Source organism: Serinus canaria, chromosome W, assembly GCF_022539315.1.
Source record: "Serinus canaria isolate serCan28SL12 chromosome W, serCan2020, whole genome shotgun sequence".
Taxonomy (NCBI): domain Eukaryota; kingdom Metazoa; phylum Chordata; class Aves; order Passeriformes; family Fringillidae; genus Serinus; species Serinus canaria.
Genome location: NC_066342.1, coordinates 2782332 through 2926510, shown reverse-complemented (window position 1 = coordinate 2926510; position 144179 = coordinate 2782332). Strand labels below are relative to the sequence as shown.

The following is a 144179-nucleotide window of genomic DNA, read 5'->3' as shown; positions in this document are numbered from 1 at the left end:
AAATAAAACTTACTTAGGAAACAATTAATGTTGTTGGTACCACAGGGCAAAAGGAAAATTTGCCTTTCCTTCAACCATTAAAATTTGGAATTGGTAAACAGGTGTTAGCCCTTCTATTTCTTTATATACCTGAATGTCCTATACCATTACTAGGAAGAGATGTATTGAGTAAATTAAATGTGAAAATTACATTTGAAAAATTAAAATAATAATTAAAAAAAACCCCTAAGTTCCCATTCCTGAAAAAATGGCTTTAGAGGCCCAAGTCTTTCTGTTACAGAATCCTGAACCTGAAGCAGAAATATTGAAGGAAGTGCCTAGTGCTGATATGGGCGACTGGAATTCCTGAATGAGCTTGGAATGCAGAATCGGTAAAGATCATTTTGAAACCAAACACCAGACCAATAAGATGTAAACAATACTCTTTGGAACTAGAGACTAGGAAAGGACTGGAATCATAATAGAAACTTTTCTTGAACACAAACTTCCAGGGCTCTGTGGACTCTCAGAATGTTGGTCAGAGTGACTCTGAGATACGTACAAGCATCTTTTCCCAGCCTGGCAGTTGAAGGAGTCAGGATTCTTTTGTTCTCATTCTCAAGGTTGTTTATTATTTCTTATCTATAACATTCTTTCTCTGACCCGCTGCAGGTCTGTCTGGCAGGTCGGGTTGAAGCACACTGCCCACCTCAAAGGCAGAGTTGTCTTTTTATATAAAAAACTACGTGTACATTATTTACCACAACTTCCCAATACCTATCACCTATGTTAGACAGTGAGCTTTTACTCTAAACCAATCTAAAAATGCCAACATCACAGCAGAAAATGGAGGCCAAGAAGAAGAAGAAAGGCTGGACACGCCCAGATTCCTCCATCTTGCGTCCTGAACCCCCATTCTAAAGATCTCAAAAATCTGTTTTTCACCCTCTGGCAAACTAACTATTATTCTACTAAAACTCATTTGACTTGTAATTCTTCATATAAAGGTTGGTAATTGTTTTTTCCAAGGGCTAAATCAAAGGTACAGGGGTCTTGGGTCTGTGCCAAGGTCTTTGAGCCCCCCAGGCAGGAGCTCGAGTCCTCCAGGGCAGCCAGAGGAATTTCCTGGGTTCCAACAGTGGACAATACAAAAAGAAGTATCAGAAATCAGGCTCATGAGAACTGTGTGCTGCACTTTTAGATAAAGGCAAACTCATACAAGTCACATAATCACCAGTACCAAGTCACTGGCTGTGGGCTCCTCTGATACAATGATCTGGCTTAGTTTGTCCTGCAGCCAAGGGATTGGTGCAGCACTACTGTCCCAGTTTGAGACAAATTTGGAAGGAAACGTCCTGAAAAGATGTCTCCTCTAACAAAGAGTAGATTTTAGCAACCCCTCCCCCACGGGTTTGGAAAAATTCCCTTGGAGAAAGTGGAAAAAACTTGTTTGTTTAACAAGCAGGTTGCTCACAGGCATGAAAAAAAGAATGAGCAATGTTAAATAATAAAACTCCTTGCTGCTTTGAAGAGATTCAGAGTCCTTTCTGTAGGTATTGCTCCGTTCTCTCCAGAGCTGGGGTGTGGCATGGGCCCCTCTGGGCCATGGTGTGGGAGGGGGCCCCTGGTGATGGTGTTCCAGACCAGAGCAAAGCTGAACAGTTCCAGAAAAAGAAGAGGAAGCTACAGTCCCAGGAAAAACCTCTTGACTTAGCTAACAAACAAGAAGCTAGCTTAAAAAGCAAAGAAAAGCGCCAAATCTCTCTCGGAGAACAGAGCTGATAGCTGGGAAAAAACCGAGAGCCTTATCTGTGTTTTGAACACAGGTGCCGAAAGAATTCCGCTGCTTCCCCCCCCTTCCCCAGGCCTACAGGACCCATTTTTGAGCACAAAGCAGACTATAGGAGATACAATAATATAACCCCAGGACAATTACACAGGCCTGGGCCTGCTCAGATTAACTGTTCTGTGGAAAGGCTTTACCTCAGAACCGGAAGGGTATTTGCACTTTAGAAGATTTACTACCTCAGAAGGACAAAGGAGTCTGGGCCAGAAAAGATGAGGCTATCTGTCAAACTCCTGAGCCACTTTCTAAAAGAGAGCTAAGCCTGAATGCAGGAAAGCCTTTCAGGAATTGAAACATGCTTTAATGACTGCTCCTCTGAGAAATGATCACTCACTTTAAAATTTCAAAGGTTTATTAAACCTTAACAATTACAACAAAGGACTTGTGAAAAATGCATATTTTATGATTGTCTTTTCACAAATATTAAAATGAATATTATATGTGTTATGTTAGAAAGTGATGCTGTATTAGTTTTCTTAAGTAGTGGGTTAAATATATTTTTAGGTTATAACATAATGTTAAAATAGAAACTATGCTATGTAAGATACTTTTTTTAAAGAGGAATGAGGTACTCACTTGCACTAAGATAGCAGCCACAGGACACCTAAATCTTTCAGAGAAAAAGAATTTATTGCTCCCTTATCAGAAGAAACTAACTTCATCCTGCCTCGCTTAGTCCTGGAGATGCTGTCAGGATTAAGAGAAAGAAGTTGACACTGACCAGACAGAATCCTTTGTTTGAATGGAATTTATGCATCATGTATGAGATGTATGAATATGCAACAGGCTATTGCTTTTAAGGGTTAATCCTCTGTTAACGTGTGTCCTTTTTCAGGCTTATTTTTCCCAGAAAGGGGTATCTGGACTGTCCGTAATTCTTTGTTTTTATTGTCTCATATTGTCCTAATCCTACTTGTCCAAATTTATATTACTCTAATTATATTACTATTTTTATAACCATTTTATTATCATTAAACTTTTAAAATTTTAAAACAAGTGATTGGCATTTTTCACAGGACTGAATAAGGAGAAAGAGCAGATCTGGGAGCGTAGAACTAAACCATCACATGCTCACCCACAAAATGGCTGATCTGCCTTTTATACCCTGAGTGTTGCATCAGGTAACCCTAACCCCTCCCAAAGTCTGCCAGTCAACTTTTTTTTGCTGTCCATTGGTGGAGGCTACTTCCTTGCAACTTGATTGGAGGTCAGGTGTTGTCATGTCGCCTCTCCTAGTAACAAGCCTGCCCTCCTCCCAAATGTCCTGACTGCCAAGGCCATTTGGTGGCAACCATACTAGGGGGAGGGGAAAGAACTAAGGGGAGAACAAATCACAATAACGTAACTATACATCAATAAAACTTCTCTTAAAATACACATAATATTCATCCCTTAATTGCAAGAGCCAACCATCACATTACCCATCTATAACACTCCTGCATTGGGACTACTGTACTTAGAAACCTTTTGAACTGTTTGTTTTGCCTTAGGGCAGTAGTTGCAACAGTTCTCCTAATCCAGGAAGCAAGAAAATTACCTCTGAGAAAGCAATTGACTGTTTTTGTGCCCCATACAGTTACAGTGGTGTTGGAACAAAAAGGAGGACATCATTATCACCAAGATGATGGTAATATACCAGGCAATATTGTTAGAACAAGATGATGTGGAGTTAAAAGTAACTGCTCTTCTGAATCCAGCAGTGTTCTTAACAGCTGACCTGGAAAAAGGGGAACTGGTCCATGATTGTTTGCAGACCATTGAACAGGTGTACTCTAGTCTAGATGACCTACAGGACACTCCTCTAGAAGAAGCTCACTTTCAAGGGGTATGCAGAAAAGTATCCTTAATATCCAAAACAGTGAACCACTCATCAGTTTCCTTAATTGCAGTTAAAAGTGTATAAGGATTTGCTACCATGGGGTGCATATCTTGCACTATTTTATTAATAGCACTGAGATCTTGCCCTGGCCTATATTCATTAGTATGTGGCTTCTTTACCAGTAGGATAGGAGTATTATATTATGACTCACATTTCCTTGGCAACCCATGTTGCACAAATTTAGCAATTAATTCTTCTAACCCTTTTCTAGCTTCTAATTTCAAAGGATATTGTTTCTGCCTTACCAGTCTGGCATTAGTTTTCAACTGTGTTCTTACTGGTTCTGCTGCTTTTGATTTCCCCATAATTCCGGCATCCCACACCAATGGAGTGACAGTGTTTTCCAGCTTCTCTGGGATTCCCTCTGTTGCATTTGGTTGCTGCAACAACATAAAAACCTGAGTCTCCAGAGCTTTACTTTCAGAAATACGTACTTGTATTTGTCCAGTTTCAAATATTGTTGCATTTAATCTACTTAAAATATCTCCCCCTAAGAAAAGCATTAGGCATTCAGGCATATATAGAAATTGATGTGTTAACCACTGTTTACCCATCTTGAATTTTAAAGATTGGAAAAATGGCAGATTTTCCCTCTCCCCAATGGTACCAACGACATTTACAGTATCTTGACTAAAAGCTCCTTTACATATATTTAGAACAGAATGAGTTGTCCCTGCATCCACCAGAAAATCTACCTTTTCATTCGCAAGCATCAGGGTAACCAGGGGTTCAGCTGAGGATGATTCCCCCCAGTCTCTTCATGTTTTATCTAATGTTAAAAGCCTTGCAGCCTGATCAGGGGTGTGCCTATTTCTTCATGGGTAGTCACACTTCAAATTACCTTCTTTTTTACATTTTTCACGCTGATTTCTATCTAGAGGCCAACTATGAGAGCCACCCCTCTCTGGCTTCCTTTGATCCCTTATTCTGCATCCTCCCCCTGAGGCCTTCAAGCTCATTAAAGCTGCTATGAATTTCCTATCCCCACTTTCTTTGACATTCTCTCAGTTATTATATACTTTCCAGGTGGTTTCCAATATTCTGTTTATGTTCCTAGAATCATCCCACTCTAGTCTCTGAAGTTTCTTTCTAATATCTGGAAATGATTGTCCCACGTATAATGCTGCTAACTGTAACGCATTTCCCTCCCTTTCTGGGTCCAAGTTAGTGTACTTTCTGGCTACATCCATGAGTTACTGGTGAAAATCAGAAGGGGATTCATCTTTTCCTTACACCACTTGATATTGTTAGTGTTCAGGAACATATAATCACGAGAAATGATTATATGCAGGTGCTTTTATTGAAGAGCTCTGGGTGTCAGGGGTACAAACCCAAATCTGACTCTGACATAGGTTCAGGATGGATATGCTTTTATATTCTCTCGTTATATAACTTTCATGTTAATTATTAAACTTACATTGTTTTATAGTATACATCGATTTCAGCCAAGCATAGCCACCTTAGACTAGGAACATACAGTTTCTCATTGTTCTTCTTATGATTATACAATAATTATTTTAATTACTAAACAATCATCACATCTAGCAATTATACTACTTACGCAGGTAAAACACAAGGCTTAACATTTCAGAGTTTTATCTTAGCATTTTTCCAAGGCCCCGCTATCAATATGACGGACATATTTATAGCTTTTGGAATAGCATGTTTCATCCCAAATATAACTAATCTTTGATATTGAATCAATAATTTTCTTTGACCCAGGTTTTTAGGATCCCACCAGGGATCTGCAAGAGGGAAATGCCGATCCACCATTCCCTGCTGAACATTCTGAGCATGCACTCTCTCAGCCTCTTCCCTCACTTTTTCTATTACCATAATTCTTTCACACAGAGTTAGCAGTGTACCTAAAACTACCAGTATGTCATTCCTGTCCAGATCCTGAGTCCTGATGATGGTTTCAAAGATTTTAGCTGCCTTCTCAGGATCTTTCCTATATGTTCCTGAAAATTCTTTTCAAGATCTAGAAATTGTCACTGAGAAAGGTATCTTAACTGTAATTGGTTCTTCTGTCTCTGCTGTCTGCTGGTGAGGGGCTTGGATCACCCCTTTTTCCTCATTCTTTCTCTCTCTTCCTTTGCATGTTCTCCCTGCCATCAGACTAAACCTTTCATCGGTTTCCAAACCCGAAATCCTTTCTTCCACTCCTTTGTCAGCTTGACCACTTAAGCCTCCTTCACCTGGAGCTGGAGGAAACTACTCAGCTGCAGAGCTGCAGTCTTAGCTCCTCTCTCCCTCTTTCCAGGGGCTACCAACAGTTCGATTTCTTCCTCTGCACAACCATGCTTCATGCATCACTTCCCAGTATTACATAACAAACAACCATGTTCAGGAGATTTCCACCTATTATCCTTCTCCAAAACTAACACCATAGAATCCTTTGGTTCCCTCACTATCAAATCACACCTCTTTTTAAAATCCTGATTGTTTCTCAATTCAAAGAACAGATCTACATAAGTGTCATGTGAAAAGGGGGGAGATTTCCTGACCCTCAGTGTGTGATTTGACTGTCAGTGCCCTAGGAAAGCCGAGACCCTTGTGCCTGACCAGTCTGTCAGCATCCTATTATGGGGACCCTTCACTGAGCAGTCCTGCTGGATTAGAGGGTGCTTTGACAGACTTATTCAGGGAGAAACACCAACAGCTTAAGGGAGACCTCAAAGCAGGTCTTCCCACTTAATGACCCCTCAGTGGGTCTTCCTCTTTATTTGACTATGTTACCCACTGCCAGTGACTGCCAGTGCCCATGAAGGACTCACACTAGCAGTTCATGGAATAACACTTTTTATGAACATTAAATTGTGACAGGTTAAGGTTTGAGGATTGCCAGTGATAGTATCTGACTGCAAAAAAGTATTCAAAGTAATACACAGACAAGCTCTAATCCCCAGTAAAAGTATTAAGCATGCACAGAGTATGGTTCTTACCCAGCAAGCGTCCCTATGGAGGAGAAGACCAGTTCAGCCTGTAACGGGCAGGTAACTTTGGGATGGAGGTGTGTTTTAGTATTACAATTAGGCTATAGTGAACCAAGTTCATCCAAGGAGAGTGATTTGGCCACAGTTCCTGGCTCAGCAACAAGACATTTTATCCAATCTCCCTTGGTTGACAGATGCTATGTGGTTTCTCAGCTGCAAAGTACCATTGAGTTCCCCTCCCTGCAAGGATTTCTACAAAGCTTGAACAGGGTGTCTTCACTCAGCTCCACCCTCTGTTCCATCCTCCTAAGTAGGTGCTACGGTTGCAAATTGTTTGTGTGGAGAATCACTATGGAATAGGTTTCAAGCATGCCAACCACATTCCATCCAGGGAGCAACAACTGGATTTTACTGTATAATTTCCGTACTGGTAAAACTTCTGTTAGGATGTGAATATAACTTCTCAGTTTCCTCTAATTCTACCCCCAGCCATCTTTTCACAGTAAGACATTTCATTCCACCTCTCTTTTTTCCCATCAAAATAACATTACCACAAAACTGTATTATAATCCACACTACCATTAACAGGCCACTTCTCTTGATCATCTACTGGATACTCTGGCCATCAATGATTACAGTATTCTATTAACTATTTCTGAGTTAAAAGGTAGCCTTTAAACTTCTTCCAGTGCTGTAAAATACAACCTAAAGATGAACATCTTGGTATTCCCCCTTCCCAGGTTTGTGAAGACAAGCCAAATCCCATTATGATACTGAATCTCTAATTTGCTAACAACCACTTTAGTGTCAGATGCACAATTAAAGCGAATCCAGACGTTGCAATTACTAGAAGATAACAGAAGATTTAACACACTCAGTAATTAATGCTATAACAGTAACTATCACTGTGCCAACACTGGAGAGCACTCTAAGCACACAATCCCACTGTAGGAGAGGCTTTGGCAGTTTATGTTCTAACATTTACAATAAACAAACATTTAATACACACCAAATACTTTAAAATTCACACAAGAAACAGTTTAATTTAGCACTCTTATGCAGCAAGTGAATGTTATTATTTGATGCTACAGGCATCCTCAAGTGTATAGGAAATAGGCAGGCTCAATAATCATATAAAACACAAAGCACTTTATATTGCAGGCGCTAACACTTATCACATATAGGGCTTAATAATCACAGGAAAAATCTGGCAAACCCCTCTAAAAGGTGTCTTGTGAGCAAAACACTATGTCCAGCTACTAAATAGGCTAGTGGGACTTGAACCCACAGTGTAGACTTCTGTTAATCCCTTATATAGTTTTCTGACTAGGCAGTGGGATTTCTTCTCACACCCTTTGATACTCACTAATATAGTTTTACAATTATATTTAATACTTTAAAATAGAAAACAGCCAATTATATAATCACTAGTGATTCCTTTTCATAACCCAGATATCACACTCCTTTTTTACAGTTATATCACCACTTTTATAACCCAATGTCTTAGGTTGGAAATAGGGGTGTGTATTCTATTCCTATCTGTTAGGGGTGGGGCAGTTATCTTCTGTTAATTGGGCAGTTTTCTTTATCTGTTCCACAACCAATCCTTCCTCCAGGGAGATATCTTCTACTAATGGGCCATTGAGTCTCACTGCATGACTGATAAAAATTACATCATCCCATTGTGAGAAGCTCCGCCCAGTGGGAGGAGCCAACCATTCCTACCTGGATATAATCAGAGAATCTGGAACAACACAAGCAGCCTTTTCCCACTGGATTCCCAGAGGACCAGCTTTCTTCTCTACTGGATTCCCAGAGGAAGACCAGGCCCATCTCAACCACCACTAGACCTTTAGAGAAAATCTACACCCTTCTACAGGATCACTGCTTCAACAGAACCACATCTGGCACTCCAGGAGGACTGCAGCCACCATATAATAGGGCTGCTACTACCACCCTGACCCACAGGGTGTCAGGTCATATTCTGACTCTGCCAGTGGTTTTTTTTTGTTTGTTCTATGGCATTTGTTTTCGTTTTTTTTTTTTTTTTTTGTTTTCCTGGTAAAGAACTGTTATTCCTATTCCCATATCTTTGCCTGAGAGCTTTTTAATTTCAAAATTATATTAATTCAGAGGCAGGGGGTTTGCATTTTCCATTTCAAGGAAGGCCCCTGCCTTCCTGGAGCAGACACCTGTCTTTTCAAACCAAGACAGCTTTTGGCACCCAGTGTGAAGCTTGAGGGCATAGCGAGAAAAAGGGTGAAAATGGGAATAACAGTTCTTGAGTAATATAATTTCTGTGTGCTGATATAGAAACCTTGTTGAGTGTCACCATGTGGTCTTGCTTACCCTGCTTTGGGTGGCAACATGGTCGTGGCTATATTTCTCCCATTTGCAGGCCCTTATCTAAACGTGGATCCTATAACTAAGGCTACTGTGGCTGTTATCCATTTTGTTTTATGGGTTAATATGGTGAGGAATTCATGGATCTTTAACTTCCTCTGGAAGGCAGGCACGTGGATTCAGAGCTACCACACACTAACTGTATGTTTTTGGGGTTACTTTAATAATGGTACCTACTGTGAGGAAATGACACTGGGGGAAATTTTCTCCCAACCCTTTAACCATCTCTTTGGGTCTGCCCCATCAGTTTTCGAAGGGTTCAGATCCACTCTAAATGCTAATGATATTATACAGTGGCTGGTGTTGCTGATAGGCCAGTTCTATTTAGCATTCAGAGATAAGGGAAGATTAACCTGGATAACCACCTTGACACCCACCCCAGAGACTAGGGATGCTACCATAGAACCTAACATGGCACCAGAGACTAGGGATGCTGCTGCTCCAGAGCCTGACCCTGCTCCACAGCCCACCTCAGAAATGAACCACCCAGATTGGGTGGGGGTTCTGGAGAATGAGATAGGCCAGATGCTGAAGGAGTACATTTCCCCAGCTGGTGAGAAGCCCTCCCCCTGCCTTGAAGAGGGAGAGTCTAATAGTGCAGCAGTGGAACCTACAAATGTTACAACCGTCCAGGTTCCAGCTGAACCGTAAGGGCAGTCATAGCCAGCAGCAGTCGCCCCTGTGGAAACAAGGAGGTCTACGATGAAATCAGAGCACCCAGATAAGGATAAGAATGGAGGGTCCTCACAACCCACAGGGGAGCCAGAGGTTGCAATCATCACCGAGTCCCTGATGTACAAAATTCTCCGTAATCTGCACAAAGACATTGTACGACGGGGATGGGAGGCTTATACAACCTGGTTACTTTGGGTTTGGGACCTTTTGGGTACAGGAGTCCATCTGGATGGTGGTGAGGCAAGGAATTTGGGACCCTTGGCCCAGGACTCAAGTATGAATCAGGTATGAGCCAGAGTCCCTTTCTATCGTATTTGCAAGGCACCCCCGACGAAGGCAGGAATGATGCATCTGACTCCATGTTCTCAGAAGGCTAATTTATTACATTATTATACTATATTGTATTAAAGAATACTATACTATACTAAAGAATACAGAAAAGATACTTACTGAATGCTAAAAAGATAACAATGAAAACTCATGACTCTTTCCAGAGTCCCAACACAGCTTGGCCCTAATCGGCCAATGAGTCAAAAAAACTCACACCGGAGTCCAATCAGGCAATCACTTTTGGGTAAACAATCTCCAAACACATTCCACATGAGCAAAACACAGGAGAAGCAAATGAGATAAGACTTGTTTTCCTTTTCTCTGAGGCCTCTCAGCTTCCCAGGAGAAAAATCCTGGGCAAAGGAATTTTTCCAGAGAATGTGAATGCCACACCTTTCCCTCTGGGAGCGGCTTTTAATGACTGTCAGAGAGAGGTTTGTCTACAGGGAGAGAATGCAGGAGCACCACCATAGAATGCACTGGAAGACCCTTGAGGAAGGAATCCAACAGCTCAGAGAAATGGCAGTATTGAAAGTACTCTTTGGGAGGGATGGACAGCATGATAATAAGCCTGACAAGGTCAGGTGCACAGGGAAAATGTTGTGGAGTCTGGCAAATCTAGGGCCATCTCAATACACCACCTTCATTGCAAAGATTGATGCTGATAGCAACCGAGAGACTGTGGGTTCTGTCGCCAACAAGCTTAGAAATTATGAGAGTATGATCAGTGGCCTGATACAGGCTCATGTCTCTGCTGTGATTAAGGAGTTCAAAGAGGAGATAAGGGAGATGAGGGAGGAGGTGAGGAAGATCAATGCAGCACCCGTGCACGTCATAGCTCCCAAAGTCAGAGCCCAACATGCCCCAGCTAGAGAGAGGGTATACCCCAAGGGCTGACCTATGGTTCTTTCTGCGTGACCATGGGGAAGACAAGGGAAGATGGGATGGGAAACCCACTTCTGTCCTGGCAGCATGGGTGCGTCAACTCAAGGAGGGAAACACTAACTGAGGAAGTTCCACTAAAGTGAAGGTAGCCTCAACCTCCCATGACCGAGCTGCTAAGTATGATCTGTCAGATCCCCTTGAAGGAACCTCTAGTATGTATGCCCAGGAAAGACATAATAACCACAGTTAGATGGGCCCTACCTCTAGCCAGGGAGAGGCATGGGAAAACCAGATCTTCTGGACGGTGTGGATCCGATGGCATGGCATATCAGAGCCCCAAAAATATGATGCCTTTTTTGATACTGGTGCACACTGTACCTTAATACCATCAGGACATGTGGGGGCGGAGCCTGTTTCCATTGCTGGGGTGACGGGGCGTCACAGCATTTGACCCTGTTGGAAGCCAAGGTGAGCCTGCCTGGGAAAGAGTGGAAGAAACATCCTATTGTGACTGGCCCAGAGGCCCTGTGTATTCTAGGCATAGACTTCCTCCAGAATGGCTATTACAAAGACCCAAAAGGACTCAGGTGGGCTTTAGGAATAACTGCTGTAAAGGCAGAGAACATTAGGCAGTTGAACACTTTGCCTGGAATATCAGAAACCCCATCTGCAGTAGGTCTCCTGAAGGTGGAAGAGCAACGAGTGCCAATTGCCACCTTGGCAGTGCACCGCCAGCAGTATAGAATGAATCGAGATGCCATGATCCCCATCCACAGAATGATCTGTGAGCTGGAGAGCCAAGGGGTGGACAGCAAAACCCACTCACACTTCAACAGTCCCATTTAGCCCGTGCGCAACTCTGACAGAGAATGGAGATTGACTATGGATTATCATGGCTTGAATGAAGTGACTCCACCACTGAGCGCTGCTGTGCCGGACATGCTGAAGCTCCAGTACAAGCTGGAGTCCCAGGCAGCGAAGTGGTACACCACTATCGATATTGCCAATGCATTTTTCTCCATTCCTCTGGTAACAGAATTCAGGCCTTGGTTTGCCTTCACCTGGAGGGGAGTGCAGTACACTGATAAGCAACTGCCCCAGGGGTACAAGCACAGCCCCACCATCTGCCATGAACTCATCCAGGCTGCACTGGAAAAGGGTCAAGCTCCAGAACACCTGCAGTACATCAGCGACATTATTGTGTGAGGGAGCATGGCAATGGAAGTATTTGAGAAAGGAAAGAGGATCATCCAGATTCTGCTAGAAGCCGGCTTCGCCATCAAGAAGAGCAAAGTCAAGGGATCTGCCTGCGAGATCCAGTTCTTGGGAGTAAAGTGGCAAGATGGACGGGGTCAGATTCCCATTGAGGTAATCAACAAGATCGCAGCAATGTCTCCACCAAACAACAAGAAACACAAGCTTTCCTAGGCACCACAGGTTTTTGGAGAATGCACATTCCTGAGTACAGCCAGATTGTGAGCCCTCTTTACCTGGTCACCCGCAAAAAGAATGATTTCCACTGGGGCCCTGAAGAGCAGCAAACTTTTGCCCAGATCAAGCAGGAAATTGCTCATGTGGTAGCCCTTGGCCCAGTCAGGACAGGACCAGAGGTGAATAATGTGCTCTACTCTGCAGCTAGGAACAATGGCTTGTCCTGGAGCTTTTGCAGAATGTGCCTGGTGAGACTTGGGGTCAACCACTGGGATTCTGGAGTCGAAGGTACAGAGGGTCTGAAGTCAACTACACTCCCACAGAGAAGGAAATCTTGGCTGCCTATGAAGGAGTCCAAGCTGCCTCAGAGGTGATTGGCATGGAAGCAGAATCCTCCTGGCACACTGACTACCAGTGCTGGGGAGGATGTTTAAACAAAAGGTTCCCACTACTCACCACACCACCAACGCCACATGGAGCAAATGAATTGCCCTCATCACACAGTGCACCTATACTGGAAACCCAAATCACCCTGGGATTTTGGAAGCAATTACAAACTGACCGGAAGGCGAAAACTTTGGTCTCACTGATGAAGAGGAACAAGAGCAAGTGACACGTGCTGAAGAAGCTCCACCATACAACCAACTACCATCAGAGGAAGCACGCTACGCTCTTTTCACTGACGGTTCCTGTCACATTGTAGGGGTGAACCGGAAGTGGAAAGCAACCGTATGGAGCCCCACATGACAGGGTGCACAACCTACCGAAGGAGAAGGTGGATCAAGCCAACTTGTGGAACTCAAAGCTGTTCAGCTGGCCCTGGACATTGCTGAAAGAGAGAAGTGACCAAAGCTCTACCTTATCCTGATTCTTGGATGGTAGCCAATGCTCTGTGGGGCTGGCTGGAAAGGTGGAAAAAGGCGAACTGGCAGTGTAGAGGAAAGCCAATCTGGGCTGCTGATGAGGGGAAAGACATTGCCACTCTGGTGAAGAAGCTACCTGTGAAAGTCCGCCATGTAGATGCCCATGTCCCCAAGAGTAGAGCCAATGAGGAGCACCAAAACAACGAACAGGTTGATCAGGCAGCAAAAATAGAGGTGTTAAAAATACACTTAGATTGACAACAGAAGGGGGAGTTGTTCTTAGCTTCACGGGCCCATGATGCCTCATGTCATCAGGGTAGAGATGCCACCTATAAGTGGGCACGAGACTGAGAGGTGGATTTAACCATGGACAGTATTTTGCACATTATCCATGACTGTGAAACGTGTGCTGCCATCAGGCAGGCCAAGCAAGTGAAGCCCCTATGGTATGGTGGGTGGTGGTCCAAGTACAAGTATGGGGAGGCCTGGCAGATCGACTACATCACACTGCCCCAGACCCGCCAAGGCAAGCGCTACGTGCTCACAATAGTAGAAGCCACCACTGGATGGTTGGAAACCTACCCTGTGTCTCATGCCACCGCCCAGATCACCATCTTGGGCCTGGAAAAGCCAGTCCTCTGGAGACATGACACCCCTGAGAGAATTGAGTCGGACAACGGGACCCATTTCACGAATGGCCTTATCAACACCTGGGCCAGGGAACATGGTATTGAATACATACATCATATCCCCTATCATGCACCTGCTGCCGGGAAAGTTGAATAGTGCAACGGACTACTTAAGACTACCCTGAAGGCACTTGATGGGGGAACTTGGGATATGAACTTAGTAAAAGCCCCCTGGATGGTCAACACCCAAGGGTCCATCAATCAAGCTGGTCCTGCCTAGTCTGAACCCTTGCACACAGTGGATGGAGATAAAGTCCCTGTGGTATATATGAAAGGTATTTTAGGAAAGATTGTTTGGATTAATCCCACCTCAAACAAAGAGACCCATCCATAGGATTGTTTTTGCTTAAGGACCTGGTTACACTTAGTGGGTAATGGAGAAAGATGGAGAAAGCCGTTGTGTACTGTCACCATCATATTTTCTGAAAAGTCCTCTTTGCCCAGGATTCCTCTCCTGGGAAGCTGAGAAGCCTCAGAGAAAAAGGAAAACAGTATTATCTCATTTGCTTCTCTTATGTTTTGCTGCTTTGGAATGTGGTTGGAGATTGTTTATCCAACATGTGATTTGTTTTTACTTAATGACCAATCACGGTCAGGCTGTGTTGGAATTCTGGAAGGCGTCACGAGTTTTCCTTAGTATCTTGTTAAGCCTTCTGCAAGTATCTTTTCATTATTCTTTAGTATGGTTTAGTATAGCATAATATAATATAATATAATATAATATAATATAATATAATATAATATAATATAATATAATATAATATAATATAATATAATATAATATATATAATATAATATAATAATGAATTAGCATTCTAAGAACGTGGAGTAAGATTCATCATTTACTTCCAACGACAGGGACTCCAGAAAATACCACAGTGTGCTGTGGTATTGTCCACAAGGGTCCCAGGATGAGGGAAGAGACGAGAAAGTTGACTCCATGTATCAGAAAGCTTGATTTATTATTTTATGATAGATAATATATTAAAACTATTCTAAAAGAAGAGAAGAAAGGATTTCATCAGAAGGCTAAGCTAAGAATAGAAAAGGAATTAATAACAAAGGCTTGTCTCTGACCAAGACAGTCTGGACAGGTGAACTGTGATTGGCTTTTAATTGGAAACAACCAGATGAGACCAAGCACAGATTCCCCATGGTGCATTCCACAGCAGCAGATAAGAATTGTTTACAGTTTGTTCCTGAGGCCTCTCAGCTTCTCAGGAGGGAAAAATCCTAAGGAAAGGATTTTTCATAAAACATGTTGGTGACAGTGTACCACAGGGAAACCTAGTCTTAAGTGAGAACTGTGTGTAAGGTTTCATTGTGATGCAGATGGAAATAGAATAAGGGGTAGATAATGTCTTGGATTGCCAAGCAAAATGTATTCTATTTGCCATCTGTATGGCAGTTGTCTTCTGTTGATTGGGCAGTTTTCCTCATCTCTTCTACAACCAATCCTCCCTCTGGGGAGACATCTGCTGAGAATAGGCTATTGAATCGAGGAGACATCTGCTGATAATAGGCTACTGAATGTCAATGCATGACTGATAAGAACTATAACATCCCATTGTGAGATGCCCCGCCCAGAGGGAGGAGCCAAGCATTCCTACTCAGATATAATCTTGAGTTTCTAGAACACCATCACGACTTCTCCAGTGGATTTCCCAGAGGAACAGCAGCTGCCTCTTCCACTGGATCTTCAGAGGAAGACTACACCCTTTTACAGGATCCCTGCTCCAACAGAACCACACCTGACACTCCAGGAGGACTGCAGCCGCAATCCCAGTTGGACTGCTACCAACACCCTGACCAACAGGGTGTCAGGTCGTGTTCTGACTCTGTCAGTGTTGGTTTGGTTTGCTGCATTGTTTATATTATTTTTTTATTTTCTTCCCTAATAAAGAACTGTTATTCCTGCTCCCATATTTTTTGCCTGAGAGCCCCTTAATTTAAAATTCATAGCAATTTGGAAGGAGGGGGTTTACATTTTCCATTTCAGGGGAGGCTCCTGCCTTCCTTAGCAGACACCCGTCTTTTGAAACTGAGACAATATTACAGCAGAATGGGAAGGAGAATCAGAAGTTGTCTATCTAAAGTGCTTGTTTTCAAAGGAATTCAAACAAAATAAGAGATTTATTGTTTGGTTGATTGCTTTTATTGTGTCTGCTATTGCTATTTAATTAAATCTACTATTGCTATTGCTGCCTTTACAGAATCAGTAAAAACAGTTCATGAAGTTAGTTCTTTAAGGAGCAATTTCACAGAGGGACTACAAATGCAAACAGTAATTGATCAACAAATATTGGCATGCTTAGATGCCCTTGAGGCTGCCCTGCCATGGGTAGGAGAAAAACAAGATGTCCTAAATACTTGCTTATGTCTTCATTGAATTGGCAGCATACTGATGCTAGTGTGTGTTACCCCTGTAGAGTGGAACAGTTCTGAAACTTCCTGGGATAAGGTGAAGCCTCATCTAAAAGGGAAATTCTCTATAAATATGGATAAAAACATTAATGCATTAAGAGACAGCATTAGGAAACAACCTCAGAAACTTGAAACCATGTCTTCACAGAGTTTCTATGATACACTTGCTAACAGCTTTGCCTGGCTTAACCTCAAATCTTGGTTTAAGGGACCGAATTAATGCATATGGCTGTTTGGTGCTTTGGGGACGGGTCTCTTTCTTATTTTTATTGCAGGATTTTTTTTACTCTGGAGCCTGTTTTCAATCAGCAAAAAGCCAGAAGCAGATGCGATGGCTGCCTTTGTGGTCAGTTCCTCCTTAAACAAATGAATTGCAGAAAAAGAAAACAAACTCCACAACTTTTACAAAGTTTTAAAGCTGGTATGATTATTAGAGTGCTGGATGCATGTGGGGATCGCTCCCCTTAAAAAGACGTGTACCTCTGGGAACTCCAGATCCTTTTTTTATCTCCCTTACTAATCCATATGCATGGCATTTCACAATAGGTTCATACATATTCATTTTACTGATTTCACCTTACACTTGCAGCTAGTTACTCTTGCAGCTAGTTTTTTATCAGAAAGTACAGAAAGAAGTCCTGGGTCACCCTGCCCTACCCTGCCTCCTGCAGTCTCTTCGTCTGTTTGTCCTTCAGCTGAAGCAGTTTCTTCGAGCATAGGTTTTTGCGAGAACAGGCAGTCAGACCAAACAGCTATGTTTGCAAGCTACCGACTTCAGAGTTCAAGCCCCCCCCCCCCTTTATCTCTAATTCAAAGATGTACATTTTACCTAAATTGAAATGGATTTCAACTCTGGATAATTTCCACTCTGTCTCACAGAGAAGGGGGAGATGTAGAAGCAGTGGCCTGCTAGGGCCATCCTGACCTGGATTAACAGCTCTTCTCCCATGGGAAAGCACATACCAATGGATCAAGTCCAGCCATAAATACCTATGCTTTGATATTCAACCCAGAAAACTGGGCTTTGAATTTGTGTGGGATGAATGATAAAAGCTAGAAACACTGGCTCTACTCTTGTTTTTGTGTGGTTGTTTTCTCTCTCCTACTGCCTGGCTGTGTAGTTGATCCTAAAACTTGTACAAAGAAGAAACATATAAAAATAATTTGTGTTTATTAAAGATGATCCTGCTAGATGACAAAGTGGTGGGCTGTTATCCTCTACTGCTACACTTCACCATCCTCATGACCCTCCTTTGGACCTTTTCTAATAGCCTAATGTCTTTTTTATATTGTGCTGCCGAAAACTGCCCCCAGCACTCGAGGTAAGGCTGCCCCAGTGCAGAGCAGAACAGGACAATCAGCTTTGACTGGCTGGCAAAAATTAGTGCACCAGCACTGAGTCTTCCTGCCTTAGATAAACCCTTCTATCTGTTTGTAGATGTAGAAAGAGGTGTGGCTCATGGAGTACTTGCCCAGGACTGGAGAGGATCCAGGAAACCGGTGGCCTATTTATCAAAACTACTAGACCCTGTCAGCCGGGGATGGCCGACTTGCATTCAGGCGGTGGCAGCGACTGCCGTACTCGTAGAGGAAAGCAAAAAATTAACCTTTGGGGGAAAATTGAAAGTATATACCTTGCACTCAGTCAGAAGTATCCTAAGCCAAAAGGCTGAGAAATAGCTCACTGATTCCCAAATGCTAAAGTATGAAGCCATCTTAATAAATAGTGATTTAGTACTAATCGTGAGTAACCAACTCAACCCTGCCCGTTTTTATATGGAGAACCAGGTGAGGAATCAATACAAAATTGTCTAGAAGTTATAAACTATCAAACTAGAGTAAGAGAGGACCTAACGGATCAATCACTCCAAGGAGAGAAATGATTGTACATTGATGGATCTTCACGGGTAATAAAGGGGCACAGGGTATTGGGCTACACTATAGTGGATGAAAGGTTAGTAGCCATAGAAAAGGGAAAATTACCTTCCAATTGGTCAGCCCAAGCATGTCAGTTGTATGCCCTAAAACAAGCTCTGGAAATATTAGCACAGAAAAGGGGAACAATATATACAGACTCAAAATACTCTTTTGGTGTAGTGCATACCTTTGGAAAAATTTGGGAAGAGAGGAGGCTATTAAATTCAAAGGGAAAGGGACTGATTCACGAAAAACTTGTTTTAGAAGTGTTAGAAACCTTACAATTACCAGAAGAAGTAGCAGTGGTATATGTTAAAGGACATCAAAACTACTATGTCTAAGCTTAATTAATCTCAGAAATATAAACTATATCTTTATAACAAAGTTACTTTAACATCAGACACATCAAATCCATTTTTACATTTGTGAAAAACCAATATTATAATATGTATCTATAACAAAACCATTGTAAATTTTTGGAAGTGAGCAGCATTTCTCACAGCAAACAATTTAACAATTAGCTCTAAACAATTTAACAATTAGCTCTAGCTTAAGCATCTAATAATCATTAACCTATCATCTGCCTAATTTGCATCCTGATCAATATGAATTGCTTCTAATCCTCAGCTGAAATCTTAACTCTTTAAAATCATGATTCAGTAGGCGAGATATATCAGAAACTTCGCAGCTGTAGCTGGAACCACGGAATGTCCCAGCAGGTAGGGGGTGCGGGGCTACAGTGTAGGAAAAACCTGGAGCAGCTGCAAAGAAACGGCAGGGGCTGGGCAGTTTCAGCCCAGCTCCCGAACACAGACGGGAGAAGCTCCTTTGAAGGGGAAAAGGTCCTGGGGTCCTGGGGTTTCCCCTGAGGCACCTGAGCAGATGGTGAAAGTCCTTTTTTTAGTGAGGTAGGGTGTTAGTAAGGTCCCAGTTCAGTGGCTGCTCTTATGAGCAAAGGCTCACCCACGACAGAAGAAGCAGGATAGGGATGAGCTCCAGCAGTGCCAGAGAATTTCCCCCCAGGAAGCAGCAACCTGACTGTCCTCCTCTGAAGCAGAGATGTTGCCAACATATTTTATGAAAAATCCTTTACTTAGGGATTTTCCTCTCCTGAGAACTGAGAAGCCTCAGGAACGGACTGTAAACAATTCTTATCTGCTGCTGTGGAATGCAACGGGGAGAAAGCTGTGATTGGCCCCGTCAGACTGTTTGCAATTAAGAGCCTATCACAATTCACCTGTTCGGCCCGTCTCGGGCTGAGAAGACTTCAGTTTACACATTCTTTTCTATTCTTAGCTTAGCTTTGTAGTGAAATCCTTCTCTTTATTCTTTTAGTATAGTTTTTATATCTTATATATCATATAATAATAAATCAAGCCTTCTGATGCATGGAGCCAACTGTCTCGTCTCTTCCCTCATCCTGGAACCTCGGAAAACCGCTGTAATACAGAGAGACCAAGAGAGCTAGGAGCTGCGCCCAGCCTCCTTTTCCCCAGCCCAATTCTTGCGGTATCTGTGCCCTTCCAGGAGGAACCTCTCGCTAAGAGAGTAGCCAGCTGCACCCTTCCCATGGCAACTTCTTTTGTCTCTCCTAAGTACAAGTAGCTATGGTTTCTGTTATAGATACATATTATAATATTGGCTTTTCACAAATGTAAAAATGGATTTGATATGTGTGATGTTAAAGTAACTTTGTTATAAAGATATAGTTTTTATTTCTGTTGGTAATTAAGCTTAGACATGGTAGTGAAATAGCTATGCTTGTGTTAAAATGCCTGCTTGGATGGGATAACATCCAGTGAACATAGGATGAGGACACCTGCTATTGATATGCCAACTATCAGCACTCACCATCTGAAGAAAGCATGGACCAAGGCCCAAACTGGAAGCGATAAGGAGAAGGAGCCTAAACCACAGCCAAGAAACACGCATGCTCTAAAAAGGCAGACATGAGGAGGGGCCATGTAAAGGGGTTCCTGGAAAATGTAAACTAGTTTACGGATATACATAAGGGTCTAGAAATAATCAACGAGTTGATGTAAGGGAAAAAGTATTTAGGGGGTATCCCCAATAGTAACAGTATGGTCTTGGCTCAGTGCCAAGATGCACCCGGCCGTAATAACCTTTGCTCTATGGTCCTTGTCTTCTATTGTCCTTTAATAAACTGTTTAAATTTTCATAAGAGTGTGAACGTGTTTTTCACAGTTTCTTAGCAACAGATGGGACAAAATTCCATGAGAGAAATAAACAAAGGGAAAAATCCTAAACTGCAGTACAATGATAGCCAGCCATAGATTTATAGGGGCCCCTCTAGAGCAGCAGAGGAGAGCTAGAGGCCTGTACCATTGATTAAAAAGGGGGGAAATGCTGCCTTAGGTTTTAGCTTTCATATTTTTCCGATTCTGTTCTTCCTAGTCGTGTCATTCTGAGCTTCATATTAAGTGTTGGTAAGCTCTCCTCACAGACTGGGTAGGCAAAACAACTCCTTTTCTAGCTTGGGGCCAAGGATAACCATTACAAGTTTCAGGCCTAAGAGCGTAAACAATGGTGGACTTGTAGTGGTCTGAGAGGAAGTGAGTTTTTTTGAGATGCTGTGGTCAAACCAATAGGTGCTCAGATTTGAATATTGGCACCTGGTATGGCCACTGAGGGCATGGATACGCCTCCGAGAACACAAGGGGGTTAAAAGCTGAGAACTCCCACGGGGAAGCTCTCTTGGTTTCTGTCCGTGAAAGAGGTCAGACCTTTCCTGCCCGGCTCCGGGCTGGGCGAGGGAGGGGAAGCCATGCGGCCTGAGTGAGGTAGGCCGGGGCCTTTGACAGAGAAGGGAGGTGAAGGCGTCTGTAAGATGGAAGGGTGGAGGAACCCTGAGATGTAGCAGACGCAGGGCCAGCTACGGCTCCGTGGAAGGATGTTTAGAGATAGGTATTTGCTGAGTCACAAGAATTGTACCAGGAGTCCTCACTCTGGTCCTCCTTATCTCTCTGTGACCCCATAGGCTAGTTTCCCTAACCCTTACAATTGGTCAGTTTTCAATCCTCCCTAACCCTATAAAAGAGGCTGTCTGGGCCCATTTTCCTCAGAAGAGCAGCTTCAAGACCCTTCGCGAGACCCTCAGAATAAACCATCGTGGAACACTCTTGGAGGCCTTCTCCTCTCTCATTTTCGTCTGCCTTCCAGAAGCCACGGCCAGCCGCAGCCCCTACGAGCAAGCTGAGAGCTGAAATCACAAAAGAGCTGACTTTCACTAAGAGCTGACAATCACTAAGCTTGCTAGGGGTCTTGGCTGTGCGGCAGTCTGGCCTAGGGCACCCCAGCCTCCAGAGGGCTGAGGTGTTCGGCCTTGGGCCGCTTGCCTGGGGCGCTTACCCTGCGGGGGAACCAGCTATCCGGCTAAGAAGCTAGCCCCTGTGGCTCCATTCATTTTACATCTGACGCATCGAACTGGTGAACGAGAGACTCTTCACTGACTGAGCAGCGTTTCTCTCTGAGAAACTGTAGCTGCCGTTCTTTTGCGTCTCCCTGCGAAGTTATCCCTCGTTTTAGCAGGATCTCCTAGCAGAGGGGTCGATTCGAACCTCAAATCAGTCATCTGGACCAAGTTCCGAGGAGAAGGCCCAGCAGACGCCTTCCAGCAGCTTTTTGACCCTCGGCTGAAGAAATATCTAAGTTTAAACCAGCCTCTAAGCGTGCTAGAAAATTTTCGGGGATTTTTTTTTGGTTTTTTTCTTTTTTTTCTCGTTTTAGCTGCTGGAGGGGAACTCATAACATGGGGATGAAAAATTCGAGTTTAAGGCTATCCCCTATTGAGAGAGATTTATATTTACTAATCCTAGAAATCTTATCTACTAACAACTTTTCCTTATCACGTGGTAAACTTTCCAAGACCAACCTAAAAAAATTTATAAAATGGATACTTTCTCAGTTTCCTGATACTAACACAGAAATAATTACAAAATATTCTTTTTGGGATATGATTGAGAAAACAATATATAACTTACAGATTAACCAGGATTTTTCTGTAACAACATATATACCTCTTTTTCATGTTATAACTAAAGCGGTCGAAAAATCTAACAAAAATAATCTTGATTGCATAACAGAGGTAGAGGCCCTTTTACATGCTAATGAACCTGATAACCATCTAAATTCTTCTGCGAAAGCTGCCTTACAAACTTCTCCCCAGCGCGTGGATTCCTTGCTTTTTCCCTCGATGGAGAAAAAAACCAGCTCTACCTCTGCGGTGGAGGCTGAACCTCTAGCATCCTCAACCGGGGTTCAGCTCGCTGTTGCGGGGGCCCCTGTTTTCTCTCCTGTCCTTATCTCGGCACACCAGACATCTGCCCCTCCTTCCCTCGCGCCAGAGCCCACTCCTCCACCCCCCCCCCTCCTCCCACCCCTCTTCCTGTTTCCCCCACCCCCGGCCCCATTCCCCCCCCTTCCCCCTCGGTCGCGGCATTACCGATTCAAAGCTCGGTTTCATCCGTTCCTGCTCTTGGAAACGCGAGTTCCCTCTCTGCTTCCAGCCTTTCCATGGGACAACCTTCGGGGCACAGCCATACCCCGAGCCCAGCAATTGCATTCCAGCGGTCGCATACCGATCTGGCTGCCCCCCCGCCCCCGCCTGCTTCTTGTCCCCCCCCATCATGTTACCCAGTCCTCCTCTCACTCTCAATGCTACCCCTGCGTTATCTCTGGGACCCCTCATGGTGTCACTCCCCCCTCTCATGTTTGTGTTTGCTGTGGTGCCACTCCAGTTTCAATGAGTCCTTCTGCCCAAACGCCTAGTGCTTCCCCACAAAATACAAAGCTTTTGAATAAACCCGCTTCAAAATCCTACCAAAAGCACAGGCTACAGTCTGCCCGCCCTAACTCCTTATTGGAGAATAATAGCAGTTCTAGTGATTCGGACTCCGATTCTTTACAAATTGATCCTTGGGCTTTAATTAAAATAAAGGCGACCAAGGCAGGCGATTGGCAGATGGCAGAAAAGATAAACGCCTTTCCAGTAGAATATAGACAGGGGAGGAACGGAGGAGAGTCTGCAATTAAGACGTGGAGGCCTAACTCAAATAAGGAACTTGTACAATTAAGAAATATAGCTAAAGAACATGGTAGAGGCTCACATATTTTTAGGAATTTCTTAGAAGCTATGTTCTCAGCACATGTTTTGCTTCCACACGATATTAAAAACATATCGCATTGCCTGCTTTCACCAGCTGAATACATGTTATGGGAAAGGCATTGGAAAAAACAATTAAAACATTATGGGACTCTTATTCAGCAGATGCTGATAAAACATATTTTACGGTAGAACAGCTGGCTGGGGAAGGCGAGTTACAGAAACCAGCTGACCAGCTTGAAACATTGATTAAGGATGCTCTCCAAGATGTGGCTCTTGCAGCAAAAACCTCTCTGTTAATTATCAATGATGAATCTATGCCTAGTTGTCATTTTTCTAATATTAAGCAAGGAGCAGATGAATGTTTTATCAAATTTGCGGACAGACTTAAAAATGCTTTGGAAAAACAGATAGAGAGTCCAGAGGCAAGAAAGGAACTCTTATGTAAGCTTGCTATGAGTAACTCAAATGAAAAATGTAAAACAATCCTGAGGTCTCTACCTATAGATACAGACCCTACCATAGAGCAAATGCTGGAGTGTTGTACACGCCACTTGTCCACTGATAATACAGTGGCCCAAGCTGTTGCTAAGGGCATTGCTGAAGGTGTCTCTGGTGCATATGCAGTAATAGCCTCTAAAGAACAGGCTCGATGCCATCACTGTGGTAACATAGGTCATTACATAAAGGACTGTCCAGAAAGGACACCTCCCCGATATCCTCGTTACACCTATCAAAGACCCCAATATCAGCACCGCTACCAACAGCGTCCGGGAAATGCCTTGCGCAGCCCGGTGGAGCCCCAGGCTATGACATCAAATCAAAGGCCACCCAGACCCAATCATGCTCCCTCCCAGGAAATCCAGGACCACAGGAGGAGGTTCCAACAATCGACTCGATCCAGATGGGAACCCGTTACCAACTGGTAACTGCTTTGTCTATTGACTTTAAAATGAGAAGGTTTATCATGTTCCCACAGGCAAATACGGACCAAAAGGTAGTCCTTCTGACATCTTAATTATAGGTGATTGCTTAATAGCCCAAAGGAAATTTTTGTTGTTCCAGAAGTGAAATCAGTGCTCCCAGGACAAGAGATTCTTGTCCAGGTGTGCTGCATGGGCTTACCATTTTTTCTTTCAAAGGGAACTCCAATTGCACAAGCCTTTCTACTCCCAAAAAATCACAGGGAACAGGTTCCTCTCAACCCTACAGCAATGTGGGCACAAGTTGTGGGTCCGAGCAAGCCTACCATCGAGTGCGGTCTTAACTACAAAGGGGAGAGGATCCACCTACCGGGAATGCTGGACACCGGTGCTGACGTGACCATCATTGCCGGCTCAGACTGGCCTTCACACTGGGAACTACAACCTGTCGCAGGCATGATTTCGGGAATTGGTGGGGCTACTGTATCCATGTGAAGCAAGAACAACATCCTCATTGAAGGACCTGAAGGCAAGCTGGCAACCATCCGCCCATTTGTGGTAAGGGCTCCAATCACCCTTTGGGGCAGAGATGTACTATCCCAATGGGGGGCTACCCTTCGCATTCCCACTCCGAATTTTTAATTGGGGCCACTGAGGCACGTGCTCTGCCAGAGACTCCTCGCTTAACCTGGAAATGCCATAAACCGATCTGGACCCCTCAGTGGCCCCTCTCTAAAGTAAAGCTGCGTGCATTACAAGATCTGGTAAAGGAACAGCTCGACAAAGGTCACATCGTAGAGTCTACCAGCCCTTGGAACTCTCCAGTTTTCGTACTACCTAAACCTGGAACGGGCAGGTGGAGGCTGCTCCAAGACCTTCGCAAGATCAACGAGGTCGTTGATGACATGGGATCTCTCCAGCCTGGCCTGCCCTCCCCATCGATGCTGCCCAGAGACTGGTCACTTGCTATCATAGATATTAAGGACTGTTTTTTCAGCATTCCGTTACATCCTAATGATGCTGAAAAATTTGCATTTTCCGTACCTTTTCTCAATAAAGAGGGACCACTCAAAAGGTATCATTGGCGTTTTCTCCCTCAAGGTCTGAAAGTCTCTCCAACTATATGCCAGTGGTATGTTGCTCACATTTTGTCACCAGTTCGAGAACTATTTCCACTTGCTATCATCTACCACTATATGGACGATATTTTAGTTTGTGCCTCCGATAAGGGTTACTTAGAGGAAGCGATCAAAATGACCATCGAAACCATAGTAAAGGCAGGATTTGAGATTCGTGAGGACAAAATACAGTACACCAGCCCATGGACCTACCTTGCAGTCCAGATCCGGGAAAGGACCATCATACCCCAGTAGCTCTCCATACGAGACAACCCAAAAACTCTGAGAGACTTACATAGCTTATGTGGATCTATCAACTGGGTTCGCCCTTTGCTGGGTTTAACTACAGAAGATCTTGCTCCTCTGTTCAACCTTTTGCATGGCAGCAAAGACCTGGATTCTCCATGCACTCTCACAACAGAAGCCCGAGGTTCCATCACCAAGGTCCAGGAAGCCCTATCCTCATGCAAGGCTCATCGCTTCGAGCCCAGCCTGCCTTTCCAGTTCGTCGTCCTGGGAAAAGCTCCTCGATTCCATGGACTAATTTTCCAATGGGACTCTCAGCTTCGAGACCCGTTGCTGATCCTGGAATGGATTTTTACTAGCAACCAACCTACAAAGACAATTACCACCTACCAGGAAATCATGGCACATTTAATAAAAAAGGCTAGAACTCACCTCCGCTCTCTTGCAGGGTGTGACTTCAACTGCATTTACTTGCCAATAACCATTGAGGACTTGGAGGATTTGCTCCAAACCAATGAAAGTCTCCAGTTTGCCCTAGAAAGTTATACGGGCCAAATTTCAGTTCAGTTCCTAAAACACAAACTTTTTAATGAATCTTTTCATTTGACCCCAAAATCAGTTCAAAGTAGGAAACCTCTCAAAGCTCTAACCATCTTTACAGATGGTTCAGGGTCATCCCACAAGTCTGTTATGACATGGATGGACCCCCAATCACAAAAATGGGAATCTGATAAACAAATAGTGGAGGGATCTCCACAAATTGCGGAGCTAGCAGTGGATGTCAGAACCTTTGAAAGATTCAAAGATGAACCTTTTAATCTGGTTACAGATTCAGCCTATGTTGCGGGTATAGCTATGAGAGCAGAACATGCTCTTCTCAAAGAGGTTTCCAATCCAATGTTGTACCAATTCATGTCTACATTAATATACTTAATTTCTCACAGAAAGCAACCTTACCATATAATGCATGTGAGGTCCCACACCGACCTCCCAGGTTTTATTGCAGATGGGAACAGGAGAGCGGATGCATTAGCCATGGCTGTACAAACTGCTAATGTTCCTAACATCTTTGCCCAGGCAAAGTTGTCACATGCGTTTTTTCATCAAAATGTACCTGCCCTTGTTAGAATGTTCAAACTTTCAAAAGATCAAGCTAAAGCTATTGTTTCTACATGTCCGAATTGTCAAAGCTATCAGATACCATCCATGGGGATGGGAGTCAATCCCCGAGGTCTGAACAGTTGCCAGTTGTGGCAGATAGATGTGACTCATTTCACACCTTTTGGAAGGTCCAAATACGTGCATGTATCAGTCGACACGTTTTCAGGAGCAGTATTTGCATCATCGCATCTAGGAGAAACTGCACAGAACACAATAAAACATTTTCTCCTTGCCTTTTCCACCCTAGGGGTACCAAAGGAGATCAAAACAGATAATGGACCTGCCTATACTTCGCACAAGTTAAAGGACTTTTTCAGTGATTGGGGTATAGCACACAAAACAGGCATACCTGTAAACCCCACAGGACAATCCATCGTGGAAAGGACACACCAAACCCTAAAAAGGGTCCTCAATCAACAGAATTTTGACACAAGTATCAAATCTCCAGTGGAAAGACTTTGCAAGGCTCTCTATGTTATCAATTTCCTGAACTGTACAGCATCAGAGCCTGACCCACCAGTATTTCGCCATTTGCCTAATTCCAAGCAAGCAAAGCTTACTGAGAAACCACCTGTGCTCGTGAAGGACCCTGAAACGCACCAAATCTCTGGACCTTTCCAGCTAATTACCTGGGGCCGAGGATATGCTTGTGTGCAACTACCCTCTGGTCCAAGATGGTACCCAGGAAAAAATGTAAAACCATACCTAGGCACTGCAGATACGACAAAAGATGACAAGAATTCTCCTGAGACAAACACAGATCCTCCAAAAAATCAAACCAGTTCAGCCTGGAGACGAAGACGTCGCCGACTACCCACAACCAGAAGAACAGACCGCTCCATCACAAGACAGCAGACAAAGAAGAAAATTGAATAATATTCTGTTGCGTTAAGCTGTTGATAGCCTGAACACAAAAGTATACTCTGAACTATATATTGTTACTTCTTATATACCTCAAAAACCCTATTATCCCCTTTCCTTGACTCCTTTTCAATACCCCTCAATCTTATCCTTCTTTAGCTTAGAAATAATAAAAAAGGGGGGAGGAGGGAAAGGAATAGTGAAAAGAACAAAGGAGTTAGCCGTCCCCTCCCACTATAAAGATAACAAATTTTGCTTATATTCTCTATCAGAAGCCCTATTCCTGTCCAAAGATGAAAAATATCTCCGTTGGTGCTGTCCTCACTGCTGCCTGGATGTGCTTCACCGTACCGAGTGTTTTCGGCTGGATTAGTCCACAGTCTAGCCATAATGTTTGGGTAACCTTAGCAAAGACATTAAAACAGGATAATCTGTGTCTATCCATGGGAAGCATTGATAACCCACTTTCCACATGTCTAGTAGGGATTCCCTTTGTAGCAGATGATTGGCCTGTCTATAACTCAGAGCTCCTCCCCACCACAGATGAGAGACCCAATGTGGCAGATACTTGGGATGAGTGGACAAAAATGCTGTATAATGCTTTAGATGAACCCCAGGAAGTGGATCTGCTGGGGTCCTCCAAGGCTGCATACTGTGTTAAATTTTACTTTAGACGCCCGAAAAACAATTGGCCAGAAATTGATCAGTCAAAAAACACATATCGGAAAAACATATCACCCATTAACAAAGCCTATAACTATCCCGACTGCTTGTGTGATATCTGTGTCCTCTCTCCACCCTAAAGTATTACCCAAGGGTACATTTCTCATCTGTGGTGACAGAGTTTGGGCTGGGATCCCCTCCCAACTCCAGGGAGGTCCCTGTACACTTGGAAAACTTTCTACTCTCACTCCAAACATCACACTGTTACATAATTGGAGAAAAGATAGTGAATCAAAACGCCACAAAAGATCCTACACTGAATTTAATGAAAATTGTGATCCCAAATTATATGACTGGAACAAACCCAAAAAGATTGCTGTCTCCCTATTCCTACCCTGGGTAGCTGCAGCTAAAGCCCTTGGTGAAATAAATCACCTTGGGTGCTGGCTCAGTAAACAAGCTAATGCTACATCTGCTGCCCTGAGCGATCTCCTTAAGGAAGAAGAAACCACAAGACATGCTTCTCTCCAGAATCAAGCTGCGATTGACTTCCTTCTGCTTGCCCATGGACATGGTTGTGAAGACTTTGAAGGGATGTGCTGCTTCAATCTCTCTTCACGCTCGGAATCCATCCACGCGAACATCCAGAAACTGAAAGATCTTGTAAAGGACTTGAAAGGAGAGAAAACCCCAGACTGGGTTAATGATCTTCTTGGTCAATGGGGATTATCTGGATGGGTTGCATCTTTGGTTAAGGGGATCTTGTGGGTTCTCCTTGTAGTTGTTATTGTATTAGCTATGTTTTCATGCCTTGTTCATTGTTTTAAAAGAACCATAGGAAATGTCTTTTTTCTAAAAACAGAAAGAGGAGTTGTAGCAGATGCAGGGCCTGCTACGGCTCCGTGGAGGGATGTTTAGAGATAGGTATTTGCTGAGTCATAGGAATTGTACCAGGAGTCCTCACTCTGGTCCTCCTTATCTCTCTGTGACCCCATAGGCTAGTTTCCCTAACCCTTACAATTGGTCAGTTTTCAATCCTCCCTAACCCTATAAAAGAGGCTGTCTGGGCCCACTTTCCTCAGAAGAGCAGCTTCAAGACCCTTCGCGAGACCCTCAGAATAAACCATCGTGGAACGCTCTTGGCCGCCTTCTCCTCTCTCATTTCGTCTGCCTTCCAGGAGCCATGGCCAGCCGCAGCCCCTACAGCAAGCTAAGAGCTGAAATCACAAAAGAGCTGATTTTCACTGAGAGCTGACAATCACTAAGCTTGCTAGGGGTCTTGGCTGTGCGGCAGTCTGGCCTAGGGCACCCCAGCCTCCAGAGGGCTGAAGTGTTCGGCCTTGGGCCGCTTGCCTGGGGCGCTTACCCTGCGGGGGAACCAGCTATCCGGCTAAGAAGCTAGCCCCTGTGGCTCCATTCATTTTACATTCCAGGTGTCTTTCAGGAGTTTTGCCTCCAAAGCAAATCCTCCCCTGTAAATGCAGATTCTGGATATTTTTTTCCCCCAGAAATAGCCAGCTGGGTTGTGGAGGTTGATGTAATTTGTTGGCAGCGCATAACTAAAGCTACCTAAGAAATCAGAGCAGCTGCGTTACAGCCCCCAGCAGCCTCGTGCAGGGCGGGTTTTATCTTTTCTTAAGTGGAGATTTCAATAGCACCCTGAGTGTTTCTGCTTATGCTGATACTGCCAATACTGCTTGCACCACTGATGCTGATGCTCTTGCAAAGGAAGTTTTTACATGTTTGGTGAGAAGGATCTTACAAAGTAGTTTTAAAAAAGAATTATGAATTCCTGACTACGTAGCTCTACTTTTACCTTAATCTGTCTCTTATTTCTCCTAATATGATAAATTCTTTTGAGGTAGTATGTGGTGTCTGTGTTTTCTAAGTCAATGATGGTGATGCAGGTAGATGCATGCACATCTTTCTATACTACCAACCTTTGACTGATTCTGTGCCAGAAGCAGTGGCTGTGGAGAATCAGGATCCTCCAAGGGTACCTCTGTTGTATGATGCCTTTTTAACACTTGAATTTCCCAGGCATTTGTAGGTCCAGATCAGGAATTAGGAACTATACTGAACTGATTGCTGCCACACCTTCAAATTGCAGAGCACTACCTGCAATGTATTGTGCAGTTGTGCAGTATATATACCCCAGGGATGCAAAACTAAATACCCTGATTAAGAAACATCAGAAGGATATTTAATGTATGTATTACAATGTCACCCTAATGTCACATCACCCTCCCCTGCCCAGTCCTGGGGTCTCTGATCTCAGGGAGTGCAGAGGCAGGATCGCCAGGATGTTATAAATGACAAATATGGTTATTGGCTTTCGCATTCATGTATTAGCTTTTGCAAGTTATTATTGATCACAAAGATTTTGATATAGTACAATTTGTAATTCCTTTTAATTGCTTTTGGTATAGTATAATCTGACAGCTTATGTATACACCGTATAGCTTATATTAGTGTAAGAAACATATTTTAGGCCTTAGCATAATATTAAAATAGACACTATGTAATGGTAAAATGCTTTTATTCATGTAACTAACTCAGAGAATGCTGTAAAATAATTATGTGGTTTCACACAATTTTGGACTATCTTATCATTCAGATAAGATAGTAGTGACAAAAACCAGAACACCAAGGGAAGAATTTATTAACTCTTATCAGGGAGTGCAATAAGAACAGGATAGAACCACGAGAAGAAATAAAATATATTGATTTGATCTACAAGATAGCATGAAGACAAGTCAAGGGTTAAAACCAAGCAAAAGAATTCCGAGAACGTCTAAACTCACAGGAATGTTTGAATATGTATAAACTCTCATGAATATGCATATAACTCCCTAACCTTGTATAAGAACATTGTTTTAAGCTAACCGCGTGTTTTCGGAGTATTGCCAAACATCACAGCGCTGGATATTAACCCTTTTTATCCCTTATTAAACTTTTATAAAAAAAAATAAAATAGTGAGTTCTGTTTCTCACAAGGATCAGTGTTGTAGGAAGATGTAGCGTTGGACAAGGGACCAGGGCGAGCGTTTGCGGTGCCGAGATCCTGAGGCCTTCACCTGCGTCTCTCCCGAGCTCAATTTCGTCGCCCGGCCCCTGCGCCAGGGAAAGACGTTTCTTTCTTCCTGTTTCCTTCAGCTTCCTCCTCAGCTCTTTTCCTTTGGTGAGTCGCTCCGACTACTGTGCTTGCTTTACACACTCTACTTCGCCACTGGCGAACCGCCACCCTCCGCTCCCCTTAGGGCTTGAGGGCAGGGGAGGGAGGGGACGGGGCCTCGGTCGCTCTGCGCCATGGAGTGGTGCTGGCGGGCTCGGCAGCCGCTCTGCGCGGTGCTCAGTTGTTCCGGCGGTGGCGGAAAAAGGAAGTGACGCCACATGCAGAGCCCTGCGGCCTCCGGTGACATTCTTTCTGGCGCTGGGGGCGCGGAGTGGCGTCCGCGCGGCTAAAACCTAGCTCCTTCCGGCCACCCATGCCCCAGCTGTTACCCCCCTGGTGGAGGCTAGGACGGGCCTTGCGGTGTCCAGGTGAGTGGGGCCGGTGCGGCCAGGGCTCACCCACTGCCTGCTTCTGTAGGGCCGGGCCACCGTGCCTCAGCCGCGGGGGCGCCGGAGCCGTTGTCGTTAGCTCGGCTGCGCGTGGGCGAGAGAAGGCAAGGCGCTAAGGGAGAGGCGGATACTGGCCTCGCACTCCCCCAACCTTCCCCCGGGACTGGCGGAGGCGGGAGGGCACACTCCAGGGGCCCGGTTCCATCAGGGTCTGGAAGGCCCGCGCCGGCCGAGGGCTTTTCAGGGAAACGAGAGTCTGTTGGGAGCTTACAGTACTGACTGCTTTGGTAATAGTGATGTCCATCACGGCCCGGCCCGGTACTGGGACCGCGGGATCCAGCCCAGCCGCCTCTTTTCAGCTCTAATCTTGCCTGGAGTCAGCGGATTAAAGCCTCACCACAGCTCCTGGAAGCAACATTGGCCACTTAGTCTTTCCTGGGACATCTCTAAAGTGCTGTGAGATCGTGTTAGCTGTTTCGAAAAAACCCTTTGAAAAACAAGGGGTATAAACTGCTTCAGTTTTATGCTTCTCTAGTTTTTTTGCTTCTTGGTTCACCTCGTGGGAAGCTATATTTTATGTAGAAAAAAGTTCCAAATTGTTCGTTGCTTATCTAGCCTGAGTTCTCTTTGAGCTCCTAATATCTAGGTTGCTGTTGTGTCTTTGAGCAACACAGTCATCGGTAAAGAATGTAAAATTTAACTGCTACCTTTTTCTTTATAGAAGGAAAAAGGTAGTCTGAGGAGACTTGAAATAATTTATGTATTACCCCAATTCCAATATTGAAACTTTCTTTGCCTTTATTTTTAATTGTATTTTTGTATTAGTTTGTTAATAGCAGAATAATGCAACTTGTCTTAAATTTTGTAGGTACTTTTGTGAAACCATAACTGTAATAATTTAGTTAAACAAGGTCTTGATTGTAACTAGTTACACACTTTAAACCAGCACAAAATACCTGTTTCAAAGGCTGGAAAAAAATCTTGTCTATAGGGATTCTATGGCATAAGTCAGTCCTGTTTGGTATTGTGGTTTGGGTTTTTTTCACTGTAAGGTAATTCCAGCTTTTAAAAATGAATGAGTAGTAAATATTTGGACCTTTGAGCATCTCTTTAAAGATGTAAAATTTCTCTTATTTCCCAGTCCCAACAATTTTATTTTAAGTCTCCCTTGGGACTTTTCAAGACCATAAGACCAAATAATAGTTTCACTTATAGGCAAGGGCTAGCCTATTTTTCAGTTTTCAAGCTAAGTTTTAAGTCCAAACAGTAATAGCTCTCCCCTTAGAACAGCAAGCAAACATTAAATTTAAAAGGTTTCTCTTAAAGTATCCTACGTTGCTTAAGTCTATTAAAAATGTGATGTTTGACCTTAAGATGGAAACTGAGTATGGTACTCTTTTGAGGTCTTCACCTTGTGGTTCTCCTGCTTTAGTTAGCACCTGTAATGACCATTTCTATGATATAAGAGCTGAAAGTCAGGCAGTCACAACAGCACAGCTTCTCTGCTACTCTGGAAGAGGGTAACATCGCTTTTGCAGAGCAAATAGGTTTGTAACAAGCTCTAAGGCGTCATTAAGTTACTTGTTATGTGTTTTCTAAGCCCAAATAACTTCCCCCCCATCCTTCATGTATGATACCAAAACAGTGAGATGAAATGTGGAGAACTCAGCTGTCTGACAGCAATCATTTTTAAGCATAATTTTATGAATATTTCTTACCTTTATTGATCTAGCATAGTTTGATGCTGGCAAAAGAAGCTCCAAAGGGGGTGATTATGTGGCTGCTAAAGGCTTATAAAATAGTGCTTTTTGTGGTTCATACATACCAGTAATGCTGGTATTCTGTGTAGGGACTTAAAAGGAGGGACTTTGGGGGTAATGGAAGATAGTACGTGAGTTTGGGCAGCTGGTATTTATGCCCAAGTATGAGGATAACACTTCTGACTCATTTTTAAGCACTTTATTTTTTAATTATAATGTGTAGACTATTTCTGTTTGCTCTTTAGCCTAATTGGTGGTTGACATGAAGACGTGCAATGAGATTCCTGAGAAATGAGGAAGAGGAAAGTGACCATAGTCTTACGCATTCAAGCGTATGATGTGTATTGCAGTACGGCCTGGGCATTTATGCTTTCGCTCGATAAGTTCATGCAGTCTGCCTGCCTGGTAGAAATTAAAGTGCACAAACAACCTGGGAAATGAGTGGATACAATAAACTGGGTACTCTGAAGGGAGGGGAAAAGGTAGGGAACCTGATGCCAACCACCAGGCAGTTGAGAAAGGTTGATAGAGTGATCACAACACAGAAACTAAGCCCTGCTCTAACTGATAGAAGAGAAATAGGAAGGATGATTGTGTACATTTCACAAATAAGCAGATCACACTGGTAGCTGACAGTGTGGAGGAGGTAGGGATTAATCAGGTAAAATAAGATTGAATTACCAAGAGTAAATATGGAGAATCATGAGAGGCTTTGAACACTAAATGTTAGGGAGATAGGTGGATACAACTTGATCTTGTTATAACGAGACCAAGTTATATACCGAGAATTTGGATGCTTTTGTGTATGCATTCACTGTGATCTGAAAGATTCATGCAACACATGCCCTCAAAGTCTTCACAACCATTCCTTGTGATAACAGCAGGAAGTCAATTGCAGCTCTGTTTTGAAGGGTAGCATGTCTGATACTGTCAACGTCTGTTAGTAGCTCACTTAGTACCTGAGACATGGCCGTGGTTTGCCTACTCAGCCAACATCCTAGATTGCCTAAACTTTTCAAAGCTTTTGCTGCAGCAACTCCAGGTGCCAATACTGAGGCTGCTATTCTTTTTCCTTTGCTCCAAAAATTAATTTAGTCTTTGAAATCCAGTTAAAATTACTGGATAAATCTTTTATGCCTAATTTTTCAATCACGAATTAAGGCAATCTCAGGTGCTAGCACAGTAAACCTCTCCAAGCTACATGGTCTGCTTGTCTCGGTTTGAAAAAGCAGGTGTCTGCTAAGGAAGGCAGGAGCCTTCCTTGAAATGGAAAATACAAACCCCTTCCCTCCGAATTATTATAATTTTAAAATTAAGGGGCTCTTAGGCAAAGATATGGGAATAGGAATAAGAGTTCTTTAGTAGGAAAATTAAAAATACAACTGTAATAGTACAAAAAAGAAAAAGAAAACAAACCACTGACAGAGTCAGAATATGACTTGACACCCTGTGGGTCAGGGTGTTGGTAGCAGTCCGATTGAATGGTGGCTGCAGTCCTTCTGGAGCGATAGATGTGGTTCTGTTGAAGCAGTGATCCTGTAGAAGGGTGTAGTTTTCCTCTGAAGATCCAGTGGTGGTGTAGATGGGCCTGGTCTTCCTCTGGGAATCCAGTGGAGAAGAAAGCTGCTCCTCTGGGAATCCAGTGGGGAAAGACTGCTTCTGGTGTTCTAGATCTCAGATTATATCTAGGTAGGAATGCTTGGCTCCTCCCCCTGAGCAGAACCTCTCACAATGGGATGATGTAATTTTATCAGTCATGCAGTGAGACTCAAAGACCCATTAGTAGAAGATATTTACAGGAGGGAGGATTGGTTTGTGGAAGAGATAAAGAAAACTGCCCAATTGACAGAAGATAACTGCACCACCTCGTACAGATGGCAAATAGAATGCACACCCCCAGCTAAATCTTTCAACCTAAGACAATGCCTCTGATGCAAGATGGAATGGCAGGCCATGCTTTGTTTCCACAAATGAGAAACATCCCAGATCATAACTGTAACTGGGAATCACTGGACCAGGAAAAGATGGGTGAGGTGTAGTTACACCACATCCTTTCATTTTTATAGACTGGGTTATGTGGGGAAACATCCCACCATGTATTTGTTTGCTTTCATCTAGCCTGGGCATCAGTGATACTTCGTATTAATTCGGGAGTCTTTTTAATATAATGAAATCTAGCAAAAAAAATCCATTTTTACAGAGCTCAGAATTTCCAATTCTTGGGATTCTAGTGGTGCATGTGGTAATTTCCAGGCTCAGTAATCTCCGTTATCAACGGGATTGTGAATCCATTCATTGTGGGGATACAACACACGGATGGCATACTTGTTTAGTGGCCACACATGCATTGGTAACCCAACTAAACAGGTGGAATAGGGGTTGTCACAGATGGCTACTGACAGACACAGCGTTTCCTGCTTGGTGATGTTAGCTAATGTGTCACGGCCAGGTAGAGGGGAGCACACACCGACACGATGTAGAATTCCAAAAAGCTCTGTTTATTGTTTACAAAGCTCGTATTCTTATAATGTTCTCCTCTTCCGTACATGCGATCACGCAAAATATAATTGGAGGGTCCGCTTTGTGCACGAGGCATGCACGCGTCCTTATCAATTTCTAATTGGCTAGTTACATATGTGCAGCTTAAGCATTTTGTTTTTGCCTTGCGGATTTCAGCATCCTGTTTTACCTCTCTTGCTTGCCAGCTTCTTGCTTATCACCTCCTCATACTTAGGTTCAAGGAGAGGATGTTCCTACAGCTTACTGTAAACCTGTCCCACTGCCCATGATTGTCCCCCGACATCTCCCCCTCTTTTTTCAAATAAAGCATCAGTCATTTGTTGCAATCGATTCATAATACACTGCACTAAACATGGTCCAAAAAGCAAGCAAAGCAAAATTATAATCACCGGCCCAACAAGCATCATAATAAAACTCTTTAACCATCCAGTAATTCCTAACGAATGCAACCAACCTTCTAACCCTAGACCTTCCTGTCTTTGTAGGTGTCCTGTTAGTTCATACAGTTTTTGTATTTGTGCATGAATTGATTTTGAATGGTCAGACAAATTCATGCAACACATCCCTTTAATTTCTTCACACCCATGCCCTTGCGCTAAAAGCAAAAAATCAATAGCTGCTCTATTTTGCAAAGTAGCGTGTCTAACTGAGTCAACATCTAACAATAATTTTGCTAAGGCTAGTGAAGTAACATTTGTTTGTTTAGCTAGCCATCAGCCCAACTTCCTTAAGGTGGCGTGAGCTCCTGCAGAGGCTACCCCCAGAGCTAAAAAGGATGCAGCTACAATAGCTTCTGGAGACCAAAATTCAACATTATCCTTACATTCCTTGGTAAAGGTATGTGTCATTCTTTTATCCCTACGATGGTGACGGCTCATGTTTAATATCATCGACATGTTTGGCGTTAATAATGTTAGTCTCCCTATAGAACATGGTCCACCTCTCAACCGCGAAGGGATTCCTGGCCAAGCACCGTCCCCACATATTAAAAAGTAGCCCTGAGGCAACTGAATAGGGTTATTGGAAAAAATAGATGTGTTTGCACTCTCATACTTACACCAAAAGGAGCCATTCCTATACACAGGCAAACTGGAGTTAACTACAGTGGTGTGATTCACCCCCATTTGTGTTCTGGTACTATGATTAAAATACACACAAACGTCCATTTTCACTGAGCCTAATAAATCTAATTCTTGTGGCTCCTGGTTGGCTATGGGTAAATATGGAGCCCACTGATCCCATCCATCTACAGTTGTATTTAAGTCACTGCTGTTACAAGTAGGAGTGGAGCTAGGACAAGGCCAAAAATCTGTAGGCAATCCCACTAAACAGGTTGAAAATGGATTGCCCGGTGTAGACAAAGACAAGCAAATAGAGTCTTGATTAGTTAAGTTTGCCATAGTAACCCAAATGTTTGTTTTTGGTTGAGGGGGTATCCATGCCGTACTTACAGAAATCCAAATTACCCACAGCGCTATCATCTTTTCTTTCTATCTTTCTTCTTTCTGAGTCTTGCATCTGGTCTTACTTTACACCTTTGTAGCGCTGAAATACACCGATCTAATTCTCTTTCTGCGTTTCCCTCAAATGGGCCAACTATAGAATGAAGTGACAAAGGAACTCTGCCAATACATCTGGCTGTTATTATGCAAGAGTTGCTTTGTTTCCTCAGTCGCTCAATCTGCTGGTCTAAGTCCCACCTATGATATGCTAGCACCTTTTGTTCTGGGCATTCAAATAATTGCAATGCTTCAGGTAAGCTGAGGTTCAATTTTTCCTGCAATTCCCTTTCCCACGATGTGAACCGATATTGAAACCAACAACTACCACACCATAGTTGTAACAACAGGGACTGATGGACCCACTGTTTCTTTTTACACCCTCCACAATGAAAGGCAACCCATGCACTACAACCCCATCGGTTACAGCCGACACACTGCGAACCAGGTCCCTTATAATGAAATGCATGCACTGCTTCAATCAAGTCAACAAAGTTATGTAGTGTTCGACACCATTGAATGTGCCGATCTAGGGCACATGAGTGTCCTTTCAACAGCTGCAATCGTGGAATCAACAATAATTGTATTTTGTGATTTACTCTTTCCACATCAGTCTCTGTCAGCTGGTGTAACGCTCTGATCATCCGTCTTCTGTTCGAGTAAGGGACGAACCCACTTCGCAGGAACCCAAAGTGGTTTGTCCTTTCCTGCAGAAACACAAGCGTACCCCCGACCCCAAGTTAATAAAGTATATTCCTTTTGATCCCATACTCTTGTTTTCGGGTCCCACATCTGGACAGGTGCATTAAGGGTAGCATTTCCCTTAAAAAAATGTAATTTAATAGGTAATTCAACCTCCTTATCATTAATAGATATTGGGTTTTTCCAATTCAATACAAAACATGCTTTGGCTACCATATCGTGGGGTGAGAGGGCTATCTCCCCCTCTTTTTTCAACACCCCAAGTAGCCGTTTGATGTCTTGATGGCGATGCTCCACAATACCCTGCCCTGTACTATTATAGGAATACCCGTAACATGTTTAATGTTCCATTGACTTAAAAATTGACAACTATATTGTCCGACATAACTGGGGCCATTATCTGTTTTTATCGTTTGTGGCACTCCTAACTCCGCAAAGGCTTGTAACCAGTGCTGTTTAACTGCACGAAACACAGTAGTTGACAATGCAGTAGCCCAAACCGCATGACTATAAGTGTCCACAGAGACATGTATATACTTCAAGCGGCCAAAAGGTGAATATTCTGTGATGTCCGTCTGCCAAACTGATCTCGGTTCTGTGTCTTGAGGGTTAACACCTTGATGTTGCAGGGGGGGTATTCTTGCACAGTCTGGGCACGCTGCAATGATAGTTCGTGCCTGGGCCCGTGGGATGCCGAATTCTTGCAGCCCACGAGAAGATTGGTGAAAAAATTCATGAGAACGCCGTGCTGCCTCAAACCCCTGTAATGAAACTGCTCCAGATACAGCATTATCAATAACCGCATTACCTTCTGTAAATATTCCAGGGATGTTAGTATGGCTTCGCATATGGGTGCACCAAAGATTGTGACATCTTTCAGCCAACAGGCCTTTTAGCTGGATGACCAATTCAGCAATCTCCGGCGTTCCTATTTTACCTATCTTCGCTTGATCTACCCGATTAACTATGCTCACTGCATACTGTGAATCCGAAATCAAATTTATTGGGTCACTATAAAAATGACTCAAAGCTGCAGCAATAGGTTTGAGTTCTAATATCTGGACTGAACGATTTAACTCTCCCCAAACCTTCGTCTCCCAACCTTTGGTGCTTTTCCACGCAAACCCATACTTACCAGTTTTCCCACTGGCATCAGTAAAAACGGTAATCGCTTCAGGTATAGGTTTTTGCTTTACTATTAGACCTCTCTGAATAACAGAGGTGGTTTTAAATATGGGGTGTGAAGGATAATGTACTGATAACTCAACTCCTTTTACTGCTAATGCAAAAGACATTGAGGCCTGAGACCACTCTTGAATTAGCTCTGTTGTTCTCCATGGTACAATAAACAATGATGGATCAACTCCAAAGACCAATCGTACCCTCTCTTTTGCTTTTAACAATAATGATCCAATGTATTCTTGTGGTGTAGTCACGGACGCGGATGGCTGATGTGAGGGAAACACCCATTCCATAATGGTTAGGTGTTTCTCTATCTCTTGCGCTACTATAGCAGAGCGGTTACTCTCAGGTCCATACACTGCCACTATTATAGGATACCGAGGATCATAGCGATAAACCTGTTGCTGACCAATTTTTTGTTCAATTACTCGAAGGGCCTCGCATGCCTCATTTGTTAAAGCCCACGGCTCTGAGGGGCTCTTTGTATTTTGAAGCAATTCAAACAAGGGAGCTAAGTCTGCTTTGGTCACTCCACACCAGGTGCAAACCCATTGTATGTCTCCAACCAGTTTTTGTACATCATTACAGTGGTAATATGGTCATGTAGTTTAAGCTTCCCTGGGCGCACCCGTGTTTCGGTGACCATCATTCCCAAATATAACCAAGGACTACTCCTCTGAACCTTTTCTGGAGCGACACGAAGGCCATATTGACTCAGGGCCTTCACCAAGGAGGTTTCCATTTCCTGCGAAATGGCTTGTTTGTCTGCCACTAATATATCATCCATACAATGATACAATATGGCTTTCGGATATTGTCTTTTCCATTGTTGGATAGCTAAGTCTACATACCACTGGCAAATTATCGGCGAGTTCCGCATGCCTTGTGGTAGTACGGTCCACTCATACCTGGGAGCAGGTCGAGAGGTGGTTTTGAGGTACACTGAAGGCAAATCGCTCCGTGTCGTCAGGGTGCAAAGGAATAGAGAAAAAACAATCTTTCAAATCAATGATTAACAAATACCATTCTCGTGGCAAAGCTACCGGGGAAGGCAGACCTGGCTGTAGCGCCCCCATGGGTTTCATCACCGCATTCACAGCTCTGAGATCGTGCAACAATCTCCATTTTCCTGATTTCTTTTTAATTACAAAAATGGGAGTGTTCCATGCACTTAATGACGGCTTTATATGACCAAGTTTTAACTGTTCTGCTATTAATTCCTCTAGAGGCTGCAATTTTTCATCAGTAAGCGGCCACTGAGGCACCCATACTGGTTTGTCTGATTCCCATTGTATTTTCAATATGGGCGGCCTCTGCTCCTCAGCAGCCGCCACTAAAAATCCTTAGTCTGCAGTGTCAATCCCCACTGTGCCATAGCATCTCTACCCAAAATCCATAGTGGCGTATACATGACATATGGCCGTACCCATGCCTGCCTTCCCTCCATAGCATCTTTTATACAAACGAAATTTACACTTTGTAAAGTTCTGGAATCCCCTCCTATACCGCTGACTACAGTTGCAACTGTTTGTAAAGGCCAATGCTTTGGCCAAGCTGAAACAGGCACGATCGTGACATCCGATCCTGTATCCAGCATCATTTCCACCCCTGCCTTTTGCAACTCTTCTCCATTATTGCTGATAAAAATGCACCGCATGGGTCGTGCCGCCTGTATAGTTGTTGTGAACAATACCAAAGGCCCTGCAGTTTCTCCTGTGCTCCCAAAAGCCCCCTCTCCCCATTTACTTAACCTGGCCACTGGCACCTGCGAATAAAAAGGAATAAGCTGCGCTATCCTGCTCCCTTGGTTAATTGTTACAGGTGGGGCAAAAAACCTTAACCATTATTTTGATTATTCCCTCATAATCTGCATCTATCAGTCCCGGCAAAACAAATATACCTTGTTTACTTGCTGATGAGCAGCCAATTAACAAAGCACTTAACCCTTCCCCCAACGGTCCTGTTGCGGTTGAATCAATCACTGTCACCTCACCAGTCGAGATGGTCACTGTTCCTGCCACGGCCAAATCGACTCCTGCACTTCCTGAGGTGGCGGCGACGAGCTCGTGGAGAAAGCCATGGCTTGTTGTCCTTTCGCTGGGTACTTCTGAGCCGCGCCCAACCCGCGGCCCTGGAGGTTTCCCAGCAGAGGAGTTCTGTCCTTCTTAAAGCGGGACCGACATTCGGATGCCTTGTGGCCAAACTTTTCACAGCGGTTACAAACACCCGAGAATGTAGAGGGTCGAGGGGTCCCACCTCCACCCACCTTCATTGGGCAGGCCTTTTTCAGGTGACCCCTCCCCCCACATTGAAAGCATACCCCGGGGCCTCTGTCCCCCTTCCCCAACCCTCCTTGTTTCAATGCTGCTGCTAAGGCCACGGCATGAATATTAGCCTTCTGTTTCTCCTCCTCCCAAGGCGACCGAGAGCAGGTTTCCACCATATGTACCAGGGAGGCACCTGGTCGCAACGTGGCAAGCAATCTTTTACATGTGTCATTTGCATTTTGAGTAGCTATTTCCTTTACCAAGGTTGTTTTTAAATCAGGGTTCATATCAGGAGCATTGTCAACAGCCTCTCTTATGCGATCAACAAAAGTTAAAAAGGGCTCACTTGCTCCTTGTCTTATCTGCAGATATGGAAAATTAGGTTTCCCCATTTGCGGCAGAGCATTAAAGGCTTCTAAAGCAGCAGCTTTACTTTTCGCCAGCACCCGTACTGGTAGTGCTGCTTGTCGCTGAGGATCTCTGTAGGGGCCAGACCCCATTAACATATCAAGGGAAGCTACTCTCAAGGGATCCCCTTGGGGCAAATTCACATTATCTAGCTGTCTTTCCTCCAAACGTTCCTGCCACTTTACCAAGAATAAGGTATACGCAGTGGTTCCTAATAAGGTCTCCATCAGTAGTCGAATATCTGCTGGCACTAATTCCTGATACTTCATAAAGGCAGTCATCTGCCTGCGGACTGCAGAATTGTTTGCCCCATAGGCCATTACACTCTGTTGTAGCTTCGTTACCCACTGCCATTCCAATGCTCTCCATTCTGGCCCATTCGCAGTGGCAACTACAGGAGCAGATATAACTGGTTCAAGCACAACTTCCCCTTTCAAGTCAGCCTGAGTAATAAACCCCCGCCACCTTTTATTCATATCAAAGCTAGTATCCTTGGGGATATATCCTTTTTTCTGTTCTTTTTGATACATTTCATGTAACAATTCCTGTTTTTCTTCCTCCGTTAAGCCCTCTCCTGGCCCAAATACCCTTTTAAGCTCCTTGTGCCTCTCCTCCACCATCATTCGCCCATGCTTTATTGCCCTTATCACTCCATCCCGACCTCCCCAATCCATTTGTTCTTTCCTATCTAATTGGTTTTCAATATTCATTATTCCCTCCTTCACAGCCTGCATAGCTTTCTCATACATCTCCCGCCTCTTCCCTTTTTCTCCCCTCTTGTCCAAATCCTGCATGGCTATCATAAGATCAGCCATCTGGTGTCGCTGTTTCCTCAGCTCCGCAATCAGCTCGCTGTACGGAGATTTCGCCGGGGGGGGGTGGGAGAAGAAGGGGGGAACTCAAGAACATCGGGCAGGCGGATATCCATCAGACTTGGTTCCGCCGCGGGTGCTGGCGGCGCTGAGCCACCTTCAGCGGCGCCTGGAGGAGCTGGAAACCTGCCTGCATCGCGCCGAGGGAGGCCGGGACGGCCCGGGGGCTCCGGGGGGCCCGGGGGCGGCGGCGCCGTCGGCTTTAAGGGTTTGTCCGGATTCCAAGGGGGAATGATATCATCGAATTCCCCTCTCCATCCCACCAGGGCGGCAATTTTTGCCTCGGGCTCACAAGGAGGGACAGAATCAGAAAGCGGTTCCCGTTCTGTCAGTCTCTCTGCCTCCTCTCGCCTTTCAGGCGTCTTTGCTTTTCTTAAAGCGTCCTGTAAAGCAGCCGCAATCTCCGCATCAGCATGCACTTGGTCAATCATTAGTTTAATTGTGCGATATGTCCGAGCAAAATCTTTGCTCCCCTTCTGGCCTGACTGGACACTTTCCCACAGTTCTTGCCCGATTTTCTGCCATTGTCCTTGGCAAAAGAGCTGTCCTGTGGTTTCTAGTAATCCTCGGCGGCGGCACCAAAACAAAAAATCTACCAGTTCTTGCCGAGGTATAGAGTGTCCTGTTTTCTTGGCTACACTTAATAGTCCATCTATTGTAGCCTTTTCTATCGCTGATACAGCGGACCCCATCCCGAACCAGACCGCAGTCTGCCTGACTCACTGGTCAGCCGTGGCCACGAATTTCTGCTTTAAGTCCTGCCTCTCTCGAGCAGCCGGGATCTCTACCTTCTCTCGTCCGCTTGTCCGTCCTGGGATCACGTCGCTGGTCACCAGAATGTCACGGCCAGGTAGAGGGGAGCACACACCGACACGATGTAGAATTCCAAAAAGCTCCGTTTATTGTTTACAAAGCTCGTATTCTTATAATGTTCTCCTCTTCCGTACACGAGATCACGCAAAATATAATTGGAGGGTCCGCTTTGTGCACGAGGCATGCACGCGTCCTTATCAATTTTTAATTGGCTAGTTACATCTGTGCAGCTTAAGCATTTTGTTTTTGCCTTGCGGATTTCAGCATCCTGTTTTACCTCTCTTGCTTGCCAGCTTCTTGCTTATCACCTCCTCATACTTAGGTTCAAGGAGAGGACGTTCCTACAGCTTACTGTAAACCTGTCCCACTGCCCAAGATTGTCCCCCGACACTAATGTAACCCAGACATTTTTCTTTGACTGCAAAACTTCCCAGGTCTTAGCAAGGAGTATGGCATTGATCAGAATGGGAATAGCGTGCAGGAGTCCTTGAGGAGTCATGTCTGGTGGAACAATCTGTGGATTAAACTTAAAAATTAATAATGCTTAAGGAGTTAGGAAACCAGTGGTATTAATTAGCAATGGGTAGGAGGTGAGGGATGGTTATTTGCAAGCCTCAAGGTGTCTTTTCTGTAGGTTCTTCCTGGGGTTCTGATGGGTTTTCTCCTCAAGCCAGGTCTTATGAGCTTTCAGAGGATCTATCACACCTGAGATAGCCCAGCTACCTCAAATGGCATAAAATTAGCAGGATGACTTCCGAGGTAGTGTTGGAAACAGAAAAGGTTTTAATAAAAGGCAAAATAACAAAGCTCTTGCAGAGAAAACCCGAGCCAGGGTCAAGAGGTTCTTGCTCCTGTTAAAACACCCCACAAAAGCAATTACTTTCTTTTTTCTCTTCTTTTTCTAGTGAATTACTTAAGCGGGACTTTTTGGCTTCTGTCAAATTGAGTAGCCTTAGGTTTGAGGTGAAGTCCCCAAGGTCCTATGAGGTGTCTTTTTACCAAATTGAGGAGAGAAACTTCTGGGCTTTTTTCTTTTTTAAGGAGACAAAGGATAATTTAGTCGCTCCGTCAACAGGAGGCACATTCCTATAGGGTTCCTCCTGTTGAGCTTTTTGATGATCTTGTAGAGGCTGCAGATATAGCTTAATGTTCTTTGCTGGAACCCACCAAGGTCCTTTACCTGTAGAAAAACACAAGCATACCCTTTCCTCCAAGTAATTAGAGGAAAGGGTCCTATAATTTGGCCTGTTTCAAGATCTTTGATTAACGCTGGGGGGGGGGGGGGCGGGGTGTCTCTCTTTTAATTGTGCCTGCATTGTATTACAAAAGTTCCTGATAATTGGGGGATTTGGTTCCATAAAGGAATTATTCAAAAAATTAAATGCATATGTGGCCTTAGGAAGCCTTTCTATGTGGATAATGTCTCTATTCCTCCTTTTTGTTGTTCTAGTAGGTGTTTAAGAGACCCACGTGTTCTTTTAATAATTGATTGGCCTTTGAGAGAGTGTGGAGTGCCTGTGATATGTTTGATTCCCCACAGATTAAGAAATGGCTGTGTTTTCTAGGAGACATAAGACAGTGTTTTCTGAGAGACATAGGCAGGCCCATTATCTGTTTTTATTTCTTGTGGGATGCCTTGAGTTGAAACTGCTTGTAGGAAATGTTTAATAACGTCTTTTGCTGTTTCACCTATGTGAGCAGAGGCAGAGATTGCTCCTGAAAAAGTGTCTATTGAAACATTTAATATATTTAAAGCAACCAAAAGATGCATAATGGGTAATATCGCTTTGTCAAAATTGTAAACTGTGAAGCCCTCTAGGATTTACTCCTGCCCCAATAGATGGCAGAGAATATTTTTAGCAGTCAGGGCATGTAGTGACAATGGCTCTAGCTTGGTCTCTGGTGATACTAAACATGCGTGTTAGTGCAGGTGCATTTTGGTGGAAGAATGCATGGTTGAGCCATGCCTGCTCGAAGATGTTTGGAAGTGTGGTTTGTATGGTAATCGCAAGGGTATCAGCTTGTCTATTGCCTTCTGCTAGGAATCCTGGCAAAGAAGTGTGAGAATGTATGTGCATGACAAAATAGGGATGCTGTCTCTGAGAAAGAGTAAAAATTCAAGTTTTAAGCAAAGAGTATAACTGATCATTAGAAACTGGTTTTAGGAATGAATTTTTCAGCTCTCTTAACTGTTATGTGGGTGTTCCTATGTCTGAGACATAAGACAGACCACACGTGTTTCCTCAGAAAAAACAGCCTGGTTTATTGTTTGGAGCTTTCTTTTATAGCCCTTTCAAAACTCTCAGGTTGAAACAGGTCATTGGTCTATCTGTGTGCCCCCAGACTCTGAACCAATAAAATGCCTGCACCCTAGGAGAGCTTCCATTGGATGTGAGCTTCTGTCAGTCAGCCCAGAGGCTGGTCCATGAAGCTGAGCCAGACTGCTTATTTATAACTTGATTAATGCTAACTACAGGTCAGCTTGCAATGCAATACTCAACGATACCTACAACGTAAGCAGAATCAGTTGCCAAATTAAAAGGGCATATAAACTTAGAAAAAGCTCTAACAACTGCAGCTAATTCAACTATTAAGGGTGAACCTTTTACTGTTTCAATGTCAGATTCCCAATTGTATTACAGGGTTTTGCCAGGTTATAACCAATTTATGGGACCATCCTGATCCATCGGTGAAGATGGTTAGGGCATTAAGGGGTACATAACGTTTTAAAGGTTTAGGAATTAAGCTAAGAGAGAAATGTAACAGCCTATGTTTAGGGTAATGAATTGAAATTTGCCCAGTAAGATTTTCATGTGTAATTTGCAAGCATTGTGATTGTTGTAATAGCCAATCTAAATATACAGTAGTTGTAGGTAAGAATATAGTTGAGAAATCTTACCAAGCAAGAGAAAATAAATGTGACCTGGCTCTTATAACAAGCTGAGCCATCATCTCTGGCTTTGTTGTTATGGTTTTGCCAGGCTGGTGGGGTACAAAAACCCATTCTAAAATTAACAAAGGATCAGACACCTCGGAGTCCCATTGATAAATTAAAGAATAAGATTGGGGTCCTTTTTCCAAAAAAAGCTAGCAGGAATGGTAAGTTTGGATTTATTCTGTGCGCCTGATGAGTTTGAATGGCATGGGATACCTTATCTAAGGCATCCCTTGCCTTGTCAATTAGCTGCCTAGGTGAATTTAACTCAGAATCTCCCCTTAACAAAACAAACAATGGAACGAAATCTTCGTTAGTAATTCCAAGCAGAGACCTAACACAATTAATAGTTCCTAACAGTTTTTGTAAATCGTATAGTGTTCCGGCTGTCTCATTTAGTTGCAATGGCTGGTGCTGTACAGTTTGAGAGAGAATTTTAAGTCCCAAATATTTCCAAGGTGGTCGTATTTTTTCTTCTGTGATGGTAAGTCCTGCTTGTTGGATGGCTGTGACAGTGGCTTTTAAAGTTGTATCTAAAGATGAATCATTTTCAGCTGCAATAAGTATATAATTCATATAATGGTGAATAATCGCTTGTGGATGATCTCGTCAAACCAGAGCCAAAACTTTAATCACCAACCATTGGCATATGGTCAGGGAATTTTTCATGCCTTGGGGTAGTACCATCCAGTGGTACCTCTGGAGAAGTGCCTGTCTGTTAAGGCTTGATATTGAAAAAGTAAATCAAGGGGCGTCATCAGGATGAAGAGGGATGTCAAAGAAACAGTCTTTTAAATCTATAACAGTCAATAACCATTCCTTAGGAATCATGGCAGGGGATGGTAAACCAGGTTGTAGTGTGCCCATGTCTTCAATGACCTGATTGATTTTACGTAGGTATTGTAGGAGTCGCCATTTGTCACTGTTTTGTTTTTGGTTGAGAAAGATGGGTGTATTCCATGGGCTTGTGACCAGTATAATGTGACCCTTTTGGAGTTGTTCTTATAGTAAAGACTTAAGCGTGATGAGTTTTGCTTCAGGGAGGGGCCACTGATCAATCCACATGGGTTTATCAGATTTCCAGATTAATTAAAGAATGTCACACTGATCAATGGCTCCAATTAAAAATTTGTCTCTAGGCATATTCCGCACTGGGACAAAATGTCTCTTCCCCACAAAACTATGGGGGCTCTTACCATGAAGGGTCTGGTGGTGGTGATATGGCCTTCGGGTCCCTCAAACCTAATGAACTGCATACTTCTCAGGCTGTCACTGGTACCTCCAATCCCTGACAGTGTTCCTGAAGCAGGTGTAAGAGCCCAGTCGGGAGGCCACTTGGACTGTGAGATAACTGTCACATCTGCACCTGTGTCAATGAGTCCTGAGAGAATTATCTTTTTGGTGTTAAGTTCTAGAGTGCAGATTAGTTGAGGCTGATTGCAGCTTATTATCCTAGTCCACATTGCTAAGGACTCTGATGTGTTGTTAGAGTCCTGTTCGGGGAGCAAAATCGCTTGAACAATTACCAGTCCCTGGGGGATAAAGCGAGGTGGGTAAGGGCACACAGCTAACACAGTGATTTCTTGTTGGGATGTCACTGATAACACAGAGGGCAACACAAAAAATCCCTCAGTCCTTGATCTACACATCCCCAAAATTAACAGTTCATGGAGCCGATCTTCAGGCCCAAGTTGACCTGTTGATTTGGTGTGTGTAAAATAATCAGTCAGTGTTACTGGGTTGGCACTTGCCAGCTCCAACCTGGAACCTGGGGACAAGGCTGCTCATAGCCTCAGAAGGAGGTGTTGAAACTCTGAGCTACCTGGCTTCTGGTAGTCGTGGGCAGAAATGGCTGAGGCATTTGTGTCATTGCACGGGGCTGTTTGTGTTCTCCTGGAAGTTTCCCTAGGCCAGCTTGCCATAACCCCCCTGTTGTGGGCGATATCAGTTAGTGTGAGAGTAACTCCTTTTACGTTTGGAACAGGCAGGAACCTTGGCCCTCACTCCTTGTTGGGGACAGTCGCTTTATAAATGTCTGTGTTTGCTGCATTCAAAACATGGGCCAGGACCTTGTTGTTGTGGTCCTTGGGGGACAGCTTGTGTGGCAGAGCTAGGACCTTGCTGTTGTTGAGGTCCTTGAGGAATAATCTGCATTGCTGCCAGAGCCTCTGCCACGCTTTGCCCTACTGCCTGACCCTGTAGGGTAGCCGAGTGTTCTGGTGTTCTGAGGCGATAACAGGCCTCAATCATTTGCATTAAAGTTGCCTCAGACTCAAGGGGAAGGACACATCATACTTTCTTGCACTCAGAATTTGCATTTGATATGCCTAATTTTTTTACTAATTTGTCTTTAGCTTTCTCTTCTATGATTTGTTTTTCAATGGTTTGCTTAAGGTGGTCAATGAATTTCATGTACGATTCACCAGGCCCTTGCTTTGTATCTACAAAATCATGTGTAGGCGTGTTACCATCTGGCACTTGCGTGAATGCTTTCTTTGCTGAATTTTTAATATCATCAAGCACTGGCCTTGGGAGGTTTGTGGCTTGCTCACTGGGCTGGGAGTATGCCCCTTCTCCAGTTAAATGTTCTAGTGTTAGCATTGCCCGTGTTTGGTCCTCAGCACAGTCAAGCAACAATTGTTATAACAGTCTTTTTCACCCCCCTTCCCACAGAGTAAATTCAGTTGAGGATAGCAGTACAGTCATCATATGTTTTAAGTCATGGGGAGTTAATACATGTGCAGTAAAAGTAGCCCGTATTAGATTGTTAAAAAAAGGAGAATCCCTTCCATGGTCTTTGGCAGCTTTGCACAGTTCTTTTATTTCCCCATAGGCTAGAGGTTCTCATTTAGGACTAGTTCTCCCCCTTCTGTACTGCACTGAAAAAACAGTGATTTTTGAAACCATTTCCCAGTTCCTATCCTTTACCACATTTGTCTGTATCCTTTCCCATGGATCGATGGAATCACTGGATCCAGAAGAGGTTAGGTCTTCTTCCGAGGAGGAGGGGGAGGATGCAAGCACAGTGTTTTTATTGCTGGATGGGTAAAGGCAGATCTTATTCTCCAGCACAGTCACCTACATGGGCGCCACCATGTTGGAGAGCAGCGCTTCTGGGACCATGGTGGGCATGGTTCCAGTTTTCCCAGGAGGGGTGTGGCCCAAGGCGTGCTGGGAGTTGCAGTCTGAAGTGGGAGCGGTGGGACCCGGAGCGACAGGGGTGGAGCAGAGGGAGGAACCTTGAGGCAACATGGCGACTCGGGTGGCATAGACATCAGAAGAGTGTTTAGCAGGTAATACAACAGGATATTCAGATGAATAGGAGGGAGGTTGGGACTGTGAAGGAACAGGGAAGGCGGGGGAGGAGGATCCAAGACAGCATGGCCACTGCTGTCTCAGACCCCAAGTGGAGGAAGTGGAGGAGGACATGGGGTGGTGAAGTAACGGGGCGGACCGATGTTTCCTTTGAGCACGCTGGCAATGTTGGCCCCATGTCCCATTCTGGAGTAGAGTGAACGGCGAGAAGGGGAGGGGTACAAAGGGGCAGGAGTTTCAATTTTGTATGGGCTCCTGTGTCTGGGACGGGCTCTGCCCTCGTATCGTATTTCCCCCCCCCCCCCCCCCCCCCAGGGTTAGAAGGGTTTAAAGTAGTCTCAGTTTGGGAAGGAATCACGTGTGGTGGGACGGCCCTGGACCCCTTGGGAGCGGCGGTGGCTCTGTGGGGAGAGTCCAAACTAGATTCATGCTGCGATGGCGAAGTGGGGGCGGGGCTGAGCGCTGGGAGTCTCTCCTCTTCAGCTTTAAGTGTTTTGGAAATCATGCAACAGACCCTCTGCGAGGGGGTGCCCCCTAGTAGCTAGGTCATAAAGCGTGACCCCTACCAAGTCCCAAAAGCCCATGGAAAAAATTTAACAGTTTGTGCTGTTTTCTGAAGCACCGTGTGGGGCCAAGCTGGCAGCAGGTGTGCCTGTCCTGCAGGCTGCGGCTGCTGGGCTGGCAGCAGGTGCGGCTGTCCCATGGGCCACGGCTGCCAAGGCAGAAGTGGCAGTGCCGGCAAGCAGGGCTGGACTGGAGCAGCACCTGGCGGGCAGACGAGCACGGGGGGTGGTGGCGGCAACAGCACCTGGCATAGTACTGCTGGCTATAGTTGCTGAGAAGTTGCAAAACACCCACTTTAAAAGATTTCTTTAACTCGCGCTTTTCAACCTTTCTTCTGTGGACTGCTAACAAAAGTTCAAAACGTCCATATACATCCCTTTCTAATCTTGACAGTCTTATTCCGATCCTGTAGAGTAATTGGAATTAAATGGGGTATGCCCACCTGGTTGGGGTAGGTGCAACAAGAATAAGTGTCCCTTTTCTCCACTTACCTGCTTTTTGGGCAGACATCTGAAGGAACTGAGCCAACTCTGAGGGTAGCTCGTAACCACGTCAGGCCTGATGATTTAATCCCCAGAAGAGAAAAAAAAGTCCTACTGGTTGGCCGAGACCCAGACAAACTGAACTGAGAAGGTCCCTCAATATGAGGTCCCTGTTCTTGCATGTCAACTGTTGCAGTCTTCGCTCGGGGGGAACATGGCAAAATAAAGGAATGGGTGTGATGGACTTGCCTGAAAATAAAGACTTTATTAGCAAAATTACAAATGTAGAAACCGCATGATTAAGGGTCAAGATCCAAAGATGGGAAGGGTGTGGCAAAGGCAACAAGGTATAGGGGTAATCTAAGAGCAGGGGTGCAATCATGAACATGAACTTGGAACGTGACCTTATTTGTTACAGGTTCCGAACCAACTGAGAACAAGAACCAGAAACCTGACCAAATATAGAATAGTTCCATTAACATATTGACTCCCATGACCACACTCTTCTCACCATGACCTGACTAGATTTCCCTTTTTCAGTATCCTGTTTCCCATGGTCTTAGGTTGATGCTTCCTGTATATGCTACTGAGGCTAAACCACTATTTATCCCAGCCAGCTCCATTTCCATATACTTCTTGCTTACTGAGTCCCGAGACCACTGTTACAACTGTTTTCTTCTTTAGGAGCGCTTCGGACATGTAAAGATTGTGGTATTGATTGTTAGCAATCTGGTGGGTGTTGAAATCAATTGGTACCTCTTAATACTGGTCACAAAAGATCAAGGTTTGGTGGCAAGAGCAACCCAACAGCAGTTGGTATCTTACTGTCAAATTTTCATAATTTGAATGCAACGTGACTTTGCCTTTAGTGTATTGATACCATTTATTTTTCAGTAGTATGCCTACTGCAAATCCATGTTGCAATATCTGGATTTTATTCTATGAGCTTAATAATTAAATAAAAAAATAATATTAGTGGCTTGTGGATGAGAAAATGACTTGAGGTGAGGGATTGGTTGGCTTACAGCTCCTTTCCAGCCTTTCTGTAGAATTTGGGCATGTCACCTGTTCTCTCAGTTGGCCAGACCATATGTCCTGGTTTCAGCAGCGATAAAGTTAATTTCTTCTCAGTAGCTGATATAGTGTCATGTTTTGGATTCAGTATGAGAAATAATGTTGATAACACAGTGATATTTTGGTTGTCGCTGAGTGTCACAGCTACAGATGGTCTAACCTGAACAGATGAAATAGGCCATAACAGACCCCACCTCCCAGCTTAGTTCATTAGAGAATAGCAGTAAACAAGTCCCCCGGTAAGACAATGATACGTTGGATTCGAATGCAAACTGGGGACCCCAGCCAATCCCATTCAATCCTGAATGCAGAAATTTAATTGGCCAATGAGCTGGGCAGTGTTAAGACCTCGACCAATCAGGTGTTTATGCAGGGCAGTTTTGAACCCCCTCACTAAAAGTTGGCTGTTGTTGCATGATCTCGGCGTTTTCGGTTGTGTGCCTGTCTCCAAAACTGCAACAAATATAACAGCTGAGTAGTGCTTACCCAGGTCAAGGACTTTTCAGTGTCTCATGCTCTGCCAGAGAGGAGGTGCACAAAAAGCTGGGAGCCTTGCTGGGACAGGTGACCCAAACTGGCCAAAGAGAGATTCTGCACTATAGAATGTCATGTCCAGTATATAAAATGGGGCAGTTATCTGGAAGGGAGGCTAATCACAGCTTGGGGATAGGGTTTGGCATCAGTCAGTGGGTGGTAACTGTATTGTGCATCACTTGTTTTTCTTGGGTTTTCTCTTTTTTATTTACTATTATTATTCTTATTTTTAACTTTGTTTCAATTATTAAGCTTTTCTTATCTCAACCCACAAGTTTTACTTTGGATTCTCCTCCCTGCTCTCCTGGGGTGGGAGGGGTGGTGGGCAAGTGGCTGAGTAGTGCTTAGTTGCCAGTTGGACTTAAACTGTTGCCTTTTTCCAAACTTGGAAATAAAACTCGAGATAATTTTAGTAAGGAGGTAATATAAAAGTGGATATTTATTTGAAGGCCCTCAGGGGCAGTTATGGAAAGAGGTCCACAAAAGCCCACCCATACAGGGTGAAACAGTTTTTATAAGTTCACCAAATCAGCATAATTGACAAAAAAGCACCAATTAGGAGGACAAGTGGTGATGCAATTCCCCCCCCGCCAAGTCAAGCTCCCCCTTCTCTGGAGCCCCCCCTTTTGGCATTAGCTGTACTTTGTCCATTTAAATGTATCTCAAAGAGTTGTTCTCAACCTTGGTAGCCAGGAAGAACTAAGACAGCAAAGGGGTCTTGTACCCCCCAGGATTTGGAGCTCTAGAATTTGTTCTGTGTTTTTGCCTAGGGAAAGGCCATGGAAAAGTACTGGGAAAACTCATCACTAATACAATAGACTACAGAGCTACAAAAATATGTGCGAAAAATACAGAGATCATTTAAAAGAAAAAAAAAAAGATGAAAACCAAAACAGCATCAAAACCACAAACCATAAAATGAGCAAGTTACTACTCCATGCCAAGAAGATACTGGCTGAAAGTAAAGATATTAATTGGAACTGAATGAAAGTATTTTAAGCTTTAAATTGCCTGAGAGTTGTCTTTGTTTATTTCCTGTGCTTATATGCATAAAAAGGTCTGTCCTGGGTTGTAAGAAACATGTGTGTTCTGTTTCCCATCTGTTAAAGGTGAGGCAAGTATCTTCTGTTAATTGGGCAGTTTACTTTATTTCTTCCACAACCAATCCTCCCTCTGGGGAGATATCTTCTGCTAATGGGCCATTAAGTCTCACTGCATGACTAAAAAAATTGCATCATCCCATTGTGAGATGCTCTGCCCAGGGGGAGGAACCAAGCCTTCCGACCTGGATATAATCTGAGATTTAGAACACCAGAAGCAGTCTCTCCCCACTGGATTCCCAGAGGAAGACCAGGCCCATCTACAACACCACTGGACCTTCAGAGGAAATCCACACCCTTTTACAGGATCACTGCTTCAACAGAACCACATCTGTCACTCCAGGACGACTGCAGCCACCATTCAATCAGACTGCTACCAACACCCTGACCAACAGGGTGTCAGGTCATATTCTGACTCTGTCAAGGTTTTTTGTTTGGTTGGTTTTTTTTTTTTTGTTCGCACTATTGCCTTTGTATTTTTATTTTTCTTAGTAAAAAATTGTTGTTCCTATTCCCATATCTTTGCCTGAGAACCCCTTAATTTCAAAATTATAATAATTCAGAGGGAGGGTGTTACCTCGTTCTCAGGGGTTCCAGGATGAGGGAAGAGACGAGAAAGTTGACTCCATGTATCAAAAGGCTTGATTTATTATTATATGATAGATATAATAATAAAACTATACTAAAAGAATAGAAGAAAGGATTTCACTACAATGCTAAGCTAAGAATAGAATAGGAATGTGAAAACAAAGGTCTTCTCAGACCGAGACCGGCCGGACAGGTGATCTGTGATAGGCTCTTAATTGGAAACAACCTGATGAGGCCAATCAGAGACCTCCCCTGTTGCATTCCACAGCAGTAGATAAGAATTGTTTACAGTTTGTTCCTGAGGCCTCTCAGCTTCCCAGGAGGAGAAAAATCCTAAGGAAAGGATTTTTCATAAAACATGTCGGTGACATCTCACCCTTTTTATTTTAAATAAATTAAAAAGAAAAATGTTTGCAATTTCATCTGCTGGACCAAGCAGAGGAAAGAACAAGCACCTGAGGGGCTATGTGTTGCCAATCAAAATATCAATCAAATGCTGGTGTGGAACCATCAGGGAAACTCTTCACCTGCAAAACACCAAATTCCCATCACATCACCAAAACAATCTTAAAATAGAAGAAAATGCAAAAACAGTACAAGGGAAGTTCATTGCTTCAAGTCCAAACAGCTGAGTTTCAGGAAAAAGTCCAAACTGAAGATGTTCCTCTTTGACATTGCTGAAAGTCCCTTTTTGTCCTGAAACAGGCTTGCAAAAATTTTGAGCTGCTAGCTCTTTCAACTCTTTTTATTTAATTTTTTTTTTTTTTTTTTGAAAGAGCAGCAGAGAGGGGCCACTGGGACCCCAAACAGGCTGGTCCACCAGCCACTTTTTGCGGGGGGGCCCTGGCCCCTGTGGAAGGAACAGGGACCCCAGACCTGGCTCACAGAACGGTGGCCCCGGTCCTGACGGGGGAAACAAAGCTCCCAAACCCAACAGGCGCTGGCCGGGCGGAGGCCTTGGCCCAGGCAGCCGAGCCAAACGGCCCAGACCCAGTCCGCGGAGCGGGCTCTGTGTTCTCTCAACCCGGCACACAGCTGCAGATACCAGGGCAGCACGAGTGACCGACCGCGTCATCCCCACTGAACCGGTGCAGACCAGCAGCTGGGGAAGAAAGGATTTCCCAGGGATCAACACCCCAGATCTGGGGGTGCTTTGTCTCCAGAGCAAGTGAGCGATGCTCACTTTCCACTGTGTCTCCTGCCTCTGCAACGCAAATGCAAAAGATGTTCCCTCTTTCTGCCCCTCGGTACCACCCCCTGCGGGCTGGGGACCAGAGGCAGAAGGCGCAGGAGCCACCTCCCCCACGCCGCTGGGGCGCGCAGGGGGAGTCAGGCATTCCAACCCCCAGCAGGAAAGCCCGAACCAGACCCATGTCGGCCCGCGAAAAACACTGAGTTTGAAGGCAAGCAGGCGTGCTGAGCCTGCAATTAGCTGTCTAGCCACACGCCCCCCACGGAGGGGCAGGCCGGAATCCCCTTCCCCCGTCCCAGCTCCCCCCGCAGGGGCAGCCTCGGGACAGCCCGAAAAGCTCGGGGGGGAATCCAGGCTGATCACAGGCGCCGCGATGGCCGCCGCGGGTGGCTCGGATGATGGTTCTGCTTGGTGACTCTCAACCTCAGCCTCCTCCACCGGCGCGGCAGCCGCGGGCGAGGCCGTCGCGGGGGTCGGTGGGGGCTGCAAAGCCGTAGGGAGCGCATTCCCCACCGGGCTGGGGACAACGGCCGCATCTTCTCCAGGTACCGGAAGCTGCAGCGCAGGCGCAGACAGCAAAACTGGCGGAGAGGACACGGAAGACGGCGGGTCAGCTGCGGGGGGCGGCAGAGGCGCGGGCTCTTGGTGATCACTGTTGAGTGCGTCGCCTAGCAACTCGGGCGAAGCCGCGGGAACACTGACAAACTCTGCTGGAGGTGATGGGTCCGCTCTGGGCCGAGTCAGGGCCGCAGGAGGAGCCGCGGGGACTGGCACCTCCCGCGGGGCGGGCTGCGGCTCGGGTGTCGGAGCCAACTCACCTCCCCCCTGAGAGCAGCGAGGGGGGGGAAGCGGTTCCGTCGGAGCATGCTCCAAAGGCGCAGAAATAAACTTTTCTTTTGCCGCGGGCAAAGCTTCGCCCCCCTACCCCGATTCGGGGGGGCTGGAGACTTCCAGGCAGCGGATTCGCACAGGCTCGCCTTTTTCCAGCTCTAGCGAGAAGGGAGACATCCCCTGCACATTCGCAATCCACTGATATGCAGATGCTTTTCGTTTCAAAACTGGGAAGAGAGTTCTAAACGACGGATAAATCCGAGGAAATCCAAGTCCCCGGTAAAAAAGATCTCGGATAATTAATTCCATGCATTCCCAAACATATGAATCAAAGGCATACAGCACATCAGAGAAAAAGCCATGGTGCTTTGCCCACCTGAAAAACTCATAGAAATGTGTTGCCAGCATAGGAATGCTGTCCTCATCACCCCATTTTTGCCAGAGGCCAATAAGTTCCTCCTCTGAGGGAGAGCATGGAACCTCCGCCTCCGTAGGCACCCTTGTCCACATCCAAATCTGCCTTACACGAAGGGCAGCATTTTCAGGAAGGGAACTGTAAACAGTACCTTGTGACAGTGTCCTCTGGGCTTCAGCAGGCTGCTCTGTGCCGCGAAGACTCCCGGACATCTTGTCTCGGAGACTTTTCAAAAGGTTCTCTCTGTGGCCAGCCTTGGCTGTGAACTTTGTCCAATTTCAGGATCTTTGGTTCTTCAGCTCCTGGCTGGAAGCCATTTCTGTGGTGATGGCCCTTTTTTTTTTCACTCGGGGTTCACCATATGTCACCTTGTTCTCAGGGGTCTCAGGATGAGGGAAGAGACGAGAAAGTTGACTCCATGTATCAGAAGGCTTGATTTATATTATATGATAGATATTATATTAAAACTATACTAAAAGAATAGAGGAAAGGATTTCACTACAATGCTAAGCTAAGAATAGAATAGAAATGTGAAAACAAAGGTCTTCTCAGACCGAGACCGGCCAGACAGGTGATCTGTGATAGGCTCTTAATTGGAAACAACCTGATGAGGCCAATCAGAGACCTCCCCTGTTGCATTCCACAGCAGTAGATAAGAATTGTTTACAGTTTGTTCCTGAGGCCTCTCAGCTTCCCAGGAGGGGAAAAATCCTAAGGAAAGGATTTTTCATAAAACATGTCGGTGACAGGAGGGGGTTTGTATTTTCTGTTTCAAGGAAGGCTCCTGCCTTCCTAAGCAGACACCTGTCTTTTCAAACCAAGACAAGGTCTGATCAGAAAAAATTTACAAAGTGTAGTGGCTTAATATCTGTCATGGTTTGACCCTGGTGCAATGCCAGTGCCCCCATGAAAATACATTCTCCCTAGTGTCTACTGGGAGATGTGACCAGGAATAGAGCAAAGCAGGCTCCAACTTAGGAATAAAGGGAAAAACTTTATTAACCTACAATATAGAAAAGAAACACACAGAACTCAGGATGAAAAGCTTCCTAACATTCCTTTTCCCCCCCATCAAATTCCATCATATCACAGTAAGACCAAAAACTGTGGATTCTCAATTCAGTTACCAGCCCTCAGATCACTAACTCTCTGTCCAACACCACCCTTCAGAAAATCCATCCTCAGTTCCTCAAGAAGAGAGGAGTCCCTCTTGTACCATAAGCTTCCCCTGGAAACACAGTTGAGACCTCATGTTTTTCCATGTCACATGTGGCACCGCCCGGAGAACATTTGCCGTCATGACCTCTTCCTTCCATGCCCAGTGCTCTCACCACTGCGCATGGACCAGAGCTGCTTCTAGGGTTTTCCTTTTAAGGGTGCTTCGCCCAGTTCCGAACAGAGCACAGTCTCTCACTTTTGGGACACCTGTCCCCCCAAAATTTCACCCCCTGGGGCCAAGGGGTCTCAAGAACAGAGATCTTCTCCTTCACCAAAGATTGAGGGCACCACCACCCTCCTCACCCGTCGTCTCTGTTCACGCGCTCCTTCACATCACATCGCTGCACTTTCTTGGCTCCAAGCCATTGCGTCCCCCTAAATGCAGTCTCTGTGTCACAGGAAAAAAAAATGGCTCTGTCTATGGCTATACAAGAAAAGTCCAGCCAAAGGCCACTCCATCATCTCCTCCCACTGAGAATTCTTCTCGACTTCTCTTGGACATCTTTCACTTGCACGGAATTTCATCACACTTGCCCATATCCGGCTATTCTATCTCTATCTCTCTCTTCATTCAGCTCTAGGAGGATCAGCATTTGTAAGGTTTCCATCATCCAAGAAAAGGGTTAAAATCTCAGGCTCTGCCTGTCCATGAACTCCAACGCTGCACTGCCAGGCACCTTCTTGCTGAACCCCTCCCCCGCTTTCTCCTTCTTGGCCAGGCGTGCTATCAAATTTCAAGGTGGCACAAGCACAGGCACAGGCTCCCTCTCTCTCCCTCTGGGGCGTGGGGGTGGGGGTGGTCTGCCCTATGTCTTTCAGGGTTCCTCCACCCTTCCATCTTGCAGGGGCCTTTACCTCCCTTCTCTGTCCAAGGTCCCGGCCTACCTCATTCAGGTCTCGTGGCTTCCCCTCTCCCGCCCACCTCGGAGCCAGGCAGGGGAGGTCTGACCTCTTTCACAGACGGAACCCAAGAGAACTTCCCCCTGGGAGTTCTCAGCTTTTAACCCACCTGTGTTCTCAGGGGTGTATCCATGCCCTCAGTGGCCATACCAGGTGCCAATATTCAAATCTGAGCACCTAGTGGTTTGACCGCAGCATCCCAAAAAACTCACTTCCTCCCAGACCTTGACTTATAACTCATCTTCACCAAATGGCTGTCATAAGTCCATACCACTTCTAGTTCAGTGCCTTCAGCTCTTAGATAGCTGTAAGATGGAGAGATGCTTTGTGACCTACAAAAGTGCCCATAAGACAACCAGTGTGATTGTAGTGTCAGTTAAGTAGGCAGCACTGTTACTGGAAAGGAACATTGCAGAGAACCTGAGAAAACAGTTCTTTTAATCTTCTGAGAGTCAGATGTCAAGGGTTGTGCAATTTTGGAGCACTGTTTTGCAAGATCAGGTGAATCACCAATGCTTTCCCTTGCTCCAGGCCTGTGACAGCTGTCAGGTGAAATACTTACCTTGCTGTCCTTCTGGACCCTGACTGATCTCATTAAGTCAACTATCCAAGGTGTGCAGCTTTCTCTGTGAAGTTGAATAACAGAAGGAGTTGATGGGGGCTCACTGCCCCAGCATGTAGGCAGTTCTGTCTCTTAATAGCCTCAGTGACCTTTGAGATTAAGGGCTCCTGTAACTGCAGCCTGTGCCTCATGGCACTCATTTCTGCTTTAATATTTCCAAATATCAGCAATAGCAAGGTACATTTGTGCCTATCTGTGCTGGACCAGATTTGATTTTTTTGAGAGACTGCACAAGACCTTCTCAAATGAATACTGCAGTACTGAGATAGTTTTACTACTTTGAAGTTACGTTGCAGTTGTCCTGATCTGCTAACGAGTTATTAGTGAATAATTCAATGTTTGATTACTTTCAGGATATTTGAGATAAATGTTCTTAATCTGAAAAGTATGATTAATTTACTGCTATTATGTGCAAGGAATTTAAAATGTGGCTTTTTTTGTGAGCATTACTTTATTGACCACAGTAGAACAATAGATAAACATTTGTTGAAAAGAGGAGGTTTATTTATATAGAACAGCATGAACCAGCAGAGGAAACACCGAATGCATTTCCTTTGAGTAACAGAAATGGATAGGTAAAGTGGGAAAATTTTTTAAAATCTTAGATAAACATGGCACATCCTTTCCCAGATAGGGGTGGTTAGATGTTTAATAGCTTCTGCATACTGGTGTGTTCTATGTGTGCCTGGGAAATAAAATACTTTCTGTTTGAAAAATCTAGCACAGACGTTTTTACGGAATTGCCTTTTCAAATAAGTGCAGTATCGATGCATCAATGAAAGGAGAATAATATTTCTAAGCAATGTCTGATTAAGTATCCATCTGTGTCAGTAAGCATCACATTTTTCAGTGCTGTGTTCTCATTTAAGTAAAAAACTGGTCTTTCTCTACCATCACGTCAAGATTACTTTTTCTAGTACTGTTACTAGAAACGTGAGTGGCAAGAAAAGAATGTGATTTTTTCAGTATAGCCTCTTCCTCTCTCTGATCTATAAATTTCTCAAGTAGAACTAAATAAGGACATTAGGTTTACTTTCTTTGAGACAAGGCTTTTCTTGGCATAAACATTTTCCCCTGAACTTTGTTCTTCCTTACATCAAACTGAATCACAGTAGACTTTTTTTCCACTGAGATAAAGAAAAAGTTGTATTTTTTTTACATACTAATACTCAAATTTTTGATGTCTAAATAGACAGCTCAGGTGACCTAGAGAGTACAAACATCACCAGAGCAAGTATTTTTTCCACGTATACAGAAACACAGGTTGATGTTGACCAGATGTAGTGTTGTGAGATTACTAGTCCCTGTGCTGCCATCTCACTGAAAATATAATTCACTGATCACTGTATGATGGATCAAACCAGCATGGTTTGAGTAGTGTGAAAAATGCCAATCACTTGTTTAAAAATTCTAAAGTATTAATAGTAATAAAATGGTTATAAAAATAGTAATACAAATTAGAGCAATAAGAATTTGGACAGTCAGAGTTAGGACAATAAAGGACAATAAAAAAGCAAAGAATTGCGAACATTCGGATGCTTTCCTCTGGAAAGCATGGGTTGCTAACAAAGGATTAACTCTTAAAAGCAATAGCCTGTTGCATATTCATATATCTCATACATGATTCAGAAATTCTTTTCAAACAAAGGGTGTTTTCTGGTTATTGTCAACTTCCCCCCCATATCTTGTAAATCAGTCGTCTTGGTCCCCACCAAGTCTGGTTCTTCCCAATAAGGAGGCAATAATTCTTCTCTTCGGGATTTTAGTGTCTTGTTGCTGTTATCTCTGTGCGAAGAATTTCTTGAGCTAGTTAGAAAAAGTATCTTACATTGCTGTCAGAACTCAGGACATCCCTTTGGGAGTCCAGAGTTGCCGGGACCCTTGCCAGGGGGCTCGGAGACCCTGGCACACAGCCCAGAACACCAGTGGGTTCGATTACGAACCATGGAACAAATTGCCACCTTTACGTGAAGAGATAAAAGCCACGGCAGTTTAGATAGTGTAAAAATAAAGTACTCACAGGGTGTAAATGTAGGTTTTAGGATTTTTGGTATAGGGGTTTCTGGGGACAAGATGGAGGGATTTGGGCGTGTCTAGCCTTTCTTCTTCTTCTTCTCTACCTCCATCTTCACTGGTGATGTTGGCACTTTTAGATTGGTTTAGAGTAGAAGCCCACTGTCTAACATAGGTGATAGGTATTGGAAAATAATTGTAAATATTGTACATGTAGTTTGTAGTATATAAAGATAACACTGCCCTGGGGGCAGGCAGAGTGCCTCTGACTGTCCTGCTGGACGGATCTCAGCTGGACAAGGAGAAAATTTTATAGATAAGATACAATAAACAACCTTGAGACCGAAAAACTGAAGAGCTCCGACTGATCCTCTGAACGCACGGGCTGAAACAGAGACTTTTACCGACAAACCAGGGTCCCAAACCACACGGGACCCCACACATTGCATAGTTTCTATTTTAATATTATGTGATAGTCTAAAACTATATTTAACACACTACTGAAAAGGATTAATACAGTATAACTTTCTAACATAACCCATATAATATTCATTTTAATATTTGTGAAAAGCCAATCACATAATACGCATTTTTCATGAGTAGTTAAAGTTCCTACTTAATGATGAAAAAATCTTATTAAAACATTGTAATTAGACTGTTAGCAAGGTGGCAACATGTAGATGAGACATTTTTTTTCGGGCTGATAGGCCAGAGAGATGGAAAAGCAAGTACAGGTGTTCTTATGGTCCCTTTGGAAGCTGCTATGTAGATGGTATTTCCAAGTAGGATATTTGTGAAAAGTCTCTAGTTCATTTTGGCTGCTGTTTAGCTTCTTGTCAATCTCTCTTCTTTGTTCTCTGGGCTAAAAGGCTGAATAGTGCAGAAGCTGTTCTGCACTTATTAGTATGAATATATAAATATATTCCTTTTGGCCAGACTGGTACTCTTTTGATATGTGTTTGAGCAACCAAATTTTTCCTTGCATGTACATTTAAAAATTCTTAAAAAAGCTGGGAGTTGCTCTAGCAGGTACAATACAAATCCCACTGTGTATAACACTTGGATAGTCATTCAGTCATCAAATCTATGTTTTACTTACCCATGTAATAGAAGAATTATTTGATAATGAAGATTTGTGGGTGAAATAGACAGAAATAGTGATTTTATTGCAGTATAGGGATGTATTTGTCTCAACATGTGTACTCATTTGGGTTTGTTGATGTTGTGCTGTGGCCTTGGAAATAAATTGGTACCTACATTAAATTACAATTTCTGAAAATTCTTATTTTAAGTTTCTTTTAAGAGAGTTTTACTCAGTATTCACAAACATTTTTTCTTTATATGTATGTTCTTGTATTTTACGGTATGTATTTTATTCCTCTTTTTGTTTTTTTGGAAGTAAAAGTTTTGCTGTGTGTTTGGGGTTTTTCTTTCTCATTTAGCTGATTTGAACTTATCTTTCTTTTGTTGTCTGAGATTAACTAACCTTTCTTTCCTTAACACTGGTGTTTCTCTCCCATAAGTATTTTCATAATTCCTTTGCACCATACAGTATTTCGTTCATTACCCCAAAGGAAGAATGAACTCTCTTTTAATTTTCTTTAAAAATGAAGTTTCAAAGGGGTTAGGGTGGGCAAGACAACACTGAGCTTTTCACAGCACCTTTTAGAATTGGGGAAGTAGCCTCATATTGTGCTGCAGATGGAGGGGGGGAAGCAGCATGCAATTACAAACATACAGTTACAGGAAGCTTGGGATGGATCAGGAATCTGATGAAGGATTGTCAGGGTACTGAAAAATCTTTCTGAGCCATCCATGCTTTCTCAGGCTCTTTAAGTACTAATTGCCCTTGTCTGCAAAAATGCATTTTTTAAAAGCAGTAAATTAAATATTCTACTGATTTTTCTCATCTACACTTTTTAAAGTGCTGTAAATTTATTGTTTCTATACTTCTAAACCCATAAATTATTTGTTCCATACCATTCATCTGTAAGCAAATGGGTTGAATGAAAGATCTTTATTATATGTTGAATTACAAGTGGAGAGGGACTTCGGCAAGGGGGAATGGCTTCAAACTGACAGGTTTAGATTAGATATTGGGAAGAAAGTTTTGACTGAGAGAGGTGAGGCACTTGGAACAGGTTGCCCAAGGAAGTCGTGGATGTCCCATCTCTGGAAGTATTCAAGGCCAGGATGGGATTTTGAGCAACTTGGTCTAGTGGAAGGTATCCCTGCCCATGGCAGGGGGTTTTGAATGAGATAATCTTGAAGGTCCCTTCCAACCCAAACCATTCTAGGATTCTATGAACATACTGTCTGTAACTGAAAGCAATGTGTTGTTTAGGTAATACTTTGACGAGCAGGACTGAGTTATTTGGGTAAATTATTCTTCCTCTTCTGTTCTTGTTTAGGCTGCTATATTGCTGAAGACCTTATCTAGTTCACCCAGTCTTCCAGACCATGTGCTCCATGCTTTGAGACCAGGAGGACCTTAGTGTTCTGAAATGAAGATGGAGACAGTGGGAAAAGCAGAACTTGTTGATTCAGTTCCACCAAAGACTTCTGAAAAGCAAGAAACTGCTCCTGATGAAGATGGACCTATAGAACTTGAGACACAAACTCAGAAAGACAACATGCGTGCTACAGGAGACTCAGCAGTGCTTTCTTCAATGCCTTGCTTACTGATGGAACTGAGGCGAGACTCTTCAGAGTCTCAGTTGGCATCTACAGAGAGTGATAGGCCAATGGGTGGTCGAGTTTATGAGAGTGACTCTTCTAATCACTGCATGCTTTCTCCTTCCTCCAGCGGGCATTTGGCTGACTCAGACACGTTGTCTTCTGCAGAAGAGAATGAGCCCTGTCAAGCTGAAGGTACTGTAGAGGGAGACCTTTCTGCGGTGTCTGGGGCTGAAGTTGGGAGGAAATCCAGGAGATCCAGGTCTGAAAGTGAAACTTCAACAATGGCTGCCAAGAAAAACCGACAGTCTAGTGATAAGCAGAATGGTCGAGCTACCAAGGTAAAAGGTCATAGAAGTCAAAAGCACAAAGAGAGGATCCGGCTGCTGAGGCAGAAGCGGGAGGCAGCTGCTCGCAAGAAGTACAACCTGCTTCAGGACAGCAGTACCAGCGACAGTGACCTGACGTGTGACTCAAGCACAAGCTCATCAAATGATGATGAAGAGGTTTCAGGGAGCAGCAAGACAATCACTGCAGAGATACCAGGTAGAGGATGTTTTTTAAACTGAACTGTAACACATCTGACATAATTTTTCAGCTGTCGTGTTTAATTAGATGAGTCACACTTGAGGAAAAAACAGGAGAACTGCAGCTCTGTGTAAATTTGAAGACTGCAGTGTATTAAGACATGGGCAAATTTTAAAATCTGTCCTGAGATTTCAGATCACCAACAAAGCATAGAAATGGTAAATTGGAGGAAGAAGTATCTTTGAATTCTGGAATTTTTAGATATTTTCATTTATAAGCCTAGATAAGCTCTTGTTAGTGCTGTCAAATCCCATTAGAGGGTGATACTCTAATAAATACATTCTGAAGATAAATAGCCAGCTTTGCTTTAATATCTTAGGACCACAGATTGGCAGCTGTGTTAGAAATAGTACAGCATACCTCTTGCCTGTGTTACAGTAAGGCCCTGTTCATTACTGCACTGTGCGTTCAGCTCTATATTTCAGTGCATGACAAACCTGCTTAGCCTTATTGTAAGTTCTTGCAGATTACAGCTGGTCACCTATTTTAGGATATAAATATGAATTTGTTTATGCAGGTGCCCAAGCTGTATCCACACCTAAATTTTCAACATCTTAGACAAAGCTGTTACCATTTTCCTATGTCATAAGGATCTAAAATTTCTATATTTTAAATTTTCTGACACATCTGTTTTAAGATTATAGGCAGCAAATTATAGGGGCCTTCTCATCATTTTATTAGCAAAAGAAATATTAATTCTTCAAGATTTTTGTCTCCTGAGTGTTTGTTATTAGCTGAAGTGCTGTGGACAGGATTTTGTGTGAAAAATTATTTCAGCATATTATACCACAGAACCATCATCATATGGCAATCAAAAATAAAATCACATAAAAATAAACTTTTTGGCTTGCAAATTTTTACTAGATTACATGCTTTTATGCCTCTTGGGTTAGAAGTTGGGTGTTGGGGGTTTTTTTGAGACAAATATCAGCTTACATAGGGCAAGAAGATTTAAAGGAAAACTGCAATAATTAGTCTTGAGTTGCTGAACTAATGTTTGCTAGATTAATTAAAGTATTTGCAGCAGATTTTGCAAATAACTGTTTTAACTGACTTGGTTATGGTGAATAATTCTGTTATCATGAAAACTGGGATTTTCCCCACATATTGCTAGGAAGCAGGGTTCACAAAGTATATGTTTATTATTAGAAAGTTTGTGAAAGGCATAGTCTATAATTATTGTATAGTAAAATTTTAATAGACATCTAAAAATATTTGCCAATTTATTAGTCACTGAGACTTCTAGCTTTTATAATTTTATGCCTTTTTCTTTGCTATATTTATACTTTGCTGGGCAATTAAAGCCTCATTTAAAGCCTGTTGAAGAAGACTACTTCATTGAGTTTTGGGACAGGTTTCTCCCCACCTCACAAACCCCACCAAGCTTACACAACAAGTCCCCCAGGTTATAGTCTTTTTTTTTTAAGTCATTAAAGGATCTTGTGACCCAGGAAGGCACCACAGGGTATTTTCACATCTGCTTAGATTTCTGACTTCCATTCCAGAGACCTGAAACCACTCTAGGGTACTTTGTGTCACTAGACTCTTCTGTATTTGTGTTCTTGGTCTTAACCATGAGATGCTTGCAGTGAAGAGGTCCCATTGCAGTACACAGAAAAACTTGATTATTTAATGATGATTATACTAAGGCCCAGTTTTGCCTGTGATGCAAGATATGGGAGTACACAAACCATCCTGAGGAACAATGATGCTTATTCATAGCACATATCATTTGCTTTATGCTAAATTCCACTTATGACATTCAAATGTTTGAGCTGTCCTTTTGCTGCAATTAGGTGCAATGTGTACCTGACACATTGTGGTTTTCCTTTAAATAGAAATGACTTTGGTTTGTGGAAAATGTTTTCCAAGTACAAGTGAAAAACATTCTCTATAGACATAAGGACAAGGTTGGCCAAAAATGCATCCTATGCTACTTGTGGGTAATGAAATACTGTGGTCTTAACAAATGCAGTATAGCTGTGAGTGTGAGTAGGACTTACAGCTCTCCATCGCAGTGGTAGGTTCACATGCCATTTGTGATCCCTCTTATTGGAACTGGCAAAGTACTTAAATTCTTTTTCTTGACTAGAAAGCTGCTTTAGTGCACTTGGTATTACACTGTGAATTGTTTAAAAATTTACGGAATGAGCATATAGTTAGAAATTATTATAAAGTATCAAAAAACATTACTGGAAATTCAGTGCATGAATGTCCTCTGCATGCAGGTTTAAAGAGGTTTAACTTGATGCTTGAACTTGAGAATCAGGACATAAGCATGAAAATCCTTTTGCAGTTACTTTTGAAAAAGTCTGTATGCATTGATGCAGAAGAGTTTTACAGGTAGTCTGTGTTCCCCTCAGTTTTAGTGTATTTGGACATTTCAGCTGTAGTGGTGGTTACTGTCTCAACATCACTTATTATTGGGACTGATTTTCAACCACTCTGAAAAATAGCTTTGCCAACAGAGATGCTCTAAAATTTTTAGTGACAGTTAATGTGGCCTTCATGTATGAAGGTTATGCATACTCTGGCTCTTAACCTTCTCTCAGTGCATGTATTGTAACAGCCAACAGTTTGCTTGTGTGTGGTCTGAAAATTGAAGTGCCACATTTGAGAATACAGTAGTCCTTCATGTTGTGTAACTAAATTTTGTCCATTTAAATAGCGTGGGTTTGGCTAAACTAGTAAGGTAAGGAAAATGTTTAGTGAATACATAATGCCATGAAGTTACAAACAGAGCAATTATGCCGTAGAGAGTCAGTTCTCTCTGCTGAACTCAAATGTCATGTGCATTAAAATACTGTCAGGCTTGGTTTTCTTCTCAAGAAAGATTGAAGAGTAAAGAGTTGAGATCTTACTGGTGATACTTCAATACAAGTATTGTGAGCTCCATAGGACCTAAGCACAGTATAAATTATTTTATTGAATGCTTTCGTGGTGTTAATTTACACCTTAAAATACAGGTTCAATCTAAACTTCAAGGGTGCTACTGAGAATCTTCTCACTGACCTGAGCAGTTATCTCAGACTCTTTAATTCAAGGGAATGCCAGGATTTTTGAGTTACTGCAGACAAAGAGCAATTTCTTATCTTTTAATGACTGAGCCTCTCTGTTGGCATTTAAGATTTTGCCATTCTTAAACACTAGATAGCATTCACAGCCCAAGAGGACGATCTTTGAATCCTTGAATAGGTTCTGCTAGATCTGCTGCTGTTAAAAGTTTTTCCTTTAAACAATTTTGAATTTGACCATACAAATTAACTCTGAATGAAATTGGCATGAGAGCAAGTTGGGGAATCAATATTTATTTCTATGCAAAGACTTTTTTGAAAGAAGAAAAGGGTTTTTAAAAATTCAAATATAATAGAAAAATATTGGCATTTCACCATTATTGTGCTTTTTACAACTCAGAAAAGTCTGAAGTGAAATAAGGGTGACTCATGTTTCAGGCTTTCAGAAGAATCTGTTGAAAAGTTTGAGTGTTGATGTTGAAAATGTGTTGCAGCTCACTTTGTTCAAAAAAAAAGGAAAAAAATAGGTTTTTTTTTAATATTAAGAAATCCAAAGGGGAGGGCACAGTGTGTATGTATGAGGGACTCTCAAGCAAGTTACTTCCTCTCAAGAACTGTACATAGACCTTGGAAAAAGCATCTTGCAAGGGATAAATTTGGTTCAAGTAACTCAGGATAACGCTTATATAAGAACAGGGGGAAAAATAATACGTTAAGGAGGATTTGCTGTAAGATACTCATTTGGAAATGTCAGTAAGCATAACAACATGGAGGAATACACCATTGCTAGTTAGAATGAAGATGCAACATATCTCCTTAAATTGTTTTGTCAGAGTTCCTAAATTAAATAACTGTAGATTTGGTTATTATTTAGATGATACTTAATAGATCACATAGACAGTGTTGGGGCATTTCTTAAGTGCTGTTTTGGAGGAGGTAGTTTGTAATTGCAAATTTCTCTGTGTTTTAACTTGGCATAACTTAAAAAAAACTATAGAGTTGTAAGTTTACAGATAGCAAAGAGACCAGTTAGATAAATGCTAATATTTTTAATATAAAATGCATTTTTATTATGCTTGATTTTTTTTTAACCCTAAAAACCACAAATAAAGATTGAATACGGCTTGTTGTAAGAACTGCAAGGAGAGCATTTGAAACACTGATTTGCTGCTACTGTAAATTGTAGGTGTACTATGAACAATGCCTTTTAAAAATAGTTTTGCAGGGTACTATATATTTCAATACCTAGTTTCTTCAGTTTGCGAAACAATTTTATCAACTTTGACCATGCTAGTTCGTTCTTAACTTTAAAAACCTGGCTAGGTTGTCTCACATACCATCATCAATAGTTTTTATTTAAATTGCAATTAAAACTTATCCAATGTTACTCAGAGGTGCCTGATCTTAAGCCTGTGGAAATCGGAAAGACTGTCATTTAGTTACTTGATTTTAGGATAAGATCCCTGACTAAAGATGAACAGTATCATATTGGATGTTCAATACTAGGAGTATATGAATGGAATGAATATTTTTTTCAGGGAGGAAAAAGACATTGAATATATAAAAGGAACCACATTTTAGGGAAAAGGTTCCATTTTATGTAATTATTCTAGTTAAAATGCAGTCAGAGGAATGTTAATGAGTTACTATAAAGTATATATTTATTTTTGAGTATATGACATGAATGCTAAATTTGCAGCTTGTCTGATAGGTAAACAGATGGGGGTAATAGAATATTTTTGGCCCTTGATGGGTAGTGTTGCTGCTGCTCGGAAAAAGATGATAATCCTGGGCTTTGTTTAGCTGCTACTGAAGGTCTTATATATACCTCATTTATAGAGCTCCAAAAAAAGAATGTGTTGTTTAAGCAATACTGTAATTTAATGTACACACTGAAATCCGAAAAAAGATTTAGTGCCTTATATTTTTATTAGTAAATATTTGGTTAGGTTGTACAATGATTTCTCTCATTCTTAGGATATTTATCATTATTCTTAAGCTAGAGGATCCCACAAGTTTCATATTTACGTATTACATGGTCAGGTTCTGTAGCTGCTTTGTGTATTGTAATATGATGCTTGTCTTGTTTCAGAAATACCTTAGCTAATGTTTGTGTGTTTGGATGGCATGCACATATTGTTTATTATTCCTCAAACAGGTACAAAGCCTCTGGGTTTTTTTGGTTTTATTGCTTTCTAGATGATTCCTGAGTGAACTCTAAACATAAAAATATAGCTACTCCTGCCTTTTGTTATTGATATGTAGAGTAAGGTAATGAGGATGGCCTTTTCTTCTTGCTGCTGAAGTTCTTTCTGATAATCCCAAAGCCAGTCATTTTAACCATCATTTTGATGGAAAGAATGAAGGAGAAAAATTTCCTTCCAACTATTCCCTGTTTTCTGCCTTTCCTAGGATTAATGCTAGGAATGCTGCACAGCTGGTGGCTCATGTGAGGAAAGGCACATTTCTAGTTGTTGTGAGGTTGATCACTCCTACATGTCATGTGTATTAACCCTGTGATGGAGCTGTGTCCATCAGACCTAACAGAGGTTGCTTTTACCTCATATATTAGCATAGCATTCACATATCTTTTCATGCTTGTGTGTTTTTGTTATTTTCTTCATTGGAGTTTGAGTTTTCCAAAATTAGACCAAGAACTTTGGGCTTAGCTACTTTGGATGCTGCAGTCACTATAGCATCCTTTATCTCTCTCTCATGTAGAATTTTGTCTGTTTTTAACAGTCTGTTAAAAAAGGATTCAAGTATGTAAGTACAATATGCATAATTATTCAGATTTACAGTTAATAGTATTTTGGATCACAGCTTAACAGAACTAAACATGTTATTGTATGATGGTTTTTAACACCTTCAGTTGAATTAAAAACAGAAATTGCAAGGGAATTGGACTAATTTAGTTTATTTATAAATTAAAACCTTTGACAGAATTGTCTGAGAATTCTAGAATAAAAATAATTTTGAAGCCAAAATGTCTATTATAACCTCGGTGAGTGTAAATTTTTTTTTCCATTAATACTGTTGGCTGATATTTGCTAATTCCTCCCCAATTGTCATATCTAAGGGACAGCATTAGAAAAGCTGTTTTCTTGAGTTAGCATGCCTTAATAAGCAATAATATGTTCTTATTTAATGATATCTTATCAAATGGCCTCAATGTCTTTAAAGCTAGCTTCAGTCGTGCTGGGGGATCTGGAGGAACGACCAGGGAAATTCCAGGATTGCTTGACAGGGGCACCATGTGGGATAGGAACTGCATAGGCAATGTCCTGGTAGGGGCCATGAACTGCTTTGCCAAGATGCAGAGGCAGACAGAGGAGAAATTTCACATGTGGATAAAAAAGCTTACTCGTCTTGACATGGACAAAGAAAGCAAACAGCTGGAACCCAGAGAACCTAAAATTCAAATAGTTGTCCAAAGAACCCCCCCTACCACACAGTCAGGGGCTTTCATACAGATGCCTGATAGCCAAGTACTTTCATAGCAGTTGTTTAATTTTTACATGGGCTATCAAAATGTCAGTGCTACGTTAGAGTTTCCAGTGACTTTTAATAACAGTTTTCTACATATCTTTTCAGAGAATGGGAATATTGCAGAGCTTGATCTGAATCAATAAAAAACTGGAAAAAAAAATCGCATCTTTGCAATTTTGATGTTAATTTGGATTATGCTAAAAACAAGGTTTCCTTTTCTCTCCATATGTTTGTTTTGTTTCCTCTTTTGGGTTTAAATACCATGGTGGTTTTTTTTTTTTTTTTTGGTTTATCATTTTATAGCGAATATATATGTTGTTTATGCATGTGTCAGCACCTTTAAAGATTTGTAGGGGAAACCACCCTAACCTTTCATCACCAAACTTGAGAAAGTATAACTTAAAATCCTTGTTTAGATAACCCAAAATCAGTAGAGTTATGTTTGCTACAGTAGGAGCATTCATCCAGATGCTGTTTTTGCATGTTAAAACATTTATATAAGTACCAGACTAGATACAAACTCATAGCATTTTCCTAACTATGTTTGCTTCTGAGTTTTTCAGTTTGAACATGTCATACATTATTGTTCTTTTTCATTTTAGGCAGAAATAATAAATAAGCTTACCTTTAAGATTTAGCTATAGATAACAAATGTGCACAACTGATTTTTTTTTGTCTCCCAATTAGTGGTAATTTTCTGTCTAGAGTTTTTATTAATGTCTCTGCTGTGTTGCACATGGCATATTTGATGGAAGCAGCTGTCATATATTGTGTGCACAAATAGGCACATGTACAAATGGATATGTTTGGTTTGGGTGGAAGTAATCTCTCGTTTTAGGTGTTTAGTTTGCTGCTCCCTGGATCTCCTCCTGAGTCAATGGGAAGAGAGAAGCACCTACAGAGGATACCTTCTGGCAGTCTTTCTCTTTCATTAGTTGTCTAAACCTTCCTTATCAACAGTTTAGAATAGATAACTTCTGGCTGAAATGAGGTGAGATAAATCACACCGAACTGCATGTGCATGCATGACCTGTGCACACAAATGACTTCTGCTTTCTTTCTGTTTATGCAATCAAACTGCATCCTTCATGATAGAATAAAAATAGTCTTGTCAGTCCTAAGATAAGCAGCTGTCAGTGGATGGATTGAGCCTTGACACAGGATGTTAGAGGAAGGCCTGACAGTCAGGTAAATAAACTGCAGTGGTCTGGAGATTGCTGCTCTGAGTCAGACAGCAAGAGCTTCTTCTGAACCATGTTTGAATGCCACTGAAATAATTATTTTTTTGTGATGGGGAATGCCAGAACATTAGTTTCATTTAATTAATGCAAAACCTCACTATTGTATGGGTCTTTTTATACTAATAGTTATCCTGAATAGACCGGCTTGAAACTGTGGTATTTACAGTTGCATTAATTTAAACTATTTATTAGAATTCTCTATTTAATTATTACTTTTATCACTATACGCTGGAATTTTATTGGTTACCTTTCCATTGAGACCTATCTTCATGTCAAATAAGTTCTCTGTAGCTGCCAAAAATGTATATTTTTCATCAGTTAAACTTGCTAAAAGTTTCTAATGCAAATTAAATCAGAATTTTAGTAATGGAAATGGAAAGTCTTTATAGACATAGTTTAAGTAAAGAGAATGCTATATGTCTCCATAAGCTCTGTTATTTTGCTTTTTGAAAGAGACACTTTTTTCCTAATTATTTTAGTGTAATTCCTTTTCTTTCTATGGGAAATATTCACTGTATCTTCTGTAAGTCTGATTTTTAATTTTTTTAAATCTCCCTGAAGTCAGTGGGAGTTATTTCATCAATTTATATTGGGGTTTGGATCAAACATGTAACAGAAACTCAAGAATTTTTTTTTTTAATCAGTATATTAACACTGGTGTTTTTACATTATTCTTGGCCTAGACTTACTTTTATTTTAAGTATGTGATGCCTTAATTAAAAAAATAAGATTAGAGAGCTATATTATTTTCAGAGTAACTGTTTGAAAGACTCTGCAGGAGATCATTTTAAGTACTGGAATGATTTCTTGCCAGATTACCTTCATGAATAATTTTGATAAAGATTTTGATATGAGCTTGTATCTTGGTTTGAAAAGACAGGTGTCTGCTAAGGAAGGCAAGAGCCTCCCCTGAAATGGAAAATGTAAACCCCCTCCCTCCAAATTGTTATAATTTTGAAATTAAGGGGCTCTCAGGCAAAGATATGGGAGTAGGAATAACAGTTCTTTATTAGGGAAGAAAATAAAAATAAAATAAAATAAACAATGCAGTAATACAAAATAACCCTGACAGAGTCAGAATACGACCTGACACCCTGTGGGTCAGGATGGTGGTAGCAGTCCAATTGAAATGGTGGCTGCAGTCCTCCTGGAGTGACAGACGTGGTTCTGTTGAAGCAGTGATCCTGTAGAAGGGTGTAGTTTTCCTCTGAAGATCCAGTGGTGGTGTAGATGGGCCTGGCCTTCCTCTGGGAATCCAGTGGAGAAAGCTGCCCTGGTGTCCCAAAATCTCAGATTATATCCAGTTAGGAATGCTTGGCTCCTACCCCTGGGCAGAACATCTCACAAAGGGATGATGTAATTTTTATCAGTCATGCAGTGAGACTCAATGGCCCATTAACAGAAGATATTTCCTGGAGGGAGGATTGGTTTGTGGAAGAGATAACCAAAACTGCCCAATTAGCAGAAGACAACTGCCACACCTCTAACAAATGGCAAATAGAATACACACTTATTTTACAATCCAGGACAGCTTGTTAGAAAAATCCCTTATCTAAAATTGTGTGCATTTCAGGTAAAAGTTAAGCAAGTTATTCTGTTGATTGTAATTTAATAAACTTGTCCTCATCTCTTTAGCATTTAATATCCTTCAGGGTAGATTATTTGCTGATATATATGGAAAAAATAAATTAAATTCTTCTGGTGTTCAAAGATTAAATATATATATATATATATATATATATATATATATATATATATATAAAATACCTCTATGATGATGATAAGAGCAGCATATTTTAAAGCATGACAACTTTCCAAGTGTTCCCATTGATGTAGAACCACCTTTTTGCAGTGACTGCTTTCTTTCAATGTGTAAGAGTCCCTGTACTGGCTTTGGAATGGTATTCTCCAATTTTGTGTTCACACTGAAACCACTACAAACTACTTGCTGCTTGCTCACAGAGAATTGGAGGCACAAAAGGTAAAGATCATGGGTTGAGATAAGAACAATTTCCTGGAAACAGCAATGAGATAAGAAAAGCAACAGTAACAGCTACGATACTAATAACAAAAGTTTACAAGAGAGGCGAGCAATTCACTGTGCAAATGCTTACCACTGTACCACCAACAGAGCCTGACAACATGCAACTGCTGCCACATTACCGCAACCCAAAAGGGACCCCTTTCCCCATTCCCAAAAAAACTTGTGTGAAGGAGTATGGAATAACATCCTGGTTCTAGCCATGCCCCATCCTGGCTACTGTAAAAATTAACCCTGTCCTGTACAGAACCAGGACATTATCCAGTACTTATTCTACACCATCTATGTTATGCCCAGATCCTACACCTTCCAACTATATACATATGCACACATGTATATATACATATACAAGCAGAGGTGACATTTCCATAGTCAATGGGCTGTTCCCTCCAAGATGTTTGTTGAGTTTATTTAGTCCATGACTGTGGGTTCTATCCATCCTAGATGTCTTTGTGGGCAGAAGGGCTTGTGAGTTGTTAGCTGGTTGCTGTATCACTTGCTCATGACTGGTGTATCTGGAGCAGTCCCTCCTCATTGTCCCTGGTAGTTATGGCATACAGCGGCAGTGTCATTCCTCAACCAATATTATGCAATTCAACATTGGTGACTGTTCTCACCCAAAAATCAAATCCCCTTAAGATTTACATTTTGTTTCCCTGTCCCTCTGCATTACCCACCCAGGCCCTCGAGCAAAAACAATCCCACAGATGGGTTTGCCTTTGCTTGAGGCAGGATTAATCCAAACTGTCTTCCATAACACATTCCTCATATATACCATGGGGACTTCATCCCCACCTATGGCACGTGGTGGTTTTGATTGGGCAGGGCCAGCTCAATTGGCAGCGCCTCTAGTGTTAACTGACCAGGTGGCCTTTGCTATATGTAGATCCCAATGTTTGAAGGTTCCCTCACCCATTGCTTTCAGAGTGGTTTTTAACAGTCCATTGTACTGTTCAGTTTTCCCAGAGGCTGGTGCATGATAGGGAATATGATACACCCATTCAATCCTGTGCTTTCTGGCCCAGGTGTTTATGAAGCTATTTTTTAAATGAGTCACATCATCTGACTCAATTCTTTCTGGGGTGCTATGTCACTGCAGGACTTGCATTTCAAGGCCAAAGATGGTGTTTCGGGCAGTTGTGTGTCACAGGATGTGTCCAGCCATCCAGTGATTGTTTCCAACAATGTAAGCAAATAGTGCTTGCCGCCTTGGCAGGTTTGTGGGAGTGTGATGTAATGAATCTGACAGGCTTCCCCATATTTATATTTTGACTATTGTCCCCCCCATACCACAGAGGCTATACCTGCTTGGCCTGCTTGATTGCAGTGCATGTTTCACAGTTATGGATAACCTGGGAGATAGTCTCCATGGTTAAGTCCACCCCTTGGTCACAAGCCCATCTGTATGTTACATCTCTTCCCTGATGACCTGAGGCATCATCGGCCCACTGAGCCAGAAATAATTCAACCTTATGGTGCTGGTCCAGATTTACCTGAGACACTTTATTCTTGGCAGCTGGATCTACCTGTCTGTTGTTGCAATGCTCCTCATTAGCCCAACCCTTAGGTACGTGTGCATCTACATTATGGACTTTTACAGCCAACTTGTCTACCCAGGCAGTGATCTCTTGCCCCAGTTCAGCAGCCCAGATGGGTTTTCTTCTGCACTGACTATTGGTCTTTTTCCATCGGTCCACCCACCCCTACAGAGCATTTGATACCATCAACAAGTCAGTGCAGAGATGTAGTGTTGGCCATTTCACTCATTCAGCTGGAGCCAGTTGGATATCTTTCAGCTCTGCAACCTGACCTAATCTACCTTTGGGACAGTTTGTGATGATCTCCAAGATCCCAAGGCAATTAGGATTTCCTATCTGAGATTACTGTGTGATCAGTGATCCACTTAATCCACAAGGCACCAGTGGCATGATGTGTGGAAGAGACTTTCCCTTTGAACAGCCAGCCCAGCACTGCCAGTCAGGGTGCCAGGGGGAGCTGTGCTTTGGTGCCAATCACTTCTGAAGCAGTGTGAACCCCTTAATAAACTGCCAGTAACGCTTTTTCAGCTGGGGTTTAACAGGCCTTGGATTCATTGTATCCCTGACTCCAGAATCTGAGGCCATGTTCGAGTCTCCCTGGGTACTTCTTTTCAGAGACGCCAGGAAGGACCATTCTCCCCAGCTGTGGAGTAAAGCATGTGCTTCACATCCTGTCCTGACTGGCCTAAGGGCTACTGCATGAACAATTTCCTGTTTAATTTGTCCAAAAGCTTTTTGCTGTTCAGGATCCCACTTGCAGTCATTCTTATTCTGGGTCACATGATAGACAGGTCTGTTCTTACTGAAGTTCCAGCATGTCCAGCACAGTGGCACTCAGCGATGGTGTGACTTTGTTCAAGCCACGATAGTCCACTGTTAGCCTCCACTCTCCATTGTACTTATTCACTGGCCATATAGAACTATTAAAGGGTGAATGAGTCTTGCTGACCAATCCCTGGCTCTCTAGTTCACAAATCATCTCATGCATGAGAGTCCAAGTTAGTGTGGTGTTGTCAACAGTGTAGTGTTGTGGTACTGATTGGTACCTGTTGTTCTTGGAGCCTCAGCAGTCCCGCAGCAGAAGGGTCCTCTGAGAGACCAGGCAAGGTATTAAGCTCTCTAATTTCCACTGCCTCTACAGCAGATATCCCAAAAGCCCCACAATACCCTTTTGGGTCTTTGAAATACACTCTCCTGAGGTAATCTATGCCAAGAATGCATGGAGCCTCTGGGCCAGTCACAATGGGGTGGTTTTGCCATTCGTTCCCTGGTCAGGCTTACTTCAGTTCCAGTATAGTCAGCTGTTGGGATCCCCCTGTCACCTCAGAAATGGAGATGGATTCTGTCCCTACATATCTCAATGATATCAGCGTACATTGTGCACCAGTGTCAACTGAAGCCTTATACTCCTGTTGGTCTGATGTGCCAGGCCATCAGATCCACACAGTCCAATAGATCTGACTGTCCCTTTTGTCCACCTGGCCAGAGACAGGGCCCCTCTTGTTCTGATCTGATATGTGGGGTCGTGGGTTAGAGACAGACCCAACACAACACCAGTGGGTCATCAGCAAACAGCCATGAGTTTAATATGGCTGCCCCTTTTACAGGGCTTTGGATTTCCCAGGCTCAGAATTGGATGAGACATCTCTCTGCCCATCTCTCTCTGGCCAGTGGTGTATCTGCATCTCAGCTAGAACAGGGTTGGCTGAGGCCTTTGCTTGGGTTTGAATCCAACCTATCCCACCTTATCTGAGGACTTGTTTTCTTCTAGGTTGGTTGAGTTTAGGGGGCAGCTTCAGATCAGCTGCAATGCGACAACACTGGTCATAGTACTTGTTGCTCACTTCATGTAAATATGCGTTGGAGGCCCCTTCAAGAGGATCTGAAAAAACATCAGCCCTTTTTTCTGTCTGAGGACTTGCCCACTAGAAACTGGTGTAGCATTTATCCCTGAAGAATTTCCTGTGGTGGTTGTTCTTCCTCTCATTTCACATCCCCGTGCTGCTAGGCCAGGGGCAGATTTCAATCCCACTTCCTCATGTCTTCTCCATGGTCATGCAGGTAAAACCACAGATTACCTGGTGGTTTGTACCCTTTCTAGTAGGGGAGCGCTTGTCCCAATAGCAGAGACTCTGGTCTGTACTTGCAGGGCATGGAACATTTCCTTCCTAACTTGCTTGACTCTTTCAAGTCTGTCTGCAGTCTTGGACAGTTGGTACAGAGCTAAGGTGCAGGTGAGTAGGGAGGAAAAACGATGAGTTTGCTGGAGTCAAGTAGTCAGCTAAAGCACTGATTGTTCTTCTTTCATTGACATCGATGTCAATGAGTTGGTGTTCGATGATGATACACTGTACAAACTTCCGTCACATGGACTGTGTACACTGGACCTCATCTGGATCTAGAGGGGACTGCTTGGTATTTGAATCCCTATAGATTAGCGCAGCTAATTCTCTCAGATACTGGATACCTTGCTCCATGGCATTCCACCTGCTTGGGTGCACTACTGCATCATCTTGAGAGAACACCTTTCCCTCACGCTTGACAGGTGTCGCCTCCAGAGGCTGAGTTTCTGTTCTTTCCCCAATCCCCTCATCAATGCCCATGGATGCCAGCTGCTTGGCTTTATTACCATCTAGTTTCATGTTATGGGCCATGATATCACAGCCTGGGAGCAGCCAGGTCACCAGGGGCTCACCTGATTGTTGGCTGAAATCTTTTTGCATGTCTTGCAGCTCACTCAGGGATAAGGATTGGACTATTATCTCTGACTCTGCCTCTTCCTCCTGTTGCGAGGATCCTACTTTCTCTTCATCCCCCACTAAGCAAACTGATTTGGTCTTGGATTTCTTCTGTATAGGAGTGACTGCTACTGGTACAAGTTGTTCCTTTGGTTCAGTTGCAGTGTGAGTTGCCACAGTGCCTGTTGGTCTGCTTTTCTCCTCCTCCCTCTGAGGATTCTGTCTAATATTGAGCCATGTCCAATAAATAGTAGCCAGTGACCAGCATGTTGCATAACTTCGTGCCTCTGGAATTTCCACATCATTTTCCTTTCACATATTTTTTCACTTTAAGAAGGTCCTGTAGTTCAGGGGTGAATTTCCAGACTATCAGAGAAGTCCTCCAAATACTGGTCCATGTCCTCCCACATTCCATACCACCTATGACTATCCACCTTTGAGGCAGATCTTTGAATGACCTCCCTAGAAATCTCTTTTGTGACTCTAAGTAGGGTGTGGACCTCACTGAGGAGACCTGGCAGATTTAGCAACAATAACATGCTTTCCTTAGCATTCAAATGAAATTCAAAATTCTCAGAACCTTTTCTACCAGGCCTGAAGGAGGAAAAGGGGGTGTAAGGGTGGGGAAAATCATCCTCCCCTGTTCCCTCCACAGACTGGGTATGATTATTAATGCACTCCCAAAAGTAGTGCCTGAAGTAAGGGTAGGAGAGCAGCACTGAATACACATCCCAAATGACACTCATTGCCCTTGATGTTATCGTATCATAAAGTCATATCCCTCAGTACAGCAACAAAGAAATCCTGATCCCTTCTCCCTGCTCTGTAAAAGACCACTGTGATGGGCACATTGCATATACAAAGAATATATACAGGATTCGGTTCCACAATCACAGGAACAGACCAAGCAACATTGTGACCAGTGGTTCATTGCCTCATACAACAGATGCTTAGATCAAATTTGTTTCCAACCCGCTCTAGGCAGATCTGTTGCTATCTCAACCCTTTGTGCCTCACATAGGGCACTAAATAAGACTGTCATGATTTAGGAATGGTATTCTCCAATTTAGTGCTCCCACTTGCTCACTCTGCCCTCCCTCTCTGCTGGTCTGGAGAAGAAAATTGGAGAAACAAAAGGTAAAGATTACAGGTTGAGATAACAATTTCCTGGAAACAACATAAGGAACAGTAACAGCAACAATATTAATAACAAAAGTGTTCAAGAGAGGTGAGTGATTCACATGCAAACGCTCACCACTGTACCACCAACAGAGCCTGACAATACCAGACCTTTGTCTGGTCTGGCAAGGTCCCTTCCCTCCTTCCTGGAAAATGACCCTGAGGTGGTATAGAGTAACCTCCTGGTCCTAGCCATGCCCAATCCTGACTACTGCAAAAATTAACTCTGTCCTGGCTGGAACTAGGACAGCCACTTAACTCAGTATGCTTAAAAGCATGCCTTTAACCTTTTTTATAAAATAGTATATATGGAGCAATTAGGTATTTGTAAACAAATTTTGTAAGGAGATCAGTTTAACTTATTTATTCCTCAGACTGAAAAACCTTTATATACGGATCTCATAAATGGATAATAGCTTTGTTCGGAATGTAGCCAGTGAAATTTCTGCCAAGTCTCAATGTCTCTGTCAGGTAGTTAAAAAAACATAAAATTGTAATAATTCTGTGTATTAATAGATAAAATTTGGATTTGGTTAGTAAGAGTCAAAATTTAAAACCTTTTAATTTCATCAATTTCAGTTAATTGTTTATTTCAGTGCAAGCAACTTTGAATGTGAAAGAACAAGCAGAGGATAACAGGTGCTGAGCATAGATTTTAAAGTTGTGCTCTTTCCAGGATAAAATTATCCCAAGGTACACAGAAGACTGAGGGAATTGTTCATATGAGATATAATTTAAACTTAATTTCCCCATAAAACCTATCTAGTGTTAAGAACACTTGTGCAAGATCAATGGTTGTAAATAGTAAATATTAATTTCTTTGGTCACCCTTTTCACTTGCCTCAAAACTGGAGCCAGGTCTTCAGCTATCATAAATCAGCTCCTCTGAAAATGGTTGTAAATGGTAAATATTAATTTTTTTGGTCACCCTTTTCACTTGCCTCAAAACTGGAGCCAGGTCTTCAGCTATCATAACTCAGCTCCTCTGAAATGAAAAGTGTGTGTTGATTTACACAGTTGAATAGCTGGTCCATGAGCTTGTTTTCCATGTGAAGCAGTATGTTTCTCTGTGAACTGAGAGGGGAACCCCACCCTTCTGTTGTTGTTCAGGTGTAGTATAATCTACCTGAGGAAGGATTTGGCAAGCTGTACCATTAAACAGGAACATCTCTTTTCTTGCTTTGTATTGTGAATTTGAGAGATTCAGAGCCCTGAAGAAACGAACCTTCAGATACCAATAATAGTGATGAGTCTGTATTTTTAATAAGTGTGCGACAGACTTTGGCATCTCTTTGGGAAAACAGATTCCCAATACATTTTTTCAGATTATGGGTTGTTTTCTTCTGGAAATTCTTTTGCTATATTAAATGCAGCGATATGTTTGTCATGATTTCCATTATAAGGTCTTATTTTTAAAGGACTTTGACTATGAATTTTTGGGAAGTTAAAATTGCTTCAGCTGAAATTTTCATATAAATTTTAACCTCATCCATTCTGTATTTCATTAAATCAGTCTGACTTATTTTAAGATTATCAGAAGGAAACTCTCCTACTTTCCAACTCAGTTACATTTTGAATGTATGTTTATGCTCACATCTCAAGAAATTACTTGAAAACCACCAAATGTAACAAGTAGAGGAGAAATCAGTTTTTCACAGATGTGGAGAATCACAGATGACAAAGTTTCCCTAGGTTTTATATTTCATAATGGAGTAAAGAAGCACTCAGTTTTCATTAAAGAATTTTACTTATGGTTTCAAAGATTGAATACATTGAGTCAGATCACCTGGTGTAAACTAGTGTAATTCTGGTGTATATTCCTAGAGGTCAGAGAATCATAGAATAGCTTGGGTTGGAAGGGACCTTAAAGACCATCCATTTCCAACCCCCCTGCCATGGACAGGGATACTTTCCACTAGACCAGGTGGCTCCAAGCCCCATCCAACCTGGTCTTGAATACTTCCTAGGATAGGGATTCACAACTTCTCTGGGCAACCTGTTCCTATATTGTAATTTTTAATATTGAATTACATGTTTTCTAATGTGGCAGCTGTTTCAGCATAGGAGTAATGGGACACCCATACCACTGTGGAGTTAGGATTTAGCAGCAGGTGAAATACAGCTTCCTTTGCAAAAGAAAAAGGTTTATGTGAAGGCTTCATTTAAATGTCTCTAAATGTCAAACTGACAGCTCAGTAAATGAAAAATTAAAGGATTTTCTCCTAGAATTTGACTATTTTTAGGAATCCTTGAAAGTCCAGGGGCTTTAATGTGCAGTGGTTTTGCAGACTTGGCTGCATGTTCTTTCCCAGGCATTTGTGCTGCTTCCCTCCCTCAAGTGGGGTTTGGCAAGCAAGGTCTTTAGGAAGTTCTACCCTTCACACTTTTAAAAAATCTGAATATCTGGGATTTTGCTTCAAACATCTGAATTCTCTGTTTTTATTTAGAAAAAACATTGAAGTAAAGGCAGTAAAACTTTTTCAGTTTTTCCATTTCAAAACATGACTGAGCAAGGAAAAAAGAAAAAGTCTTAAACCTTTCATATATCCTAGACTTCAGTATAATTTTTAACAGTATTTTGATAAAATAATTCAGGCAGAAATATACATCTCTATTTTTTAAGTTCACAGTGTCTTTTGGTGTTTTTGCAGGATAGGTTATTTTATCTCATCTGCCAGAGTTAAGACTGGATGACCAATTTTAACTTCAATGAAACAGGATTATATTTGGTATTTTACAAATTGAAATGTGTTTACTTTCACTGATTTCTCTTGTTAATATATTTTGCTTCTTCCTGTATCCACATACTGTAAATCTCTTTTTTTTTTTAAAGTAATATTTCAAGTGTGTTAAGAAATTAAATTCTAGCCCCACTGATATTAGTAGAAGTTTGCTATTGGTTTTAATGGGGCTAGCATTTAATCTCATTAGAAATTAAATTATTCTGTAGTTTTTGGTCAGATCCTTCAGATGAATTTCAGGGGAGACTTTGCCTGATGAGGGTGTCTAAATCAGACCAGCTGAGTAGATATTTCTAAAATAATTGGAGTCTGCACTGTGACCATTGCAGTTACATTTGGAAGCAGTAGAACAAATGCACTTTGTAATTTGTACTGTAAAAGCTAAAATATTTGGGCTGATTGATAAAAATAGTACCTTGAAGACATGAAGCTAGAAACTAGTCTTTCTCACAAATTTTTAGTCTCATAGTGTTAGATCATCAAAATGAAGGCTCGTGAAAAATAGGCTTATTAAGTTAGAAGCATTTTCAAACACTCTGTTAAATCTCGCCAACTGATAGGAGCAACTGATTAGTCTGGAACATCAAAAGCTTTGCATCAAGGCTGTATCAGTCCTTCCTTGAGAAAGTGCAGTTTGTACTTGCAAAAATATGATGTTTTCTGAAGGGGTATGTAGGGGGTGTGTGTTTGCTGCCTTTTCCTAATGTAAGTGGTATTTACACCCAGAATTATTTTTTTTAACTGTCATGGCTATGTAAGAGTGTAGGTTGTGATGGTTTCCAAAAGCCTCCTGATAGATTTTTGCAAGTAAAACTGGGGAAGAGATCTGTCTGATATATCTGTCTCCATAATAAATGAATCAGTAGATAGCATCAGGGTAAATAAGTCCTGTAATAAGAAATAGAGGCCACTTCTCGATAATTTCAATGCACAGCCATATTCCATGTGCTTTTGCTTCACACACAATGAAAAAGACTTTATTATATCTTTATATATAATTTGATGAAACAAATCGAAGACATTTTCCATCTAGTCATCAAAAAGCCTGAAAGAATGAATTTTGATCAGCAAGACTTGAATTTTTTGAGATCTCTTTTGATGTGATATATTAAAAATGATCCAGTCTGAGAACAAATACTCATTTGATAATGTTGTTTAGATTTTATTATTTTATTATGGTTATAAAAACAAACACAAAACCTTTGCTTTGTGGAATTAAGGAAAATGGGAGGAAAGTGGGTTCACCAATAAAGTTCACTTTATGATTTTGGAAGGAATGCTGTTACACTATTTTTTTAATGCATTTACAATGTATTCTTTGCCTAACTCTGTAAATTTTGAAATGTAACTACTGTAACCTCAAATAAATAAATAAATAAATAATCATCATAATGAAGTGTTTCATGTTGCTAAACAACATTAAAAAAAGCACAGATCCTGGCCCCCATGCTGTCATGGGAATTGTTTTAGGGTCTAGCTAGTTTATGCCATTTGAACTGTGCATACTTTATGAAACAGTAGCTCTAGGTCACATTTGAAATAATAACAGGGTTGTATTGCTTATCTAAACAAAAAGGCTGTTAGCCTGTAGTCTTTTATATGAAGCCTTTCTGTTTGGATCAAAGTTACTGATGTGTCTACTGTAAAATATTTTAGCAAGTCATTTAAGATGTATCTTCTAGGTTTTGACACACAAAATATTTCAATTACTGTAATGATCATCTGATCTTAAAATTTATAGGTCTTAGACTCCATTACATGTTTTGTGTAATCTTGAAGTAAATGGCATTATTGCTTAAATTTAAATGTCAAGTGTAATTGAGGGCATTCTTAACTCCTATTATTTGAAAATGTTTCAGTATTTCCTTTTGTTATATAAAAATACATCCAATTTAGTTTGAGAGATTGAGACAAAGCAGTACCTATATTCACAGTAAAGATGTAGAGGTGAGGCTGGAAGAAGCTGTGTCTCTTTTGACTTTCAATTACTTAGGTGCCACTGTGTGTCACTGTTTTAGCTTTTGCACATTTCATGAAAGCATTCCTAGACACTATTTTTAAGCTCTTCAGTAATTTGAGGGGAGTACTGTTTTCACCAAAGCTGAGCTCCTCTGCTTGTTAGCCTTGAGCAAGCTGCGAATCTCTGCTTGCCTCAATTTCCCCCATAGGCAAAAGGAGGTTAATAAGCACCTCAGAGTTCTTTGAGATCCTCTAGTGGAAAGCTTTCTGTGAGAGTAAAGTGCTGTAATTATTATTGCTAATATTATTGGACCTGTTATGTGTGTTTTAAAGCTTAATGATATTTACACCTAAATAAGGCTCCATGTCTCCTTCATTGTAAACACACTGACGACTCCAGAGGGCAATTCAGACCATCAAAATTAGACTTTTAATTCTGAAATTATTTTAATTGGAATAGCCTTCTGGAGATATCAGTCTTTTTCCTCTACTTGTAGAGAAAACAGCAAAGTTTAAATCCCATCCCTAAAGCTGGAATTAATCTTGCTGAACTTCAGAGATGGAAAAGTTAGGTGCCTTGGCTAAGGTGGCTGCCTAAGGTCTTTTTGTTTACTAGGGAAGGAGGGGAGATGGTGATGCTACAGGCTGCAATTTCCAGACTGGGATTACCTTACTCTGAACAACTTGTCTGGCTACAGTGGTAGGGAGTTTAGGTGATGATGAGCTTGGAAGAACTTGCCTAAATTTAGGAAAGCTAAAGTAATGATTTAGAGTCAGTCTCATGGAATGGTTTAGGTTGGAAGGGACCTTAAATGACTCCCTAGTTCCAACCTCTCTGCCATGGGCAGGGACACTTTCCACTAGACCAGGTTGTTCAAAGCCCCATCCAACCTGGCCTTGAACACTGCCAGGGATGGGGAATTCACAGCTTCCCTTAGCAACCTGTTCCACTGCCTCGCCACACTCAAAGTCAATTCCTGTCCAATATCTAATCTAACCCTGCCCTCTGTCATTTTTAAGCCATTCCCCCTTTTCTTATCCCTCCATGCCCTTTTCCAAAGTCCCTCTCCAGCTCTCTTGTAGGCCCTTTAGGTACTGGAAGGTGCTCCAAGGTCTCCCTAGAGCCTTCTCCAGGCTGAACCACGCCAACTCTCTCAGCCTGTCTACATAGATTTAAAGGTCTAAATTCCCCATTCATGTTCTGCTAGCTAAAATCTTTTTGTTTCCTGTGCAGATACACAGTGGTTGCAGTGCAAAAGTATAGTGCTTCTTATAGAATCACTGCTTTTAACCTATAGCTGAGATTTTACTGTTGATTCTCCCATTTTACTTGTGTTGCCATTATAATGAAATAAGGGATAATAGGAGCATGGATCTTGCAACACAGTTTAGACCACTGAATGTTGAGATGTGGCTCTATGAAAAACATGGGAGCAGATAGCAGATAAGAAATTACTGACTTTTCTATGTTGCAAGCTTAAAATGAAGGTTGATATCTGTAGACATGGATTTTTGTGCATATGACTTCTGATTTAGTTGTCCTGTGGAGTTAGTTTTAATGTGTAAAATAAGGGAGAATTGGACACTTGGGAACATTGACCCCAAACTGACCTCTGCCTCTGAATTCTTTAAAAATAAAAAATGCAGTCTTTCCCTCCCCCTATTAATATTAAATGTAAACAGCTGGATTTTTCTGATGGTATTTACTAACTTTCATCTTTGCCTTTTTCAAGCATTTGTTGCTTTAGAAGTGAATTATAGCTTATCACCAGGGATATGTACATCTTCCAGCTACCTTTGTTGCCTTTTTCCCAACCTGGAAATGAAACTCGAGATAATTTTAGTAAGGAGGTAATATAAAAGGGGATCTTTATTTGAAGGCCTTCAGTGGCACTTATGGAAAGATGTCCACAAAAGCCCACCCCCTCCAGGGATGAGTACATATTTATAGGTTTTAGGAAATTAGCATAATTGATAAAAAGCACCAATTAGGAGGACAAGTGGTGATGCAATTCCCTCCCAGGTCAAGTCCCTTCTCTGGAATCTCCTCTTTGGCAGTAGCTGTACTTTGTCCATGAAAATGTATCGTGAAGATTTGTTTTCAACCTTGGTTCTCAGGAAGAACCAAGACAGCATTGGGGCCTTGTACCCCCTGGGGCTTGGAACTCTGGAATTTGTTTTGTATTTCTGCTTAAGGAAAGGTCATGGAAAAGTACTGGGAAAACTAGTCACTAATACAATAGACTACAGAGCTACAAATATATGTGCAAAGAATATAGAAAACATAGGAAAAAAGGCAAAACCCAAGCCGGCATCACCTTGGCTTCTCAAAAGACACGATTTTTCTTAAATGGATTGTTTAAATTACTGATAAGGGAACCTCCTAATTGTGTTACATTAAGTTTTGATTCTGGCATGGTTTGTTTTGGTCTGTTTTTCTATCTTTTGAAATCCCATTACAGTAAGTAATTGCAAGGAGTGGCTCTATCGCAAAGAAAATATTATAAAATTCAATTTTGCTTGTAGTTAATCCTTTTACCTTTTCAACCTGAAAGCATTTTTTCACTTTATTTCCTAGCTGAAGCCAATTGTCTTTATTACTTGGTACCACACATAAACTTAGCATCATGTCACCAGGTGATCACATAGTTGGCTAGGGAAGTATTATTTATTTCCAAATTTAACTGCTCCTGTCCCATCCTTATAGCACTGAAAAGGAAACAGGCTTTTGGGGACAGAGGATTTTTTTATATGCCTTTTCTGCAACCTTTATCTAGTTGTAGTTCTCTGCAACTTATTGTTTGGGCATTTTTAAACACACATAGGCACTTATTGCTTATTTCTTCTTTTATACATGCTGAGAATCCAGGAACTTCTTGCAGCATCGTGGCCATTGTCTTTGTTGGTTGTTTACTTGTGATAGATATGGTTAAAACTGGTGTTGGGCCCTTATGTTTTCAAATCTGATTCTGAAAGGCAAGGTTGAGAAAAAAATAGATCTCTGCTGTGATTGCTTTGTAAATAAGCAGCTTGTTTTTTTCCAGATTGGTAAATTGGTGGCTCTTACACTGACAGATGTAATGACAGTATTTAAATTATATTGAAAATATTTTTGTCTGTTTGATGTATACTAAATTGAAGTGGAGTTATACGGTGTTCTGTTTGGAAGTGTGGAAGATACAAGAGTGGAGCTACAGATAACAAGTTTATGCTTGTATTTCCTACTGATGAAGACTTTCACACAAGTTATTTCTATGGGTAGGTGATGAGAATATCACTCTGCATGTATATACATTTATAATACATTTTTGCATGATTATACATGTAGGAGTGGTACAATTTTGACTTGAGACTATTGGTGCCTTTTGTCCCAATGCAATTTTATTTGTGTAGACATGTCTATCTAAAAATCAAATTTCACTTCTGGTTTTGGAGATCTGAATAACAAGTGAGAGAAACAAAGACCTGAAGGAACAGTATGTAGCTCCTGAAATTTTAGATAACCTATTGCAAAAATGGGCAAATAGTCAATATTGTACTTGACCCTCGTATCTTCTCCACTTGACTGGTTTTTTTTATACCTCATGTTATATATGTTCACGTTGAACTCTAATGATAATACTGAAAGACAGCATGCCTCTCTATGATTCAGTCCAGTTGTAGCTTATGCATGTAATTTAATCAGCAGCTGTCACAAATAATTAACTGAACATCAGCCAGCTTAATTTTTAACTTGGTCTTCCGTTATTTTGTAAGTCTTTTAAAAAGAAAAAGATTGCCTTTCAGTTAATTATCATGACTTCTTTTCCAGTCATAATCATCAGTTTTTCATGTTGCAAACAGTTTGACCTTTAATACATTGTCATTTAACTACCCATTTATTTTTGTGAGGTCTGTTTTAAGTTTCTACTATAACATCATTTTATGAAATTGTTGTTTTGGAGGCAGGTCCGATTGGAAATATTTTGTGAATTTCTTCATACCTTGTTGCCATACTGATCTTTAGTATGACTTAAGTGATATGGTCACTCTTCAACAAAGTGTGTTGCTGATCACAAAATAGGCACTTCTGAAAATAGTGAGTTGAATTATGTTTCAGGCACCAAGTTACAAAAACCCAAACTAAACAAAACCAAAACAAAAGAAACCCCACCCTAAAAACCTCAGGAGAAGCAGCTTTTAAGAGAATTAAATTTGAAACTTTTTTCTATTTAATCCTTGATTTTGTTGATGAAGCCTTGGCCCAAAGAGTTTTGATTGTCTCATTTGGGGAGTGGGAACTCCAGCCACTTTCATCCACTGTGAGTCAATAAGCTGTAGCTGGGGTGAACCATTTGAGTTAAACTGCGCATCCTTTCAGAATTATTTTTCCATTCTCTCGGCTTCTACATTAATCTTTGTCTTGAATTTGACTTTTTTTCTGGGCCTCTTCTGTTTCTAGCATGTTTTCCAATTATAAGTGATTTTCATTCATTACAAAGAATATAGTTGGTCCTAACAAAATAGACCAAAAATAGCTTTTTGTTATTCCTCAAGAACAGATTTCAGAATCTCATAAGCTATTTTCTCCCTCTCTTACCTTCTTCACTTTGGTGACCAAAAATGCATATGGTAATCATATTGAATTAAAAGCATATTTATCACTGCACATGATAGTTTTGTTTCTTGTTATCCTTTACTTAAAAAAAAAACAACACCAAAAAACATTGCTACTTTGAAAAAACTCTCTGCCCTTGACAGGTAAATGTTATGAAAGGAAAGTTGCCTAAGGTTAAATTTATTGTCACTGGATCAGTTATATCAAAAAGTTAGTCTTATTCAATCAACCATAATGTAATGTAAGCTCTCACTTGACTTTTGTAAAATTCTCTAGATATTTTGTCTTGCCAATGTAATGTCCTGTATCTTATTATTTTTTATTTTAACCTGAATCCTTTTAAGATTTTAAATATAATGTGATCAGATATGGAGATGTTGATGCATTAATGTAAAAGATAATATACAAATAAGTGATAATTTCATAAATGCATTTTTCTGACATTTGTGTTTTCTGTGTATGCAAAGGTTAAAATGTCTCTGTAATCACAGACTATGTTCATTAACTGAAGTTTAATGATTCATATAATGAATGTATCGCTATAAACTATAAGCTGCATGTAGGAGATTGTATTAATCCTTAAATTATTGTACTTTGTACTTTAGAGGAGGTTTTCACAGTATGAAGACTTCTAATCTGTGTTGTTTTTCTCTACTTCTGCAGATGGACCTCCAGTTATAGCTCACTATGATATATCAGACACAAACTCAGATCCAGAAGTGGTAAATGTGGACAATCTGTTGGCAGCTGCAGTAGTTCAAGAGCACAATAATTCTTTAGGAAATCAAGACTCAGGATCTACTTGGAGAACCAGAGGGCTGCTAGATGAACTGAGTGCTGATACAGGTTTGGTTAAATTCTCTTCCTCTGACATTTGTTCCAACATCTCAGTAGGTATCTCTCTTTTTCTTGGTTTCAGTATTTTTATAGTTTATGCAGCTTTAAAAGCTCCCTAAGTGGATTTTGCAAAAAAAAACCAGTACTGGTGCCTATTAAAAAGGTCTGACATTTATTCCAAAATATAACTCATACAAATTGACATAGATTCCTGCAATGTATTTTTGACACTAATTTTCTTATTTATTTTTTCTCCTTTGTTTCCTTCTAATTACTATTTGGAACTTAGGTCTGAGGTTTTGGTGTTGTTTTTGGTTTTTTTAAATGAAAATTAGCTAAGCTTGTTACTGAATGATTGATTATGACAACCCATGCCACCAGCTATTAAACTTGTCTGCTAAAGAAGAGGTTGGAGCCTAGGTTCTAATGCAGAGTTAGTTTATTTCAGCTCAAGCTGGGTGCCTCCAGAGATGGATCCTGAACAAAGAAATTCCTGGACCTTTATACCCTTACAGTCTGTGCACCCAATCTTGACACACCCTGCATGCATCTCTTGGTCCAATGGTGATTTATGGTCTGGGGTCCTCCAACACATCATTGGATTCTTTCCCCATGTCCACATGGGCAGGCCATTAACTGCTCTTACCTCCCATGTTGAGTCAGCCTTGGGGGCTTCCAGGGTCTCAACCCTTATCTGAACGTATTCAGCCTTTCTCTGCTTCCTCCTCTGTTTAGCCATCCATGCTACTAGAGTTCATTTAAAGTTCACTGTTCCTAAGCTTTAAGCAGGGTCCATTCATGCCAAGCTGTAAGCAAGTTACAATTAAACCTATACAATTAATTTCTGATATTTCATATTTAAATGTAAACTTAATTTGATCCCCAACAGGTCATAATCTAAGTACTGGAATTGTCTGTATCTTTTTTCTTTCTCTCTTCATTTCTTTAAAATACAAGCAGTAAATCTTCCCATATACCTTCTGCACCTTAGAAAATCGGAAAGACCAGCTTTAGATAAACATGAAGGGTAAAAAGGTGCTGGTAAGTGAGCTTAGCATTTTATTGGGTTTGCATAGCCTGGTTTAGGTAGTGAGGGGGCTACAGGGATGACTTCTGTGAGAAGCTGCTAGAAGCTTTCTCCGTGTCTGGCAGTCAATCCCTGGCATCTCCAAAGATGGATGTGCTGCTGGTCAAGGCTGGGCCAATTAGAAATGGTGGTAGCACCTCTGTGATAATATATTTAAGAAGAAAAAAAAATTATTGTGCAGTTATAATTGGGGCCAGAGAAGAGCGGAATGAGAATACGTGAGAGGAGCAACTATGCAGATACCAAGGTCAGTGGAAAAGGAGGGGGAGGAGTTGCTCCAGGTACTGGAGCTGAGATTGCCATGCAGCCCGTGGGGAAGACCATGGTGAAGTAGATGTCACCCTGCAGCCCATGGAGCAGACCCACGCCAGAGCAGTTGGATGCCTGAGAGGAGGTTGGGACCCAATGGGAGGCCTGTGGAGAGAGGAGACCCCTCTGGAGCAGTCTGTTCTTGATGGACTGCACCCTGTGGAAGATTGATCCATGCTGCAGCAGTTTGAGGAGTACTGTTGCCTGTGGGATGGACTCATTGTTACAGCCTGAATTGCTGTTAGTAAAGTCCAGGGTAAAGAAACAAAAAGGGCCTTTGCATAATATCCATAGATGTTTAATTCAGCCGCGTGGTGAGATGTTCAGGTTCCAGGCACACCCACACCCAAGGGTCCAGCTTTCCCCCCCCAGGAGCCTCCCGGGCTGACCTTGGTCTCCAGGCAGTATCAAGGTGAGGGCCAATCAGGGAAATGGGAGGGAGTGGCTCAGGAACACCTATGTTCAGACATAGGAACAGGGGGAGGAGCCAATGGGGTGTAACTTAGGAGATGCCCCTCCCAGGGCTTCCACATTCATGTTGCAGCAGTTCACAAAGAGCTGTTGCTCATGAGATGGAGCCATGTTGGAGAAGTTCGCAGAAAGCTGTCTCCTGTGGGAAGGACCCTACAGTGGAGCAGGGAAACAACTTCTCTCCCTGAGTAGTGGAAGAAGACACAAGTGATGAAATGACCATAACCCCCATTCCCTGTCTCCCTGCATCACTGGGGTAGGAGGTAGAGCCAGGAAGGAGGGAGGGGTGATGTCACTGTTGAGCAAGAAATGACACAGATTCACAAGAAGGTTGGTTGGCACAACAACAGCTTTAATACGAAAAACTCTCTTCTTTTATAGACAGCTTTGACACATTCTACTTGATTGGCTAATTAACAAAAACATCTTTCTCACAGTCTTTGAAAAGAACAGAAAAACTGAGTAGGAAAACACTACCTGCAGGTTGTTTATACTAACAAGTTATCATTGTTTCTCTACAACTCCCTGAAAAGTCTCACAAGTCCACTGCAAGAAAACGAATTTTGTTTTCTTGCTCTCTGACCAGGCTGTCACATCCACAGGGTGAGGGGAAGGTGTTTTTAAGGTTTTATTTTACTTCTCATTATCCTGCTCTGATTTTGTTAGTAATAAATTCAGTATCTCCAATTCTAGCCTGTTTTGCCTGTGACAGTATATCTCTCCTGGTCCTTATCTCAACATATGAACCCTTTGTAATATTTAACATATGAACCCTTTGTTATATTTTCTCTCCCCTGTCCAGCTGTGACGGGGAGTGATAGAGAGCAGTGATTCACGGAAAGACTCCACAACTCATAAAGTTGTAAAGTAGGTATGTATTTATTTGGCGCTGGGCACATGGGGTATAGTTTCTCCAAAAGCACTAGTGCCTCCCAAGAAACCTAACCCTCTTTTTATTCTCTAAAATACTACATATGCATCAAGTTTTGCAATAGTTTCATGCATGATTCCTGGCCCCGCCTAGCCCCGCTTTGTATTTTAATTAGCTTATCAGTCCTTCTGCCCTTACTGCTCAGGTGGTCGAAGTGCTCAGGTAGTCCTCTGGTGGTCGCAGGAGGAAGGGCAAATGAGTCTTCATCAATGTGAACTTTTCCCCTTTTCTTCCTGGTGCATGCTCTTTAGTCTCTTGGCTGTAGCCCAAATTATAGTGCTGGTCTAAGCTGGTTTAGAGTCTGAGGAGCCTCTCTTATCTCCAACAGCTTGCAGGCTCTCCCATTCCTTCTACCTTGTTTTGGGTAAGGAGCTCTTCTTATCAGGATCCCTGCATTCCTTCCTGTCCCATATTCACAGGCCTTGCAAGCAAGTTAAGCAAGTTAAGCAACATAGATCATCTAAATGAGCTATCCTGAATCCTAAATTAATTTCTAACCTAAATTAATTTCTAACCCCCATGTCTCAGCAGCTTTCGTGGGTGCTTGGAATCTAGCCAGCATCAACCCACTCTTCCATAGGGTGCAGTCCTTCAAGGACGGGCTGCTCCAGTGGGGGTTCCTCTCTCCACAGGCCTCCCATAGGGTCGCAGCCTCCTCTCAGGCATCCACCTGCTCCAGCGTGGGTCTCCTCCATAGGCTGCAGGTTTATCTCTGCATCCCCCATGGACCTCCATGGGCTGCTTCACCGTGGTCTTCACCACAGGCTGCAAGGCAATCTCAGCTCTGGTGCCTGGAGCACCTCCTGTCCCTCCTTCTTCACTGACCTTGGTGTCTGCATAGTTGTTCCTCTCACATATTCATGTATTCTCATTCCGCTTTTCTCTGGCCACAATTACAACTGTGCAATAACTTTTTTTTTTTTCTTCTTAAGTGTGTTATCACAGAGGGGTTACCACCATTGCTAATTGGCCCTGTGAAAAATACGTTCACTCTCCTGTGAAAATTAAAAAAGTTTAATAAAGGACAATAGGAGACAAGGACCATAGAGCAAAGGTTATTACAGCTGGGTGCATCTTGGAACTCAGCTAAGACCACACAATTACCTTCGGGGATACCCCTTAAATACCTTTCCAATTACATCAGGCCTTTGCATATTCATAGACCCTTATGCATATCCATAACTAGTTTACATATTCCAGGAACTGTTTTACATGGCCCCTCCTCAGGTCCGCCTTTTTAGAGCATGTGTATTTCTTGGCTGTGGTTTTGGCTCCTTCTCCTTATCGCTTCCAGTTTGGGCCTTGGTCCATGCTTTCTTCAGACGGTGAGTGCTGATACTTGGCATATCTGTAGCAGGTGTCCTCATCCTATGTTCACTGGATGTTATCCCATCCAAGCAGGCATTTTAACACACTCATAACTATTTCACTACTATGTCTAAGCTTAATTAACAGCAGAAATAAAAACTATATCTTTATAAGAAAGTTACTTTAACATCACACATATAAAATCCATTTTAATATTTAAAAAAAGCCAACATTATAATATGTATCTATAACAGCCCAGCTTTGACCAGAGGCACATCTGTCTTTGGAGCCACCAGGGATTGGGTCTCCCAGACATGGAGGAAGCTTCCAGCAGCTCCTCACAGAAGCTACCCCCCCAGGCTACCAAAGCTTGGTCATGCAAACCCAATACATTCCACCCTTTGCCTGTGTGAATCAGATATTTAAAAATTATCATTACAATTTGGCTAGCTAGCTCAGTTGGTAGATCATAAGACTCTTAGGGTCATGGATTCGGGCTCCACATTGAGTGCCAAAAAGGACTGTACAAGGTTGACCTTGAGTGGACACCAGCTGCCCACCAAGCCACTAACACTCCCCTTCCCAGTGAGGCAGGGGATAGAAAATAAGATGGAAAACAGCTAGTAGATTGAGGTAAGGCAGTTTACTAAAGAAAAAAAAATTGCCCTCGCGTAAGCAAAGGGGAAAAAAATTATTCTCCACTTCCCATTGGCAAGCATTGTTCAGCCACTTCCCAGGAAGAAGGGCTTCAGCATGCACAGCAGTGGCTCTGGAATGCAAACATTGTAAATAATAAATGCCCCCCCTGTCCTTCCTCCCTCCCTTAGCTTTTATATCTAAGCTGATATCATATGGTACGGAATACCCCATTTGGTCAATTTAGGTCAGCTGGCCTAGTTATGTCCCCTCCCAGGGTCTTGCCCACTCCTGGCCCCTTGATGGAGGGGGGGGGTAGTGTTGGGAGACAGCACTGATGCTGTGACAGCCCTGCTCAACAGTAGTCAAAACAATGGTGTGTTATCACTACCTTTCCAGCTGCCAATAGAAAGCACAGCGCTGTGAGAGCTGCTATGGGAAAATGAACCCCTTCTCAACCAGGCCCAGTACATCTTGGTATACTTCTAAGTGCATGTTTGTCAGTACTGGCCTTTTCTTACAGTCTCTAGGATTGCACATTTGGAAAGCAAAATTTTCAAATCTTTCATCTTGTTCACAAATTTCATCTTCAGCCAGTATCTAGTTTAACAGACATTAAAGGATGTGTACCCATGGGAGAATAACAACATAAACTTTATCTAAGTGAAAAATCTTATTATGACTGTATGGTCCAGTATCCCCATCATCTGTCATTTTGGTTCAGATATAAGTATTGTGCCTTTAAGAGTGAAAGGGGAGGAGAAGCAGTGGAATTCTTTTTCTTCACTTCCTCCCCCAGATTCCTTTCTCTTGGCATGTGTTTCTTGTGGGCTTAAGAAAGTGGGCCCAGCTAGCTCAGTCAGTAGAGCATGAGACTCTTAATGTCAGGATCATGGGCTCGAGAAAGTGGAAAGGAGCAAGTCAAAGCTCCAATGGCAGTCAGTAGCGGGATCACACCTTTTAGCCACTGCAGCATAGCCTGGGTAACTCAAAGACACGTGGGCTTCCCTTTTTTTAATTCATAAAGCAGTTGGGGGAGGGGCTGCTGGAATCTGCCCTTTCAGAGAAGACACCTTTTGGATGTTTCCTCCCAAATTTATTTCAAACCAGGACAATAGGCAAATATTTTAGACTGTTTTGCAAGCCCTTATGTTGTAGGGCAGACAAAACACATTGGACATCATCCTAATGTTCATGAAAAGAAATTAACAGCATAGGCATGAAATTATTATGGCCAGAGGCTGTAAATCTATCTGTATGTTATAATCTTGATTGACACAGCTACGCTTACAGTATTTACTCTGCTAAGCATGGTTTCTCTACTGCTATTTATTTTTAATGTCTGAACTTAAAGCTATGGTAAGATATGGACGTTCTTTTGGAGCTCCCCTTTATACATCAGGGGATTAATTTGGGGGCTATTTAAGACCCAGCTTGCTTTGCTCCTTTGCCAGGCATTACCCTGTCAAGCAAAAGGTGCAGAATGGTGATATGTCATCAATACATTAATGCAACATAATAAAGTGGGTTGATATCCACACCAGTTTGTGTGAATCAATGGCCAAGGATTATGTTGCTCTTCTGCTGCCTGTATTACCAAAAATTCGGAAAAAAAGCCCCAACTCCTTAACACCAATGTAGCATTAAGAAGCAGGCATTCTTTACTTGGCCAGATGCACAAGGGGATATCTCCTCCAAAAATCATGCATGCTGAATATAGGAAAGTTTCTGTATTTTACATACATATTCATTGATTGTCCTAGAATAAACATACATATGATAATCATTTCCCCGAAATTGTTAACATATTTTCTCTCCCCTTTACGCATGCATTCTTAATGGTCAGGGACCCCAGCATTATAGCTGACCTGGTAAAGCTGGCAGAACACTGGAGCTGGTGAATTTCCAGTTCTTCTTATGCAATGGGCATTGTGCAGTCCCATAGGCCAGTGGTTTTTGAAGAATAAGCATTGTGTTCTCTCACCAGGTGTAGACAATTTATCATCTGGTAACATCCCTCCACTTTGTGACTTGTGAAGCTTGTCTTCCCTTCAAGCCTTCATAAGCCTCACTTTGCTTTTTTACTAACATCATATACGTTCCTCGTGTTGCATTAGCAATCATGTTTTTTATGCAGCTTAAAGAAAGTAACATAATGACAATTATTACTATGGTCACAATTATACTTTGCAAATGTGAGGCCAACCAACCAGTTGGAGAAAATTCAAATCCTTGAAATATTTTATTTAACCAGTTGCTTTCTAATCCTGCCCTTAATTCTCTGCTAGATGCAGCAACTGATTTTATCCTCTCTTCTTGATCATCCAATTTAGCAGTCACATTCAGAATGTGCACACAAGTATTGTTTAAATTCAAGTATCCACATACTCCATGTTCATGCAACAGCAATAAGTCTGAAGCCAATCTGTTTTGTAAGGTCATTTTAGTCATGGCTTGCAATTGTTCATTTATTTCAGTAAACCCCAACTGAGTTGCATTTGCTAAAATTTCCATTTGCAGAGTCAAATTGTGTATAGCTAGTCTGTTCCTAATGGTAGATATTTGAGGAGTAAAGATGGATTCTTATATCTATCCCACTATTGTTCCCTTTATCTTTCCCATATGTGTTACCAGATTTTTGTCAAATTGCTGACTAAAGCTCCCCACAGAACTGTATTTTCTGCAGAGGCTGGTGTTAGCAAACAAGCTGTTATAGAAGTTAAATTCTGTAATCTGCCAAAATCTTGCACTAACTTGAAGACCACATTCCCCTTCCCAGAAGATAAAAAAGTAGTTTCTATTATTATTATAAGTATGCAATTATTTATCATCTTCACCTAGATCCAATAAATAGTATCCTCTTAGATCATATTCTTTACCTAAAACAACAGAATTTATATATTAAAAAACCTACACAGTGTTAGTCTTGTTTCTGCTGTGTTTGATGTGTGGTTGCTGGTTTTACCTGTGTGTGATGAACCCAGTGCTTGATTCCTTCTACCTTGAGTGCAGTGTAGGTTACCAGGAAGACTTGATATGGTTCCTTCCACTTCTCCTGAATTGATCCAAAGTTCCAGGTTCTTATGCACACCATATCTTCTGGTTGGAAAGGATGTACATGCAAGTGCAACCCCAGTTATCTGTTGATAACGACGTACCTTTTAAGACTTGAAAGATTTAGTCCCAATGCTATTAAATATTAATTTTAGGAAAACTTTTGACACTTCCCTTGCCTTGTTGGTGTGACATGGAAAAGTTTCTGGCCATCTGGAAAAAGTACCAAAATACTAAAATGTACTAATTCCCATTCTTCCTGGGCAGTTCTTCAAAAGTAATTTGCCAAGAATCACCTGGTGAATTCCCCTGTTTTACTAGCCCTGGAGGTGGCCTTCTTCCTTCCTTGAGATTATTAGGCAAAACAAATCACATATTTTGCAACAACTGATCTATGAATTTCTGTCATCTTTGTGCTTACTATATTCCTTTGTAAACTAGTTACCATGTTGTCTATTTCCTAATGTGTTTCCTGATGTTTTTGTTTTATCTTATACATTAATTGTGGAGGTTCAATTATCTGCCTGCATGAGGTTACCAATCACTTTCTAATGATGGGGCTGCCTGTCCTGATTACTATAATTTGGTTTTTGTTCCTGGACATTCAACTTTTGCTAGGTATTAGTGCAAGGATACCTTTTTCAGCAATGTCTTTAGCATTTTTGTCAGTTAATTGAGTCCCTGTATTAACTGGAGAGTCTCCAAACTGATGAGCTTTACAAGGGCACCATGGCCACTTCTTTTGACTTTTGCACACTGTAGTAGTTGACTAACTTCTTTTTGTACTTAATAGGAGACATCTGTGCCCACAAGAATCCCCTTTTCTTCCATATGATTTCATGGGAGTGAATTATTTCAAAAATATATTTTGAATCAGTCCATATGTTTACTCTTTTTCCTTCAGTGATTTCTAGCACTCACTGTAAAGTCATTAATTCTGCTTTTTGTGCTGATGTGTTAAAAGGTAAAGCCTGGGCTTCTATTACCTGAGTCAAGGTTCCCACTGCATACCCAGCTGCCCATTTTCCATTTCATACCATGCTGTTTCTACCAGTGTGCACATCCAGTTCTGGCTCCCAGATGGAATCACTCTTGAGATCCAGTCTGCCAGAACATACTTGTTCAATAGTTACCATGAAGTCATGGCACAAAAGTATCTGGGTTTCTTCTGAAGCTTGGAGAAATGTGTCTGGATTCAAAGCAGTGGTTACCTTAAGTTCAACATTGTCCTGCTCCAGTAGGGCAACCTGGTATTTCAGCATTCTGCTGGCGATATCCAATGTCCTCCTTTTCGTTCCAAACCAGCTATTATTATATGGGGCACATATCAGCTTTTGTGTGATTTGTGGAAGCAAACAAACTCCACAACTTTTGTGAAAGTTGTAAAGCCGGTATGTTTATTACAGTGCTGGACACTGGACTCATGTGGGGATCACTGGAGGAATGTGGGAATTGTTCCCCTTAAATTGACATGCGTACCTCTGGGAACTCCAAATCCTTTTTTTTCTTCCTCTCAAATACATATACATGCAATTTCACAATAGATTCATACATATTCATTCTACTGATTTTGCGGGTGACATTTGAGGCTAATTTTTCTTTATCAGAAAGAACTCCTAGGTCATCCTGCCCTGTTTCCCCACAGCAGCCTCTCCATCTGTTTCAGAGTTCAAGGCCCCCCCCCTTATCTCTGTCCTTCAGATGAAGCAGTTTCTTTGAGCATAGGCTTTTTGCGAGAACAGGCAGTCAGACTAAACATCTACATTTGCAAGCTACAGACTTAATTCGAAGATGTACATTTCACCTAAATCAAAATGGATTTCTACTCTGGAAAATTTCCACTCTGTCTCATGTGCTTCTCTGCAGCTACCACTTCTCTCAAGCATCTGGGTCATGCTTTACTCACATTATCCAATTGCTTGGACAGGCTTCTTCAATGATCCCAAATGCTGTGCCAGTACCCCTAGTGCCAGGTGCATCCTTTCACGCACAGATAACTAAAGTGATATGGTTGTGTAGGAATCCCAATGCAAGGGTTGGCATTAAGGCTTTTGTAGGGCTTGAAAGGCCCTCTGAATCTCAGGAGTCCATACCAAGTAATTTTTCATTGGAGGACCATAGAAGGGTTTTGCCAGTACCCCATTGTCGCTGTCGAGGTGGTCACGACACAAAGCAGAGACCACAAGCAGTCTCAGATGGCAACTCTTTATTATTGATCATGGCTGACTTTTTATACACTTTCCAATTGTTTATGCTTCTTCTACACTAACTATTGGCCACAATAAATCAACATAACAGTATTGGTGAAAAGTTAGTGACTTCAGCTAACTTTCTAAAAATACTTAGTCCAGCTGCAAAGTTCTCTTCTTATCGTTCTTCAATTCCTCACTTATCTTGGTCTCCTTGGTTACAGCCTTGGAGAGAGCTCCTTATCAGCTTCTTCTTTCTTCTCAGCTTCTTCTCGCTCCTTTAGCTAACAGGCCCGCTGTAAGCCCCTTCCACACCCCATAACTGACAATCCATAACCAACACCATCCAGCCATACCTAAGAAGGCTTGTAGTCCTTGGCTCTGGAATCTGGCAAAAGGCTTTTTTTCAGCTTCTTCCCAAGATTCTTTCTTCCTGCAAGATCTCAAAACCAAGATATATTACTGTTTTTCTGCCTATTTTGTGCCATTTTCTTTGACACCCTGTATCCAGATTGTCCCAAGAAATTTAACAGATTTACAGTAACATCAAGGAACTTCCTTTCAGTCTTGGTAGACTATCATCTACACATTGTAGCAAAGTTCTTTCCAGATTTTCTTTTTCCAGGTTTCTGATTTTTTTTTTTTTGCCAACTGATTGTCAAATATAGTGGGGCTCTTTTGAAGCCCTGGGGTAGCACAGTCCATGTTATCTGTGCCTTCCACCCAGTGTTTGGGTTCTCCCACTCAAAAGCAAACAATTTCTATCTGGGTCAAGAGGTATTACAGAAAAAGGCATCCTTAAGATTGAGCACTGTGAACCATTTGTATTCCCTTTTCAGTGCTGTCAAGAGTGTGTACGGTTTCGCTACTACTAGATAAATATCAGGTACTTTTTATTAATGGCCCTTAAATCTTGTATTAATCTATGTTCCCCATTTTGCTTTTTAACTCATAATATTGGGATGTTATATTCTGACTCATACCCTTTCAATAACCCATATTCTAAAAATTTTTTTATAAGCTTTTCCAACCCCTTCCTTGCCTCCCACTTAATAAGATAGTGTTTTTGCTTTGCCAGTCTGGCCTCAGGTTTGAGAGTAATTCTCACTGGTGTGGCCACCTTTGATCATCCAGGCACCCCAGTTGCCTATACCAACATGGTTACAGCATTCTTTACCTCTTTTGGGATTTCTTCCAACTCTTTTCATTCCTGTGACATAAAATCTTTGCCTCAACAGCTTTTTATTTGGGTATTTGAATTTGTATTTCCCCATCCCGGAAAGTTATTTGAATAACCAGTTTTCCCAATAAATTTCTCCCCTAATAAGGGGATTGGGCATTCAGGCATATAAAAATTGCTGTGGTCCCCCCACTGTTTTCGTAATTTAAATAGTAATAGTTGTAAAAAAAGCCTGTTCTCTTTCCTCCCTGTCACACCCACAGTGCTTACAGGTTTCAAGCTAAGTTTTCCTCTGCACATATTCAGTACTGAATAAGTTGCTCCTGTATCAATTAAAAAAATTTATCTTTTCATTCCCCAGCAATAATGTAACCAGGCGCTCAGCTAAAGATGATTCCCCTGGTTCCCTTTCAGGGTAATTATTCATCTTCACTTAAGGTCTTGAAACTTGATGGCTTGAAGCATTTGGTTTAGTTTTTATGTCTAAATTCCCCTGCCTTGGGGACACTCCCTTTTCCAGTGTCCCTTTTCTTTACAAATTGCCAAAATATACTTCAGCCACCAATCATTACAATACAAATTGCCAAATATACTTCAGCCACTAATTATTACAATAACCAAAGTATACTTCAGCCACCAACTATTAAAATATTCAACCAATTGTTTTTGAGTGAGGGGTTCCTGAGTCCTAATTATGGTTTCAAATACTTTAGCAACTCCAACTGGATCTTCCCTATAAACTCCTGCCACTTTCCTCTATGACATTAAATCCACTATTAAAAATCGGATTTTTTACTGTTACTGGACCATGATTCCTGACCACCTCCTGGAAGAGAGCCATTAGAACTTCCCCTGCATCTCCCCCAACATCTCCTTTCTGCCTTCTGGTGCATCCCACAATCAGACTAAAATCCTCCAATCCCCTAAAAAATTGTCTCCATTTCAGTCCACTTTCCTACAACCTCCTCATACATCTAAAGGTATTCCTGGGTGATTGATCATTTCCCCTCCCATTCTTTGCTGAGGAGTAACCATCAGCTCTAAATCCTCCTCTTCTCACCTGAACTTTAAGCACCTCTGTCCTATTCTACACGCAGAACAACATATCTTCAGCTATTTGCCTTTCTTTTCCTTTTCAAGGGCTAAAATGAATGGATCTTGTGGGGTTGTTCTGCATTCCTTTTGCCATTCTGGATGATTTCTTAGGGTGAAAAAACAAGTCAACCTAAAGAACTTCATCCCACTTATTCTCCCTTCTACAAAAGAACATTAATTGCAATATGGTGTTATACTGTAAGGTTCCATGCTTAGGCCACTTTTCTTGATCTTCCAGTATGTAAAGTGGCCACCACTGATTACAAAATTTTATATGTTTATCTTGTGTCAGGGGATCACCTCCAATTTGTTTCCAATGTTTCAAGATATAGTGCAGTGGTTACACCTGTTAAACTCCTTTTGAGGTTTTGTTTCCCATTACAACCAATTACCATTTAGGAGCTCCTAGAAGGGACTCTAACCCTTCCCTGTTCCCTCCTACCTTAGGTACCTTTAAACCCAACCCTGCAAAAGTTTTGCTGGGCTTAACAGGCAGATTAACATTTAACACCTTTAAAGTAAAGTAAAGAATGCCTGTATCTGACCAGGGGTCTTGCTTTGATTTTCTATGGACTGGGGCTTGAAGGTTCTCTCTGAGAACCTCTTGATGTTGACTGGAGGTCCTGCGATCCCTCAGATCTGTTGAAATTCAGGAGTATGTTCCACCTGGGTCGCCAAAACTGTTACCAAAAATTCGGGAAAAGTAAAAAAAAAACCTCCTTAACACCAATGTAGCATTAAAAAGCAGATATTCTTTACTTGGCTAGATGCACAAGGGGATATCTCCTCAAAAAATCATGCTGTAGCAGCAGTGACATTCAGAAGAGGGGAGATGCAAATCTCTGAGATGGTGATCATAAACGCATCAAATGGTTTAGGCTGAAAGGAACGCTAACGATCATCTCATTCCAACACTCCTGCCATGGGCAAGGGCCCCTTCCACTAGACCAGGATGCCCAAAGCCCCATCCAACCTGGCCTTGAACAGCCAGAGATGGGGCAGCCACAGCTTCTTTGGGCAACCTGTTGCAGTGCCTCACCACCTTTGCAGGAAAGAATTTCTTCCTAATATCTAATCTAAACCTGCCCTCTGTCAGTTTGAAGCCACCAGCACATGAATCAAAGCCTCTGAAGACATCAAAGTCAGTAAAGAAGAAGTCCCAGATAAGAGAGGCTAAGAAATACCTTGTTTTTAGAGTTGAAATCCTCTTGTAAGCTATCGAAAAAAGACTCTTTTTCCTTAAAACACATGAAACTATAAAGAAATAAGAGCGTTCAAATTGATATCAAGTAAAAGCCTCCATGTTAAAGTAAGCAGATGTTAAAATGGCTGTGATCCCATGAGAAGTTGTAACAGAAAAAGAGAGAAATCCTGTACTTTCAAAAGGAAAAATGGTCTCTGTTCCCAAAAATAAAAATTATTTTAGAAATAGATAATAAGAACTTTTACCTTTAAACAGCTCATCTTTAAAACAATGCCCCATAAGTCAACATGGCCCATTGACAAGCTATAAGAAGACTTGTAGAAATGAGAAAAACTTCACAATAGCAGGGTTCCCCAAGCAGCTGCTATTCACGACAAAATTAAGAGCCACAAGAGAACTGTTTTTCCCTCTTGTAGAGAAGTCTCCATAACCTTAACAAAAGAGACTTCTCTCCCTAAATAAACTGAAAAAATACTATTTTAGAAGAAATAAACTGACTAAAAATCTTAAGTTTAATTTCTTTACATTGTCAGTAAGAAAGAAAAAGTTATGAGGGGAAGAGGTGTTCTAAAATGTTTATTTTAATTCTTACTACTTTTTTCCTTTTAATTACTTTTAATAAAATTTTCTTTATACCCTTTTAAAGTTTTAAACCTGCTTTACCTTTCTCCTAAGTTAGTCTGCTCAAAGAACTGGCAGTCTAACTTGTCAACACTCACTACTCCAGAAACAAAGGAAAAGATGGAATGCTCATTCTCTATTCAGCCTTGTGAAGGCTGACCTAGAGCAGAGACTAGACAGAGCTAAAGAATAAAGTAGGTATTTATTAAGAGATCTCAAATAGATCCACCTGGGGCAGCACAACCCAAAATGGCCACAAAATGGATGACAGGTCACGGGGTCTCACACTTTTATAAGTTTTGGTCCATTAGCATATTGGAGCTAATTGTCCAATTACAGCTTTAGCCCATGAAGTCCCATCCTTCTTGTTTTCTCTCTTCGGTCCACCATTGTTTATGCTCTTGGGCCTGAGATCTGGATCAGCTGTCCTTGGGTCCCCAGCTAGAGAAGGAATTGTTTTGTCTACCTGTTCTGTGGAGAGAGCTTACTATCCCCTAATATGAAGCCTAGACTTACACACTAAAGCAGAACAGAATCTGAAAAATATAAAAGCTAAAACCTGAGGCATCAATGGAAGGACCATCCGATTTACGATCAGCATGCTGATCATCATTCGAAGGTTGCCTATTGGCCACATTCTGCTTTTGGTGTCGCAAGTCAGGGCAAACACACCTTGCAGGTTTCCAATGTACCCCAGAATTTATGGAAATGCATGCATACCCACGACCCCAAATGATAAGCTCACACGGGCCCTCACACTTATTATTGGTTAGATCCCATACCCAAACTTTTGTTTGAGGCAGGTGCGTCTCGCCTGAAGACTGCAACAAAAGAAAGTGATTTAAAATTACAGGATTGTTTGAATTCTGTGGCAGTGTAAGGTGATTAATTATATATAGAGCCTTTTCCAATCGACTGTGTGGGGTTTCTCCAGGCATTCCCCCTTTTTGTTTTTCAAGAACACACCTTAAAATGCCATGAGCACGTTTAACAATAGCTTGACCAGTTGGAGAATGTGGAATATCAAATTCATGCGACATTCCCCATAAACATAAAAACTTCCACGTCTTCTGCAAGACAGGCAGGGCCATTGTCAGTTTTCACAGAATAAGGTATTCCCAAGACTGCAAAAGCCATCCTCCAATGGGCAAATAACATCGTGACCCTTTTCTCCAGTATGAGCAGATACCCACATAGCAGAGGAGAAGGTGTCAATAGATATGTGAACATACTTAAGTCTATCAAATTCAGCAATATGAGTGACATCCATTTGCCAAAGCTGCAAGGCCTTTAGGCCTCTGGGGTTTACCCCTGCTGGTAAAGGTGGACCAAGTCCATGACAGTCAGCACAAGAACTGACAAAGTCATGAGCCTCAGTTGGCGTCAAAAGAAACTGTTTTTGCAAAGTATGTGCACTTTGATGGAAAAAATCATGCGATGCTTTGGCTTGTCAGGCTGAGGTGCTACCCACGCAGGGCTAGCTAACCTATCAGCCCTGGCATTGCCTTCTGCTATGAAACCTGGTAAACTGGTGTGACTCTGAATGTGCAGGATGTAATATGGATGAACTCCGGCCTGAATTGCACACCACAACTGAAACAATGCTGCATTATTGACTTCCTTCAGAAATGAAAAATCCAAACATTTGGTTATGTCTGGTATATGAGCAGAATCAGTGACCAGAATCAGAGGTACCTGAGAAAATCAATGGAATGACATGGCAACAGCCTTCAATTCAACCAACTGGGCCAAGCCTGACTCGTGGCCTTCTAGCACCTGCCACCCAGATTCATCCTTCCAAGTAACAATGGCTTTCCCTGTTTTTCCTGAGCCGTCAGTGAAGACGCTGGGTCCTTGCACTGGCACTCGGCTATTTTTTGGCTGCAAAGACAAATTGGTTGGTTTTGCCAACTGCAATAACTTATAGCTGGGCAGACAATATGCAATCTGCCCTGAAAAGTTCTGCAGCACACTTTGTACAGGAGCACTGTTAGCAAAGTTCCATTCAAAATTTTCCCATTCTACTGGAAGAATAATTTTTGCAGGATCAGCTGCCATTAACTGCAAACACAGTTGACAGCATTTGATTATCAAATGAGCAATCAATTCAAACAATGTGGTGCTGTCTTTTTTGGTTGATGGGGCAAGGAGACCCATTCCAAAATGTGCAAAGGATCGTACCATTTTTCACTCCTTTGGCCAATGATATCTGTAGGATGAGAATCTGGATTGGTAATGAAAACAGTGATATCAATGGAGGGATCTACTTGATAAACCTGACGAGCAGAAATAACTTGTTGAACTTCCTCCAGCACTCGTTGTGCCTCAGGAGTCAATTTCCGGGGTGAATTCAGATGAGGGTCCCCCTTTAAAATGTTAAACAACAGGGACAATTGTGTTGTGCTAAGCCCAAAATAAGGATGTAACCAACTGATGGTACCAAGCAATTTCTGGGCATCATTCAGAGTATTAATAGAATCCGTGAATTGCACCTCCTGATGCTGAATGGCTTGATTGAAAATTTTGACTCCTAAGTATTTCCAAGGAGGATGCTGTTGAACCTTCTCCAGAGCCACTTGCAGCCCATAAGAATGCAGAGCAGCGAACAGCTGAGGCCGTATCCTATCTTGGGTGGATGCCGCCACCAGGATATCATCCATATAGTGATAGCAGTACGCATCAAGAAACTGCTCACCGACTCTGGACAAGGCCTGAGCCACATACCGTTGACAAATAGTCGGGCTGTTCTTACAGCTCTGCGGCAAAACTCTCCATTGATACCTCTGCACAGGTTCAGCATCATTAGTTGCAGGTACAGTAAAGGCAAATTTTGACTTGTCATCATGATGCAAAGGAATTATGAAAAAAAAATCCTTCAAATCAATGATCAAAATTTTCCACCCCATAGGGATCATGGTGGGTGAGGGCATACCAGGCTGCAATGCCCCCATGCTTTCTATCACTGCATTGATTTTCCAGAGGTCCTGTAACAGCCTCAATTTCCCAGATTTTTTCTTAATTACAAAGATAGGAGTATTCCAGGGACTAGTGGAAGACTCAATGTGTCCCTGCTGCAATTGTTCCTGAACCAATTCATGAAGGGTGACCAATTTTTCTTTTGTCAGAGGCCACTGGTTCTCCCAGATGGGTTTGTTTACTAGGCACCGCAAAGGCAGCGTAGGATACTGTGCACCCGTCGGCACAATGGCCACCATCAAAAATGTCTCCCAATCCATACCCCCCAGGGTGCCAATACATCCTGCCCCCAGAGGTTGAGTGGAGCTGCAGTGACATAAGGCTGAACCTTAGCCGTCTGCCCCTCTGCATTTTTGACCAGCACAGACTGTTGGCTTACAAAGGACCATGTTGTACCTCCCAACCCTTTGATGGCGAAACTTCTGGAAGACAAGGGCCACATAAGAGGCCATGCAGAGAAAGAAATGATTGTCATGTCAGACCCTGTGTCGATCAAACCTCGAAGCTGGATCTGAGGTGGGCTGGCATCCAGTAGAATCAGGGTACACATCATCTGTGGTTGCTGAGTAGAAATATCTGCAGTCCAGAAAACTTGTTGCAATTCTGTAGATCCAAAGCCGCCATCCCCATGACTCTGCTGATCAGTCCTGGGGACACATGACTGAAAGGGCACTAGTTGAACAATGCGAGTCCCTGCAAGGATAGTGACGAGGGGGTGAGTGTGGAAACCATGGCACAAATTTGGCCTGTAAATTCAGCATCAATGACGCCTGGGTGAACAAAGATTCCTTGAAGGGTCGCAGTAGATCTCCCTACAAGCAGTGCACACAATCCCTGACCCAAAGGTCCAAATGCATCCAGAGGAACCTTATATACACAGCAAGATTCTAAGATGACTGTTGCTGCCGTGTGTACATCCACCCCAGCTGCTCTTTGGGTACTGCCTCTAAGCTGGCTGAGTAAGCCTGTGCTGGTACCATGCCCTGGGGAATCACTTGTGTCAGAGCGCAGTTCCCCTTTGTGCTCTTTCTCCCGTTTCCTGAGCCTGACCCAAAAAGCTGACCATTGGCATGGTATTTAGACTTACATTGGTTTGCATAATGACCTGGCCTTGCACATCTAGCACACAAGAAATGACCCTTATTTCCTTTCTGCTTCTGTGTTACCTGTTTTTGCTTGCACTTATTATTCCCATGTCTCTGTTGTCCACACCCACAGGATGCCCAGGCTGGCTGTTAAGCAACAGCCAAAGCAGACATTTTGGTCTACAGAATCCACTTTAGAGCATGCTTGGACCATATCCGTTAATTTTGGATCACCCAGAAGAGCCTCTATGATCTGTCTACAATCTTCATTGGCATTATCCTTTGCTAATTTTTTACATAAAATCTGTCTCAAGTTGTCATCCTCAACCTGCTTTTCTAAGGCTGCTGCAATTTTCTCAACAAATGGCAGAAGTGGTTCCTTTATTCCTTGAGTTATTTTCACATATTGTGGCTTGGGAGCAGCTGTTTCTATAGTTTTTAACAGTGCCCCAATGCCTATCTTTTGACCCTGCTCAAGAATCCTAGGGTCCCAGGTAGCCTGAACATCAGGAGTGGAAAAGATACCCTTCCCCATAAGAGCATCTACTCCAACGGCATATCTGGAATCATCCTGAGGCAATCACATGTTATCTGCTGCAGTCTTATGAGACACCTGAGTCCAATTGTCCTCAAAAACTCTAAATTGCACATGTTGGAACAACACTTGACCCAGATGTTTAATATCAAATGGAGCGAGCAGATCAGTGTTTAACACCCTGATAACTTGCATAACTTCTAAAGAACCAAGCCCATATTTTTCAACTTTATCTTGCAAATCCTGTACGACTTTCCATGCCATGACATTATGCCTGTCAACTTGTCCCATATTTGGAACAGCCTTAAACACAGGAAAGGCTTGAACACCCCCCTGTGGGGCTACACTGCCTCCCTGATCCACCTGCATACCTTCTTCAGATGCTGGAACAACTACTCGACTTTCCCCTGTGTTTCTTCCCCCTGCATCTATGGTCTTGATAATTCCACCCTCAGGCATTGCCATCTTCTCTAGCAAGTCCCAATTCCTGATTTCCAGAGCTCGCAATTTGACCAATTCCCAAAAATGTCCCGGGTGCTTTGGTCGCACAGTCACCTGACACAGTAGCAGTGTCTACAGGTGGCTCTGGGGCGGTCTTACAACATGTCGCTGCCAGCACTCAGCTGCCAGGCCACTCCCCTGCTGCGGAACAAGCTGTCGATCTTCATCAGTGTCACTGTCAGCGTCCCGGGGCAGCAGCACATGGGACAGCCTGAAAGAAGTGGAGGAGGGCAGGCCAGCTGGAAGCGCCAAGGTGGGGGGGGCGGCAGCCATGGCAGGTGCTGTGGGTCGTGGTGCTGAAACAGCAGGAGGCACGGTGTGAGAAAGACATTCTGTGCTGTTCTTGTGAGCTAGCAAAGGCCTCCTGAAGAAAAAGAGAAGCCCCATATCTCTCCTGAAGGAAGACCAAGGTTGTCACCGTGGAGACAGAGTGGAGAAGAGAAAGTTAAGAGATATGGACTCTGGCTAGCTTACAGAGTGACGTAGCTCCCCGATTACCTACTGGGAACTTTGTTTCTCTTTTATGAACAATGGGCACTGTATGTGTATGTTGGATGGATGTCAGTGTCTTGAAAAGAATAAAAGCAACATTTCTAAAATAAATCTCGCTCTCTTGCACCTTTTGATGGAGTTGTGTACTTTAGTACTGTGTCGTGCTCTATAACAACAGCACTGTGCCCACAGTTCAACATGCAGCAGGGGGAGGAGGTGGTGTGGACACTTGCGCTGACCCTTCAGATGGGAACAGAGGGGCTGAAGGGACAATGGTTTCAGCCTCATCACCTGTTTGCAGTGGAGGTACTTCCACCGCTGCTTGCGGTGCAGAGAAAGGAGGGGCCAGAGAGGGGGAATGGAACTGGCTGCAGCAAAGGCTCCCCTGCAGCTGTTTGCAGTGCAGAGAGGAGGGGCTGAGGGGGGCAACTGGAGGGGGACGCTCAGCAATTTCTGACTGGGACTCAGCTAACAAAGCCTTTGCAAGCTGTGTCACGGGTGGCGGATACTTTGGCATTACAAAGTCACAGGTAGTGGGGTACTTTGGGGGAACATAATCTCGCGGGAAGGGATAGATTTTACGAGCAATTTCTGTGTCTCTCAGGGTTCCAGGCAGAGCCAAAGGAAGGCTGCTAGCAGCCTCCTCAGCCCCCTCGCCTTCCGGCATGTCAGTGTCCATAGAAAGATCGTCCTCACCCTCTGAGTCTGCCACATCTGTATTGCCCTCCTCCGATGTCCAGTGCTGCAACGCTTTAGAGAGAATGCCCCACGTAACTGCTAATTCAAATGTGTCCTTATCTCTGCTGGAGATTTCCTGCCACAGCTAGTCTCCTAGTGACTGCCAAGTGTCCAGGCTAAAAGTGGTCTCAGCGTCTACTGAAAATCCATGAGCCTTTGCCCAGCAGAGCAGGGCACACAGGGAATGATCTGATACAGCAATTCTCATGTGCGGTAATGCGCCCTTCTACACAGAAAGGACAATTTGTTCCTCTGTAGAGGTTTGATTCCCCATATTGTAGGGAACCCTTTCCCAGCAGCCCACCTAAGCAGTGGTTTGCTCCGGAATACAAACTCTTTGCTGGGGCCCGTCCTAACCAGCTCTCAGGCCGGTTCCAATACCCTTGGTCACAAAAGACCAGCCCCCTCTAAGAGGGCGCAGGGAAAATACTGCCACACCTCTCTCTATGGAGTACGGAGGGTGACCCCGGTCCTTCAGTCTTGGCTGCAATGAACATCAGCAATCACCAGATGTCGCTCCCGTATTAGGGACGGCTGAATGTGGCAACAGACTCCAAGGTCTCAGAAGGCAAATAGGGAAGGTTATTACACATCACATTCTTTTATAGACTGTTCCAAGAAAGATGGACCTGACTGGTCCTCAATCAACACCCCTCACATCATTGGCCAATTATGAACAACACCCTTGTAAACATCTTATAAGTAAACAACAAGTTCAAAACAGCAGCTGCAACAATTAAAGATTATTTTAATTCTTATTCTAATTCTCTATCTAAGCTTTCTCAAGCTCCCCCAGAGTAATGCCTGGGAAATTTTATCTGGCTTCTTCTCTGACCAGACTGTCAGCATCCACACCTCTGGATGTTAAGGAAAGCATAATTTTGTTGCTAGCTCTGCTATGTCTCCTCTGTACAGTCTGCATTGTGTTTAGAGACAAGACAAAGAGTTCTAGGGAAGCTGTCCAGAGATCTGGCCCAGGGGTGGATAGCCATGAGTGTGGGAGGACATGAGCAAGTATTTGGAGGGTTTGGAAGTTCACCCCTGAACAACTACAGGATCCTGTTAAACAGATTAAATGTCTGAAGGGAAAATGATGTGGCAGCTCCAGAGAGTGGCAGCTTACTGCAGCATTCTGGCCACTGTCTACTGGATACTGCTCGTAATCGTACAGCACTTTCCAAAGGAAGGAAAACAAATCAATGGGCACCGTGGCCGCACAAACGGCAACCCAACCAGACAGCCCAAGCCAGTAGCAGTCACCCCTGTTCAGAAGAGGAAATCCAAGACCGAATCAGTTGGCTTAGTGAGTGATGAAGGGGAGGCGTGACCCTCACAACCAGCAAAAGAGACAGAGCCAGAGATAATCATGCAATCCATCTCCGTAAGTGAGCTGCATGAGCTGCAGAGAGAGTTCACTTGCCAGACAGATGAGACCATATTCACCTGGCTGTTCCACCTATGTCATAACTGAAGACATGAACCTAGAAGGTAGTGAAGCCAAGCAATTAGGATCCCTGTCCCTGGATGTGTTTATTGATAAGGGGATCGGAAAAAAGCAACAAAATCTCAGCCTTTGGAGGTGACTCCTTTCAAGTGTCAGGGAAAGATACCTTCGCTGTTGTATTGTGTTTGCATGGCCTGGTTTCTGGTAGCTGGGGGCTACAGGGGTGGCTCCTGTGAGGAGCTGCTAGAAGTTACCTCAGTGTCCAGCAGAACCAGTCCCTGGTGGCTCCAAAGATGGATGTGCCGCTGATCAAGCCTGGGCCAATTGGAAATGGTGATAACACCACTGTGATAACATATTTAAGAAAAAATCAAAACAAAAAGTGGTGATGCAGTTTTAATTTCAGCCAGAGAAGAGTGAGAATATGTGAGAAGAAAAACTATGCAGACACCAAGGTCAGTGGAGAAGGAGAGGGAGGAGATGCTCCAGGTGCCAGAGCTGAGATTCCTCTGCAAACCATGGTGAAACAGGCTTTCCACCTGCAGCCCATGGAGGAGACCCATGCTGGAGCAGGTGGATGTCTGGCTGTGACCCCATGGGAGGCCTATGGAAAGAGAGGCCCCGTTCCCATGCTAGAGCAGCCCGTCTTTGAAGGACTGCACCCTGTGGAAGAGTGATCCATGCTGCAGCAGTTTGAGGGGTACTGTTGCCTGTAGGATGGATTCATGTTGCAGCAGTTTGCAGAGCTTTTTTTTGTGAGATGGATTCATGTTGGAGAAGTTCACGGAGAACTGTCTCGCATGGGAGGGACCCCATGGTGCAGCAGGGGAATGACTCCTCTCTCTGAGCAGCAGGAGAAGCCACAAGTGATGAACTGACCATAGCCTCCATTTCCTGGCTCCCTGCGCTGCTGGGGTAGGAGGTAGAGCTGGGAAAGAGTGAGACATGGGAGTAAGGTGTTTTTAAGGTTTTCTTTTACTTCTTATTATCCTGCTCTGATTTTGTTAGCAATAAATTCACTTACTATCTATAAGTTGAGCCTGTTTTGCCCATGATGGTATTTGGTGAGGGATTTCTCCAGGTCCTTATCTCAACCCCTGAACCCTTTCTTAAATTTTCTTTCCTCTGTCCATCTGTGGAGGGGAGTGAGTGAGCAGCTTTGGTGAGTGGCTGGCATCCAGCCAGCAACAACCCATGACAGCAGGGAAGACCAAGACCTCTATGAGCAGCAAGGCCAGTGGAGCACCATGAAGAAAGGTATCCGGTGCCTGAAAGAAAGAGCTGAGATGGAGATAATTTTTTCAGGTGATGAGCAATTCCCTAAAAGTCCAGACTGTGTCCAGTGTACATCACAGATATGGACAAAATTCATATGGCTCGGGTCGAGCATATATTCCTACTACTTAGCACCCCTGCAATGAAAGAAGAGAGAAGACACAGTGGGTACTTTGGCTACTAAACTCTGGAGATGAAGACACTATCGCCCTGTTTAAGGCCCATGTCTTGGCCGTGGAAACAGAACTGAACAAGCATATCCAGAAATTGGAAGAGAAAAATTGAAGAGGGCCATCAGAAACTCAGAGAGTAGCTTAGGGAGAGAATGTTCCATGTCTCACCAGTACAGACCAGAGCCCCTGCTATTAGGAGCAGGCATGCCCCAGATGGGAAGAAAGAAGGTACACACCATGAGGTAATCTGTGGTTTTACCTGCATGACCATGGAGAAGACGCAGAGATGGGATGGAAAACCCACCTCTGCCCTAGTAGCACAGTAACTGGAGTTGAGAGGAAGAACAACTGCCACAAGAAACTCGTCAAGGATAAATGCTTCTCTGGTCTCTCGTGGGCAAGCCCGTAGGTAAAATAGAAGAGATGATGCTGTCTGATCCTCTGGAAGGGACCTCCAGGACATACTTACAGGGAGGAAGCAACAAGCACTGTGAATAGAACTAGAGGGGCCCTGCCTCTGGCCAGGTAGAGGCAAGGGACAATTAGATCTATTGGACTGTGTGGATCTGATGGCCTGGCACATCAGACGCACAAGAATATAAGGCTCTAGTTGACACTGGTGCACAATGTGCCCTGATGTTCCATCAAGATATGTAGGGATGGAATCCATCTCCATTTCTGGGGTGACAGGGGGGATCCCAACAGCTGACTGTACTGGAAGCTAAAATGAGCCTGACTGGGGAAGAGTGGCAAAAACACCCTATTGTGACTAGCCCAGAGGCCCCATGCATCCTTGGCATAGATTATCTCAGGAGAGGGTATTTCAAAGACCCAAAAGGGTACTGTTGGGATTTGGGGATAGCTGCTCTGGACACAGAAGAAACAAGACAGCTGAATGCTTTGCCTGGTTTCTCAGAGGACCCTTCTGCTGTGGGACTGCTGAGGGTCAAAGATAAACAGGTATTGATCACCTCTGCAACAGTACATTGTCGCCAATACCACACTAACAGACTCCATGATTTCCATCCATAAGATTATCTGTGAACTGGAGAGCCAGGGAGTAGTCAGCAAGACTTGTTCACCCTTTAATAGTTCTATAGGGCCAGTGTGTAAGTCCAGTGGAGAGTGGAGGCCGACAGTGGACTATCATGGCCTGAATGATGTCACACCACTGAGTGCTGCTGTGCTGGACATGATGAAACTTCAGTACGAACTGGAGGCCAAGACAGCAAAGTGGTGCTACCATCAACATTGCTAATGCATTTTTCTCCATTCTTTTAGCAGCAGAGTGAAGACCACAGTTTGCTTTCACCTGGAGGGCCATTCAGTACACCTGGAACTGACTGCCCCAGGAGTAGAAACACAGCCTGATCATCTGCCATGTAAAAAGGGTGAGACTCCAGAACACTTGCAGTACATGCTTACAATGGTGGAAGGAATCACCGGATGGAGGGAGATGCACCCTGTGCCTCACACCACTGCCTGGAACACCATCTTGGGACTTGAAAAACAAGTCCTGTGGCTTCATGGCACCCCAGAAATAATTGAGTCAAACAATTAGACTCATTTCAAAAACAACCTCATAGACATCTGGCCCAGGGAGCATGTTATTGAGTAGGTCTATCATATTCCCTATCATGCATCAGCCTCTAGGAAAGTTAAACAGCAGAATGAACTGTTAAAAACCACATTGAAAGCAATGGGTGGTGGGACCTTCAAACACTGGGATCTGCATTTGGCCAAGGCCATCTGGTTAGTTAACATCCGAGGTTCTACAAATCAAGGTGTCCCTGCTCAGTCAGGACCCTTATGTACCACAGAGAAAAAGTCCCTGTGGTGCAAATGAGAAACAAGAAAGATAGATTGGATTAGCCCTGACTCAGGCAAATACAAAGTTATCAATGGGATTGTTTTTGCCTAAGGATCTGGTTGCACTTGGTGGGTAATGCAGAGGAATGGGGAAGCACAATCCCTCAAGGGGATTTGATTTTTTGGTTAGAACTGTCTGTAATGTTGAATTGTATATGTAATATTGGTTGTTGAATGATGGTCTGTCCTGGTTTAGGGCAAATTTGGGAGAGAATCCCCAAAAAGGGCTTCTCCGGAAAACAAACCCACATGGCCCCTCCCCCCAACCGGTTCGGGAAGAATTCCTTGGAGACAAGTGGAAAGAACCTGTTTATTTAACAGGCACAGCACCCCCCAGCACACAAAATGAACGATACCGGATGACACTCTTTCACCGCTCTGAAAAAGATGACAAATTCAGAAAGTCTCTCCTGGGGGTGGTCGCTGTTATCAGTCCCTCCGGCGCTGGGGCAGCTGCTGCAGCCACAAGATGCAAACTCTCTCTCGGTGTTTCCAAGTCCCAGTCCGGAGCAGTCGGCAGGTCCAAACAGGAGAGAGGAAACAGTCCAGGAAGGAATTTGGACTGTTTAGCTAAATTAGCTAATGAGAAGAGGGAAAAAAGCAAGAGCAAGCAAAAGCAAAGCAGAAGCAAAGCAGAAGCAAGAGCAAAAGCAAAAAGCAGGGCAAAAAGCGAAAAAGCAGCACTATGTAGTGAGCTATCTGTATGTCTCGCCGAGTGGCTGATAAGAGGCCCAAAACAAAACTTTGACTCTGCCAGTCTTAAAGGCACAGAACATAATATCCAGCATAAATTACACACACATGAATGGGGATAACAGCATCCTAACGTCACCCCAGGACACGGTCCCATTGTATATCATAAATACTCTGGCCAATGAATTTGGACTACTCAAGTTACACTAGTCACGGACTAAAATTAACAAAATTCTTGGGGGAAACTGTCATTGAGCACTTAAATAATAACTGTGTTTGTATATAGTTATTTGTTTGTGTATGCGTATACATTTTAAAGCTATAAAATCTGGGCATGAGTTGCATGGTATAGAATAAGGGGTGACAATGTCTTGGGTACAGAGACAAGGGGGTGGAGCTTTCAGTGCTGTTTATTCAATATTCAATACCATTTTACATCATAACCATGGGCATGTGTTGGAGTTTGACACTGGCTAGAAGCTAGAAGCCAGAAACCCACAAAAAACCATTCACTCATTCTCCTCTGCTATAGTTGAGGAGTGGGAAAGAAAAATCAAAGGGGCTCATGAGTTGAGGTAAGCATTGGGAAGAAACACTCTAAAGGGCAAAACAGGTTCAAAACTTGAAAGGCATAAAGAAAAATTTATTAACAGAATTTAAAAGAGGATAATGAGAACTAAAATAAAACTTTAGAACACCTTTCCCCTCCTCTCCAGCCCTTCTTTCCTTTCTACCAACAATGAAAGGAGACAAAACATAGGGTTTTCAGTCAGTTTGTCACTTCTAAAAAATCTTTTTTCAGTTTGCTTAGGGAGAGGAGTCTCTTTTCCTATGCTGTGGGGTCTTTTCCACGGGAGACAGTTCACTGCGAACTTTTCCAGTGGGGTTCTAATTTTCACAAGTAGCAGTCCCGCCTGACCTGCTGCAACATGAATCCCTTCTACAGGCAGTCTTCCCACAACTGTTTTCATGGGTCATTGGTTCATGGGGTGTAGTCTTTTAAGGATAAGCTGTTCTAGTCTGGAAGCTAGGGTCCTCTTTCTCTATCTCAGAAAGCAAGGGTCTTTTCTCCCTGTTCAAGTTTCTCACTATATTTCAGCTTTTCAGCATCCATGCACTCCAGTGTGAGCACTCTTTTTCACGGGCTGCACGTGAACTCTGCATCCCCCCCATACACTTCATGAATTACAAGGAAACAGTTTGTTGTATTATAGTCCTCACCATGGCTTGCAGAAGGATTTCATCTCCAATGCCCAGAGCACCTCATCCTCCCCCTCCCTCCTTTGCACCGACCTTAGTGTCATCATGTTGCTCTCTTCAGGTGTCTTCACCTTTTCTTTGACTCGGGAGAGAATTGGTGTTCCTAGGTTCGCTTGTTCTCAAGTTCTATCAATTGAAAAGTTTTTATAGAATTCTGCAGTGCCGAAAGGTTGATCTGCGTTGGGGAGCTGCTCGCCATGCCCCTCGCGGCTGGCCATGTAGTCCCTGCCAGAACCGAGCAGGTGGTGCCAGCTGCCATCTAGGGCTTCTCTTCATGCGGGGCATCGAAAAGGAGAAGCTATTGTCACTGCCTCTGCTCTTCTGTCAGCAGCACAGCTGGTTAAAAGTAGCTAAGCAAGTAAAGTTCATTGCGAGCCATGCTGTGCCGCCCCAACTGCACCGCCCCAGCTGTGCCGCCACTCCCGGGGCTGAGATGGCTCCTGGCCCCAGCCACCCCCAGTGCCAGCCACAAGGCTGCTCTCAGTGCTAGGAGGGCACCGACACCTACCCACCCCTCTGCGGAAGAAAGAGAGCTTCCCATGGTCTTTTCTTTCTTAAATATGCTATCACAGAGGCATTCCCAACTTCTCTAATTGGGTCAGCCATTATGTCCATGATCAGCGCCTTCAGGGATTGGCTCTGCTGGACATAGTAGAAGTTTCTAGGAGTTTCTCTCTCAGAGGCAGCTTCTGTGGCTTCCTCCGCCCCCACTAAAAGCCAGGTTGTGTTAAACTAACACAGCATGCTTTTGGCAGGGAAAATGCCATGGCCAGAAATGGAAGGGGGGCCATTTTTGTTAGGCTCACTCCAGCTAAAGGACCTGCAGATCCCAGCACCCCATGCCCTGCCATTTTCCCCCATTTCCCATCCCTCCAGGATGTTTTTGAAGAAAAAGGGGCTGAGGAGAGACATTGGCACTACTCCAGGGGGACGGTGCTGAAGTGACAGCTCTGTTATGCAGCTGAGACCAGTGGAGCCAGGGCTGCACAGCTTTCAGTTCACCATGGGACCAGTTCTTCCCCCGCTTCAGGGTAGCAAAGTGACCTGGAGCAAGGGCACTAATTTTAACTGAGTCCAGCCAAGCCAAGAGAGACTCCAGCTGAGCTGAAAAGGAGCCCAGTGAGGTGGTAAGAAGAGGCAGTAAGGTGGCAGAACCAACCTCCCCACACACCCCCAGTGGTATTGGCATTGCAGGAACCTGGTGTCAAACTGAACTCAGCAGGGAGAGATACTCACTGCCACCGCCACTGCCACTGCCGCAGTGCCAGAGCAGGAAACCCTCCACTGCAAATCTGGAGCTGCTCCAGGCAGCACCAGCACCTCCCATCCCCCATTGGAATTGCTCCATAAGTCCCTGCCATCTTTTCTTTGTTCGAGAGAGGCCACATGATATTGTTGACTTTTTCTGAGCATGGAAATGAAACTCAAGATCATTTTAGTAAGGAGGTAATATAAGAGCAGATCTTTATTTGAAGGCCCTCTGGGGCAGTTATGGAAAGATGTGCACAAAAGCCCGCCTCCACAGGGGTGAATACATTTTTATAGGTTTTAGGAAATTGGTATAATTGATAAAAAGCACCAATTAGGAGGACAAGTGGTGATGCAATTCCCTCCCAAGTCAAGCCCCTTTTCTGGATTCCCCCCTTGTCACTAGCTGTACTTTGTCCATGAAAATGTATCCCGAAGAGTTGTTCTCAACCTTGGTTCCCAGGAAGAAACAAGATAGCATAGGGCCCTTGTAGCCCCCGGGGCTTGGAGCTCTGGAATTTGTTTTGTCTTTCTGCCTAGGGAAAGGCCATAGAAAAGTACTTGGAAAACTAGCCACTAATACAATAGACTACAGAGCTACAAATATACGTGCAAAGAATACTGAAAACATATAAAAGAAGAAAAGGTAAACCCCAAAACATCATCAACACATTGCTTTTGTTGGTTAAACCACTCCCTCTTCTGTACAATTTTCTTTTTTATTGTTGTGTTTATTGCTATTTTATTTAATAAAATTGTGGCTCTAACCCTTTTTAACCTCTTGTAGTTTCATTTTTTGGTTTTTTTCTTCCCTCCACTGTTATGAGGGAGGGATGGGGGAAAGGGCTCATTCAATCTTAAACTTTTCATCACTGTAAAACCATTACATCCTCTCATCTTTGAAGAGATGCCTACTCAAGCTAGATATACATAATATATTCACCTCCTCTCAAATTTCCTGCTTGATTACTGATTCTTCCCTTGTGTAATACAGATGAGTGGTTCCCAAGGAGTAGGTAGTCATCTGCTTCAAGGCTGCCCAGTATCCCCCAGGTTACTGCTAAAGAGACAGTAGAAGTAATTGTCTTTTTTTGTTCCCTAAAACAACATTTTTAAAAATAAAAGTTATCTTTTTCAATTCCAATCTTATTTTTTAAATAATGTATTTACTGTAAAAGAAATAATTTGGTCTGGTTTGTTTTTTCTATGCAAATATTATTTAATATGTCCAAACACAGCTTCACTAATTGGGGTTAAGAACCTTCTTATTGTTTAGAGAGGACAGACTGAGGAACTGGATATCATTGAGGAACTGTAATAAAAAAAACCACTGCTGTATACTGGACTTGAGAAAAACAGAGGGTTTTTTTATAAGTCTTTGCAATAATGTTACAGCAGATGTGTGAAGCAGCATGGCCAGAAACTGATGGGTTTATTGTTTTTTATTTCATTGACTGGCTTCCCCTATTTAAAAAAAAAAAAAAAATTTCCACAGTGTGTGATATTTATGTCCAGTCTATAGGCTTTATTTTTCACAGTATCATTGAGTTTTATTTATTTGTATTAGATGGTCTTGTTCCTTTATTTTACAGGGGTTTAGGCAGCCTAACTCAGCATTGTCATAAAAGAACAGCTGGAAATCCTAATTACATTGAATGTTCTTGATGCAACAATCGGACTTGGTTCACATTTGTGTGATAACACCATCACTGGAGCTATTGAGACTGGATAAATCCAGTGGTCATCTTGTATTGGGTGATAAACAGAAAGTTGGATAACTTAATCTAAAAATATTTTCCATTTGCAGTGTTTCAGTATTTTTTTTTTTTTTGTTCACTAGGGAAATTCCTTATTCAGCTGATTTCTGAGTTATGTAAGTTGTTAAACGTTGGCTGTATTTGCATTTTCCCCATCTATAGGTCATTTGGATCCAGGCTTCCTTGCAGGTGACAAAACATCTTTAAGTAATGCCCAGATCAATGAAGAAATTAATATCGCCTCTTCTGATAGTGAAGTAGAGATTATTGGAGTTCAGGAACATGCCAGGTATGAATTCCTTTTTCTTGTTCTAATATTTATTTCATTTTATCAGAATATCTGTATTGCCAAAATTAATAAAGAAAAAAATTCTGACTTTCACTGCTTTAGTTATCCATCCATGACTGACGTCCAAAAGGTAGCAAATGTTGCACTCAATTTTTCTGTTCCACTGGTCACGGTGATATCAGAATGTATTTTCCTTTAGAACATTACCAACTTGATAAGTATTCTTATTAAGCTTGTGATTTGATATCAAACATTAACAGGCTAAAGATATGTACTATTAAAGTACCAAATATTGAGATACCAAATGTATAGACATCAGGAATTCAGATTTTAAAGGAATAGTGTGAATATGCAAATAATGAAACTAAAATATTTATATAGGTTCTTGTTTCCTTTCAATATATTAGCTTTAAGCATTTAATCAACTTCCTCTTTAATTAATCAGTAGTTGTAAAAATGCTATTAACTTTTCAATAGCTTATACCTTAAGATAACCCCTTTAGACTGAAAATCATATCTTTATGAATCTTGGTTTTATTTCAGGATACAAGAGAGTTCAAATCCCCAAAGTAGAGGAGGGTACAGAAATCAGAGGTTTTTCTCAAGCTCAGATAGAAAGCTGTCCAGCTGTGCTTCAGGTGTTATTTTTACTAGGACTTTTTTTAATGTTACTCTTCATCTTTAGCCTATGATCTTTCCTTGGCTTAAGATATCACCAAGCAGTTGAACAAGACTGGCATTTGCATATAGTATGGAATGTCAATTTGGTGGAATAAAAGCAAGTTAAAACAGTATACAGACAAGGTCTCTCTAAAACTAGTTGCTGCCTGGTGGATGTGGTGGATGCTTGGAGTCAGAAAAAGGAGGGACAAAGCAGAGCTGTTCCCTGTTGTCCCTTCACCACATCTTTCTTGGTGAAAGGAAGAATGAAGGTGTGTAGGACCCAGTTTCCCAGGCAGGAAACTGTACAGATAGTATGGGCACAGTCCAGTGCTGTTGAATATGAAAAAAGGAAATTTTAAGATCCAGAAGGAAGAGATTTACTCTTTGCTTTTAGAATAATGAAAATCCTTGAGTGGCTAACTTTTTTGGAAGATACTAATTCCTTAGGAAGTAGCTCTCCTGACTATTTATCCAGCAGACCCAGGGCTTGGAGTATCTTTGTGCCAATAATAAGCAGTGTGGACTTGTCCTCCAATACTAGTTTGTGTAAAACTGTCTAGCAGTATGCATGCACAGCCCTTCTGTTTGAGGTCCCCTATTTAAAAACTTTCCATGCAGCTTGCCTCAATAATATTTATGGTGTACAAGAAGGGAAATGTGAAGTAAATGCAGAACTGCCATTTAAAATCAGTTTTAGTAGATATGGAATGAAATAATTTCAACAAAGGCAGACTTAAAGTACACTTTTGTGCTTTCCTTTGTTCATGTAGCCATCTATCATCTCCCACAGACTAGTTTTTACTGGCTAAAAATATTTCTTCTTAAAAGAAAGAAATCAGATACATTTGCTAGAGTTCCAGTCTCTTATTGCTAATTCTTTGTAGAAACGCACTTTAAGTATGTATTTTTAAGCCTGAAGAAGTAATGAAAAAGTCATTCTAAACATCAAAACATCACATCCAAAAGTAAATAGTGTATCTGAGAAGACAATGAGACATTTATATTCAGAGAAGTTACAGCTCAGAGAATGAGATTTTTCATTTTATTTCATTAAATGCTAACGCGAACCAAGAGAGATGAGCATAACCTAAGTAGTTCTGGAGAAAATAAATTGCATAACCTAAAAATAAAAATTTTTAAAAATGCCTGGGATATTTGAGCAATGCATAAAATTTGGGTTCCTGAAATACAGTACATGCACATTCACAAAGAAATGGGAAAAGCTTACCCCAGCAGCCAAAACACCTCCTACTTATGTGTGCAGCCACCATCAGTACTTATCAGAGGCAAACCAATTTTTGGAGCACTAGATAGCAAGTTTTCCTAGTGTTTCTTTAAGACTTACAGGTGGAAATTATCATCTTAAATACTCCAGTAAATTCTTGTCATCACTTTATCATATAAAGAACTTGGTCTTTCATTGTGTTGTGCTTTTTTACTAATTATTATTATATTGTACTTCAATCATATTTACTATGAATGTAATAGGTAAAAATACTGTGCAAATAAGTAGATATGTACCTCGCTTCAGCAAGGCACTCGAGTGTGTGTTTATCTTTAAATACATTATTTAGTCTCATTGACTATAATCACTGAAAGATTCATTGTTTTGCTGAAGTTGGGCTGTACTGTTATCAGTGAGCATTTCTCAGCATTATTGTAATTTTAGTTAAAAAGACCAAAATAAATATCAAATGCAATGGCTGTAATAATGGAATTGACAAGCTTTCTTTTTTAATTATTGTAATTAAAGTATCATTGCCTCCTTATTTTAACATGGGTTTGATTTCATACAGAACGATAGCTTTTCTTTGTCTCATCCAACCTCACTTAAAATTTTTCTAAGTCCAGCAGGTAAAACTGCTATCAGGAAACTATGCTTCTCAATAATGCATGGTATTACACATAATAGGGCAGACTTCTTCAAGATCCTTGGGATCCATGCACATATTTTGTAAAGAAATATCACTTTATACCCACTGGCAGAATTCAGTTCTTAAAAATAATTTAATCACCACCACCAAGTTTAAATTTAGTCTCAGCTTTGTTTACTGGGTATTTAAGATGTGATGGACTCTACAAATGGAAAATCCAGGAGGACATTTTAGAGAGGGGCATGTTAACAAGATGCCTGTGTGATAAAACACTGCAACTAAGAATCTTGCTCCCGAATTCAATAGTAGTTTTATTCCTTTGTGGGTTTTGCCTTGCTACAGGTATGTGCATCCCAGGGGAGGTGTGATTCAGAGTGTGTCATCTTGGAAACATGGCTCAAGCTCACAATATATTAACACTCAGCAAACACAATCATGGACAGCAGTGACTCCCCAACAGAACTGGTCTTCACCCCCAGAAGTAGTAGACCTCACTTTGGATGAGGATACAAGACGCAAATATCTACTGTAATGCAGCGTCCCTTTGTTTCTGTCCCCACCCCTTCTCCCCTTTGTGGCACAGAAGTTCATTGTTAAAGCTTCAACTTCAGAAGCTCCCTTCTTGGCTTTACGAAATTCAAACTAATGATCTTTTTCATTTGCATAAGAATGTAGTATGATTTCAATATAATTTAAAATGGTTTTACCTTTTCAAAGGATTCCTCCCAGAATTAAAACCTAATAGCACCAAATTTAAAACGCATCTACAGTTTCTAACATGTGCATGTTAATCTGAAGAAATAACTGTGCAGACTTATGTCCACCCACCCTTTCTCACCTCCAATTTCAGAACATTTTTAATTTATCAGTATATTGAGTTTGTTAGTAGAAGTTAGCGTTTTGGTGTGTGAGCATCAGTGATTTTCAAAAATGATGTGTCCTCACTGATTTCAGTGGAACTAGGGGTATTCAATACTTCTGAAAATTGGGCCAAGAGTATTTTTACCCAAGCTGATTTAGATATTTTACCAGCAGGAGGGACTGTCTTTAATGCAAATTGCTCTTAACATATGCACTGAACAGCTTTTATTTTAAGCATTTTTATTTTCAATATAATTTATAGTTTGCGCTCTTCAGTTGTATTTTATCTGACTACTGTGTTTCACTGATCATTTACCATGTCTTGTTATGGTTTAAAATAGTAATAGTAGTGACTTAGTAGCAGATGAATATGGCAAAAGCACAGGAAAAAGAAAAGTAATAAAAAGGCCCAGCATCCCTCTCTTTTTTAAATAGAGCTGAATTTTTTTGCCTAAATCAGTCTTGCCTGGAGTAGGAGAGAAATGAAACATTTTGCTTGCAGTCCTCATTTCTACTGTTGCTTATTTGCGTCATTCACCATCTCAAAAAAAACCCAACCCCAAACAAATTCCAAAACCCTAGTCTGGCAAAGCACTTTAGCAGCTGTGTAACATTCAGCAAGGACAGTTTGCTGAAACTAGATGGACCATTCAAGTGCTTAAAACTCTGTCCTAAAAGGTGTTGCAGGATAAGAACTTAAGGTTGTGATTTTTAAAATCATTATTGTTATTTTTTTAAATAGATCTGTACTATTTTCCTGGCTTTAGGTCATGTCTCTTATAGTAATTTTGGAATTGTTTTTTCAGATATGATTCAGGAAACACTTTCTACCAGAATATTTGCTGAAATCAGCAAAACTACTTACTTTAGCAGGCTGTAGTTTCTGTAGTGTATATGGAAATTCTTGCCACTCACCTGTAATTTTGAGCCTTTCTCAAGGCAAAAACCAAAGATTAGACTTTACAAGATTATATTCACTTTAAATGTCTATTGTGCAATTAAAACATTTCTTTGTATTCCTGTTGTTTCTAGTAGGAATTTTGTACAGCTCTATCATCAGATTTTCCGCCATTTGAGGCTGAACAGGCAGCAATGAGGACATGGGAAGCTCTGTTTTCTTTTTGGGTTGGCTGGTTTATAAATTTTATTTGGCTTCCAATAATTTTATCTGCAGGCAAAAACAAACAAAAAAAAACCCAAAAAACCAGCTCAGACTGCACTTTAAAGAACAATTAGATAAGGGATTGATATTCCAATTTCAAGCTTTCTAAAACATGTATATTGCATGACCAGAAAAATGTATGTGGGGCTTCTAGTGACTGATTTCTTTCTCTGGGGGAAGGAAAGAGGCAGGGAGGGCAGTGTGGATAAAGTCCATTCCCACTGCAGTAGGAAAAAGCCCCATGCTATTTAGGCACTATAATCAGTAGTGGCTGTCGATCTTTTCTGTTAATCACACAACTCAGCCATTATTTTAGTGGGCTAGTCCACATTTTGCAACAGTAACACTAACAGTGACGTACTGTGGCTGCTTTTTCCTGTTCCACAAAGTCTTTTGAACATCAGTTGGGAAGAAAGTTGCAGAAATCCATTTGTAGTCTTTCTATGAAAAACGCATGCTAACGCTCTTGTTTTTCAGTTTGTATATGATGTGACTTCCATGTATATATAAAAACAACTGTGTCTTAACCAAGCTTACCCCAATTGTACACTGTTTGTTTAAACAATTCATGTATTGTAGTCTGATGCAAGTTTTCTTTTATTTAAAACACTACATTTTTTTCTTATTCTTAACAAATTTGAAAGGGTGATGAGTAATCTGAAAATTGCAGTCACTGGATAGCTAGGAAGTCGTTTGGTTTTCTTTTTTTTTTTTTTTTTTGTTGTTTTCTTTTTTTTTTTTTTTTTTTTAATAAGAGCAAAAGGTGCCTGTGTGATTTTGCTCTTCTCAACAGGAAAGAGAAATTATAGCCATTGTATGGCTAAGAACCAATGCACTTGAGCCTGATCCAAAACCCACTGGAGTTTATGTGGGACTTTCCATGAACTTATGAACTTTAGTATGCATTGCCTCAAGCCCTTCAGGGTTTAGCAGTTCCTGAATTGCTGGAGTGTGAACTTGCAATCTTCTTTAGTGAAAACAAATAATTGCTTAGAATATAAATGTTTAAAATGTGGAACTCTAGTTAAAAATTCTAAATTATTCTCAACAGTCATTATTTAGTTTTTCTCTAGTATTTAATGGTCTTTGAAGAAAAAATAATAATAAAACAGAGTGGTTTATATATATATATATATATATATATATATATATATATATATTTGGTGCAAGATAAGACCTTCTGTTTTTTGAAACAAGTCCGTAGCATAAAGGTTAAACTATTTAAAGACAAAATAAAATGGTGTATTATTTAAATAATATAAATTTGTTTGGGATTTCTTTCCACTTTCATCAGTCTGCTTTGTCACATCTCCAAACTAAAGCCCTAAGGTCTGGGTTACAACTGTCTAAATTCAGCACTTTTCCCCACTCTAATGTGTTTAATTTTGCATATTTAGAATGTAAAAGTGATTTCCTGACTGCAAAAGCTTGCTTTTACCTGTCAGACTAGGGCAGGACCATCACTTCTCCCTGTAACACTGGTGGGGTATGTCAGGGGATGTGCAGGTACCAGTAACAAGCAGCTGCTGCCCATCGTAGAATCATACAATGGTTTGGGTTGAAAGGGGCCTTAAAGACAGTTGGTAGGGACACCTTCCACTAGATCAGGTGGCTTCATGCCCCATCCAATCTGGCCTTGAACACTGCCAAGAATTAAACAACCACAGCTTCTCTGGGCAACCTCTGCCAGTGCCTCACCACCCTCACAGTAAAGAATTTCTGTCTAATATCTAATATAAACCTGCCCTCTGTCAGTTTGAAGCCATTCCCCCTTGTCCTATCCCTCCATACTCTTGTCCAAAGTCTCTCTCCAGCTCTCTTGTAGTCCCTTTAGGTACTGGAAAGTGCTCTAAGTCTTCGCAGAGCCACCTTCTCCAGGCTGAACAACCCCAACTCTCTCAGCCTATCTCTATAGCAGAAGTGCTCCAGGCCTCTGAAAATCTTTGTGACCTCCTCTGGACTTGCACCAACAGGTCCACATCCTCCTTATGTTGGGAGCCCATTTTGCTCTGCAGGATCCCTTCTAAGCATGTGGTTTCTGCACAGCCTCCATGTCCCCACACACAGCAGTCCTTAAGGTGTCTGAGCAACCTTCACTCCAGTATTTCTCTGACTGTACCCCCTTGTCCCATTCTCCCAGCTTTCAATGAGCTCCAAGCTGGTCAATGAGACCAATGTCACACTCAGATTTTCTCACACAGACAGATAGTGCTGACAAGCTCAGACCTACTGCCATTTGAAATGGATGTGTAGACTAGCTATGAAGCTCTGGGCAGGTCCTTGCAGACCACAAGAGGTAGTGCTAGGCTGAACTGCCTTTGGTTACCACTAAAATATACCGGGGAATTTACAGCCACAAGTAAAGAGAAGGATAGTAAGAATAACTGCTGTGCTAAACTTGGGGTCCCACTGCCTGACAGTCTTCTCATAGGCAATATGGAAATAGCAATAATAATAACAACAACTCATTACATTTCCAGCTAAATAGGGAGTTTGCTTCAGTTCCAATGTTTTTATCCTGTGAGAAGGCTCTCAGTGGTGAGAGAAGAGACATTTATCCATGTATTTTAAGTATCAAGATGGGCAATGAGAGTGAATTGAGTTGGTTTTCAGCCCCACTGAGTTCTTGGCTTTTGTGAAGCTTGAAAATACAAATTCTGGGTCTGGTGGTGGTTGTGGAGGTGGACACCAGATTTGGATTTTATTTCATATATATCACCAGCTGAGGGAAAACATTGCTGTGCAGTTTGGTGCAGATGTGGGAAGAGGAGAACTGACACATCTCCTGAATTTTTTTTTCCACCAGCAAGACATACTGATTGTCTTTAGACTTAAGGATACAATGAATGGAAAGTTTCAAATTTCTTGTGAGGTATTTGGCAACTTGTGGCTCAGGCCACTTTGCTTTTATGTAGGAGCCACGGAGCTTTGGGAGAATTGTCATTTCAGGGGCAAAATAAGAACTGATAAAAACTACCCAAAGAGGTTAGATTTTGTATTGTTTTCTCCAGTGAATTTGTTGTAATGCAGATTAATTTTGTGGCTGAAAATTTAGTTTTTCTGCCTTGAAATGGGGACTGAAAGTTTTTTATTAAGTGGATTAGTTCCCCAGTTCCCTGGAGAATCTGTAAATGGTGTCCTTTTCTGAGTGCATCACCTCCATGTGCTGAAATAGTACTTGGTTTTGCCTCTCCTTTTTAGGGTCTTAATCTATGAATGTCAGCTGCTGTGGCTTTCTCTCCAGAGCATCCCAGGGACTCAGTTTCCCTTCTGTTTGTAAAGGAAAGGAGCAGCGTGCCTGCAAAATGCAAACTTGTGACGAACAAACCCTGCATTACTTTTGTCATTTGGTGCAAAGAAGGTGAATGTCTTCCTTTTACTAAAACTGAACAGCAGATGAGGATCCAGCCCTCCCTGGTCTATATTTTGATACCAAGAACTATATGAAAAGTAAATGAGTCCTTACAACTACTGATTCATAAATGCCCCTTGGAATTTTTTTTCTTGGAACTGGTTAGTCTTCTGGATTTGTAATTTAGTTTAAAATTAAAATTGAGTGACAGCTACTGGGAAGGAAACATTTTTCAGACAGTAAATCTCAGGGCAAAGCTGGAGTGGACAGGGGAAATCTGCAAGTTTAATTTCAAATAATTTTCTACATTTACTAGCTGCATTGGCAGCTTTGTGTAAATCCAGAGCAACCACATCAGAGCTGGGAAAAGAAACAAGTAAGAGTCTCCTGTCAAAATAATTTTTCAGTGCTGTAGGCCACACAAATTGAATGTAGAACTCATGGATCCTGACTAGTGCCTTTTCCAGGGGGGTTTCTACATGAGCCTCTGACAAAATGCCATTTTGGACAGCTGAGGATCGCATTTGCTTTATCCATGGCTTAATAGCATTGACAGCTTCTAGCTGGCCCATGATCAAGGACACCCAAATCTCCCATTTCCATTCTGCCAGGTCTTTGTGTGTCTACCTCAGACTTGACATCACTGAACTCCAGCATCATGCCCATCACTCCAGTTCATCCAACCTCATACACATCTTCCAGTATTGACAGTACTGTTACACTGTATTGCAGTTGAGACGGACATGACTAAACACTCAGAAGTTCATGAGGCAATAGCAAACTTTATTATTCAGCACTTGCTTTTTTATGTTTGACCCCGATTGGCTAGAATCTTGGTGCCACCCAGTTCACTGACCAATAGCTGCCTGCGTGCATGCTCATCAGGGATTGACTGGCTGTTCTCTGCAGCCAAGCCCCTCCACCTCTCAGTGCCCTCTCTCCCAAAGATATCTCCTTTCTATTATAGGTATAGGCTGATCAAGTTAAGGACAGGGTTACTTGTGCCTGTGAGGCTTTCAGGCCAGTTGTTAACCATCACAACAGTGCTCAGTGTGATCAGCAGTTTTTAGTAGAAATCTCAGTTGAAATCCTGGATGCTGAGAATTTTAGACTTTCTGTGCTTAAAGGCACAGACCCACAAGAGAACACTACATTTGACCTGAGGCTGTGAAGAAGGCTTCCAAAATTGATTGATAGTACTGGGATTACGAGTGTGTAGTTGGTTAGAAGCGTGCACTATCACAGAGTGGAAAACTTCAAGTTTGGGATTTTAGAATATAGTAATAAATATGAAGCAAGATGGAGGTTTTAGGGTGGAGGCAGGTTGTTCTTCTTTACCTTCTTCTTCCTTCTTCATGGGTTAGGGTGGCATTTTGTAATTGGACAGAAAAGTCTGCATTGCAGGCTTCCAGGGATCAGATATTGGGTTAAAAGGGAAAATAATTTAGGTGTGCTTTCTTAATTGGATAGTTTAGTCTTAAAAGACCTTGTAGCAAGAGATAGCCATTTTGTGCCTTCTAATGAAAAGCTGCCGAACTCATGGTTGTGAGACTGTTTTACAGATAAGAAATAATAAACGCGAGTCCGAACATGAACTACCACCTCAAGTACCTTCAATCCAGACCCAGAGAAACCAGTAATCTCCAACTCTATATGCCTAAATCACAGATCACAAAATATTCTGAGTTGAAAGGGACCTACAAGGATCATCAAGTCACTCATAAAAATAGTGAATTTCCATTGCTTCTTTGGAAATGCATATTTTAGAAGGTTACCACTGGCAAATTTAACTATTTGCATCCTAAAATACTCTTTATTCCCCCTCATCATTACAACTATAGCCCTCTGGATGCCCCACTGTATGGCCACATGGACCTTGATGAGAGGCTGCCATTTTGAAGCAGGGGACATTCAAATCCTCCCTCTGAGATTGTAGATACATAGGACATATTTATCCATGTTGTTATGAGCTGTGTTATAGATACATATTATAATGTTGGCTTTTTGCAGGTATTAAATGGATTTTATATGTGTGGTGTTAAAATAACTTTGTTATAAATATATAGTTTTTATTTCTGTTGTTAATTAAGCTTAGACATAGTAGTGAAATAGCTGATATAAGTATACTTGTGTTAAAATGCCTGCTTGGATGGGATAACATCCAATGAACATACGAAGACGAAACCTGCTACAGATATGCCAACTATCAGCACCCACCTTCTGAAGACAATGTGGGCCAGGGCCCAAAACTGAAGGCGATGATAAAAAAGGACTAAAACCACAACCAAGGAATATGCATACTCTAAAAAGGCGGACCCAAGGAGTAGCCAGGCTAAACAGTTCTTGGAATATGTAAACTAGTTTGGGAAAAAGTTTACTATGCATAAGGGTCTATGAATATGCAACAGGCTGATATAAAGAAAAAGGTATTCAAGGAGTATTGCTGAAGATAACTTGGCTGAGTGCCAAGATGCACCCAGCCATAATAACCTTTGCTCTATGGTCCTTATCTCCTATTATTCTTTATTAAACTTTTTTAATTTTCACAGGAGAGTGAATGTGTTTTTCACAGCTGGTAGTGTTCCTGTAAATCCCAAGAGGAGCTTTCATGCAAGGTGGTTGGGCTGAAGTGATGCTCCTAAGATCCTAATGGGAAATGTGTCACTTGTGTTATGGATTTTTGCTCAAAAATCATTTTACCTGGCACAGAATATGACAGATTCATGGCAGGGCAATTTTTTTGCTTTTCCACATGATTACACTTCCCATTAAAGTCAATTTATTTGCACTATCCCTGAACTTCATGTGACAAAACCACTAAATAAAAATACATGGGGCCTCTGGGCCGGTCACAATATGTAGGTGTCACCAACATAGTTTATGAAAAATCCTTTACTTAGGAATTTTCCTTTCCTGAGAGCTGAGAAGCCTCAGGAACAACGGTAAACAATTCTTATCTGCTGCTGTGGAATGCCACGGGAAAATCTGTGATTGGCCCCATCAGACTGTTTGCAATTAAGAGCCTATCACAATTCACCTGTTCGGCCCGTCTCGGGCTGAGAAGACTTCAGTTTAGACATTCTTTTCTATTCTTAGCTTAGCTTTGTAGTGTAATCCTTCTCTTTATTCTTTTAGTATAGTTTTTATATCCTATATATCATATCATAATAAATCAAGCCTTCTGATGCATGGAGTCTACTGTCTCGTCTCTTCCCTCCTCCTGGGACCTCAGAAAACCGCTGTAATATGTAGGAAAGATATTCTGTGCTGTTTTCGTGAGCTAGCAAAGGCCTCCTGAAGAAAAAGAGAAGCCCCATATCTCTTCTGAAGGAAGACCAAGGTTGTCACCATGGAGACAAGATAAAGGAGAGAAAGCTAAGAGATATGGACTCTGGCTAGCTTACAAAGTGACGTGGCTCCCGATCACCTACTGGGAACTTTGTTTCTTTTATATGACCAATGGACACTGAATGTGTATGCTGGATGGGTGTAACTGTCTTAAAAAGTATAAAAGCAACGTTGCAAATAATAAATCTCTCTCTTGCACCTTTTGATGGAGTCAAGTACTTTTGTACCGAATCGTGCTCTATAGCAACATCTGGTGACCGTCCGCCATGATTGCAATGGGACTGTAAAAAGAGAGTGAAGAGAAAAAAAAATTTTGAAGGGGACCCTATAAAAAATGAGTGGAGGCAGCAGGGACGCTGCGGAGGTCCGGACCTTATTCAGACGTCTGATTTGAGGTGAGCAATTGGGAAAAATAATGGGAAATAATTTATCAAACGAGGAAAATACTGTTTTGTCCACGTGGAAAACTTTACTGAAAAGAAAACAATGTTCAAACTTCTGATTATGATCTTCGTAGTTTACTGATATGGTGCAAATCACAGGACTTGGAAGCCAATGCCGACACTGCTTTCAGTGTCCATGCATGGAAAAGGGTTGGAAAGAGACTATGGGAGGTGACTGCTGTTGATTTGGCTACTACTTAGAGACTGTTGTATGAGGCATTGAAAGAATGGAAAGTAGAACAAGATAGAGGGAATGAATTGGAGGAGCAGGAAATAGAGCAAGAAACTGGAGTAGAGGAACAGCAGGAAGAGGTGCCTGAGCCTGTCCATGTATCTCCCCCTGAGGAGGCTGCTGCAGTTGCTGTGGAAGTCCTCCCGGGGTTTGCAATCGTGAGAATCAAACGGCAGGCTGAGACTGTTCCTCGGTATTTATCTCCAAAAGACTATGTTAAACCTGTGTATACTTCGCCTGCTCAGCAGTTAGCGCAACTGAGTGCTAAGCCAAAGTATCTTACCCCTGCACAGCAATTAGCAGAGGTGAAGTTACAGAAGAAGTGAAGTGAAAAACAAGCTGCCTCATCGGCCCTTCTGTCTCGCCCCGAGCCGTTTGCTCCCTCCTCCCCCGCCTCTCCTCGGTCGGCTGTTCCCCTCCCCCCACCCTCCCGCGGATCATCCGCCCCTCGGTCGGCCGCTCCGCCCCCACTCTCCCGTGGCTCGGCAGCTACCCCCCCCCCGCTTTCCCTTGAGCCGTCTGCCCCGCCACTGCCCTCCTTCGAGTCGCCTGCTCCCTCTCCGTGTTCCCTTGACCCATCCACCCCCCCTCTGCCTCCCTGCGAGCCGTCTGCCTCCGCTCCAGCCCCCGTTGAGCCGTCTGCCCCCCCCCCGCCCCGCTCCCTCCTGAACTGACCGAACAAATGCAATCTTTAACATTGTGTCCTTCCCTGTCTAGTGATAGCTCTGACGATGAACTGCCTGTTATAAGTACATCAAAAAAGACACAGGAATCTGTTTCTGTTAGACCTCGTAGCAGATCTAGGTCTGCTGTTTCTTGGACTCTGCCTCCCCCTCAAGTGGCTGTAACTCCTCGACACCCTTTGCAATTTTGGGAGCACGTGAGAATTAAAGCAGCTGAAATAGGAGATTGGAATCTGTTAGAGAAAATAGGTGCACCTAAAAAGATGGGAATGGCTGTTTCTGCTGCTTCTGGTGAGCCTGTGGCTTTTCCTGTTTTCAAAGCTGCTCCTAATTCAGGACAAGAAGATAGCCATCAGGTTTTTGCCTGGAGGGTTGTACAGGACCTGCAGTCTAAAGTAAATCAGTATGGCGTTAACTCTTCACAGGTGATGCAAGTGATTCGTGTCCTAAATGCTGATGTACTTGCACCTTATGATATTGTTCACCTTGCTACAATTCTGTTTCAACCAGTGCAGTATGGTGTGTTTCAAGGTACATGGAGACAAATGGTTGAAAGAGTAGCTTTGGACAATATGCAGTTACCTCAGGAGGATCCCCGTCACGCTGTGGGAGCTGATGCCTTGCTGGGCAATGGACCATTCTCTAACCCGGATTTGCAGGGCAGATGGGACCCCCTGGTCCTTGCACAGGCCCAGCAGCTGGGTATGAGTGCCTTGCTTAAGACAATGGAGATGGCAGCTCCTAAACCAAGGTATATTATCATCCAGCAAGGGGTGAAGGAACCTTTTCTGAAGTTTGTGGAGAGGGTTGCTGCAGCCCTTGAGAAGCAAGTAGAAGATGACAAACTGAGGCAAATGTTATGCCGACAGCTAGCATGAGAAAATGCAAATGACGATTGTAAGCGAATTATTGATTCTTTGCCAGGACATTCGTCGCTGTCTGATCTTGTAGTTGCTTGCTCAAAGGTTGGTTTGGTTGAACATAAAGCGGCTGCTTTGGCAAGAGTCATGAAGTCCTCACCCAGATGTTCTGCTTGTGAAGGATCAAGGCATGTGAAGACCCCATGTCCTCAAACTGCTGGACGATGTGTACACTCTAGGGTAATTTGGACCAGTAAAGCACCTTGTTATCGTTGTGGTAATTTTGGCCATGTTGCTAAATTCTGTAAGTTAAGATCTTTTCCAGGTGGTCGACATGCGCAGGGAAACTTCAGGAGGAACGCGAAGGCACGCGTGGAGATAGAAATACCCCGATGACAATCGCGAGCCCTGCCAGCACTCCAAGGCCCTCCATTTGTGACAGGTACACAGGGGCCACAAGAGGCTCAGCAGGCATTGATATACCGGTAGCTGACACAGTGACTATTTTGACAAGAGGTATATGTAAAGTGCCTCTTGATGCTTATGGTCCTATAGGCCAAGGTATGAGTGCCTTTTTGATGGAAAGATCTAGTAGTACTATTCAAGGCATTAATGTTCATTTGGGTCTTATTGATTCTGATTATGTGGGACAAATTCAGGCTATGGTGTCTGTTAGTGAACCTCCTGTTGTGATTCAAAAAGGTACTTGTATTGCTCAACTTGTTCCCTTTATGAGTTGTGTTCCAACTGTAGTGGACCGGAGTCGTGGCACTGGAGGTTTTGGATCTACAGGACCACCTCAGGTTCTCTGGACTCAGAAGGTAACAGATGAGCATCCGGTAATAAAATGTTTGGTAACTGCTAAGGGATGTCACCCAGAAACTGTAACAATGTCAGGTTTACTTGACACAGGAGCAGATGTAACTATAATTTCACAGTTTGTTTGGCCTCCAACATGGCCCCTTACCCAATCAACCTTTGGAGTTGTTGGGTTAGGTGGGTCAACTGCTGGTGCCTTATCTGCGATCACAATCACTGTAACACATCCGGAAGGCCAGCAAGCTAACATCAGACCATATGTTACTAATGCTCAACCTAATTTATGGGGATGTGATTGTTTAACCCAATGGGGTGTTAAAATCACTACGGGTTTTTAGTGGGGGCCACTGGGATGCAGGGCTTTAAACGTCCAGTTGTGTCCTTGACATGGCTAACAAATGAGCCTGTCTGGATTGATCAGTGGCCCCTGCCTACTGAAAAGCTTCTTGCCCTGCGAAGCTTAGTGGAAGAGCAATTATTAGCTGGACATATTGAAAACTCATTCAGCCCATGTAATACACCTGTGTTTGTAATAAAAAAGAAATCTGGTAAATGGAGACTTTTGCACGATTTGTGGCCGATAAACGCTGTGGTGGCCGCAATGGGTGCTTTACAATCGGGTCTCCCAACACCGACAATGATTCCACAAGGATGGGAAATAATTATCATTGATTTGAAAGATTGCTTTTTTACAATCCCATTGGCTGATCAAGACAAGGAAAAATTTGCCTTTACTGTGCCTTCCGTAAATCACGAGGGACCGGCCCAAAGATATCAGTGGACCGTTTTGCCACAAGGAATGAGAAATTCTCCGAGTATTTGTCACTGGTTCGTGGCACAGGCTTTATCTAAGGTCCGAGAGCAATTTAGCAATTGTTATTGCTATCATTATATGGATGATATCTTGTTGGCATCTGAAAACAAACAACAATTGTTAGCTCTTGAACATTGTGCTGTGAAAAATTTAGAAGCCTTTGGTTTGGTTATTGCCCCGGAAAAAGTTTAGAGACAGATGCCTTGGAAGTATTTGGGGTTGATAATCACCAACACACAAATTGTGCCTCAACCTGTAAAATTGGACATTGATATTAAAACTGCTGTAGGCGTGCAGAAATTGGTTGGTACAATAGGTTGGCTTAGGCCATACTTGGGGATAACCAATCATCAACTGCAACCCTTGTATGACTTACTATCAGGGGTAACTTCCTCTACAGATGAGAGACATTTGACTGCTGCAGCAAAAAAGGCTGTAGAAGATATTGAGTTGGCCTTGGCATCTAAATTTGTTACTCGGATAGATGCTTCGGTTGGTAAGCAATTATTTGTTTTGAGAGATCATTAAATACCCTGCGGATTGTTATGTCAATGGAATGATGAATGGGAAGATAAATTGCATATTTTGGAGTGGATATTTTCTCTTTCAGGTCCTGAAAAACAGCTCCAGGTCTGTACGAGCTTTTTGCAGACATTATCATCAAAGGTCGCAGGCGCTGCCATGAGATCTTAGGCTGTGATCCTGTAACAATTATCATACCAGTAAAACAATGGTATTTTGAGTGGTGTTTTCAAAACAATCATGAGCTGCAATCTGCTTTATCTTCTTTTACAGGCCAAATAGAATATCATTTGCCTTCCCATCCAATTTTGAACTTTACCAAAGTGGTTCCTTTTAAGGGGAAACAACTTTGTTCTTCAGTACCAGTGGAAGGCACAACAGTTTTTACAGATGGATCTGGACGAACTGGAAAAGCTGCTGTAGCCTGGAAGAAAGATAACCACTGGGAACATGAAGTGATAGTTCAACACGGGTCTCCTCAGTTAATTGAACTTTGTGCTGTGCTTTTGGCATTTACTTTATTTCCTAGATCTGTAAATATAGTTACTGACTCTGTTTATGTTGCTAATTTAGTGAAGCAGTTGGATCAAGCTGTGTTGTATAATGTAAAGGAGAAACCATTATTTGTCATGTTGTTGAAATTGTGGACCATTATTCGTAATTGAAAGCATTCTTATTTTATTATGCATATTCATAGCCATACATCGCTACCTGGATTTTTTGTTGAAGGTAATGCCTATGTGGATTCCCTTGTGGCTGCCTCAGCAGTAAAAACGGTGCCTAATGTGTTACAGCAAGCTGTTCTATCTCACCAATTCTTTCATCAGGGTGCACAGGCACTACGGCAGCCATTTAAATTATCACATAGTGAAGCAAAGTCAATTATTTCTTCTTGCCCTGATTGTCATATGTCTCATGTTTCACAGTATTATGGTACTAATCCTAGAGGCTTACTCCCTTTGCAAGAATGGCAAACAGATCTTACAAAAATGCCCGAATTTGGCCGTTTAAAGTATGTTCATGTCACAATTGACACTTTTTCTCATGCCATGGTTGCTTCAACATTGGCAGGTGAAACAGCTCGGGATGTTATTCGTCATTTCTGTCACGCCTTTTCCATCTTAGGCGTGCCATCACATGTAAAGACAGATAATGGCCCGGCGTATGTTTCAAAGAAATTGCAAGTGTTTTTTCATGCCTGGGGTGTTGGTCATTCTACTGGTATCCCTCATGCTTCAACAGGCCAAGCAATTATTGAACATGCTCATTGTGTGTTGAAGCGCCAGGTACAAAAACAAAAAGGGGGAATGCAGAAGGAGTCGCCTCAAGTGAGATTAGACAAAGCCATTTACGTCTTAAACTTTTTGTGTCCTTTACCTGACTTAGAAGTGTCTCCTATATTCTATCATTTTTCGTCTTTGAATTCAAAACAGCCAAACTTTAAGAAAGGTATTAAGGTATGGATGAAAGATTTAATCACGGCAAAGTGGACTGGCCCAGTAGAATTAGTAACATGGGGAAGAGGATATGCATGTGTTTTAACAGAAAATGGCCCTCGTTGGGTCTCTGCCCATTGTGTCAAACCTTTTTTGGAGCGCACAGAAAAGGACAGAATGAGTGGTTCTACAGTGGGAGGAAAATGAATAGGTAATTGCATTGGTTATTAGATAGATGGAAGCACGGACCCTCAAGGAATGTGTGGTAAAGATGGTAATCCAAGACAGAGTAAAGGAAGTTACAGGTTTACGCTGAAAAATAAAAATAATTAATTACTGGATATTACCTTTGCTTCTTTTCTTTGAATTGTCTTATAGAGAGGTTGGTAGTATTGAGAAATGTGTCTTGTACCATTTCCTTTTGCAGGGCACCGAGAGTCCCAAAATAGGGGAATTTAATGTACCTAAGGGAGAAGTGTTGCCTTTGCATAGTTGAACTAGCAGCTGAAGTCCACACTTTGAGCAACTAGGTTGGTCGCCCGTTATGAGAGCAGCAACCAGTTGCAAGGTTAAGTGGACGCTACTTAGTTCTGAGTGGTGACTAGGCAGATGACTTGGTCTCTGACTCTGTGTAGGAGAAGGTTATTTGATTAGAGGTGAAGGTGTCATTCTGCTACAAATGTGTCATCGAAAATCACAAAATCTGTAATGGTATTTGAAGATCTGTCTTGATGTGCCTTGTTTGTATATGAACCTTAAGATTGTCAGGGTATGTGTTGTGAAGTTGGTAGAGGTTGGTTATTTGTAAGTGAATGAAGAATGGATCCTTCATCTGCTTGGATTTTTGCAAGGGCCCTGCAGAAGTCCTTAGCAGTTGTGTTTGCTGGTCAAATACAAAAAGGGGGACTTGTAGGGAAAGATATTCTGTGCTGTTTTCGTGAGCTAGCAAAGGCCTCCTGAAGAAAAAGAGAAGCCCCATATCTCTTCTGAAGGAAGACCAAGGTTGTCACCATGGAGACAAGATAAAGGAGAGAAAGCTAAGAGATATGGACTCTGGCTAGCTTACAAAGTGACGTGGCTCCCGATCACCTACTGGGAACTTTGTTTCTTTTATATGACCAATGGACACTGAATGTGTATGCTGGATGGGTGTAACTGTCTTAAAAAGTATAAAAGCAACGTTGCAAATAATAAATCTCTCTCTTGCACCTTTTGATGGAGTCAAGTACTTTTGTACCGTGTTGTGCTCTATAGCGACAACAATAGTGTGTTTGCTCCAGTCATTTCCAGTCGGGCTGACGTCTGCTTCCACTAAAGTGAAATCCTGGGATCCCCCTGTCACACTGGCAATAGAAACAGATTCTGTCCGCACATGTCTCGATGGGATTAATGTATATTGTGCACCAGTATCAACCAAAGCTTTATACCCTTGTGGTTCTGATGTGCCAGGCCAACGAATCCACACAGACCAGAAAACATGATTTTCCCTAGCCTCTACCTGGCTAGAGGCAGGGCCCCTCTAAGCCTGGTCATCCTTCTTTCCCTGGGCATATGTCTTGGATGTTCATTCAAGGGGATCGGACATGTCATCATCATCATCATATCTGGCAGTTCAGCTATGGGCCACTGGAGCTGCTTCCCTTTTGGTGGAACTAAATCTCTGAGCCCTGTCTTCCTTCAATTCACGTACCCGTCATGCCACAGCAGCAGTAGATTTCCCATCTCCTCATGTTTTCTCCACAATCACGCAGGACGAACCGCAGCTCAGCTCGTGGGGTGTACCTTCTCTCTCCATCTGGGGAACATCTGCACTGGGCACTAGGACCTCTGATCTGTACTGCTGAGATTTGGAGAAGGTCTTCCTTAAACTCCTCTCTGAGCTTCTTGTGATTCTCCTCTATCTTATACTCTAACTTCTGCAGACGTGTTTCTACTGCTGCCATTATGGCATGTGTTGGGCCATGCACAGCGTCTGCATATGCTCGGAGCTTCTTCGCCATATCCAGCACGGTCTCATCTCTGTCATCCCGCTTCATTATGGCTAAGGCAGAAGCATATTCATGTGGCCCGAGTCGACAAGTTTCTGCCACATCACAGACGTGCATGGTACCAAGTCTGGGTTCCTAGTTGTTACGTCATCTGAGAAGACAATCTCTGCCACTGCCATTTCTCTCAAGTGTTGGATCCCTTGCTCTATGGTCTTCCACTGGGTCTGCTGCATATAAAGATCATCTGCACACAGGTATCTTTGTGCGACACTGTCCAAGACCCGTGCCCAGAGGCTGTGAGGATTAACCCCCCTCATCATTCCTTGGTCAGTTACAGGATCATGTGACAGGGATCCCAAATGCCTGGCTTCAGTGCCATCCAGAATTGTGGCCTCACCTGCAGCATCCCAGAGACGGACTAACCAACTAATTATGGATTCATCAGGTCACTGGGTGTAATCCTTCCTTAGGTCATGGAGGTCCTTCAGGGAAAAGGACTCATTATAGGCTTCTGATCTTGCACCTGCTGTTTTGACTCCTGATTTTATGTCAGGGGGCGTTGAGGGTTCTTCTCCTGCATCATCATCATCATCATCATCATCCACTGGTCAGTTGGTCTTGTCTGTGCATTTCCCACTTCTAGTGCTGGTAGCAACAGCCATTAGTTTAGCTGCTGGCTTAGGCTCACTGTCTAGGCTGGCTCCTGGCTTCGAGCCTGGGCTGTTGGCTGCAGCCTGAGTGACTGGGATTGCTGTTGCTTGATCTCCCTGCCCCCCTGCCTCTTTCTGCTGCCCGACATTATCTAGCAATGTGCGATAAGCATATGCCAAGGCCCAGCTCACTGCAATGATCTTTTTCTCCTTAGGGTCATCCTGGTACTTCTCTTTCAGATACTTCCCCACCTCAGCTGGGTTCTGAATTTGTTCATGGGGAAAGTCCCAGACTATAGGGTCAGAGAATTCCTTCAGGATTTGGCCCATATCCTCCCATTTCCCACACCACTTAGGATTTTCCACACCTGGGTCTACTCCTGAGTCAGGGGTCTCATCAGCCCGTCTAGAAATCTCAGCCCTCATTCTAGAGAAGCAGCAGACTGTATAAAGGAAACTTACCAGACTGAATAACAGAAAGATGGTCTCTAACATTCAGGGGAAACTGAACATTCTCCAACAATGATGTAACAGATTCAGAGGAGAAGAAAGAAAGCAAAGGCTGAAAAGTCTCACCCCCTGCTCCTCCTCTAACAAACTGGATGCATAACCATAACCACGAACCATTCATACCTGGAGCTGACCCCAGCATGTTTATAACCTTCTTACAAATTATTACCACCAAGCTCAGTGGGATAGCTATTCTGGTCACTGCCCCTCTCCTGTAAAAACTACGTCTTAGGGACAATACTAGAGGTATTTCTGGATAAGAAAATAAACCTAGGGACCATAGAGGTATTAAGATCTCAAAAAACCCTAGGGACCAGAATTGCATGCAAGCCTTCACCCTAAGAGACATTATGAATTCAGAAAGCATGGCTATTAAGTGCTTTATGCTAACACAGAGTAATTAAAACCAAAATGCACTTAAAACAGGGGTTTTTCCACTCTCTCTCGAGCCCCATGCGTTTGGCACAAAATTTTGCCCTGGTTTAGGGCAAATTTTGGAGAGAATACCCAAAAGGGGGGCCTCTCCAGAAAGCAAACCCACACGCCCCCTCCCCCCAACTGGTTCGGGAAGGATTCCTCGGAGACAAGTGGAAAGAACCTGTTTATTTAACAGGCACAGCACCACCCCCAGCACACAAAATGAACAATACTGGATGACACCACTCATTCACCACTCTGAAAAAGATAAATTCAGAAAGTCTCTCCTGGAGTGGTCCTTCTGTTATCAGTCCCTCCGGCGCTGGGGTAGCTGCTGCAGGCCACAAGGTGCAAACTCTCGGTGTTTCCCAGGTCCCAGTCCGGAGCAGGTTCGAGTAGGCCCAAACAGGAAAAGGAGAAACAGTCCAGGAGGAAATTTGGACTGTTTAGCTAAACTAACTAATGAACAAAAGCAAAAAGGCAAGAGCAAAGCTGGAGCAAAGCAGAAGCAAGAGCGAGAACAAAGCAAAAAGCAGGGCAAAAAGCAAAAGCAGCACTATGTACTGTACTGTCTCTGTGTCCCACCAGCTGTGGGAGGAGTAGCTGATAAGAGACCAAAACAAAACATTCACTCTTCAGAGCCAGTCTTGAAGTCACAGAACATAATATCCAGCATAAACAGCACACACGAATGGGGATACAAGCATCCTAACATCACCCTAGGACAATTTCCCAAAAGACAAACTGTTTAATCGTGATGTAACCTTTCATCTGACCCCAAAATTAGTCCAAAGTAAAACACCTCTCAAAGCTCTAACCATCTTTACAGATGGCTCAGGGTCATCCCACAAGCCAGTAATGACATACAAAGACCCTAAGACCCAAAAATGGGAATCTGACATCCACATAGTGGAAGGATCTCCACAGATCGCAGAGTTAGCAGCTGTTGTCAGAGCCTCTGAGAAATTCAAAAACAAACCCTTTAATCTGGTCACAGATTCAGCTTATGTTGCTGGTATAGTTATGAGAGCAGAACATGCTCTTCTCAAAGAGGTTTCCAATCCAAAGTTATACCAATTAATTTCTACATTAACACGCTTAATCTCCCACAGAAAGCAACCTTACCATATCATGCATGTGAGGTCACACACTGACCTCCCAGGTTTCATCGCAGAAGGGAACAAGAAAGCAGATGCATTAGCCATGGCAATAGAGACTGCTAATGTCCCTAACATCTTTGCCCAGGCAAAGTTGTCACACGCATTTTTTCATCAAAATGTACCTGCCCTTATCACAATGTTCAGGCTTTCAAAAGATCAAGCAAAAGCTATTGTTGCCACATGTCTGAACTGTCAAAACTATCAGATACCATCTATGGGGACAGGAGTCAATCCCCAAGGTTTGAACAGCTGCCAGCTGTGGCAGACAGATGTTACTCACTTCACACCATTTGGAAGGTCAAAATACGTGCACGTGTCGGTCGACACATTTTCTGAAGCAGTATTTGCATCAGCACATCTAGGAGAAACTACACAGCACACCATAAAACATTTCCTCCTTGTCTTCGCTACCCTAGGAGTACCAAAGGAGATCAAAACAGATAATGGACCTTCCTATACCTCTTCTAAGTTAAGAGTTCTTCAGTGAGTGGGGAATAGGACACAAGACAGGCATACCTGCAAATCCCACAGGACAATCCATCGTAGAAAGGACACATCTGTCGAGGTTTGAGAGGAAATGAGGTTTTTTTTTTGGGATGGTGTGGTCATGCCAATCGGTGTTCAGATTTTAATGTTAGCACCTGGTTTGTCCACTGAGGGCATGGATACGCCTCTGAGAACACAGGGGGTTAAAAGCTGTGAACTCTCAGGGGAAACTCTTTTTGGGTTCCAGTCATGGAAGAGAACAGACCTTCCCCTGCCCGGCTCCGAGCTGGGCGGCGGGGGGGAGGGGAGCCATGCGGCCGGAGGGAGGTAGGCTAGGCCTGGGCCGAAGGGTAGAGGAGCACTGCACTGCGAGGCTTCGGGCAGCCATCCCCCATTTCCCCCTCCCCCCCGCGGAGGGAGAGAGAGAAAGAACAGCCTGTGCCTGTGCTAGCGCGGCTGGCATGAAGGAGAAGGGGGGGGGGGGGGGGGGGGTGCCCAGCAGGGCAGCCAGCCGTGGGAGTTCATGAACCAAACCAGCAGAGCCTGGGACTTTTAACCCTTCTTGGGATGATAGAAACCTTGCAAATGCTGATTCTTCCTGAAGTTGATGAGATAGAGTGAGATAGCAAGAAATGGGCAAGTGAAAGACATTGAGAGAAGAATCCTAGGTGAGAGGAGATGATGGAGTGGCCTTTGGCTGGACTTTTTCTTGAATACCATGGCAGAACGCTTGAGTTCCTGTGACACAGAGACTACCTTCTAGGGGGAGGCAATGGCTCAGAGCCAGGAGAATGCGGTGATGTGAAAGTGTGTGAACAGAGACGATGGGTGAAGAGGGTGGTATTGGTGCCCTCTGTCTTTGAAGAGGAAGAAGAGGAAGAAGATCTCTGTTCAAGCGACCCCTCAGCCCCAGGGGGTGAAATTTGGGGGGGGGACAGGTGTCCCAAAAGGAGAGGGACTGTGCTCTTTTTAGAACTGGACAAAGCATCCTTAAAGAGAAAAACCCTAGAAGCAGCTCTGATCCATGTGCAGTGGTGACAGCACTGGGCATAGAAGGAAGAGGTCACAATGGCAAAATATTCTCCGGGCAATGTCACACGTGACACGGAAACACGAGAAG

At 42.5% G+C, this 144179-nt stretch overlaps 1 protein-coding gene across 3 annotated transcripts; it reads left to right on the top strand.

Moving 5' to 3' along the window:
* The first annotated feature begins 30888 nt into the window (after nt 1-30888).
* Nucleotides 30889-132242, top strand: LOC103824813 (uncharacterized protein C18orf25-like). 3 transcript variants are annotated; one of them, XM_050986409.1, is made up of 5 exons: nt 30889-31894; nt 64133-64943; nt 90186-90368; nt 120653-120779; nt 128541-132242. In XM_050986409.1, exons 2-5 carry the CDS (start codon nt 64226-64228, stop codon nt 128617-128619), a joined length of 1107 nt encoding a protein of 368 aa, XP_050842366.1. In that variant the 5' UTR covers nt 30889-31894; nt 64133-64225; the 3' UTR covers nt 128620-132242. The 3 variants fall into 3 exon arrangements, with proteins under 3 accessions (XP_050842366.1, XP_050842365.1, XP_050842368.1); XM_050986408.1 differs by lacking the exon at nt 128541-132242 and adding an exon at nt 123659-126448; XM_050986411.1 differs by lacking the exons at nt 120653-120779; nt 128541-132242 and adding an exon at nt 108639-110164 and having other exon boundaries at nt 30890-31894.
* Nucleotides 132243-144179: the final 11937 nt, after the last annotated feature.

Excerpts from the sequence above, each read along its gene's own strand:
- LOC103824813 (XM_050986408.1), top strand. The coding sequence starts at position 64,226 with ATGAAGATGGAGACAGTGGGAAAAGCAGAACTTGTTGATTCAGTTCCA. Across the intron at positions 90,369-120,652 it reads TGAACTGAGTGCTGATACAG|GTCATTTGGATCCAGGCTTC; the intron begins GTTTGGTTAAAT and ends CCCCATCTATAG. Across the intron at positions 120,780-123,658 it reads GGAGTTCAGGAACATGCCAG|GTATGTGCATCCCAGGGGAG; the intron begins GTATGAATTCCT and ends GCCTTGCTACAG.